Genomic DNA, 117,152 nt, shown 5'->3' on the forward strand with positions numbered 1-117,152 from the left:
ACTGGCCAGTGATAACAGTAGTAACTACTTAGACCACTCGTCCACCGAGGCTCCCCATCAACTCACAACTCTAACTTAGTATTGACTGGCTACTGATTACAGTAGTAACTACTTAGACCACTCGTCCACCGAGGCTCCTCATCAACTCACAACTCTAACTTAGTATTGACTGGCTAGTGATTACAGTAGTAACTACTTAGACCACTCGTCCACCGAGGCTCCCCATCAACTCACAACTCTAACTTAGTATTGACTGGCTAGTGATTACAGTAGTAACTACTTAGACCACTCGTCCACCGAGGCTCCCCATGAACTCACAACTCGAACTTAGTATTGACTGGCTAGTGATTACAGTAGTAACTACTTAGACCACTCGTCCACCGAGGCTCCCCATCAACTCACAACTCTAACTTAGTATTGACTGGCTAGTGATTACAGTAGTAACTACTTAGACCACTCGTCCACCGAGGCTCCTCATCAACTCACAACTCGAACTTAGTATTGACTGGCTAGTGATTACAGTAGTAACTACTTAGACCACTCGTCCACCGAGGCTCCTCATCAACTCACAACTCACAACTTAGTATTGACTGGCTAGTGATAACAGTAGTAACTACTTAGACCACTCGTCCACCGAGGCTCCTCATCAACTCACAACTCGAACTTAGTATTGACTGGCTAGTGATTACAGTAGTAACTACTTAGACCACTCGTCCACCGAGGCTCCCCATCAACTCACAACTCTAACTTAGTATTGACTGGCTACTGATTACAGTAGTAACTACTTAGACCACTCGTCCACCGAGGCTCCTCATCAACTCACAACTCGAACATAGTATTGACTGGCTAGTGATTACAGTAGTAACTACTTAGACCACTCGTCCACCGAGGCTCCTCATCAACTCACAACTCACAACTTAGTATTGACTGGCTAGTGATTACAGTAGTAACTACTTAGACCACTCGTCCAACGAGGCTCCTCATCAACTCACAACTCAAACTTAGTATTGACTGGCTAGTGATTACAGTAGTAACTACTTAGACCACTTGTCCACCGAGGCTCCTTATCAACTCACAACTCTAACTTAGTATTGACTGGCCAGTGATTACAGAAGTAACAACTTAGACCACTCGTCCACCGAGGCTCCTCATCAACTCACAACTCACAACTTAGTATTGACTGGCTACTGATTACAGTAGTAACTACTTAGACCACTCGTCCACCGAGGCTCCTCATCAACTCACAACTCACAACTCAGTATTGACTGGCTAGTGATTACAGTAGTAACTACTTAGACCACTCGTCCACGGAGGCTCCTCATCAACTCACAACTCGAACTTAGTGTTGACTGGCTAGTGATTACAGTAGTAACAACTTAGACCACTCGTCCACCGAGGCTCCTCATCAACTCACAACTCACAACTTAGAATTGACTGGCTACTGATTACAGTAGTAACTACTTAGACCACTTGTCCACCGAGGCTCCTCATCAACTCACAACTCACAACTCAGTATTGACTGGCTAGTGATTACAGTAGTAACTACTTAGACCACTCGTCCACAGAGGCTCCTCATCAACTCACAACTCTAACTTAGTATTGACTGGCTACTGATTACAGTAGTAACTACTTAGACCACTCGTCCACCGAGGCTCCTCATCAACTCACAACTCTAACTTAGTATTGACTGGCCAGTGATTACAGAAGTAACAACTTAGACCACTCGTCCACCGAGGCTCCTCATCAACTCACAACTCACAACTCAGTATTGACTGGCTAGTGATAACAGTAGTAACTACTTAGACCACTCGTCCACCGAGGCTCCCCATCAACTCACAACTCTAACTTAGTATTGACTGGCTACTGATTACAGTAGTAACTACTTAGACCACTCGTCCACCGAGGCTCCTCATCAACTCACAACTCACAACTCAGTATTGACTGGCTACTGATTACAGTAGTAACTACTTAGACCACTCGTCCACCGAGGCTCCCCATCAACTCACAACTCTAACTTAGTATTGACTGGCTAGTGATTACAGTAGTAACTACTTAGACCACTTGTCGACCGAGGCTCCCCATCAACTCACAACTCGAACATAGTATTGACTGGCTAGTGATTACAGTAGTAACTACTTAGACCACTCGTCCACCGAGGCTCCTCATCAACTCACAACTCGAACTTAGTATTGACTGGCTAGTGATTACAGTAGTAACTACTTAGACCACTTGTCCACCGAGGCTCCCCATCAACTCACAACTCAAACTTAGTATTGACTGGCTAGTGATTACAGTAGTAACTACTTAGACCACTCGTCCACGGAGGCTCCTCATCAACTCACAACTCTATCTTAGTATTGACTGGCTAGTGATTACAGTAGTAACTACTTAGACCACTCGTCCACCGAGGCTCCTCATCAACTCACAACTCAAACTTAGTATTGACTGGCTAGTGATTACAGTAGTAACTACTTAGACCACTCGTCCACCGAGGCTCCCCATCAACTCACAACTCAAACTTAGTATTGACTGGCTAGTGATTACAGTAGTAACTACTTAGACCACTCGTCCACCGAGGCTCCCCATCAACTCACAACTCTAACTTAGTATTGACTGGCTAGTGATAACAGTAGTAACTACTTAGACCACTCGTCCACTGAGGCTCCTCATCAACTCACAACTCGAACTTAGTATAAACTGGCTAGTGATTACAGTAGTAACTACTTAGACCACTTGTCCACCGAGGCTCCTCATCAACTCACAACTCACAACTCAGTATTGACTGGCTAGTGATTACAGTAGTAACTACTTAGACCACTCGTCCACCGAGGCTCCTCATCAACTCACAACTCACAACTTAGTATTGACTGGCTAGTGATTACAGTAGTAACTACTTAGACCACTCGTCCACCGAGGCTCCCCATCAACTCACAACTCTAACTTAGTATTGACTGGCTAGTGATTACAGTAGTAACTACTTAGACCACTCGTCCACCGAGGCTCCCCATCAACTCACAACTCGAACTTAGTGTTGACTGGCTAGTGATTACAGTAGTAACTACTTAGACCACTCGTCCACCGAGGCTCCCCATCAACTCACAACTCTAACTTAGTATTGACTGGCTAGTGATTACAGTAGTAACTACTTAGACCACTCGTCCACTGAGGCTCCTCATCAACTCACAACTCGAACTTAGTATAAACTGGCTAGTGATTACAGTAGTAACTACTTAGACCACTTGTCCACTGAGGCTCCTTATCAACTCACAACTAGAACTGAGTATTGACTGGCTAGTAATTGATTACAGTAGTAACTACTTAGACCACTAGGTCACAGAGGCCCCTTAGTTTAAACATAATTATTTATAGTGGATTGGGAAACAAGTTTTGCAACTTATATTAATCCCTTTCCACTTTGCGGGTGCGAGTGCTGCCTTGTAGCATTAGCCTACTCTTTTTCGAAATCTACAAGGGTGTCTTTAACGTGCAAGAGATTTGGATCTCTCTTAACACGGGTCAGCCATTTATCGTCCCCTTCCGACGGACTATCATCGTTTCCTCAAGACCATACTCGCAGATGGTGTCAAGGGAGAGCCGAAAATTGAGTTCCTGAAATTTTCATCCCAAACGGGAATCGAACCAGGAACCTTTGTGTTAGAAGTCTGATGCACTAACCACTACACCAAGGCTCTGAGAGGCCCCTTATCATGTAAGATAAGTGAGAGACTGAAGAAATTTAAAATATTACTACTAAAATCCTGATACATGTAGATACCTGTCAAAAGCTAATTTTGTAAAGAAAGAAAAATACAGACAAAGAGTTAAAAATTTTATTTGCAAAATTATTTTTAATACTTTTTAAGTACAAACAATATATAGTTTATTATAACAAATAAAACGGTAACAAAATAGAAATGTACAATTTATTTTTTTACAAAACATCACAGACATATTATTACTCATGTAAAAAACATTTTTATAAAATCTATTATCTACTTCCAATGAAAAAATGTGCTGGAGGAGTCAATTAATGCAGTGATTTAACGATGATAAACGGATGAAACAGTAGATGGTTTGGTAGTGCCTTAATCTAGACAATAATTGCAAGAATTTAAAAGTAAAAATTTCTAAATTCTATAAACAATTTGCTAAGTCCTTAGGTAAAGGTTAAAAATCTACTGGAATCATGACCACTTATGACAGGAAACTATCCTTAAAAAAAGTCCCCACAAGTCAAATTATTTATTTTAATGAAGTAAAAACATGTATTTGTGTATTTTAAATAAAACATGGTAGGATTAAAACTATATCAACAATAGGTTTCATGCCATAGTGTGTAAAGTATACTTCACTAGTAATTGAAAGCTGATGGAAAAATTCATTGGTATAACAAAAATATCTGAAAAAGGAAGTGACCACCCTTCACATCAGAAAAGAACTTAAAAGGTACAATTTGTGATTGAACTTTTTCAGACAAAATTTAAATTTCCTCCTGAATAATATAAGCTGAGTATTATGTTAATAAAAATTTCATGATTGATGGATATAATAAAAATTTAAGGTATAACTATAGAGGAAATTACTGCACAGCAGATATCAATACACTTACACAGTATAACACAATATTAATTTCCTCACCAATCATCAAATCATTCATAAAAACAGAAGCTAATAATTGCCCAAAACAATCGAATTCCATACTTAGTAGGGTTAATATAAAACAAAATCAATCACTTGACTGCCCTGCAGGTATGAAAAATTCTTACCCAGATCAAATTTGAAATGGTCCTTATGGATGGAAAGACAAATTGATGTTCATTGTAGTACACCTTGAAAACCAAGAGTGAGATAATATTACTACTACTAGTTATAATTTTTATTCTATATTCGATCAGGTGTAAACTTAACCTATTGAACTTTTAAAATGGGGTCTTTTCCATCTTTATTTTTCTTAATAAAATCTGACACTGAGTGTCACTGACAAGTCCAGGTAACTTAAGCTAAGCTTAAGTCCAGGTGAGCTGGGTAAGGTAAACAGGTGTGTTGCACAAGGTAAACTTTTTCTATTATTATTTGTTAGCAAGATTAGCAAAAAACTTGGCCTTTCCATTTATGTAGAGCTGGATAATAATGCTGGTTACAGATTTGATTCTAAATGGTTTACAAAATTTTTGATATGGACAAGGTTTAAACTAGTGCCTTTCTTACCCCTATTGATAGGAACTCCTTGTCATAAGGGTCACAGTTGTATGGACTTAACAAGTTTGATAATTACAGGCTAGACAGATTTTACATAGGTTACAATATTATTATCCTGGTTTACTGGCAGAACTCATAGGAATATTGTGACAAAATGTAAGTTTGACCGTCAAGTTAGATACAATAAAGGTGTGACATGGCTGTTACTAATTAGATAAGCAGGTACATATAGATGTACAGAAATCTGTGTTATACTGTATATCATACATTTATCATAACCATCATACAACTCTTTGTTATAATTGGTTACTAAATATCAATACATAATATATCATTATATTACGGATTACAAATGTGTCGAGGTCTGCATTTGAAAATTACCAAATAAAGTTGTTTCTTCTACATAAAACAACATTTCAACAGCATATATAAACATCTAAAACTTAAATTTCTCACCAACTTAGACATACATTTATGGACGGCAGTTATAGTAAACAAAATGTAAATTTACTAATTGTACTTCACTAAAGTTTCCTAATGTATTTGCTTTGTAATTTCTCTGATGGTCAATTCATTAAAAGTGTTTTTGTAAAAATCATCTACAGGATTAGGTATATTTTTGAAAACTATTTACCATCAAATGACATTTTCTTACTTGAAGTCTATTTCCATCTTTATACATGTATCACAGAAACAGGTAATTTTCATTTTATTACAAATAAGCTCATTTTAATATTTAAAAAAAAAAAAAAATCAATAAATAATATTTCATTTGGTAATTAGTTTACTATTGATTATCAATAGTAATAAAACTTACAATTGCCTTTTTTTACTGCCTTTTATTCAAATTATAACTTCATAAATCTTTGTTTCATATATCTAATCTATAATGAATCATAATACATTATTCATTCATTTCATGAGACAAATATCTTTACAACTTATAACTGAGTAAGTCTTAAATTCAAATGGCTATTGGTATGTTCTTAACAAATTTGGTGACCACAGGCAAATTATTGAAGTCCCAGCCAAGGTTTGATGGATGAATACATCACATTCATATCGATATTATTCTCCAATCTTTACCTGAATTAAATTTTTCCTGAAAACTTGTTATTTACTTGATCTCATTTCATCATTGGTCAAAATTCATTTATGATATCAACTTTTTTTTGCTTTCTGATTAAGGTATTATTACGTCATGATAAATGGCGACCATGACTGATGATGTCAAATAGAAAGAATGACTTTTAACAGATCATTTGAAAAGGAAAGATAGTTGGCCTTCACATTGTCTATATAATAGAAACAGATTCAAAAACCCTTTCACATGTGATAAAATATTTCTCTTCTCTTGACAAGGCATTGTCAGTTTGTCATTTACAAAAGAGTTTAAATATACCTTTGGTATCTTCTATCTCTCTCTCTCTCTTAAATATCTACATGCTATTGATTCAAGCGTCACTGGTCAGTCTTTTGTGGATCTCTCTCTTAAATATCTACATGCTATTGATTCAAGCATCACTGGTGAGTCTTTTGTGGATCTCTCTCTTAAATATCTACATGCTATTGATTCAAGCATCACTGGTCAGTCTTTTGTGGATCTGGCGCAGGTGTAAAATTTCAATCCTAGTATCTAAGTTGAGTTTATTTGCAAGCCTCAATATTGAATTTAAAATTTTGACATTTTCAAGAGAATATCATATTGTATCTGATACAGAGGTAGAATCTATACTCCTAGAGTAAATGTATGTAAACAAAAGTCATTACTTTTCAAAATTTTCCAGCAAACAGTAAATTTTTACTCATACAAATGTTAATAATAGTTACACTCTATTTAAAATGAGAAAAACACTGTATCATATCAAACAATATAAAGATAACTGCTACAACATAAATTAAACATTAGTAAAGGCTTGAAATGCTGTTAAAAAGGGAGGGGGAAATAGTAGCTATTACCGGTTTGTCCTGCATATTCATCACTTACAAAATAGTCACATTAAATTTGATGCAACTTTCTTTTTTAAGTAGACTGTAGAAATCACGCCTGGTATTTTTTTTTTTTTATGTGAAAAAGAAATATAACACTTGCAAATTTAATGAATCACACAAATCAATAATGAATGAGAAATATTGAGATCTTTTAGAAATTTGGGAAGATTATTCCTATCCAAATCTTAGAGTACTCGTCTTTAGAGGGAAATTTTATATGGATATTAAAGAAAATAACTCATTTATAGAAGTTAACTTGACATCAAGCTTGTATCGTTAGCCTGTTGTGTTAGTCACATAAGCTTGATATGAATGCTCTACTCAACAGATCATGCAGATAGATTTAAATGATATAAAATAAACATATCCTAGCAATACTGTAAAATTTCTATTGCCTTCCGCATATAAGATATTGCTTTTAATTACAAAAGGAAAAAATTATCATACAATGATTCAGCTACCAATATTTTGAGTAATATAAAACTTAACAATGGTCAATATTTATAACATAGACAGCACTTTACTATAAACAATTTAATTTCACAATACATAGTTATCCAGAAGCTACAACAATCAATGCAAAAAAAATAATTGAAATTACACACAATAATTGACAACTATGTATTATTTCTGTGCTTTAAGCTAACTCGTAAGGCTCCTTCATGGATCTCAGAAAATCTGAAAAAGAAATAGGACATGTAGTTCATGTAGTACCAACAAGTCTTTGATTAAAAATTCTTATACCTAAAAGTATTCAAAATTACACTGCTCTGCACAACGTTCAATTAGAAAAACATATCATTAAAACACAAATGTTTATGGCTAAATAAAATCATTTGGTACTTTATACTTTTTAGCTATGTAATAACATCCTCTTTCAATTGCACTATCATCTCTAATAAAAATGGTAGAAAGTTAAAAGTTCTACAGCTTTATAAATGAAAATCAGGAAAAACAATTTCAATGCCTTCTATTTATCAAAAGCAGGAAACCACTAAACAATGCCGAGTTTTAAAGTTCGTTTCCTGTCACATGTGTCTAGTGAAAACAACTGACAAGAATTCATCATTAACTGTTAAATAAATGCATGGGACCCATGATGGGACCTAGAGATGGCTCTTTTTAAATCATGTATTAGTGTCAAATAATTTTTTGTGCAGTCAAAATGCAAGTCAAATTCTAAAATTCCCTTTCTATGTGGTAACCCAATTTTTAAAAGGCTGCCCTGGGTACAAGGAATGTTTTAAAATAGAAAAGTCCTTAATTATTTAAACTGAAATCTAGTTTTCTTACTAATAAATTAGTTTACTCACCTGTATTCATTACGTCTTAGATAATTCATCACAGTAGGTTTGAGTTTTGAGACGCCCCCTCTACTATGCATTCCTCTTCCTGTTACTATAATTAGATACTGTTTCTGTCTCAATGGATTACTCTGTAATTCTGAAATGTAGACAGAAAGTCATGTGACAATTTTTTTCATAGTTAATTCATGTCCCTTTTACTTTTCAATTTTTCTGGATCATCTTTTCTACTGAGATACTTATAGATTCTATTTTTTAATGCCAGCCATGGTACTATCCTGAAATTCCCATAGCAACTGAAGACACAAGCTGTGGTTTCATATGTGTTTAAAGATTTTGTACCAGGGATAATATAGAAAGGGTAATGTTATACTTTATCTATCAATTCTAATGCATTTAAAAAAAAAGGGTGATAACTTAACAAGCAGATTAGTTAAAATTGTGAAAATTGAACTAAACTTTCATTTCGTCAAAGTGTTTTCATGCTATTGAACGGACACTAACCATAGCCAATTACGGAAAAAGGTTGGTCAAGATGTCACTATTCAATACAAAATATAATTTCTCCACAACATATTATTGCTGGTAACACAAACAATGTAGGTCAAAGTGACCAAATTATTGTTCTAATTTAATAAGGAATTTGCCCAATAATAGATGAAAAGCTATCAGTCCCTAGAATTGTTAAATTAGTGTGGATAACAAACATATAGTGTAGTAGTACTTCAAATAAGTTGCTTACCAAACTGTTTATTGGGTAGTATTCTTTCCATAGCAGCTACAGCTTCATCTACATGTAAACCATGTAAGTCAAGGGTGGAATTCTTCTCCAACAAATCAATTCTACAAAGAAAATTTGAAAACCATGCATTAAGTGTAGAATAAAGACAATCACTGAGAAGTTTCCTGTGCTGTCATTTGATCTCAGGTGGATAATGTTCATTGGCAATCATACCACATTTTCTGATTTTTATTGTATTAAAAAAAATGGTTTAAAATAGTATTTGTGATCTTTCCTTGTAAAATTTTCAATTCCAAATAACCTAAAATACCACTGTATAAAATTGAGAATGAAAATGGTGAATGTGTCAAATGTTTTCTTAAAATAACCACCACCCATCAAATTTAATTAAAGTGCCTTCCAACTCCCCCATACAATTAATTCTGAAACAGCCCTAAAGAAAATCCATATAAATAGGATTCATAAGATATCCTTCAATGAAGGACTTGAATAGCTATCCCAGAATAAGCAAGTCCATACCTTTATGACTTAGGTCTATGGATTTCCATGTTTAATAGTCTTTTTGAGAGGAGAGGGTAAAGACTTACCTAGTAGATAAGATCTGTTCTGATGCTCTCATATTAGCATCTTTTATCTTCTGTGTATGGAGATGTCCCTACAATATACAGATAAAGTTACAATATTTTGTCTGCTTCAAAAATATTTAGCGGCACTGTAAAAGCAGAAATTTTCATGGATGATTTAATTTCGTTTATTTCGTGGAAAGAATATATCCAAGAATCTAAAACCTCCACAAAATTTAACCTACATGTAATATCACTTCCATTTAATGGAAAACACGAAATTAAATACCAATGAAATCTTATATATAGACAAAAACCACGAAATAAATGTTTCTACAGTATCTATAAAACTGAAACAAGTCTTTACTTAAACAGATCGGAATATTTTTTTGATAAACCTTAAAATTCTCCCATACCAATGCAATCCATACAAATTGGTATCCTATAAATAAACATGAACCCACATAGCTTATTTGAAATATGTTGAACAAGAATGTGTCCAAAGTACACGGATGCCCCACTCGCACTATCCTTTTCCATGTTCCATGGACCGTGAAATTGGGTAATTATCTAATTTGGCATTAAAATTAGAAAGATCATATCATAAGCAACAAGTGTACTAAGTTTCAAGTTGATTGGACTTCAGCTTCATCAAAAACTACCTTGACCAAAAACTTTAACCTGAAACTCCCACTTTCATTTTCTATGTTCAGTGGACCGTGAAATTGGGGTCAAAAGTCTAATTTGGCTTAAAAATTAGAAAGATCATCTCATAAGCAACAAGTGTACTAAGTTTCAAGTTGATTGGACTTCAGCTTCATCAAAAACTACCTTGACCAAAAACTTTAACCTGGACGGACGAACGGAACCACAGACGGACGGACGAACGGACGAACGGAGCCACAGACCAGAAAACATAATGCCCCTCTACTATCGTAGGTGGGGCATAAAAAGAAAATTTCTACCTTCAATGTTATATTTAAAAAATAAATTTTCTATAAAAGATTTGCCTTTGAAAGCTACATACCTGATTTGAATAAAAAGAAGCAACTTGTCTCATGCCCCTCCTGTGGGCCTCTTGTGCTTTCTGGAAACATTCATGTCTGAGTCTGTAATGGAGGTTAGCCTCCCCTCGGAACTCTTCATAATCCACAGAAGGTCTAACACTTTGTGCATCCTTGATGATCTTTGGTACATGTACTACATGTAAGCAAGAATCAAGCTGGAAAGGAAAAATATTGTCATACAGCTAAATTCTTAAAAAAAACTATTTCAATACAAAGGAACTGTCTAAATTGATCATACATTTTGTTAAGTTGCAAATCAAGAAGATCATTACTTGTAAATGTTAAAGCAAATCTCTTTAAGAAAATTTCATTTATTAAAATTAACCAAAATTAGTGCAGCAGCAATATACCTGAATTTAAATGTTGCTAACTTTGAATGTAAGGATGTTTTCAAGTGTTTTCTTAATTGTAAAGGTTCAATTTATTTTTTAAAAGTGATGGTAAATTCTTAGTAAAAGGAATGCGTCCAAAGTACACAGATGCATCACTTTCACTTTCATTTTGTATGTTCAATGGACCAAGAAACTAGGGTCAAGTTGATTGATCTTTAACTTTATTTAAAAATACCTTGACAAAAAAACTTAAACCTGAAACAGGACAGACAAACAGATGCAACAAATGGATGCACATATGAACAGACACACAGACCCAAAAACATAATGCCCTAAGGTGGGGCATAAAATACATTACAAGTACAAACCATCTCTTGTAAACTTTGTTGTTTAGCTGCCTCTATTAAATGTTTCTCATAGTTCTCCTCTGCTTCCTTTGACATGACAGTCTTTGGGGTTCCAGCATTGCATGCCAGGGAGCCCTGTACAGCCTTAATGGTATCTTCTAAAATATAGCTAAAATGGAAAAATATATATATGTCATATACTTTATGCTACAATGTGTATAACATTTCAAAAATATCTACAGTAATAATGAAATGTTTCTAACAAATATAATGTAGATAACATACACAATCTGTAAATCGCCTTATAAGATTTACCAAAATATATATGAATGACATAACATATATACCTTGTGTTAAACATTTCTTACTTTCTGATTGAGAGGTTCTAATACAAATAGATTTTTACTCTATTCCAAGCTTCAATTCTTTTTGACACATATACTTGGTTAGATACCAGAACAACAGTACAGTTCAATGTTTCTCTTACTTACCAGTTTGCCTGAAATATATCATCTAACACAGTTGTATCTATCCCTGGGAATACATTATACAGTTTCTGTTGTTTTAACCGTGTCGACAAGGCAGAATATGATCCTGACTGTTGTAGAGTTTCTACCTGCTCAATAGAAGATGGACATTTAATAGGATGGACAGCAATATTTACATATATCATGATGAATCTTGATTTATAATGAGGACATATTATATAAATATTTGAAGTTTGCCAAATTTGTGTACTGGTATAAGGGATCTTACAAACAGTCTTGCTATCATTTATAATTTAAGTTTTCAGTAGAATTCAGCTACATTGATCATGTGTATCATTAACCTGTCACTGTGTAAGATCTAGAGTTATTGGTATTTCTGAAATACAGGATTTATTTCTGAGTGTGCTTATTGAAATATTGTAACTATGTATCAAAATTAGTTCTTGAGTATATGATGAAAGCATATAAATTATCTGTGAAAGGTGGGTAATTATGGGAAACGGTCTGAGCTAACTATATTTTTCTTGTCTAACATTAGAACATTTTGAAGTTGAAATTTGAACTGCCTAAGAAACCTTCCGTTTTGTTATCTGTTTCATTTCACTCTTGGCTCTATGAATTAAGTAAGTAGTTAAATTAAAGCTGTGTTTACCATTTATTATCTTGCTGTATCATATAATTAGACTTAGTGTATAAAGAAGGTGAATTTGGTTACACATTACACTTGAAAGCGTTGTTTGTTACCAAGCAAATTTCAGCCCAACCATGACCTAAATATTGAACTGTATTATATTGTCATGATTGCTACTGTTATTGTTATTTAAGGAAATTTATACACTGCAATATGCATATTCTTTGACTTGATGTGAATTGTGTGAATTTGTCGTATTTGAAAGTTCAATTTGCACCATTTTTCTTCTAGTTCGGTAGTTTACATTTTACAATCCATGTAATAAGTATTTTAACAAAGCTATATCATAACAGGAAGTGTAATGTATAAGCAGACATCGGCTGTAATGTAACCTTTCAGTAAACATAACAATATCTTTACCAAGATTTAGCAAAGATACCAATATCCTTACCAGTCGAAAGAATTAGCAAAAATACCAATATCCTTACCAGTTTAATAATTAGCAAAAATACCAATATCCTTACTAGTTTAATAATTAGCACAAATATCAATAGCTTTACCAGTCTAACTAGCAAAACAAGAGTGCACACGCTGAAATGTCTCGCCTTCTTTACTAATCATTGATATTATGTTGATAGTCCTAAACATAAAGCTTTATTACAACTGTCACATTAACTTAACCAAGAAAACTAAACATTGACCAATGAACCATGAAAATGAGGTTAAGGTCAGATGAACCATGCCAGACAGGCATGTACAGCTAACATTTCTTCCATACAACAAATATAGTTGACCTATTGCATATAGTTTAAGAAAAACAGACCAAAACACAAAAACTTAACACTAAGCAATGAACCGTGAAAATGAGGTCATGGTCAAATAAAACCTGTGCAACTGACAAACAGATCATAAAATATTCCCATACACCAAATATAGTTGACCTATTGCAATAAGTATTAGAAAAAAGACCAAAACTCAAAAACTTAACTTTGACACTAAACCATGAAAATGAGGTCAAGGTCAGATAACACCTGCCAGCTCGACATCTACACCTTTCAATCATTCCATACACCAAATATAGTAGACCTTTTGCATACAGTATAAGACAAACAGATCAAAACACAAAAACTTAACTATAACAACTGAACCATGAAAATTAGGTCAAAGTCAGATGACACCTGCCAGTTGGACATGTACACCTTACAGTCCTTCCATACACCGAATATACTAGACCTATTGCTTATAGTATCTGAGATATGGACTTGACCAGCAAAACTTAACCTTGTTCACTGATCCATGAAATGAGGTCCAGGTCAAGTCAAAACTGTCAGACGGGCACGAGGACCTTGCAAGGTACGCACATACCAAATATAGTTATCCTATTACTTATAATAAGAGAGAATTTAACATTACACACAAAAAATCTTAACTTTTTTTCAAGTAGTCACTGAACCATGAAAATGAGGTCAAGGACATTGAACATGTGACTGACGGAAACTTCGTAACATGAGGCATCCATATACAAAGTATGAAGCACCCAGGTCTTCCACCTTCATAAATATAAAGCTTTTAAGAAGTTAGCTAACGCCGCCGCCGCAGGATCACTATCCCTATGTCGAGCTTTCTGTAACAAAAGTTGCAGGCTCAACAAAAACGATATCTGTTCTAGTATAAAGAGCTGGCAAAAATAAAAATATCTTTACCAGTCTAAATAATGAGCAAAAGTATCCTAAACAGTCAAAAGATTGCGCAAAAATATTCTTACCAGTATGAAGATTAGCAAAAATATCCTTACTTAACTGAAGATTAGCAAAAATATCCTTACTTAACTGAAGATTAGCAAAAACATCCTTACTAGTCTGAAGATTAGCAAAAATATCCTTACTAGTATGAAGATTAGAAAAAACATCCTTACTAGTCTGAAGATTAGCAAAAACATCCTTATTAGTCTGAAGATTAGCCAAAATATCCTTACTAGTATGAAGATTAGCAAAACTATTCTTACTTGTCTGAAGATTAGCAAAAACATCCTTACTAGTCCGAAGATTAGCAAAAATATCCTTACTAGTATAAAGATTAGCAAAAATATCCTTACTTGTCTGAAGATTAGCAAAAATAACCTTAATTGTCTGAAGCTAAGCAAAAATATCCTTGCTAGTATAAAGATTAGCAAAAATATCCTTACTTGTCTGAGGATTAGCAAAAATATCCTTACTTGTCTGAAGATTAGCAAAAATATCCTTACTGGTATAAAGATTAGCAAAAATATCCTTACTTGTCTGAGGATTAGCAAAAACATCCTTACTTGTCTAAAGATTAGCAAAAATATCCTTACTTGTCTGAAGACTAGCAAAAACATCCTTACTTGTCTGAAGATTAGCAAAAACATCCTTACTAGTCTAAGGATTAGCAAAAATATTCTTACTGTTCTGAAGATAAGCAAAAGTATCTAAACTGTCAAAGATTAGCAAAAATAAATATCATAACAGTCTAATATTTTGGAGAGAAAAATCCTTTCAAGAATTAGAAAAAATATTGTCTACAGATTAAGAGAAAAACAGATCAAATCAAAAACAGGAAGACAAAACTAGCAAAATAATACTGATTTTTCTCCCGAGAAATCTTCATGCTGATACAAAACACCAAATAATGAAGTTTCAGCAATCTGCCACACAATATAAATCTTCAATCACTACTGTGAAAGTGCAGCAAGCAGAAAATAAACAAAATAGAGAAGCCATATTCAAGTCATATACATGTATGTATACAGCTGACTTGTGGGTGTTAAAAAGCAATTAGATACATCATATATCTTAACCAACTAGATCAAAAGTAAAATCAGCTTCCTAAAAGTAGATTATGTGTTGATCACAAGTCAATTTTCAAAATATTCCAGAAGGAACAAGTCTGTAAAAAGGAAAGCATGTAGAAATTTTAAGAGTACGTCTATTTCATTTCTTCAAAAAATGCAACCATTTTAGTTCCTTAAAAAGTTCACTTCACGATTGGTATACAGTATGTGTAACTTTAGAGTACATAACTATATATATTGATATATTCAAATTAACCAATCTGTAACTTTAGAGTACATAACTATATATATTGATATATTCAAATTAACCAATCACTGTTAACTGATATGATTTTTTTTGTGTCTAATGAAGCAATAAGACTGTACTTTGAACTGATGTTTGCTTTCAATCCATTGTAAAATATAAGATGCTGTCTTGTTCTGAATTCTTGATACACTTTTCAAGGTAATCAATACTATAAAAGGGTGACCTGATTTTAGCCAGAAGAAAAAAGAAAGCTTGCCAAACCAAAAACATTAATACCTGTTCTGAATCACTGTCCTGTAACACAACAATAAGCAATTCTCAATCAATCAAATATGTCAAGATTTCAGCCATAGGCTTATAATTGTTGATCAAGAAATGGAAGGCTTTTTTCTATAGAAGAGTAAAAGGAACCAGTTTCCATATGAATTTTATATAACGTGAAAACATGAGAGGATGCCTTCTAACAAAGCAGTATATTTCAAATGAAATCTGTCTATTCCAATCTCTTTTAACTTAAAATTATGTTGTGACTACTTCTAGAAATACTTTTAATATTACAGATAACTGTTTATCAAAGAGGAATATTAAAAAATCATTCTCTTTCATAATTATTCGTTTGATCATGTATATGTGAGAAAAATTATTTGTCCAGAAAAATAATTAGATAACTTTAATAAATAAAACAAAAATTAAAAAAGCCTTACAAGTTCTCTCTTTTCTATTTCTTTAGCTTGTTCTTCATCCATTATTTCTACAAGGGAGACAACTTTGGGTCTTGGTGATGACAAATTAAGTCCCCTATCTATACTAAATCCAATAACTGGTGGAGGTGGTTTACTGAAGCTTTGTGGTGTTGAGTTGACTGGACCAGTCAGTCTGTTGTCATGGTGATTTATTTCACTATCCTCCTCAGCCTGTAACTGTCTGGCATAGGCTTCATCTACAGAAATTATATGTTATAAGCATGAGAAAACAAATTCATTAATTTGTTTGTATATTAATCAGGCCATTAGTTTTCTGGTTTGAATTGTTTTACATTTGTCATTTTTGGGGCCTAAGTAGCTGAAAATGTGATATGGACCTTGCTCATTGTTAAAGGCCCTACCATGACCTACAGTTGTTAATGTCTGTGACATTTGGTCTATTTTGAAGAGATGTCTCGTTGGTATTCATACTACATTTTTTCATAATTAAAGGACTTGATGGCCAAAAGCCAAGTATTTTGATGTCGAGCTTTTCTCATTGTGACATGGGTATTGCAGACAGGATAATGAATGCTCTCACCCCTTTTAAATAGGTTTAGCTAGACAGCCCTATTACATATGTTTAGTTAGTGTCTTAGTTGTTGTCTAAGCTGCTTAGCCTGATACCCCTGTTAAATATGTTCAGTTAATGCAGGGGTTCAAATTAGCGGTGGTCTGAGGTCCGTGACCTTCCACTTTTGCAATCAGACTTTTGTTTTGGTTACTAGCTACATCCGACAGACCTTTGATATAAAAGAAAATAAAAATTAACTTTGCCAAAATTTCCATACGATCTCAAAATGTATTTTCATCTTCATTATTAATGACAGCGATGTTCGTTTTGTTCAACCACTAGCTTTATACCGAAAATCGACAACAAGTAATTTGAAAATCCAAGTAAAATCATATCTGACTGACAAAAACAACATCGAACAATAGAATAAACCAGAAATGAAGACAATTATAATACCGGATCGGACTCTGGGTGCGGATAAGGGTAATTCTTGGTTGCCGATCAACTAAAATGAAAAAATAATAATTCCAGGCAGGTGACAAAATACATCTATGCTGATGAAATATAAACACTAGAATTGAAGACCAAAAGATATATTGACAAGATAAAAAAAGTGGGAAATATTTTATACAGAAACTCAAAATTACTTTTTAGTTCACAAATCTTCATGTTAAAATCCAATAAAATGTGACAGTAATTTTCCTTATCATTAATAAATGTTGATATTACATGAAGATTTTTTTTTTATAGTGTAAGCATATTACTACAATTCCAAGAGGTAATTTTATCTCAATTTTGAAGGGCCAGTAAAAATCTGGAAGTTTTTTACTTTATTTTCACACAGGAACTAATATATGATAATAGTGCAACTAGATATGATACACTTGAACAGCTTTGCATTTGAACTGTTTAATATAATGGTATAATTAGTAATTTATTACCACTGGTTATGACAACACACCTACCCACAGTGACACCCTCCCAAATACAAAAAAATAATATTTGAATTTATATACAAGACAATTACATTGATTATAAACATGTTATACAACAGTGATTTCATCAATGAAACAAGCTAAATTTACCTAACACCAAAAGCACATTAATTCTGTATCTTACTAAGTTGGGAAGTTTTTCAAGTAAAAGTAGGACCTGGAATTTAGGTTGTGGACCTTTCAGTTTGGAGTGTCAAAGGTCCTGGACCATCCAGGACCAAATGTTAATTTGAACCCCTGTTAATGTCTCAGCTGCCTAGTCTAACAGCCCTATCAGCCTGTGTGTAATAATTACCTTCCATTAACTGTTGATCTGAATGAACTCTGACCTGTCCTTTACGTGATGCTGTCTTTATACATGTATACATTAACTTAGCCACATCAAGTGTTACTGGGATTGTCAGGTCATCGTCTTTATCTGAAAACATATCCAAATAAAAATATCTCAACAATTACAAAAGACCTCCTTTTATTCATCTAACATTTTCTACTTTATAAAATGAATGTTTTCTTTAATTTCCTCCATGATGTGTGATGTGTGATGCTTGATCTATATTTAAAATACAATATTTCCAAATGAAAAGTTAGTTCCATATATAGAGTTGTCTCTTTTTAGATTATTTCATTGTCCCATCTTTGCTTCATGCTTTAATCATTTGCTAACATGATCATAATTGTAAAACGGCTACATTTAAGTAAACCTTGTATTTACATACCTAAATAATTTAAGATTTGAAAATAAAACTTCACTTTTCTTCATGTTAACATTTAAATGATTATGTTATAAAAATTAACTATTTTATCATATACCTGTATCAAGACCATCAACAGGTCCAAAGAGGCTAAACAATGCTTTGGTAAACTCTTTCTTCAGCGGCAGTAAAACAGTCGGTTCCCCAAATGAATCGATTCTATCTCTGTCAATCCGACTATAATCAGGTCTGTTTATCATCACTGGCGACTCTGTCACACCTTCCTCATCCTCTATATCCATCCCTCCAACATCCAAGTCAAAGTGAACATTCTCCGATTCTTTGTTTTGACCTTTCTTCTTAGCATCAGGGTCAAAGTCAACATTCCAAAATTCATTAGCATCATTTGTATCAAAACCTCCGCTATTGACTTGGACTGGTTCATCTGACACACTAACCTGACTACTCTCACGACTATCACTGCTCAAACTTTTATTATCAGCAGAATTTATCAATTCCTTTAACAGAGCATCGGTAAATTCAGAATCTTCCTCGATAACTTCATCACCAAATGAACTAAAACTGTACTGCTTAGCTTGAATGGACAGCTGTTTCTCAAGAGAGGACAGTCTTTTTTCACTACTAGTTATCAGCTGTTGTTCAATCTCCAATCTGTCCATGTTATGTTCCTTCACGATGATATCGTTACACATATCCATCAATGTTCTAGGGGAGACAACACTTTTCATGGATTTCTGTCTGAGAGATGAATGAATGATGGGTGATTTAGGAATGTGTTGAGCTTTAAACATACAGTCCACAAACTTATCACTGTCCTCCTCAGAAAGATTAAGGTTGTATTTCCAGTCCAGCAATAGATTCACGGCCCATTCCACATCACCATCACACTTTTGTAATATGTCCTTCAACTCCTTCTCAGGTATGGACGGAAAACTACTTTGAAGAAATTCAAGACCAACAACACACATACTGTCTGTCATTGTACTTTTATCCTGGTGTAAAACTTCAGGGATACCTCTTTCTATAGAGCAATCTGCATCAGTAGTGCCTTTCATGATGGATAATTCTCGACCAATACAGATTTGATAAGGATAATCAATGTTCTGTAAAATGTGCATATTGCCAGTGTTTATTAAATTAAGCACTTTAGTATCAACAGACGTGATTGATGTTGATGCATCCATTTTGCGTATACAAGGTTTTGTTTCGAGATCAAAAGTAGTTATAGGTGCCGATCCTTCAAGTTTTGGCATTTGCGTAGCCCAATCATTCTTTAGGAATGCTTCTTTGACTGAATCATCAAGAAATTTGTCAGGAAATTTAGCTGCCATCTTTCTCTTGTTGCTTGTTTTCTTTTTCTTTTTGGTCCCTGATTTTTCATCAGTTTCACCTGCATCCTGAGACACTGGAGTTTGATTCATTGTAGTTTCTTCTGGTTTCCCAGAATACAGTTCACCAACGTCTTGCTGTTTATCCAGTTCTTCAGTATTCACCTTTGCTATATCATGTCTCAGTGAATTATCATTTCCTTCTCTACTTTTTATTTGTTGATTTGGTTCCATGACAATAACTTCGGTATCTGTCGAAGCAACTAATTCAGCATTTTTATCTTTTTTAAGTAAATCATTATTGTGATCAGTTAACAATACAGTTGGCTGACTATCCTTCTTATCAGGTTTTTCTAAATTGTTTCTACATGCATCAGTGCTTGGATTTTCCTCAAGTTTGTTTTTACTATCTGTCTTAACAATATCTGGTTGAGCATTTGATAATTCAGGGTTTAAATTTTCTTTAATAATAAATTTGTGCTTGTCACTATTATCAACATCAGAATTATGATCTTTTTGTTTGTCTACAGTTATAGATGATGAATCAGTTTTATTTTCCAATCTTTGCAGTTTTTGTTTAAAGTTGTCATCCTCTAATCTATTCTGAACCATATCACTATCTATTGTAAGCTCTACTTTTGCCTTCTTTAAGGATAATAATGATGTAGTATTTAATACTATACATTCACCATCCAATCTATCATTAAAATGCTGGACTAAAAATGAAGGTTTGTCAACAGTTATACCATCAGACAAACATACAGATGGAACTTTAAGATTACCTATTTCATCTGACTTCTCATTTTTAACTGTATCTGCTGACTGATTTGGTTTCTGATTTTTTTTCTGTTTCTTACCTACTGACTTGGAATCAGTATTCTTGAGATCAATAGCTGCCTTTTGTTTACTTTTTTCTGAAGAATTAGTAGAATGATGATTGTCATGGGTTTTAGACGAGTTTGACTTGGATGATGAAATTTGATTAGCTGACAAGGGATCTGATTGGTCAGGAGAATTAGTATGATTATCACAGATTTTTGTGGAAGGCACTTGTTTCAACTGTGAAGATTTCTTTAATGACACTGCTTCTTTTATCTGGCCAGATGTTTTTGACGATTTGTTTTTGCGAGTTTTAGTTTTTTGCTGATTTTCACTAGATTTTACTGCTGCTTTAGAGGAAAGGTCTGTTTGTTGATCTTCGTTATTTTTTACACTTGCTATAGACGAAATTTCAGATTCAGGTTCATTATTCTGTTTGCTTTGTATTGCTTCACTTAATACTTCATTTTCATTACTATTAACGTTATCTTTTTGCTTATTTTTATCTCTGTTGTTTCTCTTTCTTTGACGTTTAGTCTTTGGTTCTTCCCAAACATTTGGACTACTCTCTTTTTCAAATTTACTATCTGTACTTTCTATTTTGTTTTCTGTGTCCAATTTATTAGAACTCTTTAATAGTGAATCTGATTTATCAAAACTCTTTGGTTGAGTGTCTGACTCATTAGAACTCTTAACTTGTGAATCTGAATTATTAGAACTCTTTACTTGTTGATCTTTCTCTTCAGATGGTTTCTCATTCTTCCAATATTTTTTCTCTGCATCTTTTTCTCCATCACTATCTACATCCCAAAACTTTTCACCCAAACAATCATCAGATAAATCATTTAATTGTTCAGTTACAGCATCTATTTGATTTTCACATTTTTCTTCTAATTTGACTGGATTGTTTTTAGAATTGAGACCATATTGTAAACTACTTTTGGTGCTATTCACACTTCCCTTATTATCCCAATATACTTTCTCAATATGTTTCATTTCCAACTCTTTTTGATTATATCTTCCCTGAGCCTCATCAGCCTGCTCCGATTTACCATTGTTGTCCCATTTTTCATCATGACCTTGACCTTTAAGCTGATCAGTTGACCAGATTTCATTTTCTACAACTGTTCCACTTTTGTTGACATTTAAATCAACTCCTTCAGAATCATTTAAATTTTCAATCTCTCTCTCAGGTTTTTCATCAATGACATCAAAAACATTCTCCAAACTTAATTCTATACTGCCAATAGTTCGGTCTTCATCAGTGACAGACATTGTTTGATTTTGATTATCTTCAACATTATTTAATTCTGAGGGAAAACTAGACTCAATGTTAAACCTTCCATCAACAATATCAGTTGCTGATGACATATTTGGAAGGTTAGTATCCTGAGGTACTTTATCATCATCAATTTTTTGGACCAAATTAATAGGTTCCTGCCCATGTTGCACGTCTGAGTCTGGTGTTTTATCATGGTGTAGAAACATACTAAGTTTCTGGTCTATAAGACATTCAGCATCTTGTCTTTGTTGTTCATCTATAGGCATTATATGTAGATAAGCTTTCAACTCATCCTGTACTTTACTCAGATCACTTATTGTTTTATCCTCTACATGCTCTGACATCAAACTATCAACAAGTTCATGGATTTCATCACTGAATTCTTTGTCCTCTGATCTGCCTTTTTCAAAACTTGGGGTTCTTGAGCTTCTGTTTTCAATTAGTGTATTTTCACTTTGTTCTGGTTGTACTGTGACAGGTGAAGCACATGTTTTTTCCGATACAAGAAGTTTTTGCTGAGAAATGAGTTCTATCTGTTTCTGTAAGCTAGCTGTTGATAACCCTTTATGTTTCTTCACCTGAAATCCTAGACCAGTAGAGAATGGGAGTATATTGTTCTTAACCAGCTTTTCACTGGACATTGATCCTGTTGAAGCAACAGCATGCTCATCAATCCTATCAGTAACATTGGTGTTGTCTGAAACCACTGCTTTTCCATTTTTACTTCCTGCTTCATCTTTTGTCAATACATTCTCTTTGGTCTCGAACCTTGTTTTATCTTTCCTTTCAGTATGTTTAGATGATTTGTTCTCCACCTGTGTCTTCTTCTTGTCATTACTTTTCAAAGCTGGGAATTCTTCATCTCTCAAATCTTCATTTTCTTCTTTTTCCTCCTCCTGCTCAGTCATTAAAGGCTGATAATAATTCTTCCATTTAAATGACCCAACATCCTGCCATATATCTTCATTATCATCCACATTATGTGATGAAGAATTATTTTTTGTTTCAGCTGATGATTTCTTGGCCTTTTTTGTTTCTGTTTCCTGTATGTTGTTTTGTGGTAATATGGTCACTGGTCTAGACCTACTAATATAAGAAAAGAAGACATTCATACGGATAATCCTACTGAATATATCTTGCCACAGAATATTTTAAAATCTGAAATTTTTTAAGTATTTGTTAAATATGTGATAAATGGATTATAAAATGTCCTTTTCCAGATTGACCCTGATATCATTCTGTAACCCATGTATGCCCTCAGCTGGCTCCTTTGGCAGACAAGGGAGTTTCAGGGTAATACCTAGGACCAATATGGAAAAGAACATGCTACAATCTATAATCATACCTTTTTAAAATTATAAATGTATTTTTTTGGGAGAAATGTGATTACAAAAAGTAGACTGTGAGTTATGGCTAACAGTTATTTTATCCCCGCTACAAATATAAACAGTAAATTGACTAACAATGAATGTGAAAATTAAACACACCATAAGGCATGATCACACCAAGGCAGATACTGAATTTCCTAAAGCTACTATTTGTAGTTTCTCAGAAAAATTTCATTAATAGCTATTATGTGTTAGAATAAATAAATTTCGTTTACATGAAGCTAAGCACTTTCACAAAACTCTGATTGGCAGTTTTAATGAAATTTGCTGGAGAGAACAGACAGACAGAAGTGAAGCAGTATATCAAAGCTTCAAATAACCCCTTCTCCATTGGAGCGGCAGTATCATTACAATCAGATTGCCAAAAATATCACAGTATTTACCTTTTAGTATTAATTAGCATATCTACGGTAACATTTCTTTGGTATCTATCTAACATTCTCTTGATGCTCTCATATGGCACAGCATGATCAGATTTCCTATAATATAACATTTCTGATTTACATGATATAATATCTAAAAACATAGGCATTCTTTGTCAATTTTTTTCTTACCATTTGTTCTTTAAAGTTTTTTGGTATTCTCCTCAAGGACATTTATCTCTAACTGTGAGGGTGAACTAAAAGTCTGAAAGGCCTCTTACTCAAAGTGGACCATTTACAATTGTATATTTTGTATTTAATGGAAAAAAGTTGTTATAAATATTTCTGATATCACGAAAATACTGTACTCTGCACATTGTCTTGCTTTGAATCTCCATGGTGTTGATGGTTCCAGGATCTCTATCTCATATTCAGGAGTCACAGATTTTGCCTACAATCAGAACAAAAAATGTAATTTAATTACTAATGGAATTTATAGACCATTCTATAGAAAACTGTATACATTCTTTCACTTTTTAGAAATAAAGCCTACGATCCTAAAAAAGAATGTAATTTAATTAACAGAGTTCATAGACCACTTTGTTGAAAATTGTATACTGTGAAAGTACTTTTATTTGTGGGGTACCAATTTTCGTGGTTTTCGTGGATGACTTTATACACGAATTTAAGTGTCCAACGAAATAAAACAACCATTGTCCAAATCAAGACATGGACAGATCCCCATCGATAGGTTTGACTACTGATATGTTCTAGAGAATATATTGAATAACACCAAACCTTAGAATACTTTAATAACAGTCACAGAACTACAACTGCATGCAGGATTATACCCATTTAATCTTTTATAACCTAAACTGTACAACTTTCAATCTTTTAGTTCTCATAAAAATATTTTTGATCAAAGAAAGTCAGATTTCCGATATTGATTATGATATGATATTGATATTGATATGCTAGTATGATAAATTGTTCATTTCATATCCTCATAGTTGTCGTACATATGGGAAACAATAATTTCATGCTGGGCTTGATATTGATAAGAATTATTTGGCAATTCAAGATACATTTATAGCATTTGTTTATGTTACTGTTTTCTTTAGGTGACATGTTTATGGCCTAATTAACACCTTTCTAAAGGCTTTAATTTTTCAAACAATTTTTTTTTTTTTTTTAAAACAAAAATCTACGAATTTAAAAACCCACGAACATGAAAATATTACAAAAACTATGAAAATTGATATCCACGAATTAAAGTACTTTCACGGTATATCATTAATATTTCTACACAATAAACATCTCAGAAACAATGAACACTTTGAAAGTATAAGAACAGTCTTGTGAGTTCTAGCCTGGCTCTGATCTCATTAACCACTACAGTTTCCTATCATTATAACACACTTACAATATCAACATATGGACACATTTCCCAGACTTGTGTATTGGTATTGTCTATAATGACAGGTGATACATTCTTTCTTACAGCTTCAAGTGCTACAACATAATGTGTACAAATATATTATCATTCAATCAAAAAACACTAATTCATGCCATAGTTGTATTAAGGGAGGTAATTATGAACAAATTGTAAGTTCTAGTATCCTTTTCATAGAAAAATCTAAAACAATAGTGTTTGTTGTCTTTCAACAAGGTGGTGCACAAAGATTGACTACGAACCAACTAGTATACACCACAAGCCTCGCGAGCTGAGAAAGCAACTAAATTTTTATGGTTTTATCAACTGGTTCCCTAGTTACCAATAGTTACACACAGTAGGAATTTAAATCATTTTGTTCTTGTACTCTTCAGATTAATTTACAATTAAAATGGAACCAATTCCAATTTATTTATTTATGCTTTTTCTTTTCTTTCAACCTTGAACATCTGTATTCTTTAAAACTGAAAGTGAAGTTCTGAATCTATTATAGCTAAGCTCATGAGCCTCTGTATCTTGTTGTGTTTTTTTAATGACCCTTACCTTTTCTCCTACAGTGATCGTGAGCATCTGTTAATTTCCTCTGCTCATAACAATACACATCTCCATTCATAAAATAATCATCAGCAGAAAATATTTCTCCATTTTCTTTCAGCTCCCTACAAAAAAGGGTAAAATTTAAATCTATGCTAAGAATAAATGTTATATTATCAAATATCATAAATTATTTACTTTCTTGTTTCAGAAATTTCTTTTTCATAATTTAGCACTTTTTTCATATTTAGATGACGAGCACATTGAGTACTTTATGTGCAGGGTTGGCAAAAACCCGGGTTTTATGAGTATTGCCCAGCCCAGTGGGAAATACTGGGAAAACCCGGGTTTTACTGGGTTTTACTGGGTTTTACGGGGTAATACTGGGCAATACTGGGTAATATAGAATACTGGCCTGAATTTTAAAGAGGATTCATTTATCAAACACAAATGCAATACATTTAAGATATATATAAACCTATTTTTATTTATAACTACATGTACGTTTACTTGTTTGAGAGTCCTATAAAACATACATGTACAAATGTACAAGTGTATACTATACATTTGAGAAAGAATTATTCTAACAACTCTGAGATTTTTTTTTCAACTATATATAGCTTATATAAAGAATTGACCAATTACATGTAATAAAAATTACTTTGAAATAATTTATATGTACATAGTAATTATTCAGATTAGAACATAGATATGTTTATATAACAATAATCAGCCTTTTCATTTCTATAAGAGTTAATGACAAGACCCTGTAGGGTGTTTATTTAGCAATCATGCTTGCATATAATAGCAATTTAATTTACAATAGATCAATAAGGCCTATATATTTGCCAAAATTCTATTATTCTTGGCCAAACCTTACTAAATTACAGTATCTATTTAAATTAAAGTCTGTTTTACATATTAAAAAATTGTGTAACTACATAAAATCTGCGTGGTCAATCAGATCACATATTGTTACTTAAAGGGAAACTTCGCAAAAAAATCAAAAAATGATATTATGTCCATTCTGTATAGAAATGCTCAAATTTATAGATATTAAAGTTTTATTCCGCTAGATAAGAGATCACCATCGATTTTAGGACTAATTGATCTAAATACAGGTCGATATAATAACTTGCTTCGGTTCATAGAAGTTATGAACATAGTTCTCCAATGAAGGAAAAATTCGACAACATCACAATTGTTCCGACATTCATGTAAAACATATGCAACTGGACGTACACTAATAAACCCCAAGGGATGTGAATATTTTCTAGGAAAACTATTGAGTATAAAAGTTTCAAATTGATTTCGGGATTTATTTTCTTTCTTGATATTCAATGACAGCAATTTAAAGAATAAACTGTTTGTCCGCTTTAGGGGTATTCTTGCCAGTTGAACAGACTTATAATTACATTCAAAAATAGGGAAATTAAGATGACATTAAATTCGTTGTCTTTTTTTTTTTTAAACATCGTTGGTCAAATAGCTAAAGTATTATTCGTTGTGAGAAGAAGACTATTTTAATAAGGATGCTCCCGATTATGAATAAATTTGGTTGACGTTTTTCACACTTGAAAAGAATATCTATTCGTAATTTTTCGATTCCATTCCAAGAGGATCCTTAAATTTCCTGTCAATTTTTTAAAACATCTTTTTTTTCAAATAGCTGAAGTATTCATGCGTTTTGAGATTTAAAATATTTTGATGAGAACATTACTTCCTAAATAGGTAAATAAAGATCGCTTTGGATGGACTAAATTATATAATTGCAATATGTTTGAAATATTAAAGGTTGTCGATTCTAATTTAAAAAAGTACATTTTTTAGTTCATACACTCGTGTTTAGAAGGCTATTTTTATTTATAAATTTATTCAATTAAAATAATTCAGTATTTTATCATTACAAAAGTAATCAGAAGTCCTAATTCATTTAAAAGTGAGCTTATGCAAAATATATAGAAATATACACAGCTATCCAGTTATTGTGCGACCTTATTTCTCCCGTAAATTCATTTTTATTCTTTTTCTTACATTTCTGTGTCTAAAAGTATAACTGACTCCCGTATATCATTCATACGAAATGTTGTCCACACCTGAAATGGTGAACCGTGACGCCTAGGTGTCACTGAATGAAGATCAAAAGATTAGAATTACATAATGCTAATCTTTTAATTACCTTGAGTTTAACTACGCATTCAACATTCACTAAGTGTCACAAATTAATACACATTTAATTTCCACAAGTGAAAATGTTTTCTGGAATGAAGCAAAAAGTTCAGAATACAAACATGTATTTTTTAATACACTATCGATCGTGTCAGTTTCATATGTTTGTTTAAAGTATTTAAAGAAAAAAAAATCATAAAAATGTTCTATTGTATTATTTACTTTAATTACTAGAATTCGTATAAAAAATCCACACATGAATCCTACAATAATTGTACCTCTAATTTTAAAAGTTGCATGGCTATCACTTACTTTTCGTTGGTTAATAGCTACACCAAAAGTCGTCGATGCGCTTTAAATAGCGTTATTATATGGTTAACGAACAAGACTTAAATGAGATTAATTTCACTCCCGGCATGCTCAAAGACTTAAACTACGTCACATAAGTCAGGAAGTTTGATAAAATAAAATTAATAATTCCCAATTTTCTTCTTTATTACTTTTCATATCGAAATAAAACTTGGTGAATATGTTTTTTATGGTATTATGAACATAATTAGATGAAAAGTGAAAAATCGCGAATTATCCCTTTAATGATATTTGCTTTCTTGTAATGATTTATATGTATTGATCTCTGCTGTTTATCATTTGTCATGTTGTAAATATGTTTTTCGTTGCTATAGCATATATATGCTTTTTGCAATAAAGTATTCATTCATTCAATCCACATAAACACTGCAATAAAATGTTTAGATTATTGAAACAATGCTTGGAAATTAACAAGGAATCCTAAAATGTGTAAATCTTGTATTTTGCCTACATGAAATTTAAGTAGAGAAGTGAATGAAATTGAATTTTTTATCTTCTAGAAATGACTCTCAATGGTTATCTATATAAAATGTATATATTTAGCTATAATACTATGAAACTACAACAAGTCTTTACTATTTATTGTTGAAATAAGCTTAAAAAATCATATTGCCCAGTATTACCCATTTCTGGGAGTATTGCCCAGCCCGGGAAAACCCGGGTTTTACTGGACAGGAAAACCCGGGTTTTCCCGGGCTGGGCAATACTCCCAGAAATAGGCGGGTAATACTTTGCCAGCCCTGTTTATGTGAGTGTATAAGAATGTTTTATTGCATGTATACATATTTGGGGAAGGTCAACTTCTAATAGTATCAGCCATGACTGCCATGCTGGTCAACTCAGTAGGCAAATGGTAACATAACTTGGTGCTGATAGTGTGTCAAATGTTCCTTCTTTATTATGTGTTCACCATTCTGTGGATTCATTTATTTTTGTGGGTACCAATTTTCGTGGATTACGGACACCTTGCATTTTCGTGGGTAGTTGATTTTGTGGTTCTGCCAAAGTCTGGATACAACTTTATAGAAATTCCTATTTTATTGAACATTTAAATCTGTAGTTGACCTGTACCCATGCCACAAATCACAATAAAATTGGTATCCAACAAATAATGATGAATCCACAGTATCTCATAAATGTACTCCTATATAGAGGGATAGGTGAAATGTTCTCTCAACAGGCTATTATTTGAACTTGGAATTATTTTTAATTATGGAATTTGCTTAATTTCTTGTGCTGGATTTTTTTTTTTTTTAAATTTCATGTTTATTTGGTATTATAATGTTTTGAGTGGATCATAACACTTTTCATACAATGTATTTTGTATAGATAGTGTTGTGCACGGCACAGTACATATCTCATGGCTATACTCCTATGAAGGAGGGATATGTGTAACTTTTATTTGGCTTTTTTTTATTTTACCTTGCTAGTGTTGACTTCCCACTGCCAGGTAAACCTCTCAAGATAATGAAAACTCTAACACCACTTATGATCTTGTCCTTGACCTTCTGTGAGTCGAGATCTAGTGACCTCTCTGATGGAGACGGAGAGGATTCTTTACTTTGAGCCTGAACCTTCTTTGTCATCTGCTGAGCAGCTATTGTGGCATACTGTTGAGCTTCACTGGCGAGTTGTTGAGCAGTAGGTGAAGGGAAAGCAGAGGCATACGGTAAAATAGGTGGTGATGGGGATGACATTGGATGGTGTAACATGTTCCGTGTAGGTGAAGATATTGGTACAAGGCCAGGAGGAGGCATTAGAGTTGATGGTCGGTGCATCATGTTTGTTGTTTGTATTATCGGTCCAACTTGGCTTGTCTGTGGCATAATGTTCATCGGTGGAGGGGGTTGTTGTGGCATATTACGAACACCTACTAAAGTCACTGGTACAACAGGTATTTGTGGATTAAAGGGAATGTGTCGTGGCACAGGGAACATGGGAACCGGCCTTATCTGTGGGTGTTGCCCTTGCTGCTGGGGTGGGAACATTGCGTAAGGAGGAAGAGTTCTCTGTTGAGTAGGTAAAGCTGCCTTAGGAGTTAGAAATTTAGGAATAGCATCAAATGGCTTTGAATCTATGGTATTACTTTGAACATTTGTAGATCTAGGAATAAATTCTTTAGCATTAGGAGATAAAGCATTCAATCTCTCTAATTCTCTGGCAGCTGATTCTAACATTGAAGGCTCTTTCTTTTCCTCTTTAGATATTCCCAGCATATTCTTCAGTTCAGCTGCTATAGTTTCTGCAGAACCACTCTGTGATAGAATAGATCCATCACTGGAGCTGTCATCATTTTCCAAGTCAAAAGTCTCCATATTAAAATTCAAATCTAAGTCCTCTTCTGGGTCTTTTTGAAGATTTTTAAACTGTCCTCTTTCATTTTTCTCTGCTAAACCCAATCTAACTAACATAGATATGTTATTACTACCTATTCCAGTCCTGGGGAAGTTTGCTTCACCTTTGACCGTCTCCTTTAATACCTTATCTGACTCTTTTTCATCAGAACTATTTTGGACCCCATTGGATTGAGAAACCACACTTTTCTTCTTGTCATCACTTTCTGTGTACATTCCAGGGAATATATTTGTTGCATCCCTCTGAGACTGCTGATTTATTTCTCTATTTTGAGCCATGTCTTTAGTTGGTTTGATTCCAAATTTAGCTGTGATATCTGGCCAGTAATTGTCCATGTAAGCTTTGTAGCTATCCTGATATAAATCTGATTCCTTCACTGTAGCATCTGAGAATGGATTATACAGTTCTGACAAACCTTCAGTACCAGACAACTGAAAATAACAAGAAAATTTACCAAGTCTTTAAGTTGAACACTGTTGTAGTATTTTCCTATGTAGATTTCAATTTTTGCATACTTTGAAAACATGATATGCTTATGGGTTTTTTTATCTCGTAGTTGTCAATGAAGTGTCAACTATAATGTAAGCTACTATACTCCCCAAGACACAAACTTCCACTAAGTTATAAATACAATAATATGTCATGTTTTACATTGTATCTAGAAATGAAATCCATCTAGGATTTTTATCAATGTTTTTCTGAATTTAATCAAGTGGAAAATACAATATTTGTCTTCAGACAAGTACTAGTACTGCTATAAACAGATGGATCATAACTATGCACATGCTTTGTTCCCGATTTAAAAAAAGTAAAAGTCATTGCATCATACAAGTATAAACAAATGGCAAACATTTTTTTTTAACTAAATTTGACAAATTTTCCATATTTCTTCCTGTTAAATCTAACTACATCCTACATGTCCTATAAACTATATATCATCATGATCATAGTGCAGCATCATTTTCATGGACATATTTTTGGAAATTTCATAAATGATAATAAGAAAATATTTCTAGATATTGAACATCAACTCACCCTCTACATGTACAACGTGTGAAATAGTGTTCAAAGAACAGATGTTAATTAATGTACTATTACAGTTTGTAATCCATCACATTAACACATACATCATAGGTAAACTTGAAGGTAAAACAATGTATGATGCAATACTTTTACTTAATACAAATATAAGACAGATTTAAGAAAACATGGTAGGACAGTCACACTTCTCATGACAACCTAATTCTGACCTTGAATAATATCATTTTTGATTTAATCATGTTTAAGAGGCAATTGCTCATCAACACATATCCCATATCTCTGCTTTTTCCTCTTGTTATTGCACTTACTAGATTGGACAATCAAAAATTTAAACAAGGTGCTTCGAAGGGCACAGCTTTATACAACCACAGAGGTCAAACCCTAAACAGTTGGGGCAAGTATGGACACAACATTCAAGCTTGATACAGCTCTGAATTAGGATTGTGATAAAAATTTTGACAATATACAAGTTTCTGACACAAAACAAATGTCAAGATCTTACAAATCTATTGGCAATATTGTGAAATTAAAGATTCTTCTTCAAACTTTTCAAAAGTTTGGAATTTGAGAAATTTGGGAAAAAAAATGAAAACTACTACATGTACCCCCCCTTTTTTTGCCAATTAGTCCAAAACCTGACATTTCTTTATACATAATTTACAAGTAGTGTAATGGAGGTAAATGTGATACATACACAACATTGTATGTTGAATGTCTTAGAGCTACCTCCCTTACACTGCTTTTACATTGTCTTAATTGTCCACTGACCAGAAAAACCTAGTTTTTCCCCTTTTTTGTTGCCCTTAATCCCAAAACATTTTGAGCCCCCCCCCCCCCCCCCCCCCCCAGTCAATATTAACCATCCCTTCATGGTATGGAAACTGGTGGTATAATTTCAGAGAGATTCATACACTTAAACAAAAGGTATTGTTTGAAAACTACAAAAATGCTTATTTTTGGCCCCTTTTTCCTAACCTACTGGGACCATAACTCCCATAATCAATCCCAACCTTCCTTTAGTGGTATTGCACATTCTGGTAAAAATTTATAGAAATCCATTTCCTAAAATTAAAGTTACGACATGATAGCATTACACGGCGCAAAAAATTTTTGCGGTTGTATAAAAATTAAATTGGAAATATACAGAAAATTATACCTGCAAACTTTTCAAAATCTGCTTGGGTGATTTTAAGTACATAAGGACCTAATGCTCCTCTTATTATGTCATTAAAAATTTTATCTACTTACAATGTACTTTATTGTTTAAAAGAGTATGTATGTGCTTCACACAACATTTTGAATCTTTTGAATACATTCCATGTACATGATGTACATGATGTAGTTCAACCTGCTTATTATATAGATATAGGAAGATGTGGTGTGAGTGCCAATGAGACAACTCTCCATCCAAATAACAATTTATAAAAGTAAACCATTATAGGTCAATGTATGGCCTTCAACACGGAGCCTTGGCTCACACCGAACAAAAAGCTATAAAGGGCCCCAAAATTTCTAGTGTAAAACCATTCAAATGGGAAAACCAACAGTCTAATCTATATAAAAAACGAGAAACAAGAAACACGTATAAATTACATAAACAAACGACAACTACTTGGTGACCTTCTGCTGTTGTTTTTTCTATGGTCGGGTTGTTGTCTCTTTGGCACATTCCCCATTTCCATTCTCAATTTTATACTGTACATCAGATTCCTGACTTAGAACAGGTGCAAACATTTGCAGCTTATTATATATACATCATGCATTCAATAAATAATATAAGAACAAACCTTGACAAAAGTAATTTAACCAATTTATGTGGGTCAAAGTACTTATCAAAATTCATAGTACTACGGTACATATACTAAAACTTTGCTTACATTGCAATATGTATTTTATAAAATGAGTGTTGGGTGAAATAATTTTTTTATTCGTAATACTGAACATTCATAAAATGATAATGTAATGAAATGAAGACAATGGAAATCTTTGAGCTCTTTATTTTGATTTAAAAGGGAGCTTTCTCCAATTACTTGCCACTCTTACGGGAAAGCATCACCAGTATCCTATGGGGTTACCTCAAGTTTTTTTAAATTCATAAATAAGGACACCTTAATCACAGAGGAATTGTGCCGAATGATTATTTAAGAGATAGATGGAGATTTTAGGCAGGGTGCAATGGTATAATGAAGGCAGTGTCACCAATGTGTCAATGCTTGTTATCTGAGAAACATTAACATGATTAAATGATGATAACTTTTGGGATTCTAAATGTAAACCTATAGTTTCACAACTTTTCTTTTGCAGTTTCACATGTTTCAGATAAGAAGATTTGTGAACATTGTAAATTAAAATTTATGGTCAAATATTGCCTCTGGTAGAACTACAATTGTATATTCTTTTATAAGTATGTGATGAACTTTAAAGGCTATAAGCTTTAACATTTTAATGAGACATTTGATTAACCTTTTGTTGGAAATGGGTTGAGCATGACTTCAGCATGTCAGTGATTAAAATGAATGTCAGCTGAAAACTAGGAATGGCAGTAGCAGAAGGACAAATTCAGTCTAATATCTATTATGAGTCAATCATGTACATTTGACTTATGTTATAAATTTAAACAGAACTAAATCCCCAGCCATGACAGTGTACTGTTGCACATGCTTATTTACAGGTATATTTAAATGTATTTGTATTTTATAACATCTTTGCTAGCCAAGGGTTATGATCCACTTCCCTCCTCTCCACCCTTGGCATATTGAGATAGAATTTCGGAGACACAAGGTTATTATTTTCATTGGTTGCAGTCGAAAATCACTGCATCCAATCAAAAAGCCCTAATAACATGATCATGTGTAAATATAGAAAGTGTATGTAAACAAATGCCACTTGCTTATTGTGCAAAAAGTCTTTACATCCCTAAACATACGACTATATTTAGTGACAATTTGAATGTTTTTAATAGACTAATAGAAGGTCCTATGTATGTTTCTTGTACAAATGCATGAATGTCAACGTATATTTTCGTTTCCTGCTTTACACAGTGTCTAGAATCTAGACACTACCGTGTTTTTACTTCCAAATTGAAGAATTCAAGTGCTACTATTTGTCAAGAATAATGTATTTGGAATGGGCATGACTTTAATCTACTGTTAGATGGCGCAACATTGTTATCACAAATGTTGGCTTAATCTGCCAAGGGTGGAGAGGAGGGAAGTGGATCGTAACCATTGTAACCCTGGCGAAGATGATTTTATGTCTACCTATCTGTTTATACATGGTCAAGTATTCATAGTATTGGTTACATGCGAGATTTATCAAAATGATGAAAGTACCAAAAAAAATGTATATCAAATCAATTTCGTAACTTAAATTTGGAAAGTTTAAAAAAAAAATTTGCATCAAAATACTAAAATTCTACCTGAGTTCATGTTCGTGACAAGTTTATAACCCTCAGTTAATTAACATTTACACAGGTGTTATAAAGGTGTGATTACACAGTTAATCCGTTTATCGCTATGGGATGGGTCATTAATCAGTTAATTATTAATAAACCATCATAATTATTTTCCCCAGTAAAAACATATATTTTGAACTTACATGTAATGCTCCTGACAAAATGGACTGAGATATGACATTACTATCTGTGTGGATATCATCATCTACAGATAAAGGATTAATAGTGGGTTGTTCTTCAGTATGTCCTTTGTCCTTCACTTCTTGTGTTCTTCCATATGTTGAGGCCATTACACTTCGGATTTGTTGAAGTGGACTAGAAGATGACGGAGGAACTCTGCGACGTTCCAGGCCAACTGTTGATGAAGCACTGTTAGATGCTATAGCATGGTCACTTAAGACTGTTGATTTACTTAAGGGTGGCATGTCTTCATCATGTGACTTAGGAGGTAAAGTCACATGACTTTTTGGACTTGCTAACTCATGTCTTGCATCACATTGTTGTAAAGCAGATCTGACATCTGTAGATTCATTATTGTTTCTACACAGTATTTCTTGTGCCATTTTGTGAAGTCTGCTCTTTTTTCTGTCAATGTTGCCACCTTCTCCACAAAATGTCAGTAAAGTATCTATAGCTTTATCCACTGAAAAGTACAAATATATCTTTCAATTAATATGCCTGAATGGATGATTAAATAATTTGCAACTGTTTAGTGTTATGATAATTCAAATACCTATGAGCCTAATGATTATTATAATGATAAGCCTTATTGATAACATATTCTGCACCCTTTTATTCCCCACAGCAATTCATGAAAAAAACTTTTTGATACTTGTTGAAAACACTTACATGACTTAGAGAAAATCCTGGAACTTCAATACACCTTACATGTACATATGATATTTTGCTGTATTTTTTAAGGAAAACCTGCTCTCCATCCTCATGTAGAAGTTGATAATGTTTGTAAATAAAAGAAGTATATGTTTTAGGACAAGAATGCCACCTCAAGATTTGCATTTTCTGAAGTTAAAAATGGGCATAAGACAAAAACAGTAAATGACTCAAATTTAATCTATGTCTGTGTGTTGTTGTTCTTAACATTGTGTATGAGTTTCATAAAATTTGAATCAGGCAAATTTAAGTGATAGTGGGAAAGAAAAAATGCAATTTTTAAAGTTATAAAGGGGAATAACTCAAGAACAGAAAGGTCTCACTGCTCAGATTTGAAATCTGTGTGTTGAGATTCAAAGCATTGTGTAAGAGTTTTATGAAATTTGAAGGAGGCAAACTTAAGTTACGTGTATTAGGAACGAACAGAAGGATGCACAGTACATTTGTACTGCTAAAATGCCCCTGTCACCTGGTTATATATTATAATACCTTCATGTAGGACTGACACCAACTTAAAATATCAAAACAATAACATAACTGGAAAAATTGTGCTTCTTATAACCAGAAATAGGAAAAGAACATGTAAACTGCAAACAAATAGAATGACAGTGAAAGTTTTTTTCATGAGAATATAAATATCATACTATATTTATTGAATGGTTATTATTTGTTTTAAATTTATTGAACCATAAAATTAATTTTTGACTCTTCACATTGAATAATACGCAAAGCTGATTATGTAAAATGTGAAGCGTCAAAAATTGATTTTATGGTTCAATAAATTCAAAATAAATTATTGCCATTCATTATAAATAAATTTCTATCAAAAATAAGGCTAAAAGAACGTTTATCTTTTACATATTATTTATATTTACAATAACAACGACACACATGTTGGCGTATAAATACACAACATCAGAGTGGGTGTGTCGCCATAAAAATTGACAACATTGAAAATAAAGGTAATAATTTTAACAAATCAGAAGACAGTCATGAGAATAAATACACTAAATTTATTTATACATATATAATATGGACATCTAAAAACACTAATAAATTTAATGCAAACGTGTGTACAAACTTAAAATGTGTGAAGTTAAACAGACTCAAATTATACCTTACCTGCCTGCTGACCCTTTTAAATGTTCCTGGGTTTAGGGAAAACAACATTCAGTTTCATTTGGCCAACAGTAAAATTGCAAGTGATAAGAAAAGTACATAAATCTTTTTTTGGCTGAAGACTTGTACAGGTTGGGAACAAACCCCCTGTATGGTAATTATACCTGTAAAGAGGGATAATCCTTCTTTTAAAGGATAAAATTATCCCTCTATAGAGGGGTGTTTTTGTTTACACTGGATTTAAAGCAAATTAGGGCAGAATGGCATTTTGTAGTTATATTGGCTATAATCTCTAGCATTATATGCATCAACATATGCATTTTACTAAAAATTGGGATGACCATCTTCTGCTAAAGTGTCAAAACTTGCAATCTATTGTTTACCTATCTTAACACCTGATCAACAACAAAAGGTGTGGTTGCAATTCACCGTATACCATCTCACAAGACTGGGCCCTATCCAGTTATTGTTATGCTATTCAGTAGTGATGTTAAGCATCAAATTATGAGATGTAGGAAAGAATTGACCAGTAAAATTAGATATGTGGATGACGTTACTCAAAGAAACATGAGCTAATAGAGAGACTTAGAAAAACCAACGAATTTGAGTCTGTCTGGTACTTCAATTGTGGAATTTATGGTAGAACACCTGCAGGACTTCAGCTGAAATTTGGACTATATGATGACATTTATTACAGAGTACAGCAAGGGAAATAGATGTTACGTAATTAGAACTTAGACCTCAGGGACAGTTTTGAGAATTCTAGTTCATTGTTGATATTTGACTTAATATTTGTGCTTATCTCCCTGTCTTTGTATAAAAAAATCAGAGTTATCTCTCTTTTAACTATAGATCATGTATATTATTGATTTTCTTTCTACAATACATATTGATATTAACATTTTTTTTTTTTTTTGTACAGATAATCTTAAGTTTTTTTGTATTATTTTGTTGGTGTCATATAAGGCAAACTGCAAAAACTGACAAATCTCAACTACAATGTGGCAAAACATATTGAAATATTCATTTTTTTTAACACTCTTTTTGTCTGTTAATTATATTTTTTCTATGAATTGAATGTCTGTAAAGTATTGAATTACACTGTTGGTCCCTGTATGAAGCTTGGTAATACATGTATGTCAAGAATTTTTATACCACCATATCTAGATGTTTTGAGCAAATCTTTGTGTATATGTCTTTGTGTCTCATGTGAATGTATAATATGGATAATCATATGTAAAAATTCATGCCTATATGAAATGATGATGTACACATATTTCAAACCAGTATGGGCTCTTTAAAGATACTGTCTGTTAACTGTCAGGGTCTGGGTGATTTATCTAAAAGGAGGGATGTATTTAGTTTTCTAAAATCTGGGAACCATAACATTTAATGTCTACAAGACACTCATTTCACAGTGGATAAAGAAAATAGTATAAGAACGTTATGGGGATATGAATGCTACTTTTCATCCTTTTCTTCAAATTCAAGAGGAGTAGCTATTATGTTTAAAAATAATTTTGAGTGGAAAGTACTTAAAGAAAAAAGGGACATTGATGGAAACTACTTAGCTTTGGATTTGGTTGTAGATAAAGTTTGTTTTACTCTCATAACTATATAGTTGTAGATAAAGTTCGTTTTACTCTCATAACTATATATGGCCCAAATACTGACAGTCCATTTTTTTATGAGCATATTATGTCAATTATTGATGACTTTGAAAATGAGTGTTTTATTATCTGTAGAGATTTAAATCTTGTGTTAAATCCAAATTTAGATTGTTATAATTATTTACACATAAATAATCCTAATGCTAGAGACAAACTATTAGAATTGATCGACGATAGATCTCTAGTTGACCCCTGTAGGGAACTTTTTCCTGACCTGTGTAGATACACTTGGAGGAAAAGTCACCTTTCAAACAAGCTAAGCTTGATTTTTTTCTTATTTTCTGAAAACATTTTGTCATTTTTGAAAAATTGCTGTGTAGAACCGAGTTACCGCTCAGATCATTCTAGAATTATTCTAGAACTTGAATTGAATCCATTCATTAGGGGGAAAGGTTTATGGAAGTTTAATAATTCTTTGCTGTATGATGCTGACTATGTTAATGCTATCAAGGAAAAAATTTTGAATGTAAAAAAACAGTATGCAGTCTTGGTATATAATTTTGACAATATTAATGGAGTGAATAATGATGATCTTCATTTTACAATTAATAGTCAGCTTTTTTTTGGAAACTCCATTAATGGAGGTGAGGGGCAAAACTATCTCATACTCTAGCTTCAAAAAGAAGGAAAGAGAGAAAAGGGAAAAAACATTAAAAGATGACATTATTATTTTAGAAGAAAATGTAAACTCAGGTTCTATACAGCAATTGGAAGACAAAAAAAATGAACTAGAAAAATTAAGAAAGGAAAAAATGTATGGTAAAATAGTTCAATCCAGAATACAGTGGATAGAAGAGGGAGAAAAACCCACAAGTTATTTTTGTGGACTTGAATCTAAGAATTTTACCAGCAAGATTATTCCAAAGGTTGAAAAAGAAAATGGTGGTAGTGTAACTAACCAAAAAGAAATACTTAAACAGGTTAAAATATTTATGAAAATTTGTACAAAAACAGAGATGTTGAATGTTGTAAACCTAAAGATATTGAAAATACTTAAATAGTCTACAAAATGTAAATGTTAGAAAGTTATCTTTAGATGAACAAGATAAACTAGAAGGTGAAATATCAATTGAGGAAGCTGGTGAAACTTTAAAAAGAATGACAAGCAATAAAACGCCTGGATCAGATGGTTTTTCAAGTGAATTTTTAAAATTTTTTTGGCCTGACTTAAAAATTTTTGTTGTAAGATCTTTGAATGCAGGTTATGATAAAGGGGAACTTTCTGTTACTCAAAAACAGGGGATAATTACATGTCTTCCAAAGGGTAACAAGCCTAGACATTTTTTTAAAAGACTGGTGCCCTATATCTTTGCTAAATACTGTATATAAAATTGGCTCTGGGGTTATAGCAAGTAGATTTAGAACAGTTTTGACTAAACTTATTGATACTGATCAGACAGGTTTTATGAGTGGAAGATATATTGGGGAAAATCTAAGACTGATCTATAATATCATGGAATATACTGAAGATAATGATATACCAGGCCTTTTATTGTTGATAGATTTTGAAAAAGCCTTTGATTCCATTTCATGGGAATTTCTTTTAAATGTATTGAAATTTTTGAATTTTGGCGATTCTATTATAAATTGGGTGAAAGTGCTCTATCAAAACATTAATTCAGCAGTCATTCAGGGAGGGAATCTTTCAGACTTTTTCACTGTTGAACGGGGTTGTAGGCAAGGTGATCCATTATCGCCTTATCTTTTCATTCTTTGTGTTGAAATTTTAACGTTAAAAATAAGAAATAACAAAAATATAAATGGAATCAAAGTTCTTCATGTTGAACACAAATTCTCGCAGTTTGCTGACAATGCATCACTACTTTTAGATGGTAGTGAAGAATCTTTAAATGAGGCATTATTGGAACTAGATTGGTTTGCTAAAATTTCTGGTTTGAATATAAATTTTTCAAAAACTCGTGTAATTTGGATTGGAAGTAAAAAGTACAGCACAGAGACACTTTGTACAAATCAAAATCTTACTTGGGGAAGCACATCTTTTAAATTATTGAGTGTTAATTTTGATGTTGGTTTAGAAAAACTAGTTATGATGAAAATATTGTAAAAATAAAAAGAATAGTCAAACAATGGTCTAGACATAACATTACTGTTATTGGTCGAATTACTGTTGTAAAGACACTTATGTTGCCAATTTTAAATCATTTAATATTGTCACTACCTAATCCAAGTGAAGATATTATCAAACAGATAAATGAACTTATGTATAAGTTTATTTTGAACTCACCAGTTCATAGAGTGAAAAAAGATGTAATACAAAAAGATTATTGTGATGGAGGCTTAAAATTGATTAATTTACATGCTTTTATAAATGCTTTGAAATGTACTTGGATAAGAAGACTTTTCAAAAACGATTGTAAATGGCGAAATATATTTTTGTCATATGTTGATAAAGATAGATTCTTTAGTTGTGGTAATAGCTATGTAAAGCAACTACAGCAAAGTATTAAGAATAAATTTTGGAAAGATGTACTGGGTGCTTGGCAAATGGTAATTGAAAAAGAAATGAATTTGCATGACTGGGAAAATTTTCTTTCCAGTCCAATTTGGATGAATAACCTATTCCAAATTGACAACAAACCAGTGTTTTTCAAAGACTGGCATAGTAAGGGTATTCTACATGTAAATGATATTGTTGGGGAGAATGGTACCTTTCTAAATTTTTATCAATTTCAGGAGTGTTTTCAGATGGATATAGACATCATGAAATATAATAGCATAATTTCTATGCTAACTAAGACTTCCAAAAAATTTAATAGGGGAGATTATAAATTAGTATCTCCTTTTATACCATCAGTTATAAAGACCATTCTCAAAAGCAAAAAGGGATCTAAAGATATGTATTTGGTGCTAAACAAAAATAACACTGTTCCTACAGGAGTAAAAAGATGGGACGCAATTTTAGTTTTAGAAAATCAAAACTGGAAAAAGATTTTTCAACTACCATTTGCTATTACAAAAAATACTAAGCTACAATGGCTTCAGTATAGAATTAATCATAAAATTCTGGCAAAAAATACGTTTTTAAACAAAATTGGGATAGTGCAAAACCCATATTGTACTTTTTGTAAGACTCAACTTCAATCAATTGAACATATACTGTGGGACTGTTAATTATGTACAACAATTTATTGAGCAAACTGAAATGTGGTTTCTCCAGAATGGTATTAGTATACCATTTACACAGGATATTTTTTTGTTTGGAAATTTATCATGAATGTACAAAGGTGACCCTCAAAACAATATTTTTCTCTGGATTAAACAATATATATATAAATACACGATATTTTATAGGAGAACTAAGTTTAACAGGCTAACAGCATTGATTGAAAAAATAAAGCATCATTATATTTTGGAGAAGAAGATATCAATTAACAAGAATGTGTCCACAGTACACGGATGCCCCACTCACACTATCATTTTCTATGTTTAAAGGACTGTGAAATTGGAATAAATTCTCTAATTTGGCATTAAAATTAGAATGATCTTATCAAAGGGAACATGTATACTAAGTTTCAAGTTGATTGGACTTCTACTTTATCAAAAACTACCTTGACCAAAAACTTTAACCTGAAATTTGCACTATCATTTTCTATGTTCAGTGAACCGTAAAATTGGGGTCAAAACTCTAATTTGGCATTTAAATTAGAAAGATCATATCATAGGGCACATGTATACTAAGTTTCAAGTTGATTGGACTTAAACTTCATCAAAAACTACCTTGACCAAAAACTTTAACCTGAAGCCAAAAACTTTAACCTGAAATTTGCACTATCATTTTCTATGTTCAGTGAACCGTAAAATTGGGGTCAAAACTCTAATTTGGCATTTAAATTAGAAAGATCATATCATAGGGCACATGTATACTAAGTTTCAAGTTGATTGGACTTCAACTTCATCAAAAACTACCTTGACCAAAAACTTTAACCTGAAGCCAAAAACTTTAACCTGAAATTTGCACTATCATTTTCTATGTTCAGTGAACCGTAAAATTGGGGTCAAAACTCTAATTTGGCATTTAAATTAGAAAGATCATATCATAGGGCACATGTATACTAAGTTTCAAGTTGATTGGACTTCAACTTCATCAAAAACTACCTTGACCAAAAACTTTAACCTGAAGCCAAAAACTTTAACCTGAAATTTGCACTATCATTTTCTATCAGTGAACCGTAAAATTGGGGTAAAATCTCTAATTTGGCATTAAAATTAGAAAGATCATATCATAGGGAACATGTGTACCAAGTTTGAAGTCGATTGGACTTCAACTTCATCAAAAACTACCTCGACCAAAAACTTTAACCTGAAGCGGGACAGACGGACGAACGGACGAACGAACGGACGAACGAACGGACGCACAGACCAGAAAACATAATGCCCCTCTACTATCGTAGGTGGGGCATAAAAATAAATGTTTTGACAAGTTTAACCAAGCTTGGTGCATTTACCAAGAGGCTTTACAGGATAATCTGGTGGATTAGCAACTATACAAAATTAGCAGACATCAAACTAAATTTTTTTTTTTTTATATATTTGTTTTTTGTTTTTTTTGTTTATTTTGGTTTTTTTTTCTTTTTCTTAATCATTGTTTATCATCTTTTAATTTTTTTTATTTATTAATTCTCTATAGTCTATACTTTTTTTGTATGTCCTTTTTAATAAGATACAATTATAAAATCCCAACAAAATGTTACTTTCAAGTTCTATACATTTTTTGATAGATTGTATTATGTTACATTCATATATATTAACTAACTGTTTGATAACTGTACTCAGTGCTCTAGCTAGAATTCAAAAGGGGCAGGGTGCCAGTGGAGGGCAGGGCACTTTTTTTATGATAGAAGGCACTGCTCATTTCTTTTGTCTACGTCCCTGCGTGTATCACGAGTTCACATATTTTTTTACTGTATATATTGTCAATAAAGATGCATAATTTGTTGTTATGATTATTTATTCTATAAAATTTGCATAAGAAAAGTCATTCATACTACATGTTCATATAACATGGCAATACACATTCATACTATTAACCAAAAGAGGCAAAATAAACTTACTATTCTCCCCACCCCCTCTCCTTCCAAAAAAAGGAACATAAACTAAACATCTCATAGTTTACAATACATGTACATGACAGAGTAGTTGTATTTCAAAATTTTCATCTAGAGCTTGGCCCTCAAAACTTTTTTTATTGTTTGTGTTTAGGAATATATTATATAGTGTAGCTTCATCATGTTGATTTGTGATGAGAGTTTAACTACACACTTCCATTTTTGTAAGTTGATAGCTTGACACCATTTAAGCAATTATTTTATATTTCTTACTTGAGAATGTATAAAACATGGATTGCCAAAAGTATGATTATCAAAAATTAATTGCAATATATTTTTTTTGTATGTTCAAGGACAGTTAGTATCCTTAAGGTAACATTCTTATATAATTTTGTATTCAATTGGTTATTTTTCCCTATTTTTAGTGCTAAATACTATTTTAGGAGCACAATTTTGTAATAAGTTTTTTCAGGGGAAGTAACTCCAAAATTAATTTCCAACATGTTTACGTCTGCTTGTCGCTCACAAGTTGAGATGGACGATGTTTCTGTGAAGGCAAAGTTGATTACTTCAATTCAATTTTAAATTCATGAAAGTCTTCATTCATACACTCTTCCATTGTGACTTGGAGATCGAAAAGAAAATACAGACACATTCATCATATTTATGACAAAAAGGTACATTGTCTTAATTAAACACCTTTGAAGTCTTATCCACAATAATTGATTGTAATGACATGATTAACCTCGTTACATGGGGGCAATCACCAGGTGTCATATATGTAATTTAACTTCTGATAAGAAATCGATGAAACAAAAGGCAATTTTACCAAAACAGCACAAGGGTTTTTCAGAAAACTGTGTCAGGGCAGAAGGGCGCGGATGAGGGCACACAGGGCGCTGCGCCCTTCTATTTTGGGCTAACGAGACCACTGGTACTGTTGTATATTATATATGTTGGATAAAAAAAATAAAAAAACAACAACAAAAGGAATAGTTGACCTTTAAATTTCATGTTGAATCTAACAATAGAAACTCTGGTTAGTGAGGCATAAGTGATTAGAATTTACCTGACCATCACAGCTTTCAATCATGGTGAACAATAGATTGTATATGTAGTCAGATAAGCAGCAAACTGGGCATGTGTATATTAAAGTGTATATTAAATTAAATACATCAATTGGTGCATCAACTGTTCCTGGTTACTGCCATAATAAGTAGAAAATCCCATTCTGCCCTATTTTGATTTAAATCCAGTCTTAAAATAAAATACCCCTCTATAGAGGAATAATTTTATCCCTCTATACAGGTATAATCACCATATAGAGGGTTTGTTCCCAACCCTTTATATGTGTGAAATTTAGGGGTGACTGTTAATCTGGTAGTGTGTGTGTGGTGCTGGTATACTATAGTGATTGTGTTGGAATGAACTATCATTTTCTAATTTCAGTTGAATTACTCAGAGAATATGACATTTTTTACAATCAACTTTGCAAATTCAATATTGCCGCCTTGACTTGCCTTTCCAATCCATTTCTGTTAAAATCATGTGCACGACCTCTGGTTCAACTTTCCCATCAAACATTTCCTGGAGCACTTGAAAAATTTTGTCATTTTCAGAATGATCAAGGATAGAGTTGCTTCCAAATTTAGGCACTTTAGTTGGACTTTTTTGTCGATTTGAGTGTGCCATCTTAAACAAAATTCTTCTTGTTTGGGTTTATCAGGAGATCAAGTAAACAATAGTGCATGTAAACATTCTAAACATTGTTATAGCCTTTTCTTGGATGGAATTTCGATATTTACAAATGTCACGAAAACGTGTGATGGCTTCTGCGCATGACTCAAACTAACAATGGAAGTCGTGATCGGACAAAAACACAATTCCGGAAACTTGCAATTTGTTTGTATGTTCAACATCGTTAAATGAGTCACAGATGTGTAATAAAGTCTATCTCCTCTTTTTTCATACGACGTGCTTCATGGGGTTTGTCATTTTTTCTAGCTCCCAAATTGATTGATTGATTGATTGTTTTTTTTTTCTCGATTGTTTGATTGATTTATTGCCTGATTAATTGATTCTTGGTGAAAATTAAATTAACCGGGCGAAATATTTGTATATTATATAAAAAAAGAGACGAATGATAGACCTTTGGGTATCGAGCCGTTTATGATATAAATGTTTCTGGTAGGAAACATGGTAAAAGACCACCCAGTACTTACGAACTGCTTATTCGGATGAAACCAATATCTCAGTGATGTTAAATATTTTAAATTTTAAACCCCAAGCATGTGTCGCTTACATAGCATAGGCGGATCCAAGGGGGGGCCCTTTCGTGGGAAAAATTTGGTTGATTATATAGGGAATCACTGAAGCATGACTGGAGCGGGCCCCTTAGATCAGTCAGTGCCCCCCCCCCCCCCCCCCCCATTGAAAAGTCCTAGATCCGCCATATCAGTTAACTAAAAATTGTCATTAAAGAGCAATAATTCCAATAATGAGTTGACTGAAGATTTCGGTCATGTTGACTTATTTGTAGATCTGGTTTTGCAGTGATCATAAATTTGCTGTTTAAAGTGTTCATTTATTTAATATAGTTTTCGAGATAATTGGCATTAACACCCAAACATGGCGGGTGAAAAGATCACTTAATATTAACGAGTGACTCACTGAGTCATCGAACACTTCGGGCCAGTTGAGCTAAAAAAAACGATATTTTTTTTGTTCTTTTTTATATAAATTGTTTCTAATGCACGACGATAATCTGTTTTGAGGAACAAAACACTCTTTAAGTCATCTACTGCGCTAAATTTTCTGGACTTGCATCGCCGGCAAATAAGATCGTAAAATCCACACATAAACCGTTGGCATGTTTTGTTTCTCGATTTGTGAATTTTTTCAATATAATTACAAATATTAGAAATTCTTTTAAAGGATTACTTAAGCTTCAGATTCCCAAATCGTCATCCTTCTAAAAAAACTGTTATACAGTGACTTCTGCGCTGCAAAAGGGATTGTGTCATCATATCGTATACTTGTACGAAGATTTTGATTTTTTTCTGCAAACAGTTTTTGGAGTGAGAATTAAAAACAAAAGTTCGAGTTGTGGGTTTTAGGCTACACGATCTTATATAGCTGTCTTTTCCAAAACAGATATGAAGAATAATCTATATATCATACCTTTGCGACTTACAAACAAAGAGAAGCGCGAGATGAGCAACTAGATAAGAAAAGTCAAATGACAAAATTTCGACAATTAAGATTGAAATACATGTATATATATATACATTTGTAATAATATTTTACTTGCACATGTATCGGTAATATAACATATCCTAATCCTCATTATATAACTGTACTAGAATTTATCCTCTTCGTTTAACTGGTTACAATTAAAGTAGAGCAGCCGTCATTTCATTTTTATCCACTATGTTTTTGTTAGATGCATTTCTACTCGTATACCCATCTGATTTATATTGTTGTACTGTTACACCACTGTCCCAGGATAGGGAGATTGTTGGGATCCCGCTAACATGTTTAACACAACCACATTCTCATCTGTATGTATGTGCTTGTCGCAATCCAGGAGCTTTAATTTCAGTGGTTGTCGTGTGTTGCTGTGTAACATATTTGTTTTTCGTTCATTTTTTTTGTACATTAATTAGGCCGTTAGTTTTCTCGATTGAAAGGTTTGACTTTTTGTGATTTCGAGGCCTTTGATATCTGACTATGCGGTATGGACTTTGCTCATTGTTAAAAGCCGAATGGTGACTTATGGATGTTAATTTATGAGTCATTTGGTCTCTTGTGAAGAGTTGTCTTATTGGTTATCATACCATTTTTTTTTTTATATTTACGGCATGGTTTGTTGAAGGCCGTACGATAGACGATATAATTGCCTGCATCCACTTTATTTGAACAAGTTAAACTCTGGTGGACATTTGTCTCATTGGCAATCCACGTCTACTGTTTAGCTCAACTGGCCCGAAAGGCCAAGTGAGCTTTTCTCATCACTTTCCGTCCGGCGTCCGTCGTCGTCGTCCGTCGTCGTTAACTTTTACAAAAATCTTCTTCTCTGAAACTACTGGGCCAAATTAAACCAAACTTGGCCACAACCATCATTGGGGTATCTAGTTTAAAAAATGTGTGGCCGCAGTGACCCGGTCAACCAACCAAGATTGCCGCCATGGCTAAAAATAGAACCTAGGGGTAAAATGTAGATTTTGGCTTATAACTCTGAAACCAAAGCATTTAGAGCAAATCTGATACGTAGTAAAATTGTTTATCAAGTGAAAATCTATCTGCCCTGAAATTTTCAAATGAATCGGACAACCGGTTGTTGGGTTGCTGTCCCTGAATTGGTAATTTTAAGGAAATTGTGCTGTTTTTGAGTATTACCTTGAATATAATTATAGATAGAGATAAACTGTAAACAGCAATAATGTTCAGCAAAGTAAGATTTACAAATAAGTCAACATGACCAAAATGGTCAGTTGACCCCTGAAGAAGTTATTGCTCTTTATAGTCATTTTTTACCAATTTTTCGTAATTTTTTGTAATCTTTTACAAAAATCTTCTCCTCTGAAACTACTGGGCCAAACTTAACCAAACTTAGCCACAATCAGTTTTAGGGTATCTAATTTTAAAAAAATGTGTCCGGTGACCCGGCCAACCAACCAAGATGGCCACCATGGCTATAAATAGAACATCAGGGTAAAATGTAGATTTTGGCTTATAACTTTGAAACCAAAGCGTTTAGAGCAAATCTGACTTGGTGTTAAATTGTTTATCAAGTCAATATCTATCTGCCCTGAAATTTTCAGATGAATTTGACAACTTGTTGTTGTAATGCTGCCCCCCCCCCCCCCCCCAAAAAAAAAAAAATTGGTAATTTTAAAGGAAATTTTGCAGTTTTTGGTTATCATCTTGAATACTATTATAGATAGAGTAGATAGAGATAAACTGTAAACTGCAATAATGTTCAGCAAAGTAAGATCTACAAATAAGTGAACATGACCAAAATGGTCAGTTGACCTCTTAAGGAGTTATTGCCCTTTATAGTCAATTTTTAACAATTTTCATTAGTTTTTACAAAATATTTTCCTCTGGAACTAAAGGGCCAAGTTCATTATAGATAGACAAAATTGTAAGTAGCAAGAATGTTCAGTTAAGCAAGATCTCGAAACACATCACCATTACCAAAACACAGTTTTGTCATGAATCCATCTGACGATCTATTTTCTTTGTTTGATATGCATATATACCAAGTTGAGCGACACAGGCTCTTAAGAGCCTCTAGTTTCTATATGGTATCATTTCTATGATGAAAGTCTTGATTCATAGGAAGATACTGATCTAGCTGGACCAACAACTATCTTTACAGATAAGTAATTTTCCAGACTTGTTTTACTCTACTTTTGTATTTCCAGTAGACTATCATGGATGAAACATTAATCGTATAAAAATAAGAGGATGTCGTATTATAATATGATTGCAATGCAATGATATATATATATATCTACCAAATACTATATGTCGTAGAAATTAACAGCCATGGGTCGTCGTACAGCCTTCAACAAGTAACGAATTCCATACCGCAAATCAAGCTATAAAGCAAAACTTAGCTCGATTCGCTCGTTGATGAGGCTTTTACCTGCATGATCGAGACAGACACATACATATCAGTGACGGTGTTCACCTTTATCCTCCTATCTCATCCCACCCCGGAAAACTGAGAAATGCAGTCAGTTTTTACCATTTTTTTTTAACCCAAACATTTATATAAAACAAATATTGTATAACAAAATATCTTTCTTGGTAAAGCGTGTCCCAGTGGCGGATCCAGAAATTTTCATAAGTGGGGGCCCACTGACTGATCTAAGAGGGGGCCCGCTCCAGTCACGCTTCAGTGATTCCCTACATAAGCAACCAATCCCCCCCCCCCCCCCAAATCCGCCTCTGTGTCCTTGTTAGCTCGTAGCTTAATATCAATGACAAGGTCTTAAAATGATTTTTGAAAGGGACAAAAAGGTGGCCTTAACATACCTTCGCCATTGGACATCAATGTGAAAAATTATAATAGTTGCTATAATAACACATTAGTGTAGAAGTCAGGGAAGAGCAATTGATTCCTTGTCCCCTAAAAATGCATTTTTGATATAAAACAAAAGAAAAAAATATCTTGGGTTTCGAGACGTTTCGGCCATTTGTCGTTTCGGCCATACACCACTTCGGCCTTGGTCGTTTCGGTCCATTATGTCTTTTTTATGCCCCACTCAGGGGCATTATGTTTTTCGGTCTGTACGTTCGTTCGTTTGTTCCGTTCGGCCGCCCTTTAGTCCGTCTGTCCCGCGTCAGGTTAAAGTTTTTGGTCAAGGTAGTTTTTGATGAAGTTAAAGTCCAATCAATTTGAAACTTAGTACATATGTTCCCTATGATACGACGATCTTTCTAATTGTAATACCAAATTAGAGTTTTTATCCCTATTTCACGGTCCACTGAACATAGAAATTGATAGAGCGGATGGAGCATTCTTGTACCAGAGGCATTATTGTACCAGAGACATATAATATAATAATACAATTGTATTATATGTCTCTGCTTGTACTATGGACACATTCTTGTTCTGAATGTCTGTTTATCAATGTTAAGGAAAAAAAAATAGACGGAAGAGGCTACTAAATATATCATGATCATACATGTCCAGTTTCAATACAAAGGTTATGTGAAGACAAACGAATCCTTGTTATACATTTACGAAAAAGTACAGGAATGCATTTCTGTAAATAAAATTGCAAAACTACATTTGTTACCACATACTCATATATTGCAGAAGAATCTAATAACTTGAAATTATAACTCTTGGTTAGCTTGATCAAACAAAAGCTGTCTTATCAAAGGTATGTATGAGCTATATATTTAACAACCACTGAATATCCCACAAATTATTCATACCAAGACTATATATCAATCTTTTTACAAATTTTGCCCTATTCCTACATTTGTCCTACATTTTGAACAACTATTAATAACACAATTTCTTTATAACAAGACCTTAATATACAATTGTCACTTATTATTTATTTTTTTTAACAAAATTTAAGTATTTTGTAATTACGATCATACTGCAGTGGAAATCTACCTAATTCAAGATAGCCCATCACGTTTGAGGTCGATCTTTTGACACTTAATAACATTTTGCAGTAGTCCAAATGGACCTTTTCTAGCATAGGAGATTTGTGTACTCCCCATATCTCGCACCCACATTGATATGCTACTAACATAAGTATCAAAAAGACTAAGCATTTCTGGTTAATAAGAAATTTACAATTATACGGTATTAATACACCTAAATAACAAAATTGTTCCACAATATCCATTGTTTGATCGTTATAGAACCATAGACTGTTTAGAAATCAGCTTATAACCACAGTGTACCACTCTTTAGTCTTAATTAAAGACAAACCTAACTTTTAACACAAAAAAAAACAACCAATTGTGTTTAGCATCTTTTTGCAAATAAATTTATATATATATTTCATTTTATTTTTTGTATTAGTAATTATATTTTCAAAAATCAAGAAATTAATAGTCTTATAATAAGACGGTACACTAAATTACTTATGTATTGCAAAAAAGGGCCAATTAATTCTTGTTATTCATATTAATAGAACAACTTTGTTGCTGTGAGTTTGTGAATTTGAGTAAAACAAGAATGTGTCTATAGAACACGGATGCCCCACTCGCACTATAATTTTCCATTTTCAGTGGACCGTGAAATTGGGGTCAAAACTTTCATTTGAAATTAAAATTAGAAAGATCATATCATAGGGAACATGTGTGCTAAGTTTCAAGTTGATGTGACTTCAACTTCATCAAAAACCACCTTGACCAAAAACTTTAACCTGAACGGACGCACGGACGCACGAACGAACGGACGCAAGGACGAACGGAGGCACAGACCAGAAAACATAATGCCCCTCTACTATCGTAGGTGGGGCATAAAAATCACTGAATGATCTATTTGATTCCTAACCAACACTTATTAATGTGGTATAAAATTCGACGCCTCCTTCAGTAGGTCTTGCTCTGACTTTGTTAACATAGTTATTTATATATGTATACACAATAAAATACTTGAAGAAGTGGGAGAATTGCCTCCCCTGACTCACTGCAACAACGTATGATCTATTAACTTATCAGAAAATTATATACTATCATTCATGTTATTCAATCCATCTTGTATGGGAAAGGACTTGTATAGGCACTGCCTTTTGTCCAATCCCTTTGTTTAAATGTACATTTGATATTTGAACAATAAAATATTATGAATTGAAAAAAAAAAAAAAAAATAGACCCATTCTCATTAGGCCGTACAATTCCACCCTTCCTGAATACAACAATTTATGTTTTCTTTGTATTAACAGACAAGGCGAAGCCCCATTTTTCTGTGTAAATTGACAATGCAGGCGCGGATCCAGCTATTTTAAAAAAGGGTGTTCCCAATCCAGGACAAAAGGAGGGGGGGTTCCAACTACATGTCCCCATTCAAATGCATTGATCGACCAAAAAGAGGGGTTCCAACCCCAGGACCCCCTGGATCCGCCTCTGCAAAGTATTCAACATTTCTTGTAAACCTTCTACTGTTTCAGACATCAAAATCATGTCATCAGCATACATTAACAAAAATAATGTTATATCTTGAAACTCTAAGGCACAATTGCTATTAGCAATAAATTTATTTTCAAAATCATTCACATAGAAAGAAAACAAAATTGGAGAAAGAACTTCACCTTGCATTAAACCAAGGTTGTTACAAAAGTAATCAGATTTTAGCCCATTGAATCTAAAACAGGTTCTACCATTATTATACATAGATTTTAAAACAGTTAATAGTCTTCCCCGGATACATAATTTGACAATTGTGTACCATTGATAAATAAAGTATTCATATCATTCAGATACGTTTGTATATTCAATTAGATAATTGGATTAGCTAAGTGATAAAATTAGTGTCTAAGTGATTGGCAAAGTCGTGTACGTCCTTTTAAACAAATCAACTTGTTATTTCAAAATTGAAGAACTGCATCGGGGAAAAAAAAGGTTTTGTAGCATTATAATATATCTAAATTTCCAGATATACAATCTTTTTCTTCTTTTTTTTCTTTTTATATGTAACTATATATGTAGGACTCGGAGGTACGATGGGGACGCTGAAGTGCGATGGTCACGCTGAAGTGCGATGGTCTACGCCGAGGTGCGATGGTCTGTACGCTGAAGTGCGATGGTCTATATTTGACGCATGATCGCTAGTTAAACCTCCTTTCTACAGACGTTCATTTATCATTATAAGTAAATTTTTTCATTTATTTTTTTTTTAATTTTTATCCATTATAATTGTTTATGGCTGTCCTTAATTCAGTTATATGCTAAATGAGAGCTCGTACTCTTCAATTTCCTACATGTGGACATAATTCTAAATCATCATTTTATCTAGGCCTATACGTTGTTTCAATCATGAGTGCCTAGTGTATAATCACTTTAATGAAGAAAGTTCGTCTGCAGACCCGAATGTATTGAGAGAATGTTATGCACCATCGTACGTTAAACAGAACCTTTTGTAGATTTCCCCTATCCACCCAAAAATACTATCCGTTTCACGTAGTATTAAAACATTATAAGACCCGTATCATGTCACTAACTGCTAGTAGTCCTTTTTTAATTTAGTTTATCATTGTCATGTTGCTTATACAATTAGTTCATTTTATTACCTATTCTGACATCGGACACTAACTTCTTTTAAACTGAGATATGTGTGTATTATTGTTGTTCTGTTTTGTTTAATCTACATTGGCTAGAGGTATAGGGGAACGGGGTTGATTTTTCACTAAGCATGTTTAAACCCATCGCATTTTTGCGCCTGTGCAAAGTCAGAAGCCTCTGGCCTTTGTAGGTCTTGTTTTTTGTTTTATTTTAGTTCATTTTTGTGATTAGGAATTTAGTATGACGTTCATTTTCAATGAACTAGTACACTTTTTAGTTTATTGACCAGCTGAAGTCCGTCTCCAAGTGTAGTTTTTTTTCACTGTGTTGAAGACCCACCCCTTGGTTACCTTCGGTTGTTTTATTTTACTCTATGGTCGAGTTGTTGTTTCTTTGACACATTCTCTATTTCAGTCTCTATTTTACATTGACTTATACATCGACAAGAAAAAGCTTAGCAAATTAGGTTTGTGTAGACCATCGCACTTCAGCGTTACCACCATCGCACTTCGGCGTAGCTATCAACAAGATAGCGTCACAATAACACCATCGCACTTCGGCGTGATCAAAAACGCACTTCTGCGTCAGACCATCGCGGTTCGGAGTACCATCGCGGTTCAGAGTCCTACATATATATAACCTTCAATGGAAAAGAATGTTTATGAGAGGTAAAAGCGACGCCTCGGAAATGTCGCACTTGTATTATTTTTTTTGAAATAGTGATTTTCTGCCTCTATCTCCAGCCCCTTTAACATTTTGTTTAATCTTGTAAACTTGAAATAAAGCTATTTTTAAGTTATGAAAGGTGGACCAAGACCGAACCGGCTCCATGTTCGAAACGTCTCGTTTCCGCTATATTGGTCTATATTAAGATTAATATATTGAATACATTTCTACAGGTATTGAACTGATTTCAGTTTTTCTTAACCTGCTTAAGCTGTACTGATACTTGGTGTTTCTGCATGTTGTGTGCCACGAACTTTGACTGGAGGTCCCACCTAGAATTCCACTACTCTGGGCTTGATGGTATACATAATCTGCAAAACAAACAATTTTCCAATTAGTATAACAACCAGAGGCGGATTTAGGGGGGGCCCAGGGGGCCCGGGCCCCCCCTTTTTGGGAAAAAATTTGGTTGCTTATATAGGGAATCACTGACGCGTGACTGGAGCGGGCCCCCTCTTAGGTCAGTCAGTGGGCCCCCACTTATGAAAATTTCTGGATCCGCCACTGACAACTCAATTAATTAATTTAGAACAACTTTGTCTTTTATGTACGTTATGTGTTAACTTTATGAGTATCTCGTCGGTAACTATCGGTTTTCGTTGACTGACCAATGAAAATTGATTTAACATTTCATTCCAAAACATCGATTAATGGTGGAAACTTTGGCGCCGTTACCGCATATAAAGATTACCCTGTTTGTTGCCATTTGTGTATGAATAACAACGTAAAATGGATTTTAGAATAGCATTTCTTCTTATCTACCAAAAAACTTCTTCACCATTTTTTAGAAATAACAAATTTTCTTACCAGACTAAATATTCGCGCATGATCAAATGGATCAAAATGGCGCTGTTTTTTTTTAATTTCTGAAATCACTAGGTTTGATTTATTGCATATTTAACCAACTAAATGGTTGTCGAGCCGGAACTATATGATATCTTTAACACTGTAAGGGCCTGAAATCTGGCTTTATTCACTTACATGACTACAGTTGACAATTGAAAGTTTTCTTTGTGAAATCTCCTTGTCAAATTTGTGAAATATGTAGCTGGAGTTCATATTTAGAAAAATCTCAAATGTTGCTATAGTAAGAATTGGGTTTGTCTCTGCTTTATGTTGATATACTGACAAATATGATCCAATACTTCCCAAGGGTTGAACGTTACGTATTGATATATTTATTTTGCATGCCCTTAATCTTATGAAGTGATGACAAGCATTTGACCAGAATATTCATGACCTTTTCTGGCAATAGGTCCAACAAATATAGAGTAATACCAAACTCACTAACCCTAACCAAGATTAAAAGTACCCATACTATATCTCGATTCAGAGGTTTGTTCTGATTTCCTTACCCTATTGCTTTTATAAAGACTTATTCGACATCTCTAAAATTCTAACACAAAAGGCCATCAAAATATGAATAGGATTCTGAAGTAGTGTGAGTCGGTATCGAGTCCGTTCACGCCCAATACACTTTCGCACCCTACACGTTTCGCACCTCGCATGTTCGCCACTGAAGTCCGTTCACACCCTACACGTTCTCACTCAATTTTTGGTGGAAGAAGACCAAGTCTGGTGAAGGCCTATGGTGCCAACTTTAAAATCATTGAACCTCCGTATGCCGCATTCGTTTCTGTGTATTACAATTTCATAACAACTTCCGATTCCTAACACTGATTTTTACGCATGATTAAGCATCTGAATCATTTAATTTGTAAATTAGGATTGAAAAACAATCACTATCATAAATATGTACCTTTTTATTAATGTAAATTATATGATTTCATTCCATCTACATGAACGTTATTTGTTTACTTGTAACCGAATGTTTTTACTGTAGATATTTGTAGTACGCATGCATGAATTTGGTATCGGGGACAACTCGCCCGTATAGTTCAGTCGCTCTGTGTTCACTCTCTTTGCTCTTATCAAGGACGTTTTAAAATACGTCCTTGCATTTATTAAAAAATGTTAATATTAAGGGTATCGTTAAAAAACTCTAAAACACAATTTAGAGAAAATCATCTGTTCCTTATTTTGTTCCCAAGGTAAGACAATCTAACTCAAAAGTGGGTAAATTCATTATATTTGGAACAACTTTTTTAAATAAGGGGTCAAATTAATAAAGGAGATATAAGTTTAGAAACATCACAAAATTCTTTTGACATGTTTTGACCATTAAATACTTGATAGATGCATAGTTCTTGGGGGAGAATTTCATCAAATAATACGAATATAAAGGTGCTCATTTTTTACAGTGGGTTGTAATGTACTTCCAATAAGGGTTACCCCTCATTTGGAGTTCCCAAGCTGTTAAAGGTCCATCTTTGTGCACAATTCAAAATTGGAAATTTCAACAAGCATCTAATATTCTTACACAAGAAAATAAACCCTGGTCTGCTAGCTACATGTTCATCTTTTCTACTGATTTAATAACTATAATCATGCAAACAGACTTCAGAAAAAAGCATGGAAGTTCATTATACAACTATGAAACTTTTTCTAGACATCCAGATCGTGCAAAATACTTCACTAAAAATTGTAAAAATTGTTGTTGCGCACTAAAAACCCCCATGGGAACTTTCAAAAGTTGGCGGCTATGTAACAAGCTTGACAAGTCTTACTATTTTGATGCCCCATTTATGGGCATTATGTTTTCTGGTTTGTCAGTCCGTCCTGCTTCAGGTTAAAGTTTATGGCCAAGGTAGTTTTTGATGAAGTTGAAATCCAATCAACTTGAAACTTAGTACACATGTGTTCCTTATGATATGATCTTTCTAATTTTACTGCCAAATTAAAGATTTTACCTAATTTTCCCAGTCCACTGAACATAGAAAATGATTGTACGGATGGGAAATCCATGTACTTATGACACATTCTTTTTGAAAAAAAATAATATGTCATAACGATAATGGAACAAAGCAGGCTGGGTTAGTGAGGCTGCTTTTATGGTAATTCAAGTTACCTTTTATTCACCTTCCACCTCAGAGCTATCAGCTCTTTCATTATTCGAATTTCAGTTGAATTATTAGATTGTATATATACCATGGACTTTCTATACTAACTGGACTGGTCACTTATAACGATGTCTATACAAATTGTCCAACTGATCTCGGCCGTAGCTGATGTCACATGACTTTATAGCAAATCATTTTACATTTTCAAAGTGTTCTTCATAAATATATGTTCAGGTATAACAAAAAATTGTACACTTGCTTTAATGGCATTATTAAGATTTATTAAATGCATCATAAAAACGTTATCAGAATCTCACTATATGCAGAAACAATGAAAAATAATATTTATAAATAGCAATACACTGATCTAAACTCGATTCCAAATTGTATAACACAATACCAATAAAGATTGGGCGCGAAAGTGAAAGGGCGTGAACGTGAATGGGTGCGAACAAACCCAGATTCGTGAGTCCTGCATGAAATTTCATAACTGTGTTGAAAGGGGTGTGAAACATCAAACAAGCATTTTTTTCTGTTTCATATTATAATAGACCAAGTGATTTACAAGAATGGATATTTTGGTAAAAATATATATATTAGAAATTTATGTTATTAAATAACTAAAGGTGACCAGGAAGTAATAATTTTTTTTGGGCTCAATTAATTTCACTGGACAATTGATCAAATTTGATATGATAAGTTACTGTTCAATACCAATTTTACATGACTTTTGCCAGTCCCATGAATCTAAATAGGACTGCTTTTGTACTGTAGCAGGTACTATAAAAAAAATAGACAGTTCTTAAGATTAACTTTTAGAATAATCATCAATAGAAATAATAGTTTGAAAAGCAAAACAGTTGAAGGTATGAAATAATATTGAAATATTATGTTACATAAGAAGGAAGTGTACATATACATTAGTGTAAAAATGACAATTTTTACACCTCATGATTGAATCTATTCATATTACAGATATACCTGTCCAACTGGAAAAGGTTTAAGAACCAGATATATAAAACTCAAATGCTTTTTGAGTACCCTTTGCTCAAGCCGATCTTTATTTTTATAGATTTTGATAATGTAAAGATTATTCCATACTTGTATTAAAACTTGAACTCAAAGGCTTTTGATATAAATTCAATCATAATGTGCAAAACTAATGAGACTCTACTTTTTAACAAGTATCCTTTTTTCAGATTTAAATGTAGTAAATGATCAAGTGCTAACATGAGTGGGAAAGCTAATAAGATAGTGTACCCTCCGGGGTGTAAAGATATTACAGAAGAGATAGGAAAAGAAGAATTAGTGAGAAGGCTGAAGGTAAATTAATTTGTATAAGTGATTATGTGTTATAATTAATCTCAAATAGTTTACAGATTTGATGTGAAAAAAAACGTCATCATACAACCAGATTTACCAAAAAAGATCACTTCAATGTCTACTGGCAGTCTGCTTATTGGATTTCCAAACCAGAACCAAAAAAAGCCTTGATCATATTGTATTGACTAAGATACTCTTAATATGTACTCAAAACACTTTTGGTTCTGTTGATTTTCAGATTCTTTAAAGTTTACAACATATATTCATAACCCCTCTAAAAGACCATAGATTATATGTGGGCTATATCAGAAAAAACAAAATGGGAGTTAAAAGGCACTTTTTTTTATGGCCATCACCCATACAATTGCATTTATCTTTTTATACCTAACCACACAATTTGAACTTTGTGACCTCTCCTAACCATACCAAAGTAATTGAAGTACCACCCAACCCCTGTTCATTATCTTGTATTCATTGATGTAATGACCAGATTATGTACAAAACTTGCCAAACATTTATTTCTGTTAAAACATTAACCTTATTTCAAAAAAAGAACATTGTAAGAATAAAACATTACAAGTAAATGGTATAAAATATAGATGTCAAAGGGAGATAACTTATTATTTTTCTTGACAGTTGTTAGCAAGAGCTTTCCAGGATATGGGACAAGATGACAATGATCAATATTGTGGACTTGCTGTATACTTAGCTACAGATTACTTTCTGGACCATCAGAGTAAAGATGTCAGATTACTGGTGGCCTGTTGTGTTGCTGATGTCTTTAGGATATTTGCACCTGAGGCTCCATACAAGGATCTTAAACATTTAAAGGTAAAGATGTATGAAGGGAAATTTTGGTGACCTATTCCATTGCTTTTGAAGGAAATCAGGTCTTTTACTCACCTTAATGGGAATTATTGTTTTAATAGCATTAGAAATTTTTGTTGTGACTGGGGAATGCATCAAATATCAGTTGACTATAAATTAAATATATTACAATATAAAGGTGACTTGTTTATACACAACTTTGCTTTGTTGGAAATATAGAATGAATATCTGACAGCAAGATCCTAGTTGTACTGCAAATGCATAAAACTCTTGAATAGCAAACTGTTGAATACACTTTAATAAATAACCTCAGTCTGTTGTGGTCATTGCAAAATTAAAAGCTTTTATTTGGAAAACTCAGGAATAAAGAATTTTATTCTTAAAATTATGTATTGAACATTCATGTATTTACTTGATTTTAGGATATCTTCATATTCCTTGTGAAACAGTTGAGAGGTTTGGAAGACCCTGACTCACCATCATTCAAGAGATACTTTTACTTGTTAGAGGTAAATATTAATTAGATACAGATACTTTAAGTGGTAATTAATTATCACAACAGTCAAGTGTATTAAAAGTTCCATGATACGATGAAACAGGTACTGGTATGGATTATAATATTTCATATCATGCTTTGTCAATTCAAATCAAAAACGTAACTACTTTTGAGATTTATTCCTCTTTTATGGATTTAAGTGCATTCTTTGGTTCCTCACATATTTAACAATTTCTGAGGCAGCTAGTTTCAATATTTACATGAATATATAACTATCACATCTAAAGAAAAGAGTTATTGACCAGTTAATCAAGTGGTTTGCTAAATTATTCTGGTAACAGTTTAGTATTGTTAGTCTGTATACATTCCAATTCAGCATGTTTCGTTGACGTAGCATAAAATGCAGAGTGACAACCGACTGCATATATTAGTGTATAACAGAGTTTTAAAGAGGGATTATCACATGGCTTTCATCAGCATACCTTGTTTTATTCACAAATGAAGTAATTGCCATAACAGAATTTTATTACTGTGGAACACCCCACCCCACAGAATAAACATAAGATCGAAAGTGTCAGTCAAATGTGCCAGATATAATCAATGAAAACCTTCATTTTATACCCTCAGTTAACATTGTTTTATAATTGTAGAATCTAGCATGGGTAAAGTCCTTCAATATTTGTATTGAACTGGAAGAAAATCAAGAAATCTTCTGTAGTTTGTTCCAGCTCATGTTTTCTATTGTCAGGTATGTAGTGATTAGCTGGAATATTATAATTGATAATCATAACATCACTTAAAAGTCAGTTTATCTGTCCAACTTATTGTTTTATGAAAATAAAAAATGTGGCATGATTGCCAATAAGACCTCTCTCCACCAGACATAAAATTTAGAACTATAGGTCAGCATTCAACATTTAACAATTAGCAAAAGCCATACTTCATAGTCTGCTATAATCAATGCATTAATTGTAAGCTCAAGATTCGAGTAAAAGTAGAAATGTTTGCATATGTAAAGAATACATTAAGGAATTGCTTTTGGATGCAGATAAGGGGAGTTTGTTTCCTGACGTCAGTTATATATTCTAATATGGTACAGTATTCTGCCTAGTGGCAATCTGCTTGTAAAACAATAGATTCTCTATTCCAACTAGTCCTGATAACTACCAGATCAGGCATGTAACAGCTAAATTTAATGCTTCAATAAAATTTATGTTCTTTGAGATCACATTATATTTGCCATTGTAATTTCATATTAACCAAAGTGTCAAAAATTAACTATGATACTGTCACAAACATTTGATAAACATAGATTCTCATTGATTGGGAAAAGGAGAACCAAATAGAATCCAACTTATAAAATCATATATTCATTGAAACTTTTGTTTGTAGTGACAAGCACTCCAGCAAAGTGAAGAACTTTGTACTAGATATGTTGACTCCACTTATCACTGAGGCTGATTCTGTGTCACAAGAACTAATGGACATTATCTTGTTAAATGTTGTAGAACCTTACAAGGTAAGATATAAATATGATGGAATACAGACTTTTGTCACAAGAACTAAGGGATATTATCTTGTTAAATGTTGTAGAACCTTACAAGGTAAGATATAAATATGATGGAATACAGACTATTGTCACAAAAACTAAGGGACATTATCTTGTTAAATGTTGTAGAACCTTACAAGGTAAGATATAAATATGATGGAATACAGACTATTGTCACAAAAACTAAGGGACATTATCTTGTTAAATGTTGTAGAACCTTACAAGGTAAGATATAGATATGATGGAATACAGACTATTGTCACAAAAACTAAGGGACATTATCTTGTTAAATGTTGTAGAACCTTACAAGGTAAGATATAAATATGATGGAATACAGACTATTGTCACAAAAACTAAGGGACATTATCTTGTTAAATGTTGTAGAACCTTACAAGGTAAGATATAGATATGATGGAATACAGACTATTATCATTAGAATTGAACAACTTTTTTCTGTCAAGTACAAGATAGGAGGTTACTACCCTCTTTTTGGAGAGTTGAGAATAATTTTAAAAAAAGTATATGTAATTTATATTTTAGTCAGATTAACTTGTAAATTTTTGTTTTAAAATCTACAGAATATGTATAGGTCAAGGACAGAGATATTTAGATTTGAAAGTTTTAGTTAAAAGTCTCAATAAACATGGATAAATTGTTTTATGTTTTCTCTTGCTCTTACAGACACAGAAAAGAGTAGCATATGCACTTGCCAAGGAGCTTCTCATCAGATCAAGTAATGCAATTGAACCATATATACAAGCAGTATGTATAATATTCTTTGTAAATTATTGTTTTGTTGTAAATATCAGACATATGTGCACCAAACAAATCGTTTGTAATCGTAGGGATTTAGGTGTAATAGATCTTTCTATATCTATTATATTATGTGTAAATTAATGCAAGGACTAACATGTATTTCAAAAAAACATGAAGTTGTGTAACAAGTGGTAAACAAATGGATTGTGTATATCTCTTTATACATCCTTCCTTGTATAATATCCATTTAAACCAGAAATGTGATCCTTGCCTAGTGTAAAATGTTGCAACATGTTGAAGGTCTGGCTGTGATATCGAGATGAATAACATCAATATAAGCTCTGTTCCTTTATGGTCTTATCAAGAAATTACAAGTGTAAAACAATTCAAATGAGAAAACAAAACAAAAACTGATTTAGGTACAAAGCAAATATGATATACAGCAACAAACATGATAATTTATACAAATATTGTAATTAGTAATTATTTGCAGCTAGATTGTTTTTTTCTTCTTCAGTTTTTCAACAATACTTTGATGTTGGGTAAAAGTTCTGAAAGTGAACTTTCTCACAGATTATATGACCTAATTTATGAACTGAATCAGATTTCTCCAAATGTGTTGTTGTCAGTTCTACCCCAGCTAGAGTTTAAACTGAAGGTAAGTCTTTATTCAAAATCTAAAAAAACAAGAGTATTGTGTTATTAAACATTTTAAGCTACCTGGTAGAGGACGCATTAAGTTTTACTCTTTTCCATCTGTACATACATCCTTAAGTATGTCCTAAACTAATTTTCAGTTCTCCAACTTAAGTTTGCCTCAACCAAATGATATGTAACTTGTACACCATGCTTATTACCAACAAATACTGATTAAGTTTGAAATTTGCTGGTGTCACTTCGAAGTTGTCCATTGACGCCCTTTATTATTTAAAAAAATTGTAGTAATCTTCATTTAGCATCAACCAAATGTTATGAAACTTATTACCACCAAACTCAGATCAAGTTGTTTTATTTTCATCGTTCTTGAGTTATGTTCCTTTATATATCATGTATATCATGAATATTTCAGAGTAATGAAGAGAGTGAAAGAAAACAAGTAACAAAACTTCTAGCCAAGATGTTTTCTGATGAGGGATCTAATCTTGTAGAACAAAATAGACCACTTTGGATTTGTTTTCTTGGAAGGTAAATTTCAAAACCAACTTGCATTAAAAAAAAATACAATGAACGGATTCTACTAAACGCCACATAAAAATAAAGATTGAATAACATGAACCCTATCAATAGAGGTTGAACTAAGATGCTCCAAAAGTGTAAGCAGTTACTGCTCAACCAGTGGTGTAATGCTCAAAACTATGATATTGGATTATTACGTTTTAGGATATCTGATATATAAAGGTAAATTGTATGTATTTATTAGTGACTGTACGAAAGCTATTTCAGATTTTATTTCTCTTGATTTTTAAGACAGTAATAGAAAACCTGTTTTGTTTCAGTTTCTGTATCAGTTGTTTACATTTGTGACTTTTATAGACTTGTAATGACATAAGAATTCCTGTTTTTCTTGTTTTAGATTTTATTTCAGTTGTTTACATTTGTGATTTTTTCTGACTAAATATCATTAGTATACCTATTTGTCTTGTTTCAGGTTTAATGACATAAGTATACCTGTCCGTCAGACCTGTGTCCAGTTCTCACAACATTTCCTTATTAATCACCCAGAAACTAATAAAGATATTGTAGAGCAACTGAAGTCGAGGAGCCATGATCCTGAGGAAACTATTCGTATGGAGGTTGTGAACACAGTACTAAGTGTAGCAAAGAAAGATTTCAGTATAATTAATGAAGAATTACTTGGCTTTATAAAGGAGAGAACACTAGATAAGAAAGTAAGTAAAGAACAGTTATTTTTGGTAGTACTGTAGTTAAAATGTTACATTTCTGATCTGTCATTGGTTTCATTTGTTACATTATAATCAAAGATGTTAATAAAATTTGATTTATTGTTTTAGTTTCAAGTGAGAAGAGAGGCATTAATGGGACTTGGACAACTATACAAGAAATACACATTTGGTGAAAAAGTAGAGGAATCCTTTGTGGAAAAAGTATCGTTTATAAAAGACAAGATATTCCATCATTATTATCAACAGAGTAGTGATGACAGGTAATATTATAGTATTAACATTCATTTCACATCTGTTAGAATAGATTCAATGTCATTCTTTGGTTTTGTGGATTAGGCAGGTTAATTTTCAAATTGGACTTTAAGGCTATTGTTTCTCTCAATGATCTATGAACCCCAAATTTTAATCTTACCTCCATTAAGTTTTATTTCCTTGTATGCCTTAAGTTAAGTCTGACCAATAGGATATTCAGTCAAATGTATATTATTGGTTGCTTTGGACAGGGCATTTAAAACAGCACAGATTTTTGTTGAAGAGAACAGAAATCAGAATAATGTTACTTCATTTATTCTTGTGGATTAAAGAATATTTGAATTTATCATGATCATAGTGTTTCTAAAGTCTGCTAACTTTCCTGTAGAAAATGTATAAATCATTGAGCATTCAAATTTAAGGTTACCCTGCACTCAAGAAATCCACAGAAAGTTAGTATCCAACAAATAATACTGAATCCACAGTAGTACATCTATCATGATTTAACTGGGCTTTTCCAGAATTATAGGCATGTGGTAATGGGAGGCCCTTATTTAAACCACAACCAACAATAATACAAAATATTCATTAAAAAATCTAAAAAGGAAAATGCAATCACCCAAATATATTGAGGTACTCCCAACATGATCAATTTAGAAACAGCTCTTAATAAAATTAAATTCTGGTGAAAAAAACCATATTAATTCTGAATATCTACTTGTATTTGTAAACTATGTATCAAGCAGTGTTTTGTTGGGTCTTTATGATACTTACAGGTATATAATTCTGTTTTTATTTCACAGGTATATAATTCTGTTTTTATTTCACAGGTATATAATTCTGTTTTTATTTCACAGGTATATAATTCTGTTTTTATTTCAGACTTCTAGTAGAGAGGGTATTTAACACCTGTTTAGTTCCATATAATATGCCAGAAGAAGACAGGATGAGACAGTTCTTACTGTTATATTGTACCCTAGATGAACATGCTATAAAGTTAGTAGATATGATCACTAAATATTGCTAAATGTATCAAATCAATTTCAGGTTTTCGTTATTATTCAGTTTCACTTGAATTTCTTTGCTTCTTAAAAGTAGTTCATTGTCATATTTCACATATGAAAGAGAAGATAATAATTACAATTGCTAATGAGCTAGAATGAATACCTCAACTATTAAATTCACTGACAAAATAAAAGGCAATATCCAAATGTTATGGGTTCTTTCTTTTTCTTCTTCCCATCCTATAGAAATGCATAACATGTCCTGATTTCAAATTTGATATCAAATGTTTCATCTATATGAATGTTAGAACTGTTTTTGAAAGCTCAATAAAAGAATTAATTAATTTTCAGGGCTTTCCAGGAAATGTTTAAACACAGAATAAGGTATGTGGTATGACAAAAATATATATCTTTATCATATAAACTTTGCATGCATATTTAAAAAAATATAGATAAAAAAAAAAGTAAAATTATAATGGAACTGCACCCTTATACAATCCAATATATGGCGATCACCAAATGTCCTTTACAATGAGCATATAAACAGATACATAGGTGTATTGAGATGGTTATCTGTTAAAGTTATGACTTTATATTAGTCTTCTTACTTTGGACTGAGTCTTGATGCCTTGATATTGGATTATATTTTTAATCTTGAAGATTTTTCTGAAACATGATGTTTTTTTTGCAGTGTTGAAATACTAGCATAACAGTCAGACTTGCATTTACACCACATCAATTGACTTAATCAATATCAGCTGTTTTAAATCTGGATTTTTCGAGAATGGATTTAATTTTTTTATCGCATTTTCCTATTAGTATTATACTATAACAATTGGTTGTAAGAAGTGTTTTGTGAACAAATATACAATTTCAATTCTAGTATCTATGATGAATTTCTATTATTCCTTGTTTTACACAGTGTTCGAGCTATGATTTTACAGATGGTTGAAGCAATAGAACAACAAGCTTTACTGAATCCTAGGATTGTTAGTTTGTCAAGTAAGTAAAACAGGACTTGAAATCACAAATAATAGTTCTTATAAAAGGATTGAAACTGTTGCAATAGAAAAATAACCAAACAAGCAAAAACAGTTCCGTAAAACAAAAGGAACTGCTGTTAGGTCTTGACTTATCTCCCTTTTTGGAGAGAAAAAAAAGATAGTTTTATGATGTGAAAATGTTTTGCTTTTTGTAATTTACATATTCATCTGTTGGCATTTTATTTGATTAAATCAATGTCATTTAGGTTATTATAGTTTTGATACTTGAACAGTTTTATTTTGAGTTAATATGGTAAGAACTTGATAAACTTTGTGATTCCCATTTTTAATATCATAAGGATATTTCACAAAACCCAGTTTAAAAATGCTAGGGGAAGAATCATTTGATTGCATGGATCTGAGGAGGAAGTAATTATGCTTTATATTTTACAAAAGGAACTTTACCAGAGACTGGAAAAGCCATTGAGCATCTCAAGAAATTTTGTCAGATAATCAAGGATGACAAAAGACTAAGGAGCTATTTAATCAAATTACTTAGTCAAGATTGTACATGTAAAAAAGCACAAGATTTAGTGGTAAGTTTCATTAACATATTGGTATGGTATAAGAATAAATCTACAAAGAATGTTTTGGAACATATACACATGTAGGAATGACCTTTCTATCTACTGTCTAAAACCTTTCAAGCAGTGCCTTCACAATATGAAGTCCATTTAGATTTAATGCATTGGTAATATATAATTTTGAGATGTGCATGCAGCAAAATATTTGAGATTGACATTTTAGACGTTACCTATTTGTTCTTGCATCTTCAAGGTATATTTAAACAAAGAGATACCATTATTATCTTGACTTGAAATATCTATAGCTAACCGCTTTTCTCGATGTCAATGATAACATGTGTGTAAGCCCACATGTTTTGATGTTCAATACAGATGATAAGGCCAAATAAAAATATATGTGTGGTTCCAGTAACCCAACCGACCCTAGTTAAACCACCCCCCCCCCCCCCCCCCGACCCTAGAACTTTTTTTTTTCATTTCTGAAGAATAAATTTTCGAACGATCAAATTTTGAGGATTGTGAATTAAAATAATTCAATCATAGATTTCTGTCATCTGAATTTCCATCACAAGTATCTGTTATGGCTAAAATGCAAGAATTCATAACAGAATGCAACAAAATTAACTAAAAACATATCATGACTGTTTATTTTACAACCGATCACATGTAAAAATGGCAGACCTCCGGTATAATTATGGAAACAATTTCGGTAAACACAATTTTGTTCCAAATTTTGAGATTAAATTTTTTTTTTTTTTTTTTTTTTTTTTTTTTAAATGCCGACCTGCCGACCCTCCTTTTTAAAAGTATGTAACTGGAACCACACATATAATTTTATTTAGCCTAATGATTGATATAAATATTTAAATCCATAATTAAGATATTTAATGTTTTAGAGAGAAATTTTGAAGAAGTTAGGAGGTCCATCACAGGGTACACAGAATATTTATTACAACACAATAAAGAGTTTGTTAGAGAGAGTGGCCCCTGTAATGATAGATACATCAGCAGTAGACCAGCTGGTCTCCCATGTAGACGACTCTGTCAGAGGTCTTGGTATAATTACAGAGGGAATAGATAGTGCTGCTGAGAAAAGTGTTAAATTATTAATGGTAAGGATTATAGGATTTGTACTTGTCTTACTTTGTTGTAAGGTGTGAAGGTTAATTCATAAGCCATGAATTCTTTATAAATCAGGTTTTCTATTTATCCTTTTGGTACAAGTTGATTAAATGAATTATATTATGTTTTTAGTAACCTAACAAGCTATCAAATTCAAATTTCAATGTTTTTAATTGCCCTTAATATAAAATTGAGAATGGGGAATGAGTCAAAGAGACAACAACCCGACCATAAAACAGACAACAGCAGGTGGTCACCAATAGGTCTTCAATGCAGCGAGAAATTCCCGCACCCGAAGGCGTCCTTCAGCTGGCCCCTTAACAAATATATATACTAATTCAGTGAAAATGGACGTCATACTAAACTCTAAATTATACACAAGAAACTAAAATTAAAAATCATACAAGACTAACAAAGGCCAGAGGCTCCTGACTTGGGACAGGTGCAAAAATGTGGCAGGGTTAAACATGTTCCCCTATACCTCTAGCCAATGTAGAAAAGTAAACGCATAACAATATGCACAGTAAAATTCAGTTCAAGAGAATATGTATGAAACATGTACCACTGGACATGGAGATATCTATCAACTTTTTCAACGTTTTCTGATGAGATATGCTGTAATAAGTTAAACCATACATAGATGAATCTGTACCAGTGGTTTTATTTTTTTAGGTACTATCATGGACGTATCCATACTATTTTAAAACAGAAGAAACATACGAACTTCTATTGACATTTATGAAACATGATGATGAAAGTGTTGGTATGTATAGTATATTGATATAAAAAAAGTGGTATGATTGCCAATGAGACAACTCTCTACAAGATACCGAAATGAAACAGAAATTAACAACTATAGGGCATCGTACAGCCTTCAACAATGAGCAAAGCCTGTACTGCATAGTAAGCTTTAAAAGGCCCAAAAATGACAATGTTAAACAATTCAAAAGAGAAAACTAATGGCCTTATTTATGTATAAACAAGAATGTGTCCCAAGTACACGGATGCCCCGCTCGCACTATCATTTTCAATGTTCAGTGGACCGTGAAATTGGGGTAAAAACTCTAATTTGGCATTAAAATTAGAAAGATCATATCATAGGGAACATGTGTACTAAGTTTCAAGTTGATTGGAATCCAACTTCTTCAAAAACTACCTTGACCAAAAACGTTAATCTGAATCGGGACAAACAAATGGACCCACAGAGCAGAAAACATAATGCCCCTCTACTATCATAGGTGGGTCATAAAAATGAAAGAAAAACAAATAAGTAACACATAAACAAACTGCAACCACTAAATTACAGGCTCCTGACATGGGACAGGCACATACATACAGAATTATTATGTATGTTTAATTTTACACTTTTTTTTTTCTTCAGATTAAACTTACTGTATAAAAATGGGCATATAACAATTTTCTTCAATAGAATTTTATTTATGACATTTAAAGAAGTTCTTATAGTTTATAGCCACAATTCAAATTACAAGAGATAAATCAAAATTAGGATCACTAAAGAAATATTTGAAAGGGGTAGGGAGTCAAAGCAACCTTTCTTTTCATTACTATTTATTTGAGTTTTTTTTTTCACATGCATTTTTTACTTGATATATATTTTTTTTATTACTCACACTTCTATATACATATATACAAGTAATTTGTTCCTGCTCTTTATACTGTTTTACTGTCAATTAAGTACTTTTAAAAAAAAATCTTTATTTTCAGCTGACCTTACACTACAGATATTCAATAACATTGGAAAAAATCTTCAAAAGGATTATCCCAATATATACTCGTAAGTATATGTCAGAATTATTCTGTTCATTTTTATTTGTTAGATACTTTATATCTTTGTGAATGTGGTTGATAGACAATACAAATGTTTTATATAAACCATAAGAGTAAAAGTAGAACTTTGAAAGATAACCTAGCCTTGGGAGCTATTTTATTTCCTTTAGAAGCTGTTGTTTTTTCTTAAGTGTATTTATTTATGAAAAAATAGTTTCAGTCAGCTTTCTTAACATCTTAAAATATTCATTTCAATTGCCTGTTCTTGTAAAATGAATTCACTTTGATATAAAAGTTAATCAGTATAGAGGGTGATATAAAAGTTAATCAGTATAGAGGGTATCATAATTATTTCCTGTAAGTCCAACAAAGTTATATAGAAATCATCGCAGGATGGTATTTATTCAGGCTATTATTAAAGCAAATTTGAAAGAAATAGAATAAACTTTTTTGTTTGCATCTTTTAGGAGTTTATTACCAGTTGTATCTAGTGCAGCTAAGTTGGGTAATCCAAAACAGTGCAAACATGCCATTAGATGTATTAATACGATATGTAAAAACAAAGAAGCTATTTATGGACAAATCTTTGAGGTAAGTACATTGATATTATATGCTTCATAAAAGAAAGTTAGGATAAATAAAGAAAAGAATTTCCTCAGTCTATAAATATGTGAAATGTAGAATTTTATGACATTTAAACAAATAAAGGGAGATAAGATGGAAAGTTTTGCAAGCTTTTCAAGGTTGGACAGAAAAGAACTGAAAAACTGAATTAGGGAGGATTTGTGGTGAGATGCAAGAGAGACACACATTTCATTTATTGAAGGCTAATGTCATTTGATGTTTAAGCATTAGAAATGGAAATATATTGACAACCATAGCTTAAGATTTTAATGCATTTTTATGATGATTGTTAAGTTATTTACTGCTTGACTCATTAGAAATGTCATATATATTATAGCATTACAAGAAGTCACTTAATCCAGAATCAGCCAACTTCATTACAGCTATAGTAGGACTAGGACATATAGCCAAGCTTTGTCCGGAAGAATTTGCTCCTGATATAAAAACTATAGTCTCTAAAGTAATTGTCAAAGATCTCCTAATGCAAGACCATGTAAGTTCCTAGTATTGAGTTCTGTACAAGATGTAGGGGTATATAACCAGATGAGGCCTCAAGTGAATAAATAACTTTCTGTTTGTATTATAATCTGTTCTAGACATTGATGTTAAAACCAAGACCGTCATGGAAATATAGTTAAACACACACTGAGTAAATAATCTGGATTGTCTTTATTGTTTAAAACTCAATATTTTAAATGTATGACATTTAACAGTCAGGGGTACTACTTAAACAAGTGATTTCAAAATGAGTAATATAGTAAATATTTTCACACAGAATTTTCAAAATCACTGAAACAAGTAATTTGAGAAATTAAAATGTAATCACTCCAATAAGTGTTTATAACATTTTTATGCCCCACCTACGATAGAAGAGGGGCATTATGTTTTCTGGTCTGTGCCTCCCTTCCGTGTGTCCTTTGCTTCAGGTTAAAGTTTTTGGTCGAGGTAGTTTTTGATGAAGTTGAAGTCCAATCAACTTGAAACTTAGTACAAATGTTCCCCATGATATTATCTTTCTAATTTTAATGCCAAATTATAGTTTTTACCCCAATTTCATGGTCCACTGAACATAGAAAATGATAGTGCTAAGTTCAGGTTAAAAGTTTTTGGTCAAGGTAGTTTTTGATGAAGTTAAAGTTACATCAACTTGAAACTTAGTACACATGTTCCTTATGATATGATCTTTCTAATTTTAATTCCAAATTAAAGTTTTGACCCCAATTTCATGGTCCATTGAACATAGAAAATTATAGTGCGAGTGGGATATCCGTGTACTATGGACACATTCTTGTTTGGATATTTTTATGCCCCACCTACGATAGTGGAGGGGCATTATGTTTTCTGGTCTGTGCCTCCGTTCGTCCGTCCACTTCAGGTTAAAGTTTTTGGTCAAGGTAGTTTTTGAAGAAGTTGAAGTCCAATCAACTTGAAACTTAGTACACTTGTTCCCCATGATATGATCTTTCTAATTTTAATGCCAAATTATAGTTTTGACCCCAATTTCATGGTCCACTGAACATAGAAAATGATAGTGCTAAGTTCAGGTTAAAAGTTTTTGGTCAAGGTAGTTTTTGATGAAGTTAAAGTTACATCAACTTGAAACTTAGTACACATGTTCCTTATGATATGATCTTTCTTATTTTAATTCCAAATTAAAGTTTTGACCCCAATTTCATGGTCCATTGAACATAGAAAATTATAGTGCGAGTGGGATTTCCGTGTACTATGGACACATTCTTGTTTGGATATTTTTATGCCCCACCTACGATAGTAGAGGGGCATTATGTTTTCTGGTCTGTGCCTCCGTTCGTCCGTCCACTTCAGGTTAAAGTTTTTGGTCAAGGTAGTTTTTGAAGAAGTTGAAGTCCAATCAACTTGAAACTTAGTACACTTGTTCCCCATGATATGATCTTTCTAATTTTAATGCCAAATTATAGTTTTGACCCCAATTTCATGGTCCACTGAACATAGAAAATGATAGTGCGAAGTTCAGGTTAAAGTTTTTGGTCAAGGTAGTTTTTGATGAAGTTAAAGTTACATCAACTTGAAACTTAGTACACATGTTCCCTATGATATGATCTTTCTAATTTTAATTCCAAATTAAAGTTTTGACCCCAATTTCACGGTCCACTGAACATAGAAAATGATAGTGCGAGTGGGGCATTCGTGTACTATGGACACATTCTTGTTTCCACAAGAATTCCATTGAAAAAACAACTATTTACATATAGAAATAGCCTTTTGCTTGATAAGCCTGTCACTTTTTTCAGTTTATTTGAATATGCAAAAACTTGAATAATTTGTAGATCAGGACATAACCTTAAAATAAAGCATTCTAACTCTTAAGAAAACCAATCAAGTCACCTAATATTGTTGACCTTTGTCTGATAGAAAGAGTAGTTGATGAATATTTGATTACAGAACAATTCCCAAGGGTACTTTTAAAAGCTATAGCGCATTAACTTACTGCCCAAGCTCACTGGTGAAATTGATATCCAAAGTTAAAGTGATTATTGATTTATGTAAGAAAATTATAGAAAAGTTTGTGAAAATATGGAAAATCAATGTAATTAGCATTTGAAGATCAAAGGAAACACTAAAATCACTGAAATAGGTGATAATGAAATCACTTGTTTAAGTAGCACCCCTGACTGTTTAAGAGGTGCATACAATTGTTACAGTTGTTTCTGTTTCCATCCATTTTTGGTTTTCCAAACTTGAAAAAAAAAATGATATAGGTTTTATTAATAGTAAGTTCAAAAAATTGAATTCACATACATTTCCACCAAGCATGTTCCATTTTGAATGTTTATACAAGTGTGTATGAGCTTACATTTGTGTTACAGACATTTGGTCCATCAACAACAGAAAGTTGGTATTCTGAACATCATGTGACAGAGGAATCTATGGCTAAGGTAAGAATTGGGTTGCTCATTGTTGAAGCCTGTAATTGTTCACACATGTCCTTGTCTTTTGGACTTATTTGTGACTGGACGTTCAGCAAACAACAAGTAATCAGTCTTTTGTTCTAAATGGATAGTTGTCACTTTGGTAATCATCTCATTATTTTCATAAATTTTGGCTCATCAAAAGGAGCTAAGAATTTGAATTTCTAGAAATCTTATTGCTGAAATTTTCAATGTTGCTTATTTTCATCAAAATAGATTATTGATTAAGGTTAACTTTCAGGCCCTATCATGCCTTACAAGTTATTATTTTAACTTTACATGTACTTTACATGTGAATTTATTTTGTAGTTACAATCTATGAAATTATTAACCAGATGGTTACAAGGTCTGAAGAGTAATGCAAACAATTCAGGGACGTCAACGCTACGGCTACTGTATACTGTCATAGCGCATGAAGGAGATCTGATGGAGAAGGGAAATATTAAGTAAGCATCATAGGATATTGAAATTTTTGTTTAAGGATGAATTGGGATTATTTTCTTGTATGCAACAATACCATGAATCTATAATAAAGTATCAGAAATTAAATACATGTATGATTTAGAAAATTAAGCATTCAATTTAAGTAAAATTATGTTAGATAGTTAACCAGTATTAGGTAAGGGTTGTCATTGTGTTGATGTGTACCAGGGTTAACCTAAGATAATCCTGAATGGCAGTAAACCAGGATAAGTAAAATTATGTTGTGTTTGGGTGTTAAGAGGCCTTTGATTCCATGTTGATTACCATACTTTGACTTATAATGGTTTACTTTTACAAATTATGACTTGGATGGAGAGTTGTCTCATTGGCACGCATACCACATCTTCATATATCTTTTTAATTGTTTTGGGGTGTTTTACTGTAAACCAGGATAATATTGGGCTGTTCCCAAGTGGCTTGTGAAAGGGGGAGTGGGAAGCAAATTAATAAATTTAAGTTTGATGCATTTACCGATCAGGGTCTGAAAACAGTGTCCACCATGCACCAATTCATATAATTTTGGAACAACCCTTCACAATTTATTTTTGTATTTTCAGTAAACCAGAATTAGCTAGACTGAGATTACAAGCTGGCTGTTGTATGATCAAATTAGCAGAGGAGAAATGCTTCTCTGACATCATTACACATGAACAGTTCCAAGCCTTGGCTTTGTTAATGAATGTAAGTACACCTTAAAGTAAACATGGCATATCAAGTAGCTAATATTCAGTCAATGAGGAGGCTAAAGATGTTATTGATCTTCATAAGATGTAAAAAAACAAAACAATAAAATATGATATAATTAACATTTCAACAATCAGTCTCTACAGACATCAGTAAAAGATTTTTGATTTACCAACGGCCATATTGAATTAAAAAAAAAATCTGCAAAAACAAATGTTCTGTCATTTAATGTAGGAAGATGTAGCCATAGATATAAGAAGATGTGGTATGAGTGCCAAAGAGACAACTCTCAAAGTCAATTTGTAAAAGTAAACCATTATAGTACAAAGTCAAAGTACAGTCTTCAACACAGAGCCTTGGCTCACACCTAACAGCAAGCTATAAAGGGACCCATAAATGACTTGTAAAACCATTCAACCGTGAAAAACAACAGTCTAATCTATATAAAAAAAAACGAGAAACAAGAAACACTTATGAACCCCATCAACAAACAACAACTATTGAACATCAGATTCCTGACTTAGGACAGGTGCAAACAATTGCAGAGAGTTTAAAAGTTTCAATAGGTACCAACCTTCATCCTTATCTGAAACCATCGATGTAGCCATGTTTGTTTAAAAATCTTACTCAAATTACATTATTTTTTTTATTAATTACAGGATAGCTGTTACCATGTACGTCATATATTCTCTCTTAAATTACACAAAAGTTTACTCACACTTCGACTACCTCTCCAGTACATGTCAATATTTTGTCTGGCGGCCAACGATCCAATGAGAGAACGGCGGACACAGATCAAACAATTCCTACAGAACAATATCACAAAGAGAAGGGAATACATTAAACAGAATCCATCCATTCAAGGTTAGTCTAATGACACAAAGAGGTAACTTGTATATACAACTGTGTCTGTAGACAATGATCCACCAGAGTTTAAATGAAGTAGATATAAGCAATTAGCACTGTTTAGCCAATGAGAATAACCAAAACTGTATATTTGAAAATGTGAAACAATAAAAATGAGAAAACTAACAGCCTCATTTATAATAATACAATTTACAAAAAACAAATATTAAATGAGAGTCAACATCTTCCTAGGTTTATATCTTTAATTATAAGGATGACTGATACATCAACACTGTTAATAAGATGTCGACCATGCTTTCTTTAAAAGTGGAATTTTATTTTCATGATTACAGAAATGAACATGTTTAATTAAAATGTATTTCAGGAAGAATATTCCATTTCTTACCTGACTATGTGATGCCGTATACTATACATTTACTAGCACATGACCCTGAACTAAAGGAACACGATGATGTAGAACCTCTTAAAAATATTAAAGAGTAAGTAATATGTATTGTACTTGGCCTCTCAGGTTCAGAAGGTAGTTCTTGCTGTCACTTATGAGAGGAAGTTTTTTGGGATCATTTGCTTACTTCATATGCTCAAATCTGAACATTATAGTAGTGATAGATAAGCTTTCACAAAGATCAATCTTTTTGTCAATCTTAACACATAAAGAGCTAAAGAATCTGGTATTGCTATAGGAATAACAATGATATTTTGACAGGGTAACATTTAAATTCACATCACCTCTGATCAACTTTATTGTCCATTGAAATTTCTTTCGCCTATTATTGCCATAACAGAGCTTACAAAAATCTTTAAAAGAGTCAAAGAGAAAGGACCATAATTACACACTCTTTGTTTTCAGATGTCTGTGGTTTAATATGGAGCCTTTGATCAGTAAGAGTGAAGACTATAATTACACTTTCTTCAGACGAATGATGGAGAATATTAAACAGACAAAAGATGCTCAGGATCCAGATGACAAAGAAACAAATATGGTATGTTTAGTGGGGAAATTAGTAACTGGGTTTTCTTGTTTTAAAACTTGAGCCATATACCAGCAGTTTCCATGCAATAACTTTTGAACTGTCTAACCAATGTTTTTAAGATGTTGCTACTGATGACTTGATTTTATATTGTGTATTTTTATTCATTTCAAAAACATTGTTATGTATGATGTGACTATTGTATTATAAGGTGTATTTTATTATTTCAGAAACTGTATGCTGTATGTGATGTAGCTCTGGGATTACTAAATAGTAAGAGTGGTAATATTACTCTAAAAGATGTAACTGTAGAACCAAGATTATCAGCTAAACACTTCACTAAACCAGATAAGGTAGGATTATATGTTGATTACTGTTACATGGGGTATCTGGAGAACAAAGAACCCTTGTAACAACTCAATAAGTGATGTCTAGGTAGCCTGTTGGAAGACTATTTCCACTTCTTTTTTCCAGTGACAGTCCCAATTTTCAGACTTATCAGGATCGCACCAGATTTGATTTTTGTTTTAATGCCACTTTTAAGCACTGTATTTATGCTATTTCACCCATCTTCAATAGGAAAACTGACAATCCTAGTCAATTAAGATTGGAGTCGAGTGCACCTGCATGAGTGGGGTTCGAACTCACAAACTCGGTGTTGACTGGCTAGTGATTTTATTTAATGGAACAATTTTTACTTACAACATATGGACCATAATTTGGTATTCGGCCTTTGGTTTCTTTTTGTATCCTTTTTTATAAGTTCTAAAATTTTAACTTTTATTTTGTGGGTTGTGTTGGTGTTAGAATAGTATGAATGGAACAATTGAGTTTTTCGAGAAAAAATTAATACATTTTGATTCACCGTTTACGTGACATGAAACCAAACAGGAAACCAATCTTTATTTTCTTTATTTTGCACAATATAATTCAAAAGGCATAAATAAACACCATTACTAGTGTTACTTGCTTCATGTTAATATTTAAAATCTATTTTCAATGTTATATTAAAGTTTTTTTTAAACCTGACAGGAAACCATAAGAAACCGAAAGCATTTTTTTAGTTTTATTTTATTGCAAAATCTGCTTAAAATAATCTGAACAGTATACTTTTTCTTAAAATCCATCTTAAATGTAACAGTATTATAAAACTCCTAAATATGTGCTTGTTTTGAAAACAATTAGTACAATTTATTCAGAATTTTCCATATTTTCTTCATTGATACAAGATACCATAATCGTTGTATCTTGATGTTTAAGCCAAAAAAATGTATTTATATTTGGTTTTGATATTCCAGTTATATACAATTTATTCCAAATCATTGGCAATGTAACATTCTTTAAATCCAGTAAAGAAAAAAACTTTTAACTTGGAATTAAAATCTTTAAAATAGGCACAATGTGATACTTGTGACCTGTACACCATCTACATGGTTTCCACATTTTAACCTACTTTAGTGGGCTAAAATCAATAAAGTACTTCCTTTCAAGTCATGCATGGTAAAAGTTTACTTCTCCTTTGACAAGTTTATTGCGTTTCTGATAAGTGTTTGCAGAACATGAATAAAAAATATTAATTAAAAACTGTGACAAAGATTCCAACTTTGTAAATTCCAAGTGTAACGGTATATTAACATGTATTTTTCATTAAATTATATTTATTCACCTAAAATATCCAGTAATATTTACTGCTGAAGTTAAATCAATCCAAAGAGCATTGGTACAATGATAAGAGACGTAATTTCGATTGATTTTTCCAAGGACTCTTCACGTCATTATCGGGAAACGAAGTGTGTTCTAACGTCTGTCAAATATGAAATCGATTTTGTCAAGTCATTGGGCATTTATTTTCACACAGGATCGTATGTAACATTATGCACATAGGAAAAATAACAGACCATCGGCGCAATCTTTTTGACAATTGTATTTTCCTCTTTTAAACAAGACGAAACAAGTCTACAGATTAAGTTTGCTAACATCCCGTTGGAAACAAAAACAATGTTTAGACCTAGTATTTCGTACATCCGGCCGTAATGGCGTTATCACATGTTAGTCACATGTTTCACGTATGACCGGAAATGATTAGAACTTAAGGACAAAAACAATTTTAATAAATAACTGGACTTCTGTTTCGTGTGAAATGTAACACATAACGATAACATAATTTTCTTACTCAATTATTACGAAGATCAAAACAAGAATGTAAATCATCTCGGATTTACCTGTTTGAACATCTCGCGAGAGTTCATATTTGCATATTGTTTTTAAGAATTCTATTACAACAAAGCAGATTACATCATCTAAAAATTGCGTTACGAAATCGGACACAAAAATCACGCCACTGTTCTTACATCTGCTACATAAATACTTATAGTTCTCGGCATTTTCTTCTCACTATTCTTATTGGTCGATGTTCTTTGTTATTTGAAAGCAAAAGTTACGAATTTGCCAGTGACGATTATCTATAAATCAGTCAGCGTTATGCTCTTCGGAAGCAAAAAATAACGCGAGAAACGACACAAAAATACAGTTGTAGAATCTTTGAAATTCGTATATTTTAATTTTTTTTCTAGGGAAGAGTAGCATACACTTGTATGTTGATAAAAATAATGGCATCTTTAGATGTAGTTGCAACTTTTCTTACATTTATTCACATTTTATCACATTTCTATAGTTATAGGAAACGGAGCCCAATAGCAAATTGTGGTTCATATATGTTTTAACCATTTTATTTCAAATTGACCTGTACCTATCTACCTACTTTAACAGTTTATACAAACATATTTCTTTCAGAGTTACAGCAATACACAGAATTATCTACCTAAAGACTTTTCTTTTGAAGGCCATAAGGTATATATAATGTACACATAAGGTTTTGTCTATTTATTTTGGATTGAGTTGCCCATTAAAGATTAGACTTGAAGGCCATAAGTTGTGTAAAATATACACATACACTTTGTCTACTTTAGATTAAGTTGGCTACACAATCATTGCATGTAGGATTATTCCATTTGTCTTTTGGAAAGCAGACAGTTTCTCACTGGACTTAAATTTCAGTGATGGAAATAGATATAAGAAGACGTGGAATGAGAGCGAATGAGACCACTCTCAATCCAAGTCGTAGTTACTAAAAGTAAACCCTTATAGGTCAAAGTATGGTCTTCAACACAAAGCTGTCAATGTATACTGTGAAAGTACTTTTATTCGTGGGGTACCAATTTTCGTGGTTTTCGTGGATGACTTTATCCACGAATTTAAGTGTCCAACGAAATAAAACAACCATTGTCCAAATCAAGACATGGAAAGATCCCCATGTAGGTTTGACCACTAATATGATCTAGAGAATATATTAAATAACGCTAAATCTGAGAATACTGTAATTTTAAACAGTCACAGAACTACAAAATCATGCAAGGTTATACCCATTTGATCTTTAATAACCTAAACTGTACAACTTTTGATCTTTTATTTCCCATAAAAATTATTTTTGATTGGTGAAAGTCAGATTTCCGGTATTGATATGCTAGTATGATAAAGTGTTCATTTTATATCCTCGTAGTTCTCGTACAAATGGGAAATAATAATTTCATGCTAGGCTTGATTTTGATTAGAATTATTTGACAATTCAAGATACTTTTATAGCTTTTGTTTATGTTACTGTTTACTTTAGGTGACATGTTTATGGCCTAATTAACACCTTTGATGGTCTTTAATCTGTTGATCACTTTATCTTGGGTTAATTAGTGTTGTTACTATGCTTTTCACGGGTCAATGTTTTCTTTGCAATTTCCTTCAATCCAGACTATTTGTAAATTTCGTTCTCTAAAGGCTTTTATTTTTCAATAATTTTATTTTAGAAAACTAAAATCCACGAATTTAAAAACCCACGAACATGTAAATATTGCTCAAACCACGAAAATTGATACCCACGAATTAAAGTACTTTCACAGTATATTAAGGATTGAAAAAGAAGTGATTTCATATTAACATTCAAAGTCCATTTAGGCTTTACAGATTTCTTACAGAAGTTTTGTTTCATGTTTTGAATGTACACATACATCTTTATACAGTACTTTTGACAGAGAATTTATACATGTAGTCCTCCGTTATTTGAATATATTTGTATTGTAGAGGAAGGGTGTAAATGCCTTGATAGATACATCAGGAAAAGCTAACACCAGTAAGGGTCAGACCACAGAAATAATTGTGGAGAGTCCTGGACCAGTGGTCAATCCACTTCCTACATCTCCTAGAGATCAGAGACAACCTAAGACAAAGAAAACGGATGTTGGGTGAGTGTTTCAGAAATGTAGAAAGTACTAGACATGTTGTCATATAAACTTCTTGTCAGGAGTGTAAAATGGCTGACAATCTGCACATATTTCCATAGAAACCTAATGTTAGTAGTGTACTCTAAGAGTTTAGACATTACTGCATATGTTGTCACAGAAATTTCAGAACTTGGTGTAAAAATAAATAAACTGGAAATAAATTTGCAAAAAGAATAATTTTTTATTCAACCATTGAGGTTGTCTTTTTCATTTCAACATTTTTATTTCCATTCATAACTGTTTCTATAGAGTTTACAAGTGCAGCTTTTCAGGTGATAATAATTGGAAATGAGAGAACGTTAATATTTAGCTGATTTTCAGAACTACATTTAACCAAAGAAGCAATAATAATCCTTTTCTGATACTGGGCTTGTTTAAATGGCACCCATCTTTATCTGGGAAAATATTAATTTGGGTCATTCATATTTCACATTTTTAGTAACAAAGAAGTTATTAACATGTTTTAATACCTTTTTATAAAACAAAAATTGAATTTCAAACATTTGAACTGCATGAATTTATAGTTAAGATTTGCTTATAATTAGATTAAGATAATGACAATTCTTTAGACCTTTGATTGTACAAAAAATTGTTCACAGATATTTAAAAGGTCTCCATAGTAGTTGAAGACAGTTATACCACATAACTTTCATAAATACAATATTTTTACATATTTACAGATCTGAAACAGAAAGTTCACCGAATTCTAGTGCTGATTCTGTGAAGAAAAATGATTCAGGGAAAAATGTGGACAAGAAAAAAACACAAAAACGAAAACTTAATACTGACACTAAGGATGAAAACAAAGAACCTAAAACAGCAAAAGTGCGTAACAAAAAACAAACAAAAACCTCAGGGAAAAATGTGCCAAAATTAATGGACACTGAAGAATCAGACGGTGATGAGGATGATGATAGTTCAGTGGCTAATTCTGAGTCACAGGAATCGCAGGAAATTCCATTAGGACCTAAAGCAAAAAAAGCTAAAAATGTTAGTGATAAAAATTCAAAGTCCAATGTGAGGACTTCAAAAAAGGACACACTTCAGAAGTCTAAGTCATTAATGAATGGTGCAAAAACAGATTCCACGGTTACTTCAGATTCTCCGAAGCCAGGAAGGAAACGAAAAACTGAAAGTGTTTCCAAAGAAAGTACTACAGTCAAAAAATCAAAGTTAACGTGAGTATTTAGTTGTGTAGATAATGTTCATTGATATTTTTATACTCACTTGACAAAAAAAGAAGTTGTTTCAACCTTTCATCCATTATCACTTTGTGGTCCAGAGGATTTTGCCTTTGTTTTAATTTGATCCTTTTAAAGAAGATGTAAGTATCCACTTGTAAAAAAAGGACAAGTTTAATAATCCTGAGATAGGGGAACATAGATGTGAGCTTGTTCATTGAAGGACTTGTTTTCATTTACTTTGTTTATGTTTAATATCGCAAAAATAATGCAAATGTTTCATAGAGGATACAACATTCTTAGTTGATTTATTTATTATGAATCTGTCCAATTTTTGATATTTTTACCAATAACTTTGGTTTACTCACATATTATTGTCAATATAATGGAAATTGGTGTGACTCATACAAGCAACAGGTTTAGCTAGCTATTAAAGTAAAACCAGGTTTAATTCACCATTTTCTACATAAAGAAATATATTCTAAGTCGGGAATATGACAGTTGTTTTCCATTAATTTGATGTGTATGTAATTTTCCTTTTACTTGTTTTTCTATATAATTTCAATGATTGAATTTTTCAGTCCCGCCTTAAAGAATCTCAGTCCATCAGTTAGTGATTGTTCTACACCCAGTTCTCCAGGGAGGTCATCAACAAAATCATCATCATCTGTAAAATCTTCAGCAAAATCATCGTCAGCAAAATCTACTCCAAAGAAATCCCCGCATAATTTAAAAAAGTAAGTTTATATGATTTATGATTTACTCTCAATGCAATATATCTTAGAAATACTACAACATTACTATTTCTATATATGTATAAGCTCGAAACAGTTCCTTCAAATTGCATTTATATGTAATAAAGTATTTGTATTTGAAGTTGCATGAAAGACTTGGATCTGGAAACTCCTATTTTCCAGGCATGTCCAAATTAAGATAGAATTGACAATTGCCAAAATAAGATCAGATTAAATTTTGATAAAAGTTTTCAATGCCCTTTTGGTCAGAAATTACAAATTTTGGGTCAATCAATTATTATTTACTTTGTTTCATGTTGACTAATTTTGATGACTGTAATTATTTTACAGAACAACAATAACTAGGAGTAAATTGAACAGATCTGATGGAGAATCGGATGAATCACCTCCCGAAGACAAAACGAAAAAAAATGTGAGAAAGACTGCATCAAAACAGACAAGACTTGACCAGTTCAATGTTAAATCAGCTCCCAAAAATGTGTAAGTAGACAAACACTAGTATACTTTGTGTTCAATTAATAATCCCACACCTAGGGTGACTGATTTATAGAAATATTGTCTCATTAGTTTTTGGGCAGTAAAGGACAATTAAAACCCTTGTCAAAGTGGGTTCTTTTGACTGTATTATGTATAAAAACATTTACAACATCCTGTCAGAATGGTCATGTATAATCCCATGTCATGAGAGTGCCTCCACCCTTGCACCTTAAAGAAGATATGCAAGACCAAAATTTCTGTCCCTATCTATCATATTCCTACTTTCCAAGGCAGTTTAAATTTCCTGCTCTTCATCTCAGTTGACTTTAACCTTAAGAACCTACCAATTGTATTTGTTGTTGATATGCTCTTGTCTTGAGCAAATGTTAAATATTTGCTGCTGGACATTAGGCAAGCAATCCAATCACTGCACTTGTTTTGTTGACTTCTTTAAATCCGATATTTATTCAAATTCGATTACATCAAGTTATATTTTGTTCTTTAGGAGGAAAGGTAAAAATTTGCCAAATGGAGTGTCTGATGGTGATAGTCAGGAAACATCGTCAGCTGCATCGACACCTAAATCAGGGACATCAATACGTATCAAAACTAAAGTACAGACACCTGATAGTGTAAGTATTATAGTACTTTCAAATTTATAGGAGGCAATTATATACCCAAACATAGTATATTTGTTTTTTCAGACATTAGGATACATAATACATTTAACAATCAAAAGTCAAAAAATAAATTATTCAAGTTGAACATATAAAAGAGACATTCCAGCTTATTTCAAAATATGGAAATATTTATTCTTTTTATGGCCCTGTAACCAAGTTGTCGGTGCCATATAGTTTTACTCTTTTCCGAAATTCCGTCATTCCGCAACAAACCATTATACAGAGTTTTTTTCTAAACGCCTTCAGATATTGGGCTGCTTTTTGGTATGTGAGTTACCCATGATGAGTTATCGATCAAGTTTAAGTTTCATTCCACTTGGCTAATTTTTGCCAAAATTACTTTGATGAATTGTTGAAAATCACAGTTATACAGACTTTTTAGCTCACCTGGCCCAAAGGGCCAAGTGAGCTTTTCCAAAATTTAACCAAACTTGACCACAATCATCATTGGGGTATTTAGTTTAAAAAATGTGTGGCGTGACCCGGCCAACTAACCAAGATTGCCGCCATGGCTAAAAATAGAACCTAGGGGATTAAATGCAGTTTTGGGCTTATAACTCAAAAACCAAAGCATTTAGAGCAAATCTGACACGGGTAAAATTGTTTATCAGGTCAAGATCTATCTGCCCTGAAATTTTCAGATGAATCGGACAACCCGTTGTTGGGTTGCTGCCCCTAAATTGGTAATTTTAAGTAAATTTTACTGTTTTTGGTTATTATCTTGAATATTATTATTGATAGAGATAAACTGTAAACAGCAATAATATTCAGCAAAGTAAGATTTACAAATAAGTCAACATGACCAAAATGGTCAGTTGACCCCTTTAGGAGTTATTGCCCTTTATAGTACATTTTTAACCATTTTTCGTAAATCATTAGGGTATCTAGTTTAAAAAATGTGTGGCGTGACCCTGCCAACCAACCAAGATGGCCGCCATGGCTTAAAATAGAACATAGGGGTAAAATGTAGATTTTGGCTTATAACTCTAAAACCAAAGCATTTAGAGCAAATCTGACATGGGGTAAAATGATCTATTAGGTGAAGATCTATCTGCCCCTGAAATTTTCAGACAAATCCGTCAACCCATTGTTGGGTTGCTGGCCCTGAATTAGTAATTTTAAGGAAATTTTGCAGTTTTTATACGCCCGTCTTTTAAACGGGACGTATTATGGTATACCGTTGTCCGTCCGTCTGTCCGTCCGTCCGTCGTCCACACTTCGGACAATAACTCAAAAACACTTTCACCAATTTCCATGAAACTTAAGTGAATTGTTTATATCTATTGACGTAAGCTCCCTTTCGTTTTTTTTTAATTTCAGATTTTAAGTTTTGGATTTATGGGGCTTTATTCATAAAAAAGGGGGGATTTTCAACACTTCGAACAATAACTCAAAAAGGCTTTCACCAATGTCCATGAAACTTTGGTGAATTGTTTATATCTATTGATGTAAGCTCCCTTTCAATTTTTATAAATTTCAGATTTTAAGTTTTGGATTTATGGGGCTTTATTCATAAAAAAAGGGGGATTTTCAACACTTCGGACAATAACTCAAAAAGGCTTTCACCAATGTCCATGAAACTTTGGTGAATTGTTTATATCTATTGATGTAAGCTCCCTTTCAATTTTTATAAATTTCAGATTTTAAGTTTTGGATTTATGGAGCTTTATTCATAAAAAAAGGGGGATTTTCAACACTTCGGACAATAACTCAAAAAGGCTTTCACCAATGTCCATGAAACTTTGGTGAATTGTTTACATCTATTGATGTAAGCTCCCTTTCAATTTTTATAAATTTCAGATTTTACATTTCCGTGTTATGAATTTTTATGCTTAAAAAAGGGGGGATTTTCCAATTTTGGGACAATAACTAACACTTTCACAAAATTTTATGCAACTTTGATAAATTGTTTATATCTATTGACATAAGCTCCCTTTCCATTTTTATAAATTTTAGATTTTACGTTTTCTTAAGTAATGAATTTTTATACTTAAGGATATATTCTTCTGACTTTTCAGTCTCGGTCAGGTTGCATTTCTGTAAATATTGACAATGCAATTTCCCATAGGAACTCCTTTTACGGCTAAAACTGTACCACTTTTACTATGAAGTTTTGAAAAAAATCTTATCCTAGAATTGAAAGTTCATTTGCACCACAATTTTTTTCAAAGGTCAAAATATAGGGCTGTGCGGCATATTTTCAACGTTTATATGCCCCGAACTTCTCAGAGTTGAAACTTACACTTATTTTCTTAACTACCCCTACCTCGAATGAAAGGTTACCACAGATTTCAATGTAAACAATAAGCACATGTTTATTTACTGGTAACATTCCCCAGTTCTGTCTCTGCGATATGGAACACAGAGAGCATAACTGGGAACCAGTATGTAAACAAAATTAATTTTCTATGAATATTCTATTTCTCCCCAAAAGAGGCGTGTTGTCAGAAACAGCTGTATTTACAAAGTGCAACCTATACAGACATTTATTCAAATAGAAAACTCTCTAAAATCAGTTTTTCTCACATTATGACTCATTTATCAGAATTATAGTCTTAAAGAAATCACTGTGTATACTCTAAGTTTTTCTTTACTATACATTTTATACCCCCTCCCCTGTTGCAATTTTTTTAAAGAATTAGAAAATAAGACTTTAATTATTGCCAGCTTACCCTTTTTACATATTTTCTGATAAAAAATGCCTAGAACCTGATTAAAACTGTTTTGATAACATATTGAAAGCATATCAGAATATTATAAATGTAATGTTTAGCAGTCAATCATCACAACATTCAAGATTATATAAAGTATCCAATCCAGCCTCTGTCTCCAGTCCACATCTTACTGTATACCTATTTGTCAATTAAAGAACACATTTTCTGCCTCAAATGGTCAATTTAGAATTCTTGTCACAACAGTATCATCTGTAACCATATATCTGACACAATTTAGCTACTATATATACTAGAAGTGTTCAAACAAAGCCATATTTGCAATAGTTGTATGTATGCAGATACCAGTCTGAGATATAAATTCACTTAAAATGTTGTAGAGATGACTGCTAACATCTGATTTTTGCATAACTTCCAAACATAGTTATTGTTTCTATATCAAGAACATTAAAATCAGAAAATCATACCATTTACAAGTTAAATTATTTGTTTTATGACCCAGGGGGTAGGCAATTTTCTATGTTTTTTGCCCCTGGGACCTCAAATTTCCTAAATCATTCTGCTGTTTCTAGCAATTTGAAATATTTAGTACATATTCAGGATAGAACACACTATTGTAAGTTTTCTTGAGATATTTTTGTTTTTCTAGCTTGTATTTGTTATGCCGTGGTGACAAAAAAGAAGAATTAGGTGTTGCGGCTTAATTTTGGGTTATCGAAAGGACACAAATACTCCATAAATAATATTCAGGAAGGATCTATGAGTTTCAATGACTGCGAAGAGTAAATATAAGCACTTTTTAACAATTTAACTTACAAATATGTAAATGTTATGAATTAATTTTGTATCCAGGACTTTAAGTAAACTATGCATACTGTAATCTGTGAATTTATGCTGAGTCATCATATCTAAGGCCCAGGATTCTATCAATCTTCATTAAATATTTATAAAACTTCATATTTGAGTTAATTTCTTTAAAATCTGTGAAATAAAGCAAATTTGGTTAAATTCTGAATGTTCCCCTTTTTCACCCTATATAGGTTGCATTTCTGTAAATATTGACAATGCAATTTCCCATAGGAACTCCTTTTACGGCTAAAACTGTACCACTTTTACTATGAAGTTTTGAAAAAAATCTTATCCTAGAATTGAAAGTTCATTTGCACCACAATTTTTTTCAAAGGTCAAAATATAGGGCTGTGCGGCATATTTTCAACGTTTATATGCCCCAAACTTCAAACTTACACTTATTTTCTTAACTACCCCTACCTCGAATGAAAGGTTACCACAGATTTCAATGTAAACAATAAGCACGTGTTTATTTACTGGTAACATTCCCAAGTTCTGTCTCTGCGATATGGAACACAGAGAGCATAACTGGGAACCAGTATGTAAACAAAATTAATTTTCTATGAATATTCTATTTCTCCCCAAAAGAGGCGTGTTGTCAGAAACAGCTGTATTTACAAAGTGCAACCTTCAGTCTCGTTGAAATCTCGTTCTTGAATTATTTCCAAAACATGTGATACAAGTGGAAACTATCAATGAATTTTAAAAATATTATAATCAAACATAACGCTGTCAAAAAATTGTGTATTTACAATGAATGGTTTTTGAGTAATCCAGTTTTCAAATTTTACGACCAATCAAGTCTGTATTTTTAGCCAAAATTTTGAGAAAATGGGTGAGGGATACAAAAACTGATTTTACAAGAATCATGTACATCCCATATCATTTTGGTCTTTTCAAATTTCTTAGATATGTATTTTTTCAATCATTTATAGCAAAAAAGTTGAAGTAATATGCATTTTGTTCTTAAAACTGAGAAAAATCACAAAAATACAAAATTGACAGCATGGTAAATTTTACACAAAAAAGCTTCAAAATATGATAAAACTTTCTTATATTAACACCTACCTATAGTTTTTATAAGTAAAATTTATTCAGATTGGTCCACTTCATCTTTGTAGAAAGTATGAAAAAAAGTTTTATTGTGAAACTGTGATTTTTTTCACGATTATAGCCCAAAAATAGGTAAAAATCGATGAAAAATGGGAAAATCATCAAAATTGGGCATTTTCAAAGGGTCGTAGCAAAAAAAGAAGTGCACCACCATATGATTTTTTCTTCACCAGCTATTTTGTTAGTCTTATAAACCCAAAAATCAGGTTAAGAAAAAAAGTTTAATTCTAGAAATTTTTGGCTCCTCAGAGGTGTACATCCTTAAAAAAGGGGGATTTTATGAAACTTTGGTGAATATATTAATGTAACATCCCTTTTGATTTGTATATATATTTCTAGTTGATCATATAAATTCATTTAAAGCATAAAAGACAAGTTAAAAGAGCAACGGGCGTATCATGCGCTAAAGCACAGCTCTTTATTGCTTATTGTCTTTAATATTATTATAGATAGAGATAAACTGTAAACAGCAATAATGTTCAGCAAAGCAAGATCTACAAATAAGTTAATATGACTAAAATGGTCAGTTGACCCCTTAAGGAGTTATTGCCCTTTATAGTCATTTTTTACCAATTTTTCGTAATTTTTTCTAATCTTTTACAAAAATCTTTTCCTCTAAAACTACTGGTCCAAATTTAACCATACTTGGCCATAATCATCATTGAGGTATTTAGTTTAAAAAATGTGTGTGGTGACCCTGCAAACCAACCAAGATGGCCGCCATGGCCAAAAATAGAATATAGGGGTAAAATGTAGATTTTGGCTTACAACTCTGAAACCAAAGCATTAAGAGCAATTAGACCGGGATTAAATTGTTTTGCAAGTCAAGATCTATCTGCCCTGAAATTTTCAGATGAATCCGACAACTGGTTTTTGGGTTGCTGTCCCTGACTTGAAAATTTTTATGGTAATTTTGCTGTTTTTGGTTATCTTGAATATTATTATAGAGATAAACTGTAAATAATGTTCAGCAAAGTAAGATCCACAAATAAATCAACATGACCAAAAAGGTCAGTTGACCCCTTAAGGAGTTATTGCCATTTATAGTCAATTTTTAATAATTTTATAAATTTTAACAAAATATTTTCCTCTGTAACTAATGGGCCAAGTTCATTATAAATTGAGATAATGAGATAATTGTAAGAAGCAAGAATGTTCAGTAAAGTAAGATCTACAAACACATCACCATCACCAAAACAAAATTTTGTCATGAATCCTCTTAAGAGCCCCTAGTTCACTATAGTAAATATTTGTTATTTAAATTTTCAGACAAAAAAGAGAGGCAGACCAAAGAAGACCTGAATAAAAAATGTGCAATTTTGTGAACCAGCATAAATACAGAAAAATGGCAGCTACTATGAGTGTAAAACATAGACATTCATTACTCAGTTATAAATGGCAAAAGTCATCAGAATGCTAACACAAAGGGAAATTATTAAAGTGAGATCATATATTTTGTCTTCAAGGGCATTTTGAGGGTCAAATTTGATCTGTTCATAACAGGTTTTACATCCTTCAATCTTGAATTTTGTTGTTTTCCTTTATAATTTAAATATTTGTAGACATTGGATGAAATACTATAAAAATATTTATTTACTTTTGGGTCGTGTTTCCATAGAAATAATAGGAATACTTTAGAAACAATATTAAATTCAGGACTTTGGCATGCATATTTTACCCCTGTAAATGAATTACACAGACACACTATTGTAACTGACTGTTTGGCAATGGTTAAATAGTTCTAAATTTTAATCATATAAGAAATCAATGCTTAGTTTATCAGGAGTCTTTTACTTCTGTTATGAACCTACCTCATGAACAGTAAAAATTAAAAACACAAAATTGTGTGGTAAGTGTTTCCTCCATTACTTTAAAAAAAATCTTAGCATGCCCTGGAAGTGATAGACATGTTTAGCCTTGTCATGCAAATTAATCAATGAATGAATGGTTTTTTCAAGAAATTTTTTGAAGTTCTCATGTAATAACTCCACATTAAACAATATAAAATCAATGGGACAGTCCCATTTGCAAAAAAATGAAATGGCTAGAGGTAAAAAACTGATTCTGGGGAAAGGTTTAGTTCCTGCACAATAGATTTATCAATGTGAGCAATGTCAGACATTGTAAGATGTTACTCTCAGTGATGTTTATCAAATGTTTCCTCTGTAATGGACAAGTAATTTTAATGTAAATAATTGAATAAAATGAAGCTATTTATTTATTTTTGTAGATCAATAGATCTTGATTTCTGCTTGAAAATTAGGAGAACTTTTAAATATCAAGAACTTGAAAGTGTTGTATTTTAAAGGTTATGTTTTTAAATTGCTTAATATAAAAGCAGGTAATTTTAGCAGAGTTTTTTTTTTTATTGCTAGTTAGGCATTCTGGATAAAATGATGAACATTACTGCTAAAAAAAGGAGGCTGTATAGCCAGTCAAGGTTGTTAAAAACTCCCATCATCATAAAGAAAAACTGGTCCAAAAATCAATTATATTTAAACTCTGTGTAAATTATTCACTTTATAGTATTAAGTAAATGTTGAGAATATTTGAATGATGTTGACTGTATAACAGATTTTATTGTTCAGTTTTTATTGTATTTGGTCATTTTAAACTGTCTAACAGCGTGTAACTCTGTTGAATGCTGAAAGATTCAGATAAATCTGAAATCCCAAGCATTTAATAATGTTCACTCACAAGATCATTTTTATTACATTCATTTCAGACATCAACGTCCATTTAAAACATTTGTACTGTAATCATGTATATAAAATTGTAAGATATCGTCCGACAATGCTTTGTTTATGCATCAATTGATTTCGTTGTTCATTGTTGACATTACAAAAATCATTATTTTGATGTAGAATAAAATATAAAAACACTCCATTTATCTGTTATTTATAGATTGTACTAATTTTACATTCATTTCATTATTTGATCTGAAGTTTCAATACAGACAGCAGCTTTACCTTCAAAAAAGCATATATTTATATCTCCACTGCTACAAAAACATGCAGTATATTGGACATGTATATAACTCAGTTCCAAATTATCTCAATATTTTATTTCATTTTTCATCAAGTTGATAACTATAGATGATTTTCACATTTTGTTTACACATCACTGCCATGTGCATTTTGACCCTGATTTTCATTATCTAAAGTACAAGATCAAGTATTGATTTTTGCTATGTTGATTAAAAAATAAGAATTTTCCTGAACATGTATGAAATATTTGCCACTGGACATGAAGTAACCAACAATCAATGGTAATGAGAGTAGGTCTTGGCCTTTATTTCAAGCTCCAGGAATCAGTTGTCTTCCTGATTATAAAAAAAAGATGTGGTATGATTGCAAATGAGACTAAATTGACACAGAAATAAACAGTTATAGGTCACTTCAGCCGTCATCAATGAGCTTAGCCGAAATGACAAATGTAAAACAATTCAAGTAGAAAACAAACTGGCCAATTGATGTACAAAATAATGACAGAAAAACAAATATGTTTAACAGCAACAAATGACAACCACTGAATAAAATGCCTTGTGGTTTTGTAGCATGTTCATAGTACAGGGATCTTGGTTTTCATCACTGATTGGGCCAAATAACAAAAAACTAGAAAAATGATATTTGCTGCTTCTCTGCTAAGCATTCAGCATTTTAGGTTACTAGTAAGATCTAGGAGGCCATGATTGGATGTCTTCCTGCAGGCTGTTACTTTGTGATATAGCATGTCTGCCACAAAACAGGGCTCTTTTTGTATCACATTGATAGATGTTCATCCTGATATGCATGTACATGTATTATTTGCCATTATCATGATTACAGGTGAACTATCAATAGTTCAATTATTGGGCCATCTGATGATAAATCATTGGAAGGTCTATACTATGTCTGTCCTTTACAAATAATGTCTGCTCTCTTTTGAGTTCAAAACACCTGTGTGTTGCAAAATGAAACTTTTCACTAATATTCCCAACTACTAGAGAGTGTCTTTTACCAGGAAAAAACCATTATTAAAGTTAGTCAAAACTTAGTTCAATTTAGCTACACAGCTACTTTTGCATAGGTACTATTTCTGTACTAAAATATGTAGTACTGGAAATTTACTTTTAATATTTAGTACTATCTCTTTACTTTAAAATTATTGTAATATTTAGGTACTTGTATTTTACAGTACTTGATTTGTACTAAATATTTTGGTACAGAAATTATACAATATTCCATGTTTGAAAATCATAATTTTAAGAGATTTGAAATAGAAAAACTTTCAAAATGCTGAAAATGTAACGTTAGTAACCCAAAATCTGTAGTACCTAAATTTTAAGTACAAATCAAGTACTGTAAAATACAGGTACCTAAATATTACAATAATTTTAAAGCAACAAAATAGCACTGAATATTAAAAGTAGATTTCCAGTACTACAGATTTTTGGTATAGAAATAGTACCTATGCAAAAGTAGCTGTGTACCACTGTATGTGTGTATCCAATCTTTTTTGTTCTCTTTTTATACGACCGCAAAAATTTTAATTTTTTTGGTCGTATATTGCTATCACGTTGGCGTCGTCGTCGTCGTCCGAATACTTTTAGTTTTCGCACTCTAACTTTAGTAAGGTTTATGACCACAAAAGGAAGGTTGGGATTGATTTTGGGAGTTTTGGTCCCAACATTTTAGGAATTAGGGGCCAAAAAGGGCCCAAATAAGCATTTTCTTGGTTTTCACACTATAACTTTAGTTAAGTGAATAGAAATCTATGAAATTTTGACACAAGGTTTATGACCACAAAAGGAAGGTTGGGATTGATTTTGGGAGTTTTGGTTCCAACAGTTTAGGAATTAAGGGCCAAAAAAGGGCCCAAATAAGCATTATTCTTGGTTTTCGCACAATAACTTTAGTATAAGTAAATAGAAATCAATGAAATTTTAACACAAGGTTTATGACCACAAAAGGAAGGTTGGGATTGATTTTTGGAGTTGAGGTCACAACAGTTTATGAATTAGGGGCCAAAAAGGGGCCCAAATAAGCATTATTTTTGGTTTTTGCACCATAACTTTAGTATAAGTAAATAGAAATCTATGAAATTTAAACACAAGGTTTATGACCATAAAAGGAAGGTTGGGTTTGATTTTGGGAGTTTTGGTCCTAACAGTTTAGGAATAAGGGGCCCAAAGGGTCCAAAATTGAACTTTGTGTGATTTCATCAAAAATTGAATAATTGGGGTTCTTTGATATGCCGAATCTAACTATGTATGTAGATTCTTAATTTTTGGTCCCGTTTTCAAATTGGTCTACATTAAGGTCCAAAGGGTCCAAAATTAAACTTAGTTTGATTTAATCAAAAATTGAATCCTTGGGGTTCTTTGATATGCTGAATTTAAAAATGTACTTAGATTTTTAATTATTGGCCTAGTTTTCAAGTTGGTCCAAATGGGGGTCCAAAATTAAACTTTGTTTGATTTCATCAAAAATTGAATAAATGGGTTCTTTGATATGCCAAATCTAACTGTTTATGTAGATTCTTAATTTTTGGTCCAGTTTTCAAATTGGTCTACATTAAGGTCCAAAGGGTCCAAAATTAAACTAAGTTTGATTTTAACAAAAATAAAATTCTTGGGCTTATTTGATATGCTTTATCTAAATATGTACTTTGATTTTTGATTATGGGCCCAGTTTTCAAGTTGGTCCAAATCAGGATTCCATATTAAATATTGTGCAATAGCAAGAAATTTTCAATTGCACAGTATTGCACAATAGCAAGAAATATCTAATTGCACAATATTGTGCAATAGCAATTAATTTTCAATTGGAGTTATCTTTCTTTGTATAGAATAGTAGTTGATAATATATGTTGGAAATTTGCCAGACATGACTATGATGTCATTTTCTATTTTTATTTGCCAATAACTTTATGTAAATAACTTCATTGGAAATTTGCCAATATAAAATGTTGCTGATGAAGCTTTTTTTCCTTATCTTATCTAAAATGTTTTTAGATAATGTATGTTGGACATTTGCCAGACATGACTATGATGTCATTTTCTATTTTTATTTGCCAATAACTTTATGTAAATAACTTCATTGGAAATTTGCCAATATAAAATGTTGCTGATGAAGTTTTTTTTTATTGTTTTATACAATAAACAATGTATATTCACTTTTACTACCAACCAATCTTTACCATTCAGTGATAACAAGCACTTTATTTTACATTTTAATATTTTATGATGTATTTAAAAGAGTAGTTATTGTTGCAAACTCCATTAGAAATTTGAATTGATATCAGTTTTGGAAAAAGGGAAATGGGGATGTGAAAAAAAGGGGGGGGGGGTTTAAATTTTTCTCATTTCAGATTTCATAAATAAAAAGAAAATTTCTTCAAACATTTTTTTGAGAGGATTAATATTCAACAGCATAGTGAATTGCTCAAAGGCAAAAAAAAAACTTTTAAGTTCATTAGACCACATTCATTCTGTGTCAGAAACCTATGCTGTGTCAACTATTTAATTTTAGATTTAAAAAGTTTGAAGAAATCTTTAATTGATTTGTAAAATCTTGACATTTGTTTTGTGTAAAAAAAAAACCATGTAATGTCAAAAATTTGATCACAATCCAAATTCAGAGCTGTATCACGCTTGAATGTTTTGTCCATACTTGCCCAACTGTTCAGGGTTCGACCTCTGCGGTCGTATAAAGCTGCGCCCTGCGGAGCACCTGGTTTAAAACCTGGATAAATGAGCAGGTCATCAGTAAAGTTTATGCCTTCTATAGATATAAGCTGTTAATACATACTTGATCGACTATAGAAGAGGGACGAAAGATACCAGAGAGAGAGTCAAACTCATGGATAGAAAATAAACTGACAACGCCATGGCTTAAAATAATAGTAAAAAAGACACAACATTAAAAACTAAAGACTAAGCAACACGAACCCCACCAAAAACTGGGGGTGATATCAGGTGCACCGGAAGGGTAAGCAGATCCTGCTCCACATGTGGCACCCGTCGTATTGCTTATGGTATTACAAATCCGGTAAATAGTCTAATTCGATAGGTCACATTCGTGAAAAGGGAAGGGTATTGTAGTTACAACATAAGGAACATATTCGATATCGTCTGTGAAACGGTTTTTCCATAACAATCAACCAACTCGTGACGGTGTCCGTAAAATTTACAAAGAAATGATTTCAAATTCACCATTTGGAACTCTGTTTTAATAGCTTCCTTGTGAGTAGCAATCCTCTATCAAGGAAACCATGATGGGAAATACAATCCCGGGCATATCGTATCAATTGGAAGATGTATAATCCATATGCAGGCACTGCTAGAATGTTGCTACATAGAAATAGAAAGTTCACAATTGGGAAGCTGAAATCATCTCTTTTGTCGTAAAGTTTTGTTTTCAACATACCCTCATTGTCAATTTCTAGATGTAAGTCAAGATATGAGGCAGGCTTAGCTGTATCTGTAGTATCCTTTATCTCTAGTTCAATGGGATAGATTCGTTCAACATGGTGACCAAATTTTGTATTATTTAGTGAGAACATCATCTATATAGCGGAACGTAAAGTTATGTTATTCTTTATACTAGTACATGAACATGTGCACTTGATATGTACGTGCCATGATTATTTTTCAGTTTAGTCAGATCGTCTTTTGGTTGGCAAGAATAAGTGAGACAAAGAATTTACCACTGATAATTCATAAATTTATATCAATATTAAACACATATTTTACTGCACAGTGGAAATATCAAGCCTACCCTTTATAACACCCTTTCTCACACCCCTACTTTTTTTACGGTCATTTAGAACGGTCATTCGAGCGTGACGCAATTTATTGAATGACGTCATTGTTTGGTATGTACATGTGACGTCACGAACGTCTAGTTTTCATATTTTTTGGCACTAAATGCAATATAAAAAATACAAAACACAAAAAAATACCATTATAAACAAAATATTTTTAAAACAACAGCACGCAAATTTTAAGGTAACCCAGGTGCTTTGGATAAGTAATTGAGCAGTTCTTTTAAGGCTTTTAAAACAAGACAAAATTAGAACTGAAGGTAACCCAGTGCTATGGATCATAAAACAGTTCATATAATATAATACTCTCCTGTTGAAATATATGATAAAGCGTATAAAACATGGCAAAATCCGTTTCACATGCCGTATCACCCTCGACCAATATCATCCCTCGGGCCTAAAGACCCTTGGGCTGATATTGGTGTCTCGGGATGATATGACATATGATACGGATTTTGCCATGTATTATTCTCTATTTATTTCTCCAACACTATATAACACATAGCTGAGAGGGTGATAGAACAAATTGTTACCCTGAGAAAACATTGTCTACAGCGGCGGAACCAAGGTTAACAATGTTTTTCTGAGGGGTACCAATTTGCTCTCATAATCACCCTCTCAGCTATGTGTTACTTGATTTATTATACTGAATGTCCTATCATTATTGTCTTTAAATTTTATTTTAAACGTATTTTCAATGACGTCACTTACATAACAATGTTACGCCTTTACGGGTATTAGAAAAAACAACAAAAGTTAAGCAACGTTTTTTTTTTTTTTTTTTATTATTTTGACAGTCAAATAATAAAATCTGATCCAAAACGTAGAACTTAGGCATTGTATTTAATTACATGATGTAAATTCAATCCATTGTTCTTTAAATATCGATTTTTGATTGGTCTGGATGAGAGGGTAACATTCAAAGAAATTGACACCCTCTCAGCCATGTGATAAAGAAAATTAACACCCTCGTATTAGCCAATCAAAATATGGCATTTTAACGTGAAGTATAATAAAATAAGTTAAGCTATGGGAAAAATTAGTAAGACAATGGTTCTCTTTATAGTAATGTCACGTCAAGATTTCTTACGGAAGTAAAACCAAGTTGTCTGTAACCAAATGCCTTATAGGTACGATGACAAGCTGTGTCAATATCATGTAATTGTTCACTGGATATAAATGTTCGCCAGGTATTGGCAATTCTTAATGCATTTCCAAATTTTGTAAGCCACGGACTTCTATTTCTTTGGTCTCTTCCCAAGAGATGATGTTTGATATAATTGTCTACCTTTAACGTGAAAGGTAAATTTGAAAAACTGAAAACTTTTCCAAAAACCTGTACCGGTTTCTGTACAAGAGTCTCGTATCTCAACACGAATATGTTGTTTGGATAGACAGATTTGAACAGTTTAGTGGCATTTCTGTCTGCCATCATTTTATTACATATTATTTCTGACCCTTTCACAACTGATTGGATAAGTTTATACTTTAACATTGACATCGTTGTCGCCCTGGGATCTCTCACCAAGTAAATGGTTTTGATGTTAGTAGTTTGCTTCAGAATATGTTCTAATGATGCCACCTGTAGACGAATAACTTTTATGATCCTTCTAGACTTTGACAAGCATACTTGCTCCAGTTTATTGATACAATAAGAAAATGAATCATGTCTCAGACACGTGAAATACGATCTCATGTCAAGTGAGTGCAGTAATAAATTCTCCTTTTTCAAATCTCCAATGTTAATTTTAGTGAAATCACAATTGAACCAATGAATTAACATCTCAGCTTGCACTCTGGGTAGCTCTGTGATCGTAGTTATATTTCTGAAATGACGAAAATATATGGAACGCCGTAACTGCCTTATGGTACTTCTTTCTTTATCATGATGAGGTTTTTCTCTATTATGATGAGGTTTTTCTCTATTATGATGAGCTTTTTCTTTATTATGATGTGGTTTTTCTCTATTATGATGAGCTTTTTCTTTATTATGATGAGCTTTTTCTTTATTATGATGAGGTTTTTCTCTATTATGATGAGCTTTTTCTTTATTATGATGTGGTTTTTCTCTATTATGATGAGCTTTTTCTTTATTATGATGAGCTTTTTCTTTATTATGATGAGGTTTTTCTTTATTATGATGAGCTTTTTCTTTATTATGATGAGAATTTTCTCTATTATGATGAGGTTTTTCTTTATTATGATGAGGTTTTTCTCTATTATGATGAGGTTTTTCTCTCTATTATGATGAGCTGTTAGAAGGGAATCATGGGAAATTAAGAGAATCATGGGAAACTAAGAGAATTAAGATCAAACAAAAAGAAAAATGGCAGAATCAGAAATGTTGAAAGTTCTTCGGAAAGTTTGCTTGCTCCATGTGCGGGAAATGTTTGATAAAGAAAAAATAACACCAGATATTGTCAGCATGCTTTCAAAACATGAACTGGAATATCTAGGAGTTACCATCTAGCGCATATGATGACACTGCGAATGGATTGCATCAAGTATGGAAACATGAAACCTGTGAAAACTGATAGTTTTGATGGCCATCCAAAATACCATGCCGACAAAAATGTACTAGAATCGTTGTTGGATTGTGACTTCAAGATATCGGACATTGGAAATGTCTTACAACTCTCAGAGAAAACAATATATTGACGGATGGCTCATTTTGGACTACATTTTTCTGACATTGAAGATGACAACCTTGATAGCATACTTTTCGGCATTGTCATGGACTTTCCTCCTTGTGGCGAACGCATTTTGCGTGAAATACTGACAGGAAAAGGAATTAAAGTACAAAGATTGAGGTTAAGAAATGCCATTCTTAGAATATACTTCGCTGGTACCCAAGAGAAAAAGACCAGTCGACTGCACAGATAAGATAAGATAAGGTAAGATAATTTTATTAACCAATCATGGTGCCCAAAATTTGAGCTATACAATCAAATGAATTACAAAATAAAGCACAGATGTGTATACAACGTTATGGCACCGAATCACTTATGGCACATAGACACTAACCATAAATTAGTGAGATGGGGATTCATTATACTAGGTGGAGTTAATGGGTTCACAAGGCTTATTATGTTTCTACATTGTCGTGACAACAACACTTCCGCCACCGTATTGAGTAGCTTCCTCTTCGAGTAGGTTTTGTGTATAGGTTCTGTCAGCAGTTGCGGATCCAGAAGTGGGTCCTACTGACTGCCTAAGAGGGGAATGCTCCGGTAATGTTTCAGTGATTCCCTATATAATCAAGCAAATTTTTTCCCAGAAAAAAGGGGGCCGGGCCCCTCCGCCACGGGTCAGATAAGGGACTAGAAAATGTATGTGGCGAATTTCATGTTGACAAAACATGGTGACAGCAGTATGATTACAGGCCCAAGCACGCACAATCAGAGAATAGAGAGATGGTGGAGGGACGTTAACGAGGGTGTTTTGTGCTATTTCTACAACTTATTCTATCCTTTGGAAGACCAGGAAATTCCCGATCCATTAAATGAACTGTATCTAATAGCCCTGCACTACATTTACATGGATGAAATTAACAGAAGACTTGATATTTGGACTCAAGCCCGGGCAAGCCATAGAATGAGAACAAAATCATCTATCAATATTTGGATCGCCGGTCAAATACAGAATCCAGCTGGTACACAACTCAGTGAACGAGATTTAGTTGATTATGGATTAGAGGGAAACACTGATGCGGCTAATCTTATGGATGATGGAAGGCCAAATTGTGAGCAAATGAACATTGCAATTTATGACCAACTAATGAGAGCAGATTTCAATAGGACAGGTACCAACTTTGGTATTGATGATTTTGTGAATTGTGTCGAAATCCTTTCTGCACAAGACCGATTAAACTTTCTGTATTTGTTTGCGTACAATAACAATGTTATAAATGAGCATTGTCTATTTCTTGGCCTGTTTTCCCCCAGTTTTAGTCTTGTTTTTGTTATATCCATCATAGAACTCATCTGGTACACTTACATGTATATAAAAAGAAAATGTTGTATGATTGCCAATGAGACAACTCTCCATAAGAGACCAAATGATACATAAATTAACAACCATAGGTCACCTTACGGTCTTCAACAATAAACCAATCCAATGCCGCATAGTCCGCTATAAAAGGCCCCGAAATGACAATGTAAAACAATTCAGACGAGAAAACTAACGGCCTAATTTTTGTACAAAAAATTAAAAAAAAAAACAATTATGTAACACAAAAACAAACGACAACAACTGAATTACTGGCTTCTGATTTGGGGTAGGCACATACACACAGAATGGGGCGCTGTTAAACATGTTAACGGTATCCCAACCCTCCCCTAACCTGGGACAGTGGTACAACATAAGAACGAACTCTAAAAATCAGTTAAAAAGGCTAAACTCATCAGATGGATAAATTAACATACAAATAATACAAATACAAGCGGACATTGCCGGAAACTTGTACACCTTAACAACAAAAAGACAAAAATAATAATAAATAAAATCATGCATCTAAGACTAAAATATCAATCAGTACACATCAAATGGATTTAGTGCAAAGACGCCAATAGAAAGTCGTAGAAAAACCTGACCTTATGCTATGCTAAAATACAGGAGTCGACATATTGCAGATCCATGAATGTGTATATGTATATAGAAATAATATTTAGTTTGCTTTAAATTTTACTGATAACAAAATCAATATCAATACCAATAAAACAATATTCAATGATCTAATTACAGTACTGAATTGGTAACATTTTAGAATGAGTTTATTTAAATCATAAAAGAGTTACCGGGATCGTTTTAAGATATATTCAAACTTGAAAACATAATCTTAAAATCTATATACATGCACAGGTATGGAAGAATTAAGTAAAGGTTATTAGTATTTGTGGTAACGAAATCCCTAACTTATGCATAGTCGTGAGGAGCATAGTTGGTGGCTGAAGTGAGAAGCAGTGTCATCATATGCGCTGGAATGGTAACTCCTAGATATATTCCAGTTCATGTTATGAAAGCATGATGACAATATTTGGTGTTATTTTTTCCCTTTATCAAACATTTCCCGCACATGGAGCTAGCAAACATTTCCAAGAACTTTCAACATTTCTGATTCTGCCATTTTTCTTTTTGTTTCATCTTAATTCTCTTTATTTCCCATGATTCCCTTCTAACAGCTCATCATAATAGAGAAAAAGCTCATCATAATAGAGAAAAAGCTCATCATAATAGAGAAAAAGCTCATCATAATAAAGAAAAAGCTTATCATAATACAGAAAAAGCTCATCATAATAAAGAAAAAGCTCATCATAATAAAGAAAAACCTCATCATAAAGAAAAAGCTCATCATAATAAAGAAAAACCTCATCATAATAAAGAAAAACCTCATCATAATAGAGAAAAAGCTCATCATAATAAAGAAAAACCTTATCATGATAAAGAATGAAGTAACATAAGGCAGTAACGGCGTTCCATAAAAATAGTTAATTTACATTAGTTAACAGTTAAGGTCTTTCCACCTTCGGATTAACATTTGCGGATAATTTAGATTTGAAAGATCTATAATAAATTCTTGCGGGAGATTGTTTCAAGCTTTTTTAAAAGTTAAATTTGTTTATAACTTGAGTATGGCATATGGTAAACCGTTTTTATATTTATCCCATTTTGAAGATATCTTATAACGTTTTAGAAAATATCTTCAAAGAATACTCAGTGATATAAGTTATTTACTTTATAAGGGTTCGGGATAAACTTTATATGATATTATGGTTAACTTGCCATACATGACGAACAAACACAGAGTATCTTCTTGTCAAGTCATACCATGTGTCATAAGATGTCTTAATTTAAGCTTATTCGAAAATAGTTGTCTCGGTAATTTTCTTTGAAAAAAAAGAAGAAGTAGATGTTTATTGCAAGATAACCCCGAACTTCCGGTTTGCACACGGCAAGGCGTTAAACCAACTAATTTGACCACATGATTAATCAAACTTACCCCACAGTTCCATTGTAAAACGATACTGGCACTTTTAAGTTTGAGCTTAATGTAAGGTCACTGATCGGTTCAAATAAAGCAAACGAATCGTCCGTCTCTGACAGAACGTCTAACGCCATTGTTGTTCCACCTCGACAATACCCAACGATTAAAACACACGTAGAATTATTACAAAAGTTGTCGCCTGTAAAACAAATGTGCTTAACGTAAATATTATATACAAATAGTTATATATTGAACTTTTATCATCACTATAAGCGATGTTTAAAAAAACAACAAATAAATATCCATGAAGATCTATAGACATTAATTATTTTGAAATTATCATATCTGCTTGTATTATCTAAATTATTAATAAATTTTCGAGACACTGAACGTTTAAAGAAACTAGCAATCAATCAACCTGTTTCGTTTTAGTTTGAATTTTAATTATAAAAGAAGAAAAAAAAATCATATAAATTACTGTCAGTGTGTGTTTCCTGTTTCTACTTAGTTCGGAATTATGTAATTGTTTTATATTGTTTGTTTTAGCTGAATACATATGCATATTTTCTTTATATATCTAATGAGTTTTAGCTAGTTTTATTGTATGTATGCATTCTGATTGTGAGATATTCCTCAGGTTTTTTTTGGGAGGTTATTTGTGCTGTTGTTTTGTTGTCGCGATCTATATTTTCCAAACACATATTTAGTACATTGTAAACCTACCCGCCGTTGGTTGTACCTTTGATGAATATTTATTATTATTGACAATATCACTAAGTTGTATATCTGTCCTTTCAGTAACTGATATTCCATCACTTATGTCTCCTGTTCCACCGGGGAACGATAAATCATTACTACCCCCGGTTCCTTCAAGGAAGATGACATCATTAAGGCTACCTTCTACTCCTTCAAGGAACGGTACATCATTACGGCTATTTTCTGTTCCTTCGGAGATCGCCAAATCATCAAGGGTATCCCCAGGGAACGACAAATCATCAAGGCTACCCCCTCTTCCTCCTTCGTACAACTGTTTATCATTTGTATAGTCCTCTGTCCTTCCGTCATTGCTTGTTCTTCTTTCTCTGAACGAAGTGTTTATAATGTTGTCGTCTGTGAGGGGATATGTGCCTATTGACTTGACAACTGAAACTATAGAAAGGGTTATAGTGAAGACACTGACTGCTATAAACAGTTAACTTAGGAACGATCATGTGCGCCAGCTAAGATGTAAAAGTCTAGAAAGCAGGGTTCATCTGACCTTGGTCTAATGTTCTTTGGATGAATTTTCATTATCTAATCTGTTCCCCAGATGTTTAAAGCAATTGTTTAACTATATTTAGTTATTGACCTATTGCAAGGTGCCGTCGGACAAGTCTTTCTGCAGAGTTCATATGACCTTGACGGTCGTTTCATGGTTCATTGGTCAATGTTTAAGTTTTCATTGGTTATTCTGTTTTCCATTTGCTCTATCTGTAGTTTTGATAACTTGAGTAATAAGAGGTTCACCAGGGGGGATATATTACTAGCGTAATTTTGTATGTGTGTTGATTTTTTTTATAAATATGAATTCAGGGAGATGAGGGTATAAGACAGCTACACACCGACACAGATAATCATTTTGGTATTCAATCAGCTTTTTAATTGCACGTTATTTCATATCAAACTATTCAACAGCATTGATCAATAAAATAAAAACATTGTGCAGTGGCGGATCCAGTAATTCTAATAAATGGGCCCACTGACTGCCTAAAGGGGGCCCACTCTGGTCATGATTCAGTGATTCCCTACATATTTAAGCAATTTTTTTCCAGGCAAGAGGGATGGGCGGGTCCCCTGGGTCACCCCCTAAATCCACCTCTGTTGTGTTACATATTAAGGGGGTCTATTAAGTTCAAACGAGAAGTTTAAATAATTGTATTTATTTCTATTGGATTTGAATAAGTGTAGTTCTCACCTTTATTATAGGCTTTTAATGCCAGGAATATATATCCACAAATAAGGACCAAGATTGTCAAACATTTACACTTTGATATTAGTAACTTCCACATTTTCAGAATTCCTAGCTACGGGCCTGTCATTTATTTGTTATATCTTGAACATCTCAGCGTGCGTGTAGACATGTGGATATTGAAGACTTATTAAGTAGTTAAAATTAAGATTTGATTTATATTGATCCAAGTAAATGGGATATTGGTAAGTAGTTCCGTTTACTATCAGTAAGATTATAACGACTGAAGACGATGAGGGAAAGGGTAGATCATAAAAATAATAATTTATAAAAGTCGTCTGAAGTAGTTCCGTCTTCATTGAGTGACAGTGTTCTTTCTTATGTTGTACTGTTATACCACTGTCCCAGGTTAGGGGGAGGGTTGGGATCCCGATAACATGTTTAACCCCGCCAAATTATTTATGTATGTGCCTGTCCCAAGTCAGAAGCCTGTAATTCAGTGGTTGTCGTTTGTTTATGTGTTACATATTTGTTTTTCGTTCATTTTTTTTACATAAATAAGGCCGTTAGTTTTCTCGTTTGAATTGTTTTACATTGTCTTGTCGGGGCCTTTTATAGCTGACTATACGGTATGGGTTTTGCTCATTGTTGAAGGCCGTACGGTGACCTATAGTTGTTAATGTCTGTTTCATTTTGGTCTTTTGTGGATAGTTGTCTCATTGGCAATCATACTACATTTTCTTTTTTTACAGTGACCTGTTAATCCGAATGTGGTCATTATTGTTAATGGTTTCGTTTGCAGTCTACATATATAAAATAATCAATTATCGATCATGAAAATAAATGACTGTACTGACCAGCCACAAGCTGTCAGCCTCTTTTGGAATCAAATCAAGATCTGTTCAATCCTTGAGTCTGGTATTTGGAGGATGAATATCATTTCTTTAATGAATAGTTTTTCAAGACATCAAAGTATTCCAGTTTTTTTCTTCACTTAAATTCTATACAAACATATTTGACATTGCAAACGTCGCACGATGTTGGCTTTGTGTGTCTTTCCAATCGTACAGTAATAGGCCAGATGATTGTAAAGTTGACATCGGTCAATATTTGGTGAATAAGTTATACCTTTACTTTGGATTATTTTCTTAAAAGAAATAAGAAGATGTGGTACGAGTGTCGGATATATTTGCAATTAAGGATATATGTTGAATTAACTTTGCCAATTAGTCCGATTGACCCCGAAGCAAGCAGCTACAGCTCATCTATGTCTTCACAAAAGTCCATGACATAACAAAATGAGAAGCATTCATTCTGATTCAATACTTCATTTCTTTGAAAAACTTTAAAAAAAAACCTGGAGATTTTAATGTCCGTAGAGACGCGAACAAATAATAACTAAACTAAACTTCGCGTAAAACAATATATCGGATACTTTATACAGTTATATCTGTGTAAGAAAATTATCATGGATGTATTTTTAAATCCGTTATCAACATTCAAGGTTAGCAAACCAAGTAAACATTCAACCAAAAATAACATTTTTGAATTTATTGACAATTATTATTATGATAGAGAAGTTATCTACGCCTCACCTTTTACAAACAAGTACAAACATATTGATTAAAACAATCAAAAATATCTAAAAGTTATTCATATAGAATGACGAGAGGCGATTATACACCATGCAGGGAAAAAATACTGAAGAGAAATTTAAATGGAAAAGCCGAGACGTCATATATTTCATCTACATGTATATAGGTTAACGACGAGTACCTAAAATGTCTCTTCCATATATATATATATATGGATAAATCTGTTGTAGAGTTGTCACTGACTCAGACGTACTTATAAATATAATTATTTTCTGTGACTGTATCTTACATTAATTTGTAGGATCCTTTACTATAGATAATTGAGCTGATCTGTAACAATAACATCTCCATGCCTTATATATCATGTACTGTAGTACGCCGCTAGATTAAAACTGACGAGGAAAGGTAACACACGGCCACTGAAAGCTTTATTATTGTAGAGCCCAGGTGGTCGTGTGGTCTAGCGGGACGGCTGCAGCGAGGGCTGCAGTGCAGGCGATTTGGTGTCACAGTAGCATGGGTTCGAATCCCGGCGAGGGAAGAACAAAAATTTGCGAAAGCAAATTTACAGATCTAACATTGTTGGGTTGATGTTTAGACGAGTTGTATATATATATATATATGAGACCCCGTATATAGAATCACAGAAGCTCATATGGATTTGAAAAAGTATCAAAACCATCATCATTTGATTTAAAACAAATTTCTATAATATTGTCATATCATGGGCAATATAAAAGTACGTGCTCTTCGTCCTTAATGCAATTTGGACAGCAAAACCAAGTCTGTTCCTCGAAAATGCTCATATCCTCCGAACTGATATATATGGAGGCTACTCCAAATATAAATTTGGTAAAGCGACTTCTGTAATGGTGTTTGCATATTCACCTTAGAGTATGATTCTGTCTCAAATGTATTTTTAAAGTGCACGTAAATGCGCAGTTTTTTCCCTTACAGTACTTGTTTTGTTGAATTCTTCACGCTATGTTGAAATATATTTGTTTAATTAAGAATTGAATGTTTCTTTTTGTAAATTCTGACTGGATACACAACATAAATGCAAAGCGATTATATTTTTTTCTCATGAACCGACTTCATTATGTCAAACCGACGATAACAGTGGTACACAAAGTCCGCGCATTTATGTATGTGAAGGACCCGGTATTTCCATTGTCATATTTATCAGTATGATATTAAATATTTTGACTTCCGCGTTACTAACCGAATTGCTAAATTGATATAATACTGTATATGTTTTTAAACAATCTGATAAAATTCAGATCCATATTAACTCGCATGGTCGTATATAAAGTCCTCATACGATTACACCAAAAACCAGAGAGCCATATTTTAATTAAATAGGCTTTTAAAGTATGTGTACTAAGGAGCACATGTTACAATGATGTATGTTGGCATAATGGCTATCAAGTGTAAGTATTAGAAATAAGTTAACAACTTGTAAGTATTTATCAACTAGCAATAGACGATTTTGTATCCAGAATCGAATTCTTCTGATTATACTGGATAAAAATATTATTCATCAGTTAGAAGTTAATATTTTTGATAATTATAAAACTGAATGGAGTACAAGGCTTGATTCTTATGGTCAAGGCAATAAGTTGAGAACTTATAAACTGTTTAAATTTTCATACTCTACTGAACAATATTTGTTGCAAAATATACCTATTCGATATCGCAGTGCATATGCGAAATTTAGATGTGGAGTAGCACCTTTAAAAATTGAAACTGGTCGTTACGAAAGATTAGATTTAGATAAAAGATTATGTTTCAATTGTGATGATATAGAAGATGAAAAACATGTATTGTTAACATGTCCATTATATGAAGATTTAAGGCAGTCTTTATTTATTGATATAATTCAACAAAATGATATGTTTTTAACTTTGTCAGATGATGAAAAATTTATATTTTTGTTCAAAAATGAAAATGTTTGTAGTTCTTTTGCCAAAACCTGCCATAATATTTTATTACGACGAAATAGTATCTTATACTGTTAAAAATCAGTTATTTTTATTATGTACATGTATCAGGTTTTATCCTTAAAATGTGCATGGTGATACTGCTCTTTTGTGTTTTGTATAAATAACAAAACTATGTTTTAATTCTGTTGTTTTTAATAATTGTATATAACAGTCTCTCATAGTTCTTTTAAGAATGGCACATGCATTCTAAATTTTATATTGTGTATTTGATATTATATTGTGTTTATACTTCTATGTATGTGGTGAGACTTTAATAAACTATTGAATCTGAATCTGAATCTTTGTTGGTAAGAGATGACTTATACACATATACACTTTTAATAATGCTTATTCCTTATTTTTAACGTATCACACTTTTTGAATGTTATATAATTTTATGTTTGCAACATTTGGATACTAATCTGCTTTGTTGTTTGTATATTCAAAGATTGGATTGTTTTATTTCAGTATTTCAGATACTCCTATCAAGCACTCTTTTCTTCTTCATAAAAGGATTTACGCTGCCACAAGTATCTCCAACACACATAGTGGATTTACAAACCTTCAAGGACAGTAATAGCACCATTATTATGGAAGGAAAGTGTGGATTTAATTTTAGCATTGAAGATTCGAATGAAGCCAGTCATAAATTTGACGACTTCCATAAAGATGACACATTTTACAGTGCTTTTATCTTTTTAGAACAGAAAAAGTCTGACTCGAAAAGTTTTGAAAGCTTTCTGTCAGATGACAAGGAGAGAAATGGATTACAGGAATGGATATGGCTGGAAACCCACGCACGATATGAGACTATTAATCTACCAATGGACTTTGTTGCTTTGACATTTACCATTAGCGAATACGGAACCCGACCGCTTAATATTCCTTGGATGATGTCAGAGAGTTGCGAAGGGGAAAATAAGATTTCGTATCCGAATGAAACTAAGCGTATTGTGACGTACTTAGTTGACAATATAATTGGAAATATAAGTAATTCGTATCTTTGTCATCGCACGTCCGATAATACGTCGTCATCTGCAATGATAATTTGGTGGATGACCACAATTTGGATTGGATATGATTGGAACTGTTACTTTGTTGGTGAAGTTATGGAAGGAAAATTTGAAATTCAAACTTTTTCTAAATATGATATAACTAAAATTTTAACAGTATCTCTTGGTATTTTAGCGTATATGTATCCTTTCTTTTCTGTTGTAGTTGAAGGGATCCAACCAAATCCGAAAAATGAACTATATTGCTATTACAAAAAGGAGGTTAAACTAGCCAAACCGTATAGTTTAAGTAGATTTTTGCAAAAATATTTCTTCGGCTCATGGACTGATTTAGGTGTTTGTAGGTATTTTCAAAAAATCTCCATTGGCTCATGGAAAAGTATACAAACACGCGAAAAAAATCACATTAAATATGCCCCAATCGCTTATTATTACGGAACGGTAGCCATCATAATATTTTCTTTGTCGGCTTATAAGTTTTTAAACATTGGAAACGAGTACTGGAAAAGGAGTGACGAATATGTGAGATTTCCGCACGATTATCGGTTTGGTGTGCCAGAGTATCAGGGAATCACATACCATTCTACGTTGTCAGGCTGGTCATTCCAAGCATCCATTTGGATACCCTTGGTGTTGTCATTTTTCACCTTTATAGTTTTAAATGTTTGGATTTATTATATGCTAAATGAAAACGACGACTACATTGTATGTTTTTCATCAGACAACAGCAAACAGTTATATCTTGTAAGTGAAATCATGGATTCCGGTAATGACGATAGCAGTTGTAATTGGTTATTAAATGCAAGTAAAATGCTAGTTTTAAGATTTACAATGCTGCTTTCATCTAGATTTTGGATATTTATACTCAAACAATCTTTCTACTCTAATAGTAGGTGTTGTTGTAGCAATTGTATGGGTAATAATGATGACTACACAGAAGTAAGTGACGGGAAATGTACATGTAGAAAATGCGTAACTTGTTTCCTGTGTAGTTTCATCTTTGGAAGCTTTCTCTTTCTTTTGAATGCCTTAATGAACATTATATTTTGTTCTCTGCCAGTGATTTGGTTTATTTTTTACATGCCTATTGCATACGTTAAAAAAGATTACACTAGAAAATGGAAATGTTTCTTTATCATTTTGTTTTTAATGTGTTATTTACCAACGATCAGAGAACACGTAGGAGTGTTTGAATATATGTTCCGATCAATTTTCTACTTAATAATTGCTGCGTTTACCATATCAGAACACGTGTGGCGAGTTAACCTGGTAGTATTGTTCTCTCTTGGATATTTCGTGTCTTATTTTACCGAATTCATTCATTCGTATCACATTTTGTTGAACGTGATATTCGAGTTTCAGAGTACCACACGGCAACGAAACGGAGCTCGTTCTGAAAATAGAGACCCGGATAGAGTAGACGAGGATCTGTTTAATCACATCGTAGATCATTGCTATTCTGTTCACAAGAGGGTATTCATGTTAGTTCTAAAAACCACATTGACTGCAGTATTTATGATAGTTACTTTGATTATACTGCGCAAGACCGGAAGATTCGATAATTCAGAATATCTTACTGACACATTGTCTATTTTGTTCATTCTTCTTTCACCAAAAGTAGTTTCTGTATTTGCCGAAAACAAAAGCGAGGACGAAATTGAGAAGTACAAAGAAGACATTGAAACATTATATTGGAACTTTTATTGTAAAACGGAAGCTAGGGCAGATGACGACACTTTTGTACAAATTTATTTAAGAAATGATTGACGCAAGCTATACTTTATTGTAGTTTTAAAATGGGTAGGCATTATATTCGTGATTATTTTTGCCCAATCGATAGTGAGGCATCACTGTAGTCGAAGCGTTTCATTAGATAAGCTGATCACTCAGATTGACCACGGACTTTCTATACTTTGTTAGTATATAGAAAGTCCATGGACTGACTATGTCCGAGGTTACCTTTAAATAATAGAACCATGCAATACACATTTCATTGTATGAAAAAGACAAAAAATATATAAAAATTTTATATAAAAAGACTGTTCAGACTATTTTCACTTTATCAATAATTGTTATTCATATAATGCATACGTAAATTAATATCTTTATCGATGATGTAGATAATCTAATGATTTTGGTGGAATTGAAATACTTTTAAAATGTTTAGTCAAAATATGTGTCTTTTATTTATGCAGAAGATCACAGAAGTATATGTCCTAATATATTTGTTAATATCTTTCAAAATATTTGGAATTCGCGGTAAAAGCTATTCATTACCCTTATGAAGCTGAATTGTTTGCCGAAAACTTGCAGCAGACTTGCTGCAAGCCTTGCGGAAAACAAAAAGTTTGCAGGAACACAGAAAATAGTGTTTGCAGATGTTTGTCGCTAGCTGCAAGTTTGCAGAAACATCAATGTTTGCCGTAAGATTACCAGAAAGTTTAAGATAATAAAGAATACTTGCAGCAAGATTGCAGAAAACATTGACCATTCTATATGTTTGCCGCAAGATTACTGAGAACTTTGACCATTTTATATGTTTGCCGGAACACTTCAAGAATCACACAATATTGACTGGGCATGTCTAGTTGGCACTTCCTGAAAGCTAGCAATTTGAAATTGTGGCTAGGCCATGTTGGTTGTGTTTGGGAAATGCATTTCACATATAAGAGATCAAGGAGGCATTTTAGTTCAATAATATAGGATATTCAGTATGTAATTTTATAAGTACAAATGACTTTAATCATTTATAAAACTGCATATTCTAATAAAATAATTGATGTCATCATCATACATAGCTAAGTGAGCAACTATATAGACATCATGTATATGTGTTTGAAACACTTTATAATTAGTTTGAATTTTGTAACGATGTATTGTACCATGCTTATTAAAATTAAGTTCAATTCTGTAATGCAAATATTACCTAGCTTTATACTCAATACACATTTGAGATTTAGCCTTTTTCATTTCTTATGAATATATAGGTATATGATGTCATTTGAGAATGACCCCTGCCCCCTTTTTCAAATATCAAATGCATGTACGATTTCCTTAAATCTCATAAGTTTGAAGAATTCTTTCAATGACTGTTTATATACAGGCAGGAACTGACTTTTTAAAAATGTTGCTGTGTAATTTAAAAGAGGACAAGTAAATTTGTCTACACACATGACATTGGTATATGTGTAGTTCCTGCAAGTTTGCCGCAAGTTTGCAACAAACAATTGCCGCAAGCTTGCAGCAAACTGCGGCAAATCTAATTTGCATAATTATGTTTGTAGCAAGCTTGCCGCAACCTTCATTTGCATGGTTAAATGGTTGCGGCAATGTTTGCAGGGCTTATTTTTCGGTAAGGGTAACGCTTAAATAATTAAGATCAAAAGGGAGATACAATTTACAAAGTTGACAAGCATTGAGGATCATACATTTCAAAACAGTTTTGCCAAATACAGGTAAAGTAATCTTTTACTGAATTAGAAACTCATACATAATTACGGAGAATTCAATGTAGCATACTGCATTTATTGTGTTAGTGGGAATACCGAGTCATTCAATTTTGATATGGTATATCTATGCACTTTTATGAACATAATTTACACGAACGAAATTTCATATAATCCTATATTTTAAAACCTATAAATTTTAATAATTTGACATTTTCCTAAATCTGACCATAATGAACACTCTTTGTTTTTGCCAAAAAAATAGCGTTGATAGTTGCAGGAACGCATATTCAGTAATATTTTAATACTTTATATATTAAGCATATCATTCATTCGAATTTTCGCGGATATAACACTGTTTATAATAACACAAACACCCCTGATAAAGTTAAAATTCGTATAGTCTGTTACGTCTGACACGCATATTTTTTACCTGTCTATCATCTATGGATATAAAATTTATATAATTTTAGTGTTATGATTTTATAGAAAAGCTGTTTATTAGTGTGTACTGGTTGATTACACGGTATTGAAACAAATCAAACGTGAAGACGAACCACGAAAAACTCGACTTTAATTACAAATAAGACATATATGTCAAATGTACCGAAAATACAGAATACAAACCATAATTTAAAAAAAATCAATATAATTTCGTATATTATTACCACTCCAATCAAAGTAAATTATCAAGCAATTAGAGTGGGGCGCTCATATTCGCCGTGGACACAATTTCGTCGTTTTATGATTTTGAGGTGTAAAAACTTCAAAGGATGGTTGAAATGGAAGAAATATGCCGGTAAATTATATTTTTATAACAAATATGATTATTTTTGAAAATGAGACTAAATTTCGCCATTTACCGCAAAGGACCGAAAAACGGACAACGATTTTCATCCAACTTCCTGAATGAAAAAAACGATTTAAAAAAAGTATTTCTTAGTAATTCTTTGACTGGTTGCCCTAAACTTCAGTTTTTTTACACCTTTCAAATGTCTACTATTCTTCTATAATGAAATTTATTTGATAAATATTGTTTAAAGCTGCAGTTATTTGGTTTAAATTAGATGTGTGAAAACGGCGAATATGCGTCCCCCGTTGACAAAACATTAGGAAATTTCAAACACCCTTTAATCCAACTTTTGAGATGATTTTTCTCAAAACAAACACGTTTTAAAGCTAAGAATATTTTGCATGTGAAGTTATCTTCATATAGAAATATCAGTATATTTCAAAAACATAAAGACCTGAACATAAACCGAAGAAAACATGGCAAGATATGGTGAAAATGAGCACCCCACTCTATCAATAAATTGTAAATTGTAAATACCTGCAATTACACCTTTCATTATTTTGTGGCAGTTAGGATTATTATGTCATTATTATTTCCCTTGTTTAAAACTATAAATTTCATATTTCTTTATTTTATCATTTACATGATGCTTATTCAGTATATATTTGCTAAATTACATAGCCTTTGCTATTTGAATTCATTGGTTAAAGATATTTGTTTATATTCTAAAGTTGAGTATTTGCATCGTTGCAAAACCTTTGAATACCTTCTGCGAGAAACTTATATATTTCAGGTAAGTAATTAGAAATCCAGCGGTCCAATGCTGTAAATAGTGAAACACAGCAGCTGTAAATAGTGAAACACAGCAGTTTACTCTTTATGTAATAAAGATAAAAAAAAGTTTACTCTTTATTCTATGAATGATACACTATTGTAAAGTTATACGTCTACCCAGGCACCAAACTTGTGAGCAACGGCCTTGATGTATTTATGTCTGGAAAATTCCGTCTCTTAAGTGCATACCGTAATAATAAAAAGCATAGTCCGTTTTTTCATGAACTGTAGTCCATTTCATGCAGTTGTTATACTGGCTTTGCAAGGTTTTATTTATTTGGGGTATCAATAAACGACTTCGGTTTTCTAAAAAAGTGTTGTCATGAAATATTACGCGCTTAATTATCCTGTTTTATGTCTACATTGAAAATGTCCATCTTGACACGTGAACACTATATATAATTATAAACCTTAGTGATTCTGTGTCTCAGCTTCAGAAATGAGTGTGAAATTGAACTCATCCCATTATTCAGAGAAGTACTGTAGAAACAAACCTTTTAGACCAATGACTATTTAACGCTTTCGTTATTGCTTACCTAAATTGCATGTAAAATGGCGCAAATGAAATTGTTATTTTTGGCGCAAATGAAATATAACCTTGTGGCGCAAATGAAAGATTGTAATTTTCAAAAATTGGCGCAAATGCAATGCGCCCGACTGACATTCAGTCCAACCCTTCCAACCATCGATGTATTTGCTACATTCCTTCTTAATTCTGGTACTTTGATGTCATTGAATGCTCCATTTCTATTCACTTTTGGCATATCATGATAAAAGTTGTACTTTGATGAATAAATTACATATTGTTATCTGTTCTTTGTTTTCATTTACTTGTACATTTATAGCGCTTCACATTTGGCATCCGTCGTTTCTGTACACATCAGTTTACAAACTAGCTGTGGTCCGCATCCCCGAATCTCCAGCAGAATTTAAATGCGAAGGCTTGACGAATGTGTAACTTTTGAAATTTGAAATACTAAGCCCTTTCTGCCTCAGGAATAGATAAAACGTAATTGTATTTGGCAAAACTTTTAGGAATTTTGGTCCTTAATGCTCTTCAACTTCGTACTTTATTTGGCCTTTTTAACTTTTTTGAATTTGAGCGTCACTGATGAGCCTTTTGTAGACGAAACGCGCGTCTGGCGTAAAAACAAAATTTAATCCTGGTATCTATGATGAGTTTGTTTATTTCCAGACCATACATGTATTTGGATTGTACGCGTATGATTGTTTAAAAAGAACCCAAAATACAGCTCATACTAGACCTATACGCATATATAGCCCGACCGCGTATGGTCGGCATACGATCCAGACCGTACGCGTACGGTCCAAATTAAATACGCATATGGTCTTGGACATAAACAAATCAGACATATTTTTATTGTTCCGAAAATTCAGAATACCAACCACAAATTAAAACAAAATATATTGAAATTCATTAAGGACTTTTCTTTTTGAATTTTCCCTGGGCTCAGTTGTTTGTGATTTTACTTCATATACTATTACCAAGATTTAAGATTTCAAGATTGTATTGTACACTCTAACAGTTTACGCCGTTACACGAGGCAGATTTACATAATATACAGCTTGACAGAAGTTGTATAAAATAACAGAATAAAATTGAAATAAACATATATATAGGTTAATTTATTATCAGCTATCAAACACACCGTCACAAAAAATTATTTGACACGTGATTTAAACGACCCAAACAAATAGTTTGCATATCATATGATCAACGCAATTCAAATTAGGTAAGTACTAAACGATTGTGTGTTGGTGGCTGTGCCACAGGATTGTGTATGCGTCTAGTGTGGGTTGGACCCATAGGCTCTTATACCACCGCTGGCTAGCCTGCTTTTGCAGGTGAAAAGAAAGCCGAGTGATTAAGTATGTTTGCCAGTACATAGCCTCTACACTATTCAAGACTTCTACAATGCCTCCTCGCGACAGCACACGGTAACTAGGGTCTAGTTTCCTAGGCATAGTTGTAGAGGATCTCGGAGCAGAAAGGGCCCCAAAGATGCAGTGTGTAGGCCCACCGGCGTGACGTGGACATGCCCTAATACTCACCAACTTTGCCCCAGCTATGGGAAAATAGCCGGATAGATGAGAGTCGTAAGCCAAAAAAGGCAACCCATCTAGGATAAGGAACAACTCCAAAATCAAACCGGTTAGATAAGGCTCGTAAGTCATGGCAGACAGCTTATCTAAAGGAAGAATACCTTGAGAACAAAAGCCCTCGCCCTCTAGGTTGTGGGTTGAGCGCAAGACCAACTATCTCGCCTTGTAAAAAATTCACAGTTAAAGAAACATTGACGAACAGAAATATATTTACCGACTCGGTAGAGAGGGTCTCTTCCACAACAACAGACATGACGCATTGCAGGAAAAGCGGAAACAAAGATGCAAAGCCGATTAACCTTCTGACACCTAAGTCAACCTCCATACTTGGGACCTGGAATGATAGAACCCTGTACCAAAGTGGCAAAGCAGCAATCATAGCCAATGCAATGAAAAAGTACAACATAGAAATACTAGGGTTGAGCGAGACTCGATGGATTTCAACTGGTAAGACAATGCTTGCTACTGGTGAGACTATTTAATATTCTGGACACCAAGAGAATGGTAGTCCACATACAGAAGGAGTTGCCATGATGACGTCAAAGGAAGCAAATAGGGCACTTATATCTTGGGAACCTATAAGTTCAAGAATAATAACAGCAACATTTCGAACAAAGCATAAGCGAATAAGAGCAAACTTTATACAGTGCTATGCACCCAACAAATGATGCCGATAAAAATGACAAGGACAATTTTTATAACACCTTAAATGGAATTCTAAACCAGCAAAAAGACAAAGATCTAACAGTACTGATGGGCGATTTCAATGCCAAAATAGGAAACAGCAATATGGGGTATGAGCAATCAATGGGAAATCGTGGACTTGGTCAAATGAATGAAAATAGAGAAAGATTTGCAGAATTATGTGCCAACAATAAATTTGTGATTGGAGGGAGTATTTTTCCACACAAACACATCAACAAGGCAACATAGGTATCACCAGACCATGTCACAGACAATCAAATTG

At 32.7% G+C, this 117,152-nt stretch overlaps 2 protein-coding genes and 2 long non-coding RNA genes across 8 annotated transcripts; 2 read left to right on the forward strand and 2 right to left on the reverse strand.

The window, feature by feature from the left end:
* Window positions 1–3,816: 3,816 nt before the first annotated feature.
* LOC143084941 (uncharacterized) lies at window positions 3,817–45,836 on the reverse strand. 3 transcript variants are annotated; one of them, XM_076261021.1, is made up of 18 exons: window positions 45,510–45,836; window positions 35,387–35,886; window positions 29,816–31,179; window positions 25,865–25,980; window positions 25,292–25,380; window positions 24,237–24,319; window positions 23,890–23,985; window positions 18,787–23,201; window positions 18,272–18,394; window positions 16,429–16,664; window positions 16,001–16,018; window positions 12,038–12,162; window positions 11,568–11,715; window positions 10,828–11,022; window positions 9,825–9,892; window positions 9,238–9,338; window positions 8,505–8,634; window positions 3,817–7,869 (listed from the first exon to the last, which is right to left on the reverse strand). In XM_076261021.1, the coding sequence occupies exons 1-18, from the start codon at window positions 45,679–45,681 to the stop codon at window positions 7,809–7,811; spliced, it is 8,040 nt and encodes a 2,679-aa protein (XP_076117136.1). In that variant the 5' UTR covers window positions 45,682–45,836; the 3' UTR covers window positions 3,817–7,808. The 3 variants fall into 3 exon arrangements, with proteins under 3 accessions (XP_076117136.1, XP_076117135.1, XP_076117137.1); XM_076261020.1 differs by having other exon boundaries at window positions 18,787–23,204; XM_076261022.1 differs by lacking the exon at window positions 16,001–16,018 and having other exon boundaries at window positions 18,787–23,204.
* A 9,263-nt stretch (window positions 45,837–55,099) lies between these two features.
* Window positions 55,100–91,547, forward strand: LOC143084942 (sister chromatid cohesion protein PDS5 homolog A-like). Of its 3 annotated transcripts, none has more exons than XM_076261024.1 (34): window positions 55,100–55,201; window positions 58,637–58,760; window positions 59,397–59,591; window positions 60,011–60,097; window positions 60,735–60,832; window positions 61,477–61,603; window positions 62,315–62,395; window positions 62,907–63,047; window positions 63,459–63,574; window positions 64,038–64,278; window positions 64,402–64,553; window positions 65,428–65,541; window positions 65,901–65,933; window positions 66,472–66,551; window positions 66,989–67,128; window positions 68,013–68,228; window positions 68,911–69,001; window positions 69,964–70,033; window positions 70,494–70,617; window positions 70,988–71,143; window positions 73,497–73,565; window positions 73,908–74,044; window positions 74,639–74,762; window positions 75,425–75,629; window positions 75,997–76,111; window positions 76,483–76,615; window positions 76,834–76,956; window positions 79,397–79,453; window positions 80,735–80,895; window positions 81,615–82,112; window positions 82,697–82,852; window positions 83,201–83,350; window positions 83,853–83,979; window positions 89,931–91,547. In XM_076261024.1, the coding sequence occupies exons 2-34, from the start codon at window positions 58,668–58,670 to the stop codon at window positions 89,961–89,963; spliced, it is 4,443 nt and encodes a 1,480-aa protein (XP_076117139.1). In that variant the 5' UTR covers window positions 55,100–55,201; window positions 58,637–58,667; the 3' UTR covers window positions 89,964–91,547. The 3 variants fall into 3 exon arrangements, with proteins under 3 accessions (XP_076117139.1, XP_076117140.1, XP_076117141.1); XM_076261025.1 differs by having other exon boundaries at window positions 55,106–55,187; XM_076261026.1 differs by lacking the exons at window positions 55,100–55,201; window positions 58,637–58,760; window positions 59,397–59,591; ... (1 more) ...; window positions 60,735–60,832; window positions 61,477–61,603 and adding an exon at window positions 61,731–62,028.
* Window positions 91,548–97,753: 6,206 nt separating this feature from the next.
* Window positions 97,754–104,591, reverse strand: LOC143084931 (uncharacterized). The gene is made up of 4 exons (XR_012981212.1): window positions 104,405–104,591; window positions 103,174–103,599; window positions 102,466–102,649; window positions 97,754–98,293 (listed from the first exon to the last, which is right to left on the reverse strand). It is a non-coding gene; the product is annotated as an uncharacterized LOC143084931 (long non-coding RNA).
* Window positions 104,592–107,270: 2,679 nt separating this feature from the next.
* On the forward strand, window positions 107,271–111,161 carry LOC143084932 (uncharacterized). Its single transcript, XR_012981213.1, has 2 exons — window positions 107,271–107,423; window positions 108,444–111,161. It is a non-coding gene; the product is annotated as an uncharacterized LOC143084932 (long non-coding RNA).
* Window positions 111,162–117,152: the final 5,991 nt, after the last annotated feature.

Source organism: Mytilus galloprovincialis, chromosome 8 (genome assembly GCF_965363235.1).
Source record: "Mytilus galloprovincialis chromosome 8, xbMytGall1.hap1.1, whole genome shotgun sequence".
In the NCBI taxonomy this organism is placed as follows: Eukaryota; Metazoa; Mollusca; class Bivalvia; order Mytilida; family Mytilidae; genus Mytilus; species Mytilus galloprovincialis.

Bases quoted from the DNA above. Each gene is read 5' to 3' on its own strand.
- LOC143084942 (XM_076261024.1), top strand. From the start codon at position 58,668: ATGAGTGGGAAAGCTAATAAGATAGTGTACCCTCCGGGGTGTAAAGAT. The intron at 62,396-62,906 runs GTATGTATAATA...TTTCTTCTTCAG, and splicing joins TTGAACCATATATACAAGCA to TTTTTCAACAATACTTTGAT. The intron at 82,853-83,200 runs GTAAGTTTATAT...ATTATTTTACAG, and splicing joins TCCCCGCATAATTTAAAAAA to AACAACAATAACTAGGAGTA.
- LOC143084941 (XM_076261020.1), bottom strand. From the start codon at position 45,681: ATGGCACACTCAAATCGACAAAAAAGTCCAACTAAAGTGCCTAAATTT. The intron at 25,381-25,864 runs GTAAGGGTCATT...ATTATGTTGTAG, and splicing joins CGATCACTGTAGGAGAAAAG to CACTTGAAGCTGTAAGAAAG. The intron at 23,205-23,889 runs GTAAATACTGTG...TTCTTATATTAG, and splicing joins ATGCTAATTAATACTAAAAG to TAGGTCTAGACCAGTGACCA.